At 39.3% G+C, this 144,179-nt stretch overlaps 5 protein-coding genes and 1 long non-coding RNA gene across 6 annotated transcripts in view; 3 read left to right on the top strand and 3 right to left on the bottom strand.

Annotated features, from left to right (window-relative positions):
* Positions 1-55,184, bottom strand: part of LOC139953108 (low-density lipoprotein receptor-related protein 5-like) — a 61,261-nt gene extending 6,077 nt beyond the window's left edge. The window contains exons 1-16 of the mRNA XM_071952520.1: positions 54,478-55,184; positions 18,848-18,940; positions 17,788-17,919; positions 16,399-16,598; positions 14,576-14,763; positions 13,816-14,037; positions 13,057-13,247; positions 11,870-12,215; positions 11,622-11,726; positions 10,523-10,685; positions 9,759-9,993; positions 9,163-9,291; positions 5,837-5,953; positions 2,932-3,448; positions 800-958; positions 121-259 (exon numbers count right to left, since the gene is read on the bottom strand). Coding sequence (XP_071808621.1) covers positions 121-259; positions 800-958; positions 2,932-3,448; positions 5,837-5,953; positions 9,163-9,291; positions 9,759-9,993; positions 10,523-10,685; positions 11,622-11,726; positions 11,870-12,215; positions 13,057-13,247; positions 13,816-14,037; positions 14,576-14,763; positions 16,399-16,598; positions 17,788-17,919; positions 18,848-18,940; positions 54,478-54,544 — 3,003 coding nt within the window. The 5' untranslated portion in view covers positions 54,545-55,184. The remainder of the gene's footprint in view (positions 1-120; positions 260-799; positions 959-2,931; positions 3,449-5,836; positions 5,954-9,162; positions 9,292-9,758; positions 9,994-10,522; positions 10,686-11,621; positions 11,727-11,869; positions 12,216-13,056; positions 13,248-13,815; positions 14,038-14,575; positions 14,764-16,398; positions 16,599-17,787; positions 17,920-18,847; positions 18,941-54,477) is intronic.
* Positions 33,668-36,336, top strand: LOC139953067 (uncharacterized). Its single transcript, XR_011787939.1, has 3 exons — positions 33,668-33,811; positions 34,980-35,106; positions 35,726-36,336. It is a non-coding gene; the product is annotated as an uncharacterized lncRNA (long non-coding RNA).
* Positions 55,185-76,111: 20,927 nt separating the features above from the next.
* On the bottom strand, positions 76,112-85,933 carry LOC139953075 (FAS-associated death domain protein-like). Its single transcript, XM_071952479.1, has 4 exons — positions 85,767-85,933; positions 83,912-84,299; positions 82,358-82,396; positions 76,112-81,137 (listed from the first exon to the last, which is right to left on the bottom strand). The coding sequence occupies exons 1-4, from the start codon at positions 85,848-85,850 to the stop codon at positions 80,872-80,874; spliced, it is 777 nt and encodes a 258-aa protein (XP_071808580.1). The 5' UTR covers positions 85,851-85,933; the 3' UTR covers positions 76,112-80,871.
* Positions 85,934-96,320: 10,387 nt separating this feature from the next.
* On the top strand, positions 96,321-107,020 carry LOC139952982 (alpha-2-macroglobulin receptor-associated protein-like). The gene is made up of 7 exons (XM_071952339.1): positions 96,321-96,640; positions 97,974-98,118; positions 100,511-100,642; positions 101,717-101,824; positions 102,469-102,710; positions 104,600-104,764; positions 105,757-107,020. The coding sequence occupies exons 1-7, from the start codon at positions 96,443-96,445 to the stop codon at positions 105,823-105,825; spliced, it is 1,059 nt and encodes a 352-aa protein (XP_071808440.1). The 5' UTR covers positions 96,321-96,442; the 3' UTR covers positions 105,826-107,020.
* A 15,175-nt stretch (positions 107,021-122,195) lies between these two features.
* LOC139953357 (galanin receptor 2b-like) lies at positions 122,196-123,170 on the bottom strand. The gene has a single exon (XM_071952865.1). The coding sequence runs from the start codon at positions 123,168-123,170 to the stop codon at positions 122,196-122,198; it is 975 nt and encodes a 324-aa protein (XP_071808966.1).
* An 8,075-nt stretch (positions 123,171-131,245) lies between these two features.
* LOC139953087 (beta-1,3-galactosyltransferase 1-like) lies at positions 131,246-142,354 on the top strand. Its single transcript, XM_071952494.1, has 2 exons — positions 131,246-131,364; positions 137,071-142,354. Exon 2 carries the CDS (start codon positions 137,185-137,187, stop codon positions 138,487-138,489), a length of 1,305 nt encoding a protein of 434 aa, XP_071808595.1. The 5' UTR covers positions 131,246-131,364; positions 137,071-137,184; the 3' UTR covers positions 138,490-142,354.
* Positions 142,355-144,179: the final 1,825 nt, after the last annotated feature.

Raw genomic sequence — 144,179 nt, 5'->3', positions numbered from 1 at the left:
GGCTGGTGGTCCGAACATATTAGCACTGGTCTTGGGCCAGTGGGCCACCGTTAAATTTGACTCCTGTTTTTAATTATTTGAACATCATCATTATTTGTCGATCATACAGAAGAAACCTACCGTGGTTGACACCGGTGAGGGTGGGGATGTTGGTCTGTCACAGGTATTGCTCTGGGGTTCGTCACACCTCGGTCTGCCTTGCAGCCTGTCCAGAGACTGCAAACTGATCTCCGTGTCTACAGTTTTAGGCATCATGGATCTAGAAGAGAAACAAACATCATAACTTTTGGTTATTTTTTTGTCCCTCACAAAATTCCACAATTCCAGGTTATGAACATTGTGAAACAAAATCAAATAAACTGAGACATAGCAACATTAGTAAGTAGGTGATACAATCATGGTTTGCTCTTAAGGGCATTGGACACTATTGGTAGTTACTCAAAATAGTTGTTAGCAAGCATAAAAACTTCCTTCGTAACAAGCAATGGAGAGCTGTTGATAGTATAAAACATTGTGAGAAACGGCTCCCTCTGAAGTAACGTAGTATTTGAGAAAGAGGTAATATCTCACTCAAGTAATTCAAAGACTTCAGGCCTCAAGCACACAAATTTATGCAACGGTGTGGTTTTTTCTTTAACTATTTGCACGCAACTTCAATGACCAACTGAGCCCAAAGTTTCACAGATTCGTTACTTTCGTCATATGTTGGGATACACCAAGTGAGAATACTAATCTTTGACAATTATCTAACGTAATAACACCTGTAAGGAACAACACTGTGTCATCTCAACTGACTTACTTTCTCCGGTGGACGATACAGGCGATGCCGACAATAACAAGAAAGATTGGGACGAGTATACCAACTGATATGGCAGCCACCATCGCCCCACTCAAACCATTAGCTGGTATGTTTGGCTCCACGTACATACAGCGCTCGCCCACATAGCCACTTGGACAACTAGAAAACAGAACCACACAATAACACAGGAAATGTATTAGGAATATTAGGAAGAGAGTAGACAAATCAAAAATCTTTCTTAAAAATACACTAGTTAAAGGCAGTGGACACTATTGGTAGTTCTCAAAATAATTATTAGCATAAGACCTAACTTGGTAACGAGTAAAGGGGTGAGGAAAAAGCCTCGCATTAAGGTAACAATGAAATACACGATGAGTGACAGATACATACATTACAAGTAAGCAGATAACAAATAAGCAGCTTTCAAACAAATGAGTTTTTAACAGAGACGTGAACTAGTGTAAAGAATTACCATTAAACAAAACATTACCATTAAACAATTACATATTTATTTTAAAAGAATAAAAACACATCTTGGAAAGAGAAAATCAAAGTTTAACAGATTTTAAATTTGCATTATGAGTATTCAAGAATAATATTTAATTTTACCCATACACCGATGTGTGTAAAGCACTGTCTACCCAGTAAGCCTAGATGACTAGTGCGACTAGTGTAGAAGTCCCGACTATGTGAGGCGTGACTAGTCGAGAAGTAAAAGCCTTGTCACATGAGGCAACTTTTACAGGCAACTTGGAGGCAACCAACTGCAGTGCAATGCCACAGGACTACCTTGGTAGCACATGAGTAATTTTGCAAACAATGTCTTACGATTCCCAAGGAATGTATATGTGAACAATCAAATATGAATGAAATATCTTCTTGGAGATTGCCTGAAACTTATTGTTGCCTGTAAATTGCCTCGTGTGACATGGCCCTAAATTTCACTAGTTTACCCAGGCTTACAAAGCAGTACTTTCCAAAGTTCAAAGGACTCTGGAAAGTACACACATAGTGCTTTACACACAATAGTGTATGAGTAAAACCAAATAATGAAAAAAAGGTTGAATACATTAACTTTAAAGGCAGTGGACACTATTGGTAATTACTCAAAATAATTATGGAGTAATGGGGAGCTGTTGAAAGTATAAAACATTGTGAGAAACGACTCCCTCTGAAGTAATGTAGTTTTCGAGAAAGAAGTAATTTTCCACGAATTTAATTTTGAGACCTCAGACTTAGAATTAGCATCAGACTTAGCATCTGAAAGCACACAACTTCGTGTGTCAAGGGTGTTTTTTCTTTCATTAATATCTCGCAACTTCGATGACTGATTGAGCTCAAATTTTCACAGGTTTGTTATTTTATGCATATGTTGAGATACACTAGCTGTGAAGACTAGTCTTTAACAATTACCAATAGTGTCCAGTGTCTTTAACACTTTTGCAGGGCTCGAATTTAACACTAGATCGTAGGCCCGAGGCCAGAAAACTCAGGATTGTGTTTTTCAATTGACTAAAGGTACCATAATTTATCTTTCAACTGGTAATATCTTTTTTTAGAGTATTGACCCAATTCACCTGGCGTCATCATCAGAATAATCTTGGATGCGCCATACCGGTGGGCAATGTCACTTTGCGTTATTTAGTGAAGTGCGCATTTTAGGCGACGTGGGGTTTACACAGTCGCCGTGTGTGACGTGCGTGCAAGGGGTCAATTGAAGGAAACTTAATAACGATACCAAAAGACACAAATAATGAGATATTCTCTTAGAGCTCGTTCAAAAGGAAACAATTTACAATTAAATTTTAAACTGTGGTCTTGTAAAATAAACGCTGGTCCAGTAAAAATTGTAACCTACAAGCTCTGTGGTCTTGTGGACTTCCCCCCTAAATTTGAGCCCTTATTTGGGAACAATAGACCGATCCATTTAGCTCCGCCCATTGCGTATTGACCAATCACAACGCAACGAAGGTCCGACAAATAAGGTTCGACATGCGTGCGTGTATCTTGGCGCGCGGGGCAGAGTTGTGCAGAAAGGCATTGGAAAGCCCCACATGTTCTTGCTCATACATGCGTCGTCGTCGGCGCCTATTGGATCGGTCTATTATCAAATGAGTTGAAAATGAATTTACCTGCATGCTGGCTTCTCCAGATATCGTAACCAGGTGCACTTCCCACCGTTGACACAAAAGTAACGATATTCCGGTCCGCACTCCCCAAAATGACCCGACCTGGTTGTGATCGCCAAAACATCATCGGGATGTCGCGTACCGGTTACCATAGAGACGGTATCTGCTGCACCTAGGCCGGGCTGTTGTCCACCACCGCCGCCGTCACCTTTATAGGTTGGGTTCCCCCCGGCGGAACCTGGCAGGGGCACACCCCCGGGGGAACCTGGCAGAGGTACATCCCCGCGGGAACCTGGCAGAGGTACACCCCCGGGTATACCACCTTTTGGAGGTAGGGTGGACTTTGCTACTGTGGTGCTACGCAGTGTTGTCAGGGGGGCACCACCCCTATGACGGGTGGCGCTGTGAGTGGCTTCCGAGAAACTCAGCATCCTGGTTGCAGATGTCGTAGTGCTAGGGGGTATGTATGGGTAGGAGATGTGGGGCGGGGCTATCAACTCTGATCTGGGTGTGGTCGGTGCTGTTGGGTTGAACAAGAAAAGAAAGAACAAGTAAGACATCGTTCACTTCACTTCGGCCATGACATGAATACCTACTCACTAGTCTACTTACCCGTAGAAGTTTCAGCTTCATTAGTCATCAAGTTTTTGAAAAAACAAAAGGGAAAATCACAGAACAATGTTTTCAGGATAGTCGTGTTGTCAAGCTAAAATAAGTGTTTGTCTCCTGAGACGATAACTATTTTTGTGACATTGTGTTACTCATTTCTCAAAAAATACAGCACATCAGCAAGTAATATTTTAAGGGAAGCTTTCGTCTACCATTGGCAAGTTTAATGTGAATCTGTGGACATTGTGTTTTACCCAAACCATTTAAGTATGCAATGGTTGAAGACACAAAGGTTGAATCACTCTCATACATCTTGAAGAAGAGGGTCTCAACTTCTTATAAAATGTCGGACAAACTCGGATTGAACAAGATAAAGACATCAATCACTAAGATACGACTTTGTTATTAAGTAGACAAAGGTTGAACAGACAAAGGTCGAATCACTCTCACATATCTTGAAGAAGACGATCTCAATTTCTTTGGAAACATTGGGTAAAGTCGGGTTTAAAAAAAAAGTAAAAACAAGCACTAAGACATGACTTGTTATTAAGTAGGCAAAGGATAAACTTGTGCGAGCATTGTCATTTCTTCTTTTTGGAGATTAATACTGTTTTCTTATGTCTTACGTCTTATGATACAAAGTGATGTAATTTTCCATATTATGATGTTGTGATGTAATAACCACGTTACTTCGAAGTGAAATGTTTCTCAAAATGCTTTATACCACCGAAACTGCTGCACATACCAATAAATTTTTTATTATTCATTTTGGTTTTACCAATAGATTTAGGTTTTTTATTGCCATTCATTTTTTAGAGTTGTTGCTTGTTTCTTTGTTCAATTTCTACGGACGGCTCACTATTGATAAGAAATTGATTAGTTACCAACTTTCTTTCCCCCCCCCCCCACCTCATAAGTTGTTATGCCCCCAAACTTAAACCTGAAAAGCGTTGCTGCAGTAACGCTTCTTAGATTGTGTATTCCTATTCAATTCAATTCAATTCAATTCAATTTTTATTTGTCCCACCATGTAGGAAACTCTGTTTGATTACATGCAATACAGAAATAAAAATAAAAAACACACAATCATATATAAACTACTGGAAATATTAATTAATCAGAAAACTACATTACTAATAAACCACAATTTAATTATACTGAAAACTACATCTAAGCAGAAAGTAAACAAAGTAGTTAAACACGGTTGAGGAGACGGACGGAGTATGGGATGAAGGAGTTGAGGTACCTGTTTGTTTTGCACCTAAGTGACTGCCATCTCCTACCACTTCTAAGTTTGATGAAGAATTTGTTCAATGGATGGTTGGTGTTACATACAACTGCCTCTGCTTTAGATAGAACCTTATCTTTGCAAGTTTCATCAAGATCGATGTCTATCCCTAGGATTGTTGATGCTTGTTTCACAACCCGTTTCATTTTACCAGTATCTTGTTTTCTTGCTCCATTGTACCAAACCACACAATCATGAGTAATAGCACTTTCAATAACAGATGAGTAAAACAGAATTGTACCATTGTACTCCTGCGTGGACATTACCCACTCCAAATCTTTTAGATATCTCAAAAACACAATCCACCTTTTAAAATAAATGTTCACCTATTAGTCATATACATAGGATTTAAACAATCGAACGGTTCCAAAAACACTTTGCCTTTTTAAAGACAGTGGACACTATTGGTAATTGTCAAAGACCAGTCTTCTCACTTAGTGTATCTCAACATAAGCACCAAAATAACATACCTGTGAAAATTTTAGCTCAATTGGTCGTTGAAGTTGTGAGATAATAATGAAAGAAAAAAACATCCTTGTCACACGAAGTTGTGTGCGTTTAGATGGTTGATTTCAAGACATCAAATTCTAAATCTGAGGTCTCGAAATCAAATTCGTGGAAAATTACTTCTTTTTGAAAACTATGGCACATCAGAGGGAGCCGTTTCTCAGAATGTTTTATACTATCAACCTCTCCCCATTACTCATTACCAAGTTAAGTTTTATGCTAATAACTGTTTTAACTAATTACCAAAAGTGTCCACTGCCTTTAATCACAAAGGCTCTTGAGAGTGAGAAAACTTGTTAACGAGAAATAAACCGTAATAAAATACCAGAGTTAAAACCCAGACTGGTTCAAAATCAAAGTCCTTCCAGTTAGTAAAGTTTCTTAAAGCGATGACAGGTTAGCAACAAAAATGTAATACCATGAGTAGATTAATCAACTCACTCATCAAAACTTCCTAATCTCTCCTCACTAAATTAATCCCCTCAGGCATTGAGCAAAACTCACCTATGCAGGTATGTCCATCCCCTTTAAATCCCGGTTTGCAACGGCAGACAAATCCTGGATCCGCGTCCTCACAGAGTGCGTTGACGCTGCAGTTATGTTGCCTGGTCCAGCACTCGTCTGAAAGTTGAGTTAAGGGAGACAAGAATGGTGATTATTTAAGCTGATGACACATGCGTATAATTAACACCAAAGAAGTGGGGAGTGAGTGAACTATAAAATCCATAAAATGCAGCCAGCGAAGTACAGTGATTCCTTGGAGTATAACTGAGAGATCTGAAAGACGAAATGTTTGTCCCGCTGATGAAGACTAGGAGTACCGGGGAGACAAGGATGGTGACTATTTATGCTGATGACACATGTGCATAATTAACACCAAAGAAGTGGGGAGTGAGTGAACTATTAAATCCATGAAGGCAGCAAACCAAGTAGCGTGTTTCCTTGTGGAATAACAAATAGATTCGAAAGACGAAAAGTTTGTGGCACGGAGGAAGACTAGGGCAAGATTAAAATTTGTTGCAGTTATGTTTCCTAGTCCAGCACTCTTATAAAAGTTAAAAGGGGTACAGGAGACAAGCAGAGTGACTACTTATGCTGATGACACATGCACACAATTAAAACCAAAGAGGGGGAAGCAATTGAAGAACAAAATCTGTAAAACGCAGCAAATGAAGTGTGTTTCTTTGTAGTATAACGAAGAAATTTGAAAGCTTACGTGTCCATTTGGAGACTTGGACAAGATTAAAATTTGCTGGTAATTTGTATTGGCAGGTGGTACTTGATGTGGCTTGGGTACGAGAGTGACTGGAACAAGGGGATGGGGTTGTGATATCAGAGGGGACAAATTGCTAACATTTCCTCGGTGAGGGACAAAACAAAATTGGACTAAATTATCGACAGGAAATGATTGATTTGAGAGTTTGCGGTTAGGGACAGGGTGACGAGGAAATAACTGGATTAAAAACTTAAAATTAAAACATCCATGAACACAACTTTGTACGAGATAATTGGATGTCAATCAAGAATCAAGTTTAAGGTTAGTTTAAGGTTAGCGGTTGTTTTCTCTGTATTAGTATTTGGAATAACAAAAATACAAATGAATACTCTTTAAACACCCCCCCCTATAAAGGGGAGTGAAAAACAAAGGGAAAATTATTAATCTAATCAATCAATTAATTAATTAATTCCCCCCCCCCAAAAAAAAAAAAAAAAAAAAAAAAAAAAAAACACCTCCCCCCCAAAAAAAAAGAAAAAAGAAAAAACAACACCATAAAAACCCCAAGTAAAATAAAAATAAAAAAACCCCCCAAAAACACACATTCATCACACCTTTCATGCCTTGGGCTTAAGCTTTTTAAAAAGCAGCAAACTGGGCTAATGTTAGACTGTGCATTTTACTTGCCCAAGGAAGTTTTATGACCCCAAGTTTCAAACATTATCCATTAAAAAAAAAAAATCATTTATCACATTTGAAAAGGAAGAAATATTACCCTTTCCAACAAGCAAGAAATATCTGCTTTAAGCGTTCAGAATTAAAAAATGACTTCATTAAATGACGTATATAGTTCCTGCTACCAAAGCTTATGCTGATAGATTTAAGCCCGGTTCATACTTCCTGTGAATGTGAACGCGATTGCAACACAAATTTTAACGTTACAGCTTCATTTTTGCTGCAAATATTTTGCAGGACTTGAGCACAAGTACATTTTTCTGAATTATTTTCCAATTGTTTTTTTCTTGCAAGCTTTTGACTCAGAAATTTGCATTGCATTTGCAGGAAGTACATGTATGAACCGGGCTTCTAACATTTAAGTACTACAATTAATTTTCCTCTTGCAATTACCGGACTAAGTGGCTACCCACTACTCGTTACAAACAAGTAGGTTGGACAGGTTTTATTAGTCCCTCAGGGCAAGTTGAGAAGCAGTGTTTACTAGCCCGAAGCAGTATTTAACCTTTAAGAGCCAATAGCAGCGACAAACGACTTGTACCAAATTGCCCATAGCGGCCACTAACGGCTGCAAGATCTGATCAACTTCCACTCAAACAAAAAGATCAAAGGCAAGGCCAAGACCTGAATTGATATTTTCCAAACCCATTTTTCATGTTTTCGAAATGTCTGTTTCATATTATTTCTTCAGACACTTAAAGTGCTCATATCCGTTACTCAAGAAATTTTTTTTTGTAAAAAACAATATTAGCCATGTTTGGTTGTATGGTGGTGATAATACAGAAATAAACGATCTCATATAAAATAATAGGGTTAATAGACAACATTTTGTCAGACAATTTTACATGAAAAAATTGTGGCAAAATTTTAAAATATTAGCCATGTCTGGTCATATGGTGATAATTACCGTATATAGTTGGACCAAAATGGGTTAACAGACCATGTAGGGTGGGTGTTTAGGGCAAGCCCTGCCTTCAAATTTGCAGAACACTTCTTTCAGAGATGATGTATTTTAGCGACCCGGGAAACATTTTGTAAAAACAATTTAGTCACAAGCATTTGACTCAATGCTAAGGAAGACGTTGCAGGGAACGGAATCAGACACTCCCGACGCCACCTGTTGAGGTGGCAGGCTATTATTATCTGATTCGTCTGGTGGTAAAGCTTTCAACTTAACGTTCCAGTCACAAAAGGGGGCAGTTCCAGTCACAAAGGGGGCAAGGTGAGCAGGTGAGAGGGCAAGGTCACCATCATCAGTTGGTGTCATCACACATGCTGTTTGCTAATGTTAGGCAACTTGGAGTCTATTGAGTCCGATTGGCCTCTAAGGACTTTATACATTAGGAAATCTAATTTGACCTTCGAGCACCTCTTTAAAGCAAAATCAACTCTGCATTTTGGCGACTTCTCCCTTTTATGGCTCGGGGGGGGGGGGGGGCACATAGAATGCAGAGAAGGGTGACCCCATCCAAGAGAGACTTCCTTCCACATCTCCTTCCTTTGGTCACTAACACTGAGAGTAGGTCAGGTCTTCAGCCTTGTTCTCAAGTTTGACCAGAAAGTTAAAATGGTTTTCCTTCTTCCCTTCGCAACCAGCTACAAACAACTAACATTGAGCGGGGAACCAGCTGACTTTTTGTCCAACCAACAACAATGTCTCTTTTAACTGATAACTGGGCCTTACATGTAAGTTGGCCGTGGGTTACTTCAGATGTCTAGGATGGGAGGAAATGGATAAGTTTACAGATAAAGTAAAAATAATAATGTAGAGACTTCATGGGGGGGGGTGTGCTCGTTAACTCTGTTAGATTAAGACATTTCCTGTAATTAAAACCTGTTGATGATTGATGCCTACTTTAATTAGTAATTCTCTTTGTACCTTGATTGCATGTGGTTCCATCAGAGCGTAGCCAGTGGCCGCTATTGCAAGAGCACACAACTTGATTAACGTGAGCCTGGATGCATATTTGCTCACAGCCTCCGTTGAATACGGAACATGGGTTGATACCTGATGAAAAAAAAAAATAAAAATAGTCAAACTTGCAAACTTTAGGAATTGTTCACTCCTCAAAACAAATCCAACCTTATTTTATGAATTATTGTTTTTAAGTGACCCTTGCTCCCTATGACTAGGGGCAGAGCTCATGACCCTCTGTGACTCTATATTGGAACTCGGAATTGGAAAAGGTCATGACCCTTGCCCCTGTTAGGAAAACAAACAAATAGATAGAAAGAACAGAGTCATGACTCTTGCTCCCTATGACGTTTACATAAAATCGCCCAATAAAATTGCCCTATAAAATACTCCCTATAAAATTGCCCCTGTGATGATACAAAAATAAGATAGGAAGGGCAGAGGTCATGACCCTTGCTCCCTTTGAACTTATAAAGGATGGAGAGAGGTTATGACTATAAAACTCAGATAGGGCGGCAAGAGGTCATGACCCTTGATCCCCATGACCCATGATAACTTACTTGAAATTTCCCTCCTACTAGGGTGGACTACTTGTACCCCCGTCGGTCGGGTCATGCTCCCTCTAAGGCGGACGCGTATGTCACCCGTCGCCTTATTGACCCTAACAATCATATCCTCGCTCCATTCTGTGAACCAGACGTACTCTTGGAACTCTGAGATGCCGTGAGGATGACCGAGATTGGTGTTGGTGATGACACGGCGTTCTGTTCCATCTAGTTTAGATGTTTCAACCACCTACATATTCAAATTAAAATAATGAACATCTTTATTAATCAGAGCAATGTATATTCAAACCTGGGCTTTACATTTTTGTTATAGCTTAAAGGGCCTGACAAGCGAGTTTGATGGGGGTAAATCCAACAGTATATACTGTTATTGTTATATAATAACAATAATTTAATCTAAGAGATGTTAAATTTGCATCGGGGATAAAGAATATTAATTTTGTTTTTTACCCATACACCTATGTTTGTTAGCACTGTATACTCTAAAATTTAATCATTACTTAAAAGTAAAAGCAAAGAATCAGAGCGAGCCAGTGTACTTTACGGTTAGCAGGGAATATTTGCTTATGCGCATGTGTACTCCATGAAGGCAGCCTTCACTTACTCAGCTAGCACAGACAGACATTTGAAAAGTGCACAAAATAAGCGGAGAATGGCGATTGTAAGTGGCGAATGATGAATGTAAGTAAGCGCAGAATTCGCCGGGAAACAGAGCCATGATGTGGGCCAGGATTTATTAAGCAGAATAAACTACAAACCTGTCTTGTCGAATCGATCCAGAGCAATCGCTGGTTCTGATAATCAATGGTGATGCTGATTGGCGTGGTTATGTTATCCGTTGCTATGGTTACTCGGTGTCTGCCATCATGGCGTATTGCCTCGATCTTGCCCGGTGCGCCCATATCAGTCCAGTAGATCAAACTGAAGTGAGACAATAATAATGGCTTCTTATATAGCGCTCATATTATCCGTCACTCTGTGATGCTCATGGCACTTCAACATTTAGAACACCCGAGGGCAAGTCGAAACGCACGAGGGCCAGTCTAAGAACCCTCAAAGTGGTCTGGCTTGCTTGTTTAGTGTTGAAAAGCATCCACATTTAATACAGAATACAGACTGGGAAAGAAAGCCAACCCTACAGACCAGCGAAATGATAAGCTAACTAGTCCTGTAGTTGACAATTACATCCAGACATTAACAGGGCTCACCATTTTGGATGGCAGGCTGCGGCCAGTGAATTTAGTGTCGGGCCAGTAACTTTACGACCAGACAAGCCCTGTGGGTTTCGGCTTATCAATTGAATAATAATTGGCTGCCTCTTTGTGAAAAAGTGTTGGCTATGACCGTAGAGTTCTATATAAGAACTAGAGGGTGCACTAGCCTATAAACGCGCTCGAGCATGTGCGTATGCGGCCATTTTCTCAGTTGACAAAACAGCATCGCACAGCGTGTATCTGTGCCGCCATTTTGTAACTTGACAAAACAGCATCGAGTAGGGTTCAATAAACAAAACCTCCAACGTGACGTTCATATTCAATGCGCGCACAGAATGGCGCGCGCATGTCTCCTTACGGTCCCGTTGCGTTTGTGCAAGCAGCATCAGCAGTGCGCCCTCTAGTTCTTATCTATAACTCTATGGCTATGAATCACATAATATCTTTCAATTATCTAGATCTTCTCCTAGTGCTTGTTGTTTTCAACTCATTTTGAATCTGGTCTTTTGTAAAATAAATTCTGGTAAAGTGAGACTTTAGAGCGACAAGACCTACGGTTTTGTCGAAGATTCCCGAAAACTTAAAAGAAGATTCATGATCCAAGACAAGTTCTTATATGAAGGGTGAGAATTTGTTGACTTACTTCAATGAAGGATGGACAGCGATACCAGTTGGGTTTCTTAAGCCAGTATCGACGATGACCTCTGGCTCGCAGGAATATACACTACAAGTCGCTATGTGCCCTCGCCTGAAAAAAAAAAAAAAAAAAAAAAAAAAAAATCATCATATACTCTTCTTTGAGCCATGTAAGTATAATGTAAATGTGTGGAGGTTTGTGTTTTGTATCATACCAAAACCCTTTAAACAGGGTACCAGTGAGCAGTGACTTACTCTGAATCTGTCCAGTATAGTCTCCCGCGAAGCCAATCGAGGGCAATCCCATTTACGATCCCCAGTCCGGACAGGATGACCTTCCGATTCCTCCCGTCGATTCCGACCCTCTCGATGACCCTCCTTCCCCCATCCACAAAATAAATCATCTCCTCGGACGGGCTGTAGTCGAGGGCCGTGAGGTTCATCATGTCGCTGTTGGCCACCTGCGAGTAGTCCGTGCCGTCAAAGTTGATGCGCTGGATGTTGTGTTGATTGGTGAAGATGAGGAAGGGTTTGGGTTCGGGCGGAGTCTCTTCCGCGATGTCGATGCGGCAATCTCCGTGGGTGGTACAGTTGAGGCGAGCTGTGAGAGGAGACGAGGACAAAAATGATAAATGCGAGAAGATAAACGTCGTGCAAGTGCAAGAGCCATAGTTCTTACAGCAGATGGGGAAGGGGGGAGTGGAGGCAAAGACAATTCTTTTGACGTTAGGGGATGAAGCTAGGGGAACAAAGACATAATAGGGGGTGGGGGAGGGAAGGCAAAGCATTACTTTGGTTTTGGAACCTTACCTTTGTTTTAAAAATCCTATAAATGTGACCCACTCTGTGAAAATGAGTCAGATGTCGCCCAATGCATTATTAAGTTATGGACATTTTAATGTGGAAAATAAAAATAAAATAAAAAAGCTATGAATACAACAATTTTGTGATCAAATTTATGTCCAATTTGTATCCTTTTGCGCAAAATGGTAGTTTAAAACATACCTTTACTTGTAATTCGTTTTTCATAAAAAATGGTGTATTGGCTCATTTCAAACGGGAGTAACTCAGCAACGCGATACACCCCAAAGCTTAGACATATACCAAATTACTGCTGCTGCTGGTGTGTTCTTTCCAGCCATGCATATAACTTAACTTTTGAAATTGTCAACATCTGACTCATTTTCACAGAGCTGGTCACATATAGACATATATAATTTACATACAGTTAACCTAACCTGTGAAAATTCAATTTCAAATTTCATTTTCATTGCTGAAAACCTGTTGCAGTTACATCGACGCAAGAAGAATAGTTTGTATTTGGAATGCACAGCCTGAGAAACGCTTCTGCATGAAGCATTTCTCAGATTGAAATGCTTTTGAAATGCTTTATTCTAAACCTACATGACTTTGAAGGGAATTGTTTCTGGTTGTCTTCCTACCTGTTGGACTGATAGGTGGTTGCCTGTACGGATGCACTACGTGAATACTCCGGGGGTTCGAATCCAGGTAGGTCGTTGTGATTATGACCATGTCATGTCCGGTGTACTTGTTGGCTCGACTAATGGTCTGATCGGTCAGTCTCGTCCAGTAGATGTGATCAACAAAGAGGGACAGCCCGTAGCAGTCCGAACTGAGGAGAAAGCAAACCAATCAATGGTTACAGGCAGTGGACACTATTGGTAATTACTCAAAATAATTGTTTACATAAAACCTTTCTTGGTGACGAGTAATGGGGGGAGGTTGATGGTATAAACATCGTGAGAAACGGCTCCCTCTGAAGTGAAGTAGTTTTCGAGAAAGAAGTAATTTTCCACGAATTTGATTTTGAGACCTCAAAATCAAGCATCTAAACGCACACAGCTTCGGGTGACAAGGGTGTTTTTTTCTTTCATTATTATTTTGCAAGTTCGATGGTTTGTTATTTTATGCATATGTTGAGATACACCAAATATGAAGGCTAGTCTTTGACAATTACCAACAGTGTCCAGTGCCTTTAATTTTGAGTAATTTTTAACGCAATCTATTTGGTTCGGCGTGACTCTGGCGTGACTGTCTTAAACGGGTATTAGAATGTTAACATTTATCAATCAAGTATACTTGACTTCTAAGCTTATAAATGTTTTAGGCTTTCATCCACACATGGCAATCTTTTGCTCTAGTCCAGCTGGTGCCAAAGTTATTTCAAAGTGATGACTTACTTCATTCCAGATCTGACAGTCTCTCGTTCACTTCCGTCGTAGTAACTCGACTCAATCATCCTAGTTCCATTGTCCAACCAGAATAGGCGCCTGTCTACATAGTCAATAACGAGACTTTTGATATCTTCCAGTCCAGTCTTGATGATCGAGGTCTGACCGGAACCGTCCATGGTTGCTCTTTGGATTCTCTGTCGACGCCCCGTTGTACTCATGAAAATATACCTGGGTATAATAACAATAAGAGGAGTATAATTCTTCAAGATGACGTCTTGTGACATCACTGAAAGTTTCATTGCAACTGCTTATCGGGAAGTGTGCAAAACGTTGCTAAGAACGCATAATGTTTTGTTTGAATGACTTCCGATATGTCTGAAACATACAATTAAAAACAAAATTAAAAAACTTAAATGAAAACAAGGGCTATTCCCCTGCGAAACAGCTAGTAATAAGAAGCGCATTTTACAACAATCGTATCAATGCGCAAGTTTACATAGTGTCCTGGTCAATGGGCCAATAACATTCCTTTAATCTTTCTCAGCTCCCTGGGGCTGCAGTAGCGCTCTGAAGGCTTTTTCGTACACAAATTTTGAAAAAGGAGTACAGCATTCCGGTTACTGGTTCTAGTCTCAAAGTATATTATTTTGGTTAAGTTTTCTCAGTAAAAAAAAATCTGAAGCAGTTACTGTTTCAAGTGTGCCCAATACTTGGATCTCAGGGAATTTTTATGCAAGATTATGAAAAATAAAAATGATTAACTTACCCTTCCACTGGATCCAAAACAATAGCCGATGGTGTCCGAGTACCAGTCTGAATGACAACCTTTCTATCTGTTCCGTAGATATTGCTGCTTTCAATTTGATTGAATAACGAGTCCGACCAGTAGATCCGAAGTGAAATCCAATCTACTGCTATACTCTCCAGCCGACCAACGTCCCCAGAAATAATTATCTGGAAACAAGATTTTAAAAGGTAGGGTCACAGATTAGTTTTTTGTCAACAAAACGTTGGTTTGTAGGTGATTCCGAAAATATAAAGAAAGATAGAATAAAAGTCACAAGTGAAAATTTAAAGGAACGTTAATGGATAGTGGTTTTCTTTGGAAGTTTTTGATGTTACGTCCTGAACCATAAAAGCAAATTGTGAAAGGAAATAAAAAATCCATTTCATTGTCGTAAACAGTTTTTAAATCAATGGGAGTCTTTTGGAACGCTTGGTGGCAGCAGACTTTAGAGGTAAAATCATTGTTATTGGTAATGTGCACATACTCGGAAATCTGTTAAAGGAACGTTACAGTGTTGGTAAAATCAAAATCGTGAAGATCACAGATTTACATAAAACTTACACGGTCTAATGATGATGTTAGAAGAAAACATCCCTTGAAAGATTTCTGTCTGAAATGTCATCTTTGATGAGAAATGAATAATCTAATTTCGCATTTGGAGTTTATCGCTTAGTGAGCATTTTATTAATTTTTGTTTTGACATTGATGCAATGCTAAGTTTGTAATCGATTTTTCACTATTCTCTCGTGACCCAGATGGCCAATCGATCTCAAACTTCTACAGGTGTGTCAGTTTATAGTCCATCATTGTACATGTATGTACAATGATGGATTACATAAAGTGCTTACACTTAGGCCTGGGCGAATAATTCGAATATCCGGTTAATGGCGAATAGGTTTTCCTATCCGTAACCGCGAATGCCTTTTTTTTCTTAACCGGATATCCGCATAGGGCGCGAATAGCTATTTATAAACCGGATAGTTCTGTAATTACAACCAAGTAACCGGATATTCTTTAATATCCGATTATCCGCGGACGTCGGGCGACAACTGACATGAATGTTTTGTCTGAATCCTAATGAAACTTCTATTAAGACAGCATAAAACAGCATAAATTAAGTATTTAACTATGCTCACCTCCGTGAAGAGTCAAAACAATGACATTTCTGACGTAATTTGTTCAAAGATTACAAAAGTTTTCCTTCACGTAGAGTCATCCACGATCAAAAGAAAAAGCAAATCGCCATCTTTAAATTAGATCCGGTCATTTTTATGAATGAACCGAGTGACACTGTCTAAAACTAATATCAATCCGCCCAGAAGATCTCATTCACGAACAAACAGCGCCCTCTAGCGACAAAAAAAAAAAAATTCGAAATATTTTTTTATTTTTATTTTTTTTATAGCGCCCTCTAGCGGCGAAAAAAACTATTCGAATATCCGGTTAATTTCGGATAGTTGGCCAGCGGTATCCGAATAACAAAATTTCACTATTCGCCCAGCACTACTTACACTGCCCACAACTGTTTTGTTAGCAAAAACCAATTCTGTAGTGTTCCTTTAACAAACCTTGGGATTTAAAATCCATCTTGAATTGGGTTTATCAGACCTGGAATCTTTGAACATGTTGAAAGGGCAAGGCCAGTCTCATTTTGCAAATAAGGGCACTACCATTGGAAAATCAAGACAATGGGAAACTTTTGAAGGGGCACCAAGGCCAAGACCAGGGGCAACATGGGCCATCGCCTTAGTGCCCTCCGTGTAATTTCAAGCCTGGTTTATCTGCTGATTGGTCAAACTAACCTCGCTATTTTTGCCGTCCAATCCCGACCAGCCAATCACATTCCTAGTTGTATCAATCCAATAGATTCTACCATGCATGATGTTATAGTCAAAGGAGTGAACCGTCCCGACATCTTGAAGGATGGGTAAGAGATTGGTTCCTCCTTCGTTCATCTTGGAGATGGCTCGACCATGGCTGAACATGATGGAGGGTTTGGGATCTAATAGACAAATAAATGTGGATCAAATCGGAATTATTAATAAAGAAGAAGTCACTCTAAATACTAGAAATATGGACAAAACATTGACTCGTTTCTGAGGGATGGCTCGTCCATGACTGACTGCTAAACATGATTGAGGATTGGGATCTACAGACAAATAAATGTTCATCAAATCATAATTATTAAAAGAAGAAGTCACTCTATCAACTAGACTTGTGGACAAGTCATTCAGTTTCTGTCCTGGGACGGGAATAAAGGAAATGGCTCTCTCACAAAATATCTTAAGGGACTGCTGCTCAGCTCACCTCAAGGCAAGACTACTGTTCTCGTAGCTTTGGGCTTTATTCATAATTGTTTACAAATATTTGTTTTGTTATAAAGTCGCCAGACACACAAGGCCTGAAGGCCAAGGTGTGGGCTACAATTATTTTTGTCCAGAGGCCGTTGCCACCTACTCCTAGGCCTGAAACAGGGTTACCCCATTTACAGTCCATGTGGATGTAGGCTTGGGTATCATCAGTCCGAAGCCTGGCCAGTAGAGCCAAAAGCACTACCTCCCCAATTTTAAGGAAGCAAGTGTCACAACCAGGATTCGAACCCACACTCTTCTGCTGATCAAACACCAAAGCTTGAAGCCGGTGCTCTTATGACACTATAAACAAAATAATAAAAGGCCTCTATCTAAAAAGCTAACCTTTATGTTTTTTTGTTGCCTTATTTATTTGACTTAAAGGCAGTGGACACTAGGCCCTATTGGTAAATTACTCAAAATAGTTACTAGCATAAAACCTTTATTGGTGACAAGTAATTGGGAGAGGTTGGTGGTATAAAACATTGTGAGAAACAGCTTCCTCTGAAGTGCCATAGTTTTGGAGAAAGAAGTAATTTTCCACGAATTTGATTTAGAGACCTCAAGTTTAGAACTTGAGGTCTCGAAATCAACCATCTAAACGCACACAACTTCGTGTGACAAGGGTGGTTTCTTCTTTCATTATTATCTCGCAACTTTGATGACCGATCGAGCTCAAATTTTCACAGGTTTATTATTTTATGCATATGCATGTTGAGATACACCAACTGTGAAGGCTAGTCTTTGACAATTACCAATAGTGTCCACTGTCTTTAAAGCTAAATTATTGCCTTTTTTCCGTTTACAATTTGAAGATATAAATTAAGTTTTGGATCTCACCTTGTACAAAACATGACCATCTGTCGGTCTCTATCGTGTATCCTGCCAGACAGGAACATTGGAATGAACCTAGCGTGTTGGTACATAGCTGCCCACATTGAGGTCGTCCTCCTTCTAAACATTCATTAATATCTGCAAAATGAAAGAACAAATATCTATAAAAGAATAGACTTCTACTACGTTCTAGAGAATCTGCAGTAAACACCTCATCCATCAACCAATATAAATTTCTAGAAGTACCTCTGAACTTCCTGAAGTAGGTCTTACTAACGCCAACCTAGCCAAGTCAAGAGGGGCACATATAAACTGAAGCTTCAATTCAAGCCTCACCACCGCAAAAAAAGTAAATGGATAACTTTCCGTATGGCGCCACCACTTTTTCACTCATTTTTACAAAAAGGGATATATCAATCAGGTAAATAAGTTCCTATATTATTTTATATCGAATGAAAAAGTGGTGGCGCCATACGGAAACTTTTTCAAGTAAATTAAACCAAAGTAAACTATTAATAATTTAATTATCTTATTCTGTTGAGTTTGAGTTGAGAGAATGACACATACGTTACACTCAAATATGCCGAACGAAGATCACCGCCTGAACTTACACTTACACTTTTACACTTACAATTTGATGGGAACTGGGGAAAACTTCATGAATTGAACTCTTCAAATCTCTTAATAAACTAGAAAACGACTGATATTAATGACGATTTCAGCTCCAATATTTCAAGAATCGCTAGTTTCGAACCTTGAAAAGACCAGCTCCTCAAGTCAAGGACTGACGTTTTTCTCCTTGTCATAACAAACACACGTGCAGCATCATACAAACACGGTCGAAAAGTCATTCCAGGTTTTTTTTACGGTGTGCTTATATACCGCCCTCTTTTGTTTATTGTCACATTCATTATTCTGGTTGAGAGCTGAACGTTCAAGGGGGGTTGGTTGGGACCACTCGTTGGGCGCAGTGAATGGCATATGATCACTTGATAAACATTTCTGCCATGTTACATACAATAAGGGAAATAGGCCCAAATAATGTTTCAAAGAAGTTCGAACCCACCTTGACAATCCCCGGATGCTGAGAGACGATACCCAGTTGGGCACGTAGATGCAGCCTGGCAAACGCTCGACGTCATCAATGACGCAATCATACCTACACAAAATAATAAATCAATCAATTAATATCATTCGATATCAATGAGGCTAAAAGCAAAACTAAGGGCCATACTTCTTGAAATCGGCTCATGACAGGCTTCTGACGGACGAAAAAAAAAATTATTAGAGAAAAAATTATTCCTGAACCTATTGGTAAAATAATTTGTAAGTGAGACCAGTATGCTCTGTGTATCCAAACATTATGAAAAAAAAAAATAAATAAATAAACCCGAAACTTTGGACTAAATTGGTTATCGAAGTTGCAAGAGAATGATAAAAGAACAAAAACCCTTGATGCACAAGTTTGTGTGCTTTCAGATGCCTAATAGTTAAAGGCTTCAAGTATGAAATCTTGTATCATTTAATTGCATGACTGTTTCCCCAAAACAACGTTATTTCAGAAAGAGCCGTTTCTCACAATGTTTTCTACTATTAACAGCTCTCCATTTTCACTTAACCAGTAAAGTTTTTGAGCTCACAATTATGGTGTCCAGTGCCTTTAAAAATAAACAAACTAATTTCAAACAACAACTTTACGCAGAGGTATTTCAACTGCCTTCATATAGGGCTAGCCTTCCCTCAAATAAAATAATAAACATTCCCCATCTCCCAAGGGCGTCCCAATAAAAAATAAACAAACTTAAAAACACGTCAGTTTGATTTAATTTGAAAAATTTCCGAGCCCGGCAACAAACTCTCTGACAAATTGGACACGATCTTTACAATGTTAAGAACTGCCAAGAACACGTAGACTTTTAACGAGTCCCTCGAGGGCTTACACGCAAATCATAATCCGAAGAAGTCGTTTATACTTCTTATGGTCACTCTTCCACAGTCCCGCGGTTTAGTCTGGCGCCGGTCGGTACACCATCGCCTGGGGCGCCCAGCTAAATAGACACTAAACGCTTAGTAATCACAAGTAAAGAGAGAGAGGCGGATCATGTTCATGCCGAATTTGATCATCTTGGCGCGCGATATAAGATAAATATTATGAAAATAGTATGGTTTCCATCACATAGAGGATGAGTTACGGTATTCAAAGTGACATGAGTGGGTCCTAATCCTAACCGAAACGAAACGCATCCTGTGCGGTGATAACACTACACGGGCCCAATTTCTAGCCAGTAAGCACAAAACCTTGCTATAAGCACAGACTATTTTATTGCTTATAGATGGAAAGAAAATGTTACCAGCCAAAATTACATTAAGTTTGCATTGTTGTGGCTGGTGCCAAACTCAAATTGTCTGCTTAACAGCTTTCATAAATTGGGCCCTGCTATCATTTATTTTGCCATGACCTCAACCAAAATACAAATATTATTGTTTAAATCTGCGATTTGTATTATTTTGTCAAAAATGAATAAGTAACGTTGTTTTAAAACAATAATAATATAAATGTTTTCTTTTCCGAGGACAGTCAAATAATGAAACATTCAATCAGTCTTTCCTTGCTCATTTATACAACTCAGATTCAACGAAAGTAACAATGATCTTGTTTTGTAAACAACTCTCCATTATTTTATCTTTGTAAGCAACTCTAAATTTTCCACAATATATTTTTTTTTATAACTTGAGTAATAGTATAGAGGGCCTATACCTTTTCATTTATTTCCACTTCTGCTTATGGGCCCTACTTGTGTTGTCATAAGTTGAAAGAGACTTAGTCTGCTGTATAGGGTTGAAAAGTCGGCACATTCATTCCTTTTCCCCCCAGTTTACACCACGAGTCCTTTTTTGAGGTAAACAATTTGAAACAACTAATTTTATTTCATCCATAAACACTGGAAAAAAACCCCCGTTAAACCACAATGTGATAAATGGTAACGGGTGGTCCAAGATGAACACTTTACTGTTTATTGTGACTTTTTAAGTGCAGTGAATGACTTTCGATTTAATGTTCTTAATGTATGACCATGTTCTTCCATCCAGCGATAATGGATTGTAACACGAACTCTACTGACCCTCACTTAAGAACGAGGTTGGGTAACTCTTGATTAACAGACTTCATACGTCAACATGTATCAAGAAGATGTAACACATACCGTTACCATTTTACACTTTAAGTTCTCGATGTGGAAGAAGTTAAGCCTTTCGATCAAATACTTCCACCAACAAAAGCACTGGGACCGAAGTATTGTTTTTCTAACCGATGTATGGATTGTTTTGGAATATTAATTTATTGATTAATTTGATATTCGTATTATTATTGATTGATAATAACCAAAAGCTAATGGGCCTTGGCGGAACCAAGACAAATCCCTCACCTTAAAGGCAGTGGACACTATTGGTAATTATTCAAAATAATTATTAGCATAAAACCTTTCTTGGCGACGAGTAATGGGGCGAGGTTGATAGTATAAAAAGTGTGAGAAACGGCTCCCGCTGAAGTGCAATAATTTTCGAGAAAGAAGTAATTTTCCACCAATTTGATTTCGAGACCTCAGATTTAGAACTTGAGGTCTCAAAATCAACCATCTAAACGCACACAACTTTGTGTGACAAGGGTGTTTTTTCTTTCACTATTATCTTGCAAGTTCGATGACCGATTGAGCTCAAATTTTTACAGGTTTGTTATTTTATGCATATATGTTGAGATACACCAACTGTGAAGGCTAGTCTTTGACAATTACCAATAGTGTCCACTGCCTTTAAACCAATTAGATCTCAAACAATTTCAAACTGATTGATTGATTATTTTGGAATATTGGTTGATTGCTTTACTGATTGGATGATTTGATTGGCAGGTTTTAAATATTTTTTTTAATATATTTTATTGATCGAGGCAAAATGAGCTTTTGCGCCTTGAACCGAAACCAACACAACAAAAACCTTTAGCTTCAACAAGATGGAACACAAACAATTTCAGTCAACCCTTCAATAAAAATGACTATTCTGGAATATTGATTGGTTGATTGGCAGGTTGATTTTTATTTGTACTATTGATTGATACAAAAAGAGCTGCTGCTTTTTTTGTAAGTCAAGTTTCCTGTGAAACACTTTGCTCTTGCCTTTTTTACAAAAAACACAACAATGAACAACAACTGGTAGCATGCATTAACAATGGAGCAAATCCTGACCCATCAGGGCCCAATTTCATAGAGCTGCCTAGCGGCTGATTTTGTGCTTACTGTGCAATTTCTATTTCATAGCGCTGCTAACCGTATAAGCAAACGAAAGTGCATGCTAACCTTCCGGTGGTTACCGCACGAAATAAATGACGTCACAATGCAAATCCACGGTAAACAGCAAAATGGCCGCCCAATAATTTTCTGCTAACCTGTGAAATACGCTAAGGCTTAAGCAGATTGTTCTGCTACAGTAAGCACGCAAATTTGCTTACCGTTAAGCAGCGCTATGAAATTGGGCCCAGGTATCTACAGCAAACGAGCCTTGCTGTCGCATGAAACACCATGTCAGCCCAGAATAACACCCAAGTGCAGCCCATGATTGCAGGGAGGTTTTGACCATAATCTGTCTGATTCCATATCCGGCGGGCTCCAAACTTTTTATGGATTATATTTTTTTGCACATCTAGGGTAAACTCACAACCTAATAAATTCGTGACAATCGCTGTGGGAAATCTATTAAAATATCCGTAAAAATATTGGTCTGGGCACTAATAAGTTATAACCTTGGGGTGTATAGCTAAGTTCACATCGGAGTTAGTCGGTGCAGGATGCGTGTCAAACGAAAAACACGTATTGAAACATTTTGTTATAACTTTTGATTTGTTCCTACAGATTCGAAGTCTAAAATTCTTCTCACCAAAATAAGAGGAAACAAAACGGCAAACCGCAGTCAGGGTTTTCAACTAACAGACAGACAATTTAGTCAGACAAACGGATGGGTAGACTGAGGAACCTTGATGTACATTTGGGTAGACGTAACAAAAGACTAGACGTCTGGGCATCAGACAGTACAGATATGACAGCCACGTGATTATCAGTTGTAATGTAACCTGCAACGAACATCACGCCTGGATTAGCAAACAATTTACCTCTGAAACAATTTAAGCACAATATCATTCATAGTTTACTCCTTGCTTTTTTCTGTGTGCCTTTTTTCTCTCTCGCTCTGTCTTTTCATATATTTCCACTTGACTGCTTTACCGTTACTAATCTGTTCTTGGCCGTTGTACTGTATCGAAACGTCAGGCCATTAACTATTATTAGCCTTATTTTCTCACAATTCATACAAGACAAGTTGTTGTTGTTGTTGTTGTTTATTTGCTACGAGTTTAAACATGATGGGCGATAGACGTTATCAGGAAAACCATACGACACTCGTGCTATTAAGGGCCTTGTAACATAAGAGGCAACCTTTAGCATCTTGTAGGCAACCGACTGCGTGCATGCTGCAGGACCACTTTGGCGGCACCTGAGCTATTTTTCAAACAATGTTTTAGAATGATCGCCAAGAATAACAATGTGAAGATTCAAATGTGACTGTATTCTTGAGCCTGGAAAAGGTTGCCTGTAAATGAATTGCCTTGTGTGACAAGTCGCCATTACTACCCCTCCCTGAATAAAGGTTGGATCACCACGTAACCTTGTACCCCAGCTGAGAAATAAACCACGACGTTAAGGACAACAAAGAGGTCTTTCACGAAGACAGACCTAAAGGAAACTTAAGACGAACATAATCCTTGCAAACCACTCGCAGATTATTAACGATCTCTATAGCAAGTTCATAAGATGCCCATCTGGTCATTGTAAAACTTCTCAAAATAACGTCCTCAAGAAGTCTTGAGCGAAAGAGTCCACAACCGAGTCAACTTGATGCGGCAAGACAGTTCCCCAAGACATGAGAAAGGAAAGCTCAAGGCACTGGACACTAATGGTAACGACTCATGTTAGCATAAAACAACTTGGTAACGAGCAATGGAGAGCTGTTTTGATAGTATAAAATCATTGTGAGACACGGCTCCCTCTGAAGTAACGTAGATTTTGAGAAGAAAAAAAGGTAATTTCTCACTCAAATATTAAAAGACTTCAGGCCTGAATTGATTATGCATCAGAAAACAAATCAAGGATACTTTGTGCATCAAGGGTGTTTTTCTTTCTTTCATTAATCTTTGCAACTTCGACAACACATTGAGTCAAAACTTTCACACAAAAATTGTGTTATTTTATGCATAAAATTATGTTGGGATACACCAAGTGGGAGCACTGGTCTTTGACAAATACCAAAGGTGTCTCGTGCCTTCAAGACGTCTGGCTGAAATTATGTACTCAGCTATAATTATGGCCACACGTTCTGTAAAAAAAATATTGGTAATTGTCAAAGACTAGCCTTCACAGTTAGTGTATCTCAACATAAGCATAAAATAACAAATCTGTGAAAAAATTGAGCTCATTGGGTCATCGAACTTGCAAGATAATAATGAAAGAAAAAACACCCTTGTCACACGAAGTTGTGTGCGTTTAGATGGTTGATATCGAGACCCCAAGTCCTAAAACTGAGGTCTTGAAATCAAATTCGTGGAAAATTACTTCTTTCTCGAAAACTATGTCACTTCAGAGGGAGCCGTTTCTCACAATGTTTTATACTATCAACCTCTCCCCATTACTCGTTACCTGAAGTAAGGTTTTATGCTAATAATAACTTTAGTGTCCAGTGTCTTTAAGGAGTTTTTGCTGGTTATGATCCAAGTGTGCCCCAGGCACCGAATACCCTCCAATATTTACACGTGCACAATTACCAACAGCTATTTTAGGCCAAAACCAAACTTTTTTTCTGTTGATTGGAATAAACTGGCCAGGGGGACTCGATGCAAAAATAAACTGATTTCCGGCTGAATGGGTTAGCTCCAAGTGTTACCCTTGGCAGTCAATTCTAAGACCCAACCACAAGACTCAGTCTAAGGGTATATCAATGAAATGCCATGCGTTTAAAGAATTACTCCTAAATTTGATTAATTTGTTTACAGTTTATGGGTCTCTTTGCCCAATTGAATACGCCGACTTCAAAAGCTTATCGGTCTCAACATAATCCGTTGAGTTCAAGATTTGAGCCTTTTATTAGGTTGTCACGATACATGCAATGTCGAATTTACCTCAAGAGTTGGCGTTTAGCTGTTGGCGATGTAAACTACAGTACGAAAGTGCGAATATGTTTTTTCATAATAGCCAATGGTAAAACAGGGGGGGGGGGGGTGAGAGAAAAAAAAACCCAAAATGAAATGGGACGGGGGGGGGGGGGGGGGGAGGGGGTATTGAAAAGAAAAAGCTCATAACAATTGATGTTGGTAGTAACCTATAGAATGTCATCGTCACCAAGTCAAGTGACCTCGACGAAGGGTGTCATGTCATTTTAAAAACAAGTTTTAAAATTTAAATTAATAAAGAAAACTCTTTGTAATGTATGGTTATAAACAAACGTCTACCAATCAGCGGTTTAAACTGCAACCTGCAACCAACTAAGGTTTAGAAGTATTTTCTGCAAAACAGTTGTTTTATTGTTTTAACATCGTCTGGAATGAACTAACATTCTTATAGAAGTTTATACATCCGTTCGTTCTGTCGCTTTTGCTTCGTTTGTTTGTCTTGGTCGGTTAGTTTAAAATTAAACAGGTTTCGACCATTATCTTTTAATTCTTTGAAAAAAAAATTGTCTTTCGATCAGTGATAAAAGTATAGGAAGCCACAAGCCAGTGGAAACGGAAATGTTTTTTTTTCTCATATCGAGTAGCCTACATTGTCATAGTTTAGAAAACAACTAAACAATTATAAAACTTTTACAAGATTTCAATGGACCATCCTCTCTCTATAACCTACGAAAAATGTTTCCAAGAAAATATCAAATTAACACTCTGTCTTGAGAGAGTGAAGCCACTTAAATCCGGATAATATCCGCCTTAGAAAAACATTAACACGGAGATACTCCGGATTACACCGGAGCATTCACAACACATGACACTTTTCATTGCTAGAAATTCTCCGGATTAACACAAACAACCCAAAACTAGCTTAAAGGAACACGTTGCCTTGGATCGGTCGAGTTGGTCTTTGAAAAGCGTTTGTAACCGTTTGTTATAAACTGCATTAGGTAGAAAGATGTTGTAAAAGTAGAATACAATGATCCACACAAACATGCCTATAAATTGCATTTTTCCATTTACCTCGTCGACTAACACGGTCGGCCATTTATGGGAGTCAAATTTTTGACTCCCATAAATGGCCGACCGTGTTAGTTCGCACAGTTAAAGGAAAACCACGCAATTTCGATGCAAATTGGTGTGGATCATTGTATTCTACTTCCATCTTTCTACCCATATGCATTTTATAACAAACGGTTATAGACGCTTTTTATAGACCAACTCGTCCGATCCAAGGCAACGTGTTCCTTTAATCCGGGTGAAGTTATAGACACCTTTTCCCAGAGAAAAATTAGTGGATCTATCTTGAAGTCCTCGTATCACACGTATACGATTTTCGCGGTTCTCAAACCATTTCCAACCTTGTGACTGGTTTGTAAACAGACGTCAACATTTAACACTTACCGACTCCACTAACCCTTTAATCTCAGTTAATCCCCTTGTTCCTGTCATTCCGATAACAAAACACATGCTTTTAAAAACAACAAGTTAATTACAGAGCCATTGTCATAGCGATACGGATGCACCACATCCGGAGGCGGGTGATCCGACCATTGGTATTAATGATTACCAGATAGGTTCCCGAGCCAGACTATCCTATAGACCGTTTGGAACGGACATGCAAATTGCCATTCTTATCTTTTTGTTCTATCAATGAGCGGAAAGACCGCTTTTATTTCAGCTTCATTTGTGGTTTATTTTTATCTTTTTGAGAAAACCCAAGCAACGCCCTTTAAAGGCAGTGGACACTATTGGTAATTGTCAAAGACTAGCCTTCACAGTTGGTGTAACTCAACATATGCATAAAATAACTAACCTGTGGAAATTTGAGCTCAATCGGTCATCAAAGTTGCGAGACAACAATGAAAGAAGAAACCACCCTTGTCACACGAAGTTGTGTGCGTTTAGATGGTTGATTTCGAGACCTCAAGTTCTAAATCTGAGGTCTTGAAATCAAACTCGTGGAAAATTACTTCTTTTTCGAAAACTATGGCACTTCAGAGGGAGCCGTTTCTCACAATGTTTTATACCATCAACCTCTCCCCTTTACTCGTCACCAAGAAGGGTTTTATGCTAATAATTATTTTGAGTAATTACCAATAGCGTCCACTGCCTTTAAAACATGGACATTGACCGTTAAAGACAACGGACACCTTCGGTAATAATGTCAAAGACCTCTCACTTGGTGTATCCAATAATTTTACATGCATAAGATAACAAACCTGTGAACATTTATTAGGGTCAACTGGTCATCGATTTTGCAAGAGAAGAATGAAAGAAAGAAACACCATTGATGCACCAATTATTGTGTGCTTTCAAACGTCTGAGAAAGACTTCAGGCCTGCCGTCGATTTCACCAAACTCTTCCTAACTTAGGAATCATCTTAGGACTTAGGACGGGTTCAGTTCCATATCCAAGTACGTATGACGAATTGAACCCATCCTAAGTTAGGACGGGTTGCTCGTCCTAACTCGAGTTAGGATTAATCTTAGCGTTTCGTGAAATCGGCCGCTGTCTTCTTTTAATACTTGAGTGAGAAATTACTCCTTTCTCAAAAACTTTGTTAATTTAGAGGGAGCCGTTTCTCACAATGTTTTTTATACCATATAGCAGCTCATCGTTGCTCGTTTTTTTTATGCCAACATTTTATGCTAACCATTATTTTGAGTAATAACCAATAGTGCCTAGTCCCGTGAAGGTATTATAATAAAACATGGATTGGTTATGGACATCCAAAGCTTACTTATAATGAAGTTACACTATACAGAACCAATTTTTTTCGGTGAACATTTTTCTAAAAACCTAAAAAAACGCAACAGTTAACGTCCTGAAAATTATGCCGTGGGTGTTCACTAATTTCTCCTGAATGACACAACGGCTCAAACCCAAACTTTTACAGGTTTGCTATTATTTTATTATCGTGTTGACTCACAAACACGAACAAGTTGTGACAGCTCTAACAATTCTGTTTATAAAGTACATTAAATTAACAACGCCTTCAGATTTTTCCCTCTTCAAAATCCGCGTTCCGGATATTTCACCTTCATTTCCGGCTTTTCAATACGACCTTTCCAAACTGACAATTTTAAGCACTTATCTCATAAATTTGTCACGCATGATAATAAACAAGGGAAGGGATTCATCTCTTCCTTCATAAACCACCGTCACTTGATTGTTACTTTGTGAACCTTGACCTTCAAAGGCCAAGGAAATCCACCTTGGCACAGGGAAGCAAGTAATGGCCATGAGCATGAAGTTTGTGTCAGTTTGCGCTTGCATGGAAAGTTCAAACTTCAGTGAGACGCTCATTTTACCAATTCTAGTATGGATGAAAAAATGCAGAACAAACTCAGAAATTTGTCAGTGAGATTTCACCACTACAGTGGCTTCTTCAGACTGGCAACTCATCAAAAGTTCAAACTGATTCAAACTTCAAATAGTTTGCAGGCCTTGAACTTCGCTCTTGAAGGGGCACAGCAATTCCCTTGTGGAAGGCACAATTCTATTGAGCCATTTTGAGGTATGGTGTACACATTACAAAAACACTTTTTTGTTTGAGTAGGGTCCTACATTTTGTCCATTTCTTATACTAGTATTAGGGTTAGAGCTAGGATTAGGGTTAGAGTTAGGGTATATTTAGTCAAAGTGTCCACCGTATCACAAAAAAGGCTATTTATAAGGAAAGGGCATGCACCACAGCAAAAGCACAGGGCACCACGGCAATTGCTGTGGCTGTCGTGGGCTATTTCGAAGCCTGAGATACGAGGAAACAATTTAACCAAAACATAAAAGATAACTGTTCCTTTTTATATTTAAGTAGTTGAAAAGACGGCCGGAGTATACATTCTGCAAAATATTATCAATGAATAAAACATCTACTCCCGGAGTTTGACAGTTTCAATAGTTTCTGTTTGCCTGTAGTACGTAAACTGACCTTGTCTGTCAAGGTGTTTGGCAAGGGGTTTGACCACCGGATGGCCCCGGAGATTGACGTGTGATTGATGGGTTTATGCACCGGTGAACCGGGCCATTCAAACGGCGCGGTTTTCCGGTCGGACACGGTAAGATCCGACCCCTCTTCGGTGCATTGTTATTCACACTGTCAGATGTCAGTGTCAAGTCAGTTGCGCGTTTCCTTCATTCATTCCTTTACAATTTGTCTGAGAGAATTTTGAATACAAACTCATCTGGCTTTATGGGAAAATAAGTATTTACATACACCAGGATGCTGTTTTATTAGCAATTAAAACAAACATCAATTTTCTTAATGTTGTTGTCTGTTATTGAAGTTAAACCATTCTTACATCCATGGTCAAACCAATTTCTTCCCGCACAGCGTGAGAAAATGATAACTTCCCCTTCCTCCCAATACAATGGACCGTTTAAGGCGAATCCTCTATAATAATATTATGCCAGGTTTTAGACAGTAAAAGTTGACCCCTCCCTGACAAAGTGGGTCACGGTAGGGATCCCGTAAACATGTAGTGACGATTTTCAATTATTAATTGTATTCCTGTGGGGACACATAGTTGATCTACAAAGGTATCAAACCCTTTATAGGGTGAAAAGGACTATAGCACAAACATCTTGGCATTGGCAGTTTATCTACGGAACTAGCTTAAAGTTTCGATCCAACTTCTAGTGATGATTTTCAACCATTAATTGTATTCCTGTTTGACGCTTGATGGCCGACTTTTCACCCCTAAGGTCAGCGGCCACGGGGTACGTTGGCACTCCTGTGCACCCTAGGGGAATAACGTTCGTTCTCATTGAAGGGGACTGGTGAACCAGTGAGGCCAAGCCTAGATTGAATCACCATACAAGATGAATAGATACTGTGATGTGATAACGTGTAGGTTATCAAATGGGTAAACCAGATATGGAGAAAATGATTTAAAGAAAAACATAACAGACTTGTTGTGCCGCCATTTTGATTTTACCGTTTCGAGAAAAAAGAATCAGGATTGCAATTCTTCCAGGTTAAAGCCATTATACACTTTCGGTAAACAGTATTGTCCAAGTCCCACACTTCGTGTATCACAACTTATATATAAAATAACAATCCTGTGGAAATTTAGGCTCAATCGGACATCGGAGTCGGGAGAAAATAACGGGAAAACCCACTCCTGTTTTCGCGCGTTTCGCCGTGTCATGACATGTGTTTATAACAAATCCGTAATTCTCGTTAACGAGAATTTATATTGTTTTACCGTTTTCTCAAAAAGTAAAGCATTTTATGGACTAATATTTCAAGAGAAGTCTTTCACCATTACCTTCTGTAAACCCTGTAAATTATTTGTAAATCTGTGAACTTTTTTTTTTTTCTGTACCGAAAGGGTCCAATGGCTTTAAAACGGAGACAAATAAACGTCATCTGTCTGTGTTTAACTTTGTTAAGCCCTGAAAAACAACATAGAAAGTTCTTCCAACAAACTGAGACAAAAAAAACCTCGAGATAAGAACTTGAAGAAAAACACAACAGACTTCTGGTGCCGCCAGTTTGATTTTTACCTTTTATATCAACAGGATTACCATTCTTCCAAAAACCGAGACAAACAAACGACACCTGTAATTGACATTGTCTATTAAGCCTTGAAAATCAGGATTGCAAGCTCTTCCAACATAAACGAGACAACTTGAAAAAAAAACCAGGCTTCTGGTGCCGCCATTTTGATTTGACCTTTTTGAAAAACAGGACTAACCATGCTTTCAAACCGATACAAATAAACGTCATCTGTTTGTGATTGACTTTCTTAGGCCTTGGAAATCAGGCTGGCAAGTTCTTTAAAACAAATACAAATAAATCTCACGTGCGCTTGACATTGTTGCTTATTGACCAAACCCATAATCTTGTCAAGTAACATGCAATATAGGCTTAATATAAGCGAATACATCGAACACAAGATCGTGGCAAAGTGCTGTGATAAGATAAGTAAACCAACAGGTGGAATTTCACTGAGTGGCTAAAATGTATGAACAGAAACTCAAGGTCAAACTTATGAACATTACAGGTGTTTTCATAATTCGTATGGTTTAATGATTGAATTAAAATGGATTCATGCAGATCGAAGAAACAGAACAAAAATATTCGATCCAGACACAGATCGTACTGATGGTTCTTGTTTACAAAACAACCCACAAAATAGACCCTTCACACGACTGCAAATTAGCAGAGGTCCCTTGCTTATTTTTTTAGCACGTTTGTAAAGTTTTTACAAAAATGCACATCGTGTGAAAGGACAATGTTTACACTGTTCATAAAGAACGGAAAATTTGAGACTTCACAAAAGGGACCTTGGACATTCCACACAGTGTTTCTTTCACACGAAATGCAATTTCACAACCATGCTAAAATTAAGCAAGGGACCTCTGCTGGATTGCTGTCGAGTGAAATATCTATACATAGAGTAAGGACAGAGATCAGGGGCCAATTTCATAGAGCTGCTTAAGCAAAAAACTTGCTTAAGCACGAAAATAGCTTGCTTGTTTTACACATGTTACTGGCCAAAATGTCATGCCATATACATTGCTTCTGACTGGTATTTAGCTGTTGTTTACTTAGCACAACAATTGAGTGGAGTCTTGGTCGGTAATCTGATTTTACTAAGCAAGGATTTGTTTGCTTAAACAACATTTTGTGCTTAAGCAGCTCTATGAAATTGGGCCCTGTCCTTACTCATATGATCTATACATCTATACTGATCATTGCTACGTATCGTTACTTTTTGCATAACTCAATAAAATTACATGTTTTCATTATATTTTTCATATGGAAACAAATGTGCATCTGAAATTGTTGGTGATAAATCAAAATCAAAATAAACATCAAATAAAACCACTGCAGATGATTTACAACCATGTAATCCAAGCTTAGACTAGAAAAAACACCTGCCAGTGACAGACCCGCCATAAATTAACAGTTTCTTAATTAAATAATCGACGCGGTTTGAACTGATTTGAACATGCGACTGGCAGGGGTATAGTCTCGAAAGACGTTCAGATTAGGTGATCAGGGTTAGACTTTGAGTTCTTTCCATCGATAGTCTCCGTGCATCGAGCCAGTCGAGAAAAAAGTTGGAGAAATTGTTTTTACAAAGTGATCAGATCCTACCTCTCGGCGACAACAGAAATTGCATCACGTAATGGATTTAAACCACAACAAACAGACAAACCATTGTTACAATCAAACCTATACAATCCTGCACACTTTACTCCTAATCAATCTAAAAAAAAGTACAACTGTTAGACATCGTAAATTCCTCGTCGACTGAAACCCCAAAGTGACCTCTCTAGTTAATAATGTTAACTTTTTGCCCGCGCGTATTTTTAAAGGCACACCGTCGATTTCACAAAATTAAGACTAATCTTAAAGGAACACGTTGCCTTGGATCGGTCGAGTTGGTCTTTGAAAAGCGTTCGTAACCGTTTTTTATAAAATGCATATGAGTAGAAAGATGTTGTAAAAGTAGAGTACAATGATCCACACAAACATGCCTCGAAATTGCACGGTTTTCCATTTACCTCGTCGACTAACACGGTCGGCTATTTATGGGAGTCAAGTTTTTGACTCCCATAAATGGCCGACCGTGTTAGTTCGCACAGTAAAAGGAAAACCACGCAATTTCGAGGCAAACTTGTGTGGATCATTGTATTCTACTTTTAAAACATCTTTCCAACCATATGCATTTTATAAAAAAACGGTTACAAACGCTTTTTATAGACCAACTCGTCCGATCCAAGGCAACGTGTTCCTTTAAGGACGAGTTCCAATCCTTCACTGCAGCATGCAGACCTTAAGACTAATCCTAAGTTAGGACGAGTTCATCATAGTAAGGACGAGTTACTCGTCCTAGATAAGACGAGTCCTAACTTTGTGAAATCGCCCCTCGGACATCGACACTATTGGTAAATTGCTCAAAATAATTGTTAGCATATAAACTTATACTTGGTAACGAGCAATTGAGAGAGCTGTTGGTAGTAAAAAAATTGTGAGGAACGGCCTTCTCTGAAGTAAACGTAGTTTTCGAGAAAGAGGTTATTTCTCACTCAAATATTGAAAGACTTCAGCTGAAGCCTTTAATTATGCATCTGAAAACACACAAATTTGTGCAACAAGGGTTTTTTTTCTTGCAAGAGAACAGTGAAAGAAAAAAAGGGTGTTTTTTCTTTCACTCTTCTCTTGCAACTTCCATGACTAATTGGGCCCAACGTTGCACTGATTTGTTATTTTATGCACATTATGTCGGAACACACCAAGTGAGAATACTGTGCCCAATTTCATAGCGCTGCTTAACGGTAAGCAAATTTGCGTCCTTACTGTAGCAGCAAAAATGTACTTAAGCCTAAAGGCCGGTTTATAGTCGGTCGCGCGACGGTCGCGCGATGGAAATCTTGACGCGCGATCCTAAAAAACACAGTTTATAGTCATCGTCGAGACCTCAGCGATGCTCAGCGATGCGTCGCTGAAAGGCGCTGGCGACGTCGCTACAGAGTTCAACTAATTGAACTTTGACACGATCGCTGACCTCACTTTTCATCCGTGAACCAATAGAATCGTTGGATTACCGAGAAACGATGAATATGCAAATTTATTAAGAGGCCGCTTACAAATAAAACAAAATGGACGACCGTAACTTTGTTCACTGAGCGGTGTCCTAAAAAGTTAGTTTTTTCTTGTTTACGTTCGATTTTTGGAGCTGGTAAAAGTTACGAACATGTCGACAGGAAGGAAACTGCGTGGGCAATCATTACAGTAACATTGCAGTCAATGTGTGAGTATTTTAAACAGTAAAATTAACGAAAAAACGTCTACCGAGTGGGGCAGTTTTTTTATGTATGCGTAGCCGTATGCACAAAGAATACAGATCACACTAAAAACAAAATACCTTGATACAAACACACACATACCCCCACTACTACTATTAAAATGTATTGTAATACATTGTTTTTCATCGAACAAAACTGGGTTTTACTGTATGTCATACGACAGCTGCATGCTGCATGTTCTTGTTTTACCCTTCTCAGCTTAATTAAACTTTCTTGGGTCGAGTTGATTTGACTGATCTCACGACTCATCACTTGACATTACTTTAACTTAGCAACAGCAGTACAACTTAGTTTTTTGATAACAAACACGAGTAGCTTGTTTTTTAACATAGGAGAAACAGTCATGTAATCCAAATTTACAATTGAACACACAGACGGTCGGACGGTATTTTGAAACATTTATATATATATATATATGTGTGACCCTCTCAAATACTAAGAGTCGTAAAGGATAGAGAGGCTAACGGCAAGTTGTTATCTTTACAATCGGTGCACCATTTTATTTCCTGTAGAAGTGTAAGCAGACGAAGACAAATACATATGCTGCAAAATGTTATGTTACATAAAAAAAATTGTTCCGTTCCAACCCAAGTCAAAACAACTCTTGGTACTTTACTGCTTAGTAGTAGTAGTATTTTGGTAAACAGGTAAATATTTATTTAAAATGCTACATACATTTGATATACTGATTTTTTGGTCCATTGGTCTACTTAGGGTAGTACCCAGTTTGATTGTATGAAGTAATTTTACTAATTTAATTCCTGAGTGCAACTCCCCCGAATAACTTTCGTCTGACTCTTGAACTGTTTTCTTCTTGTTGCCCATACCAAGACTAGAGCCCTTTTTGGAGTGAAATTGCACATTATTATTATTTTTGTTTTCTCAGTTTAGTGAGGAACAACTAGTGTTTTTAAAAAGTTAAAAGGTCCCCAACAGTGGAACAAAAAACAGTGGGCTGTTTTTATAAATTTTATACTGAATATAACTTGGATCTCATGTTTACCGATTCTAGTTCGTTTGCAGATTATTAGGTATTATGGATACTTGTATTTTTCAAATTAATATAAAGCTAAATTTTACATGTTCAATTGTTAACTTTTGTATTTTGAACAGCATAAAGTGGCAAATGCTATGGGAGATTGATGTACACATCCCTTTGTGAAAAGGAGCAGGCCATCAGAGGTTCAGGGAAAACCAACAAGTATTGAGTTGCCAACTGATCAGCATCATATAGAAACAGGTATGATGGTTACATCCAGGGACAATGGCATTGCTTGATGTATTCTTGACACACAATTAGTAGAATATGCATAAAACAATTCCAAATCATACAATAATTGATTGTGTCGGTTTTCAGGGCTCGAAATCAACACTGGACCACAGGCCAAGTCCAGTGGTTATAGCGTTGGGCCAGTAAACTTACGACCGTACAAGTCCAGTGGTATTGTGTTTTTTAATTTGAATAGTAACACCTCATTGCATTTTAGTACACATATCTATTGAATGCCAATATATCTTCTTTTAGTGCTTGTTCCAACAGCAGTTTCAATGTAGTGTGTAGAAAGTGTGCTCCTCATATCGATCCCAGTCTTGTCAAATTCTCTGGTCCAGTAAAAGTCTTGTGATTTTTTCCCCCAAATCGAGCCCTGGTTGTATTAACCATGTAAACAAACTGTTGGAAAACTCTTCATGAAGATAGGGCTATGTACATAATGAATTTGTTTTTTTGCAAGTTTGCAGGTGAAGTTTGTATTTTGTTAAAGTCCCAATCTTAGGTCAAATTGAAAAAGAGTATTATGTTAACAATTGAAGGATTTTGTTACAATGTTTTTGTTTGTTTTTTTGTCTCCCTGTATTAGAACAGTGGGCATACTTTCTACACAAAACAAAACCTCCAGTTTGCCAGCCACACTTGCAGCATCTGTGATAAAAACAAATGGACACAAGAAGGACATCCTTTGACACAGACATCTGATACATCAATGATAATAATGTTGAAGAAAAGCTGCGATGAAATCCTTAACTTTAAAACTTTACTTTAACAATGATAGCCCATCAATTTAAATTTCCTTTGCATTGTATTTACTACAAACATTCTACAGCTACTCAAGTCATTCCTGATGATTTGTGCACTTGCTTTTCTATAAAAAAAAAACATTATTTAAAATATAATCGGTAAAAATTTATAAATTTGCCGCTGCATTAATTATGCAAAATTATAGCTTAATGTACGTTGTCCTCTTCTGTACATACTGATCACTCTCTTGCTCGCTATGTTTAATAAGTAAATTGTACATTTAATTTCATTATAAGTTGATTTGAAATAAATAAATGAACAAGTCAAAAAACAGTAGTCTGTTTCTTTTCTCTTGTTGAGTTCACAAAGTTCAAACTAGTTAAATTCTGGACACTTTATTGATTTGTGTGGCTTGTATCTTTTTCATACCAATATTGACACAAAGTGATTCGGAAGCAGTGGTATAGCTATGACTTTTCATGGGGAGGGCTAGGGGTTAGTAGTTTTAACATGTGGACAGGGGTTGCTTTGTTAGTCGGGAAGGAGTATGCTGTGCGGAGGGGGGTGCTTATGGCATTTTGTGGCTGCGTGTCCATTTCCCCCTTTTTTCAGAGGAGGGGGGTATTTTATTTGTTTGGGGTAGCCACCCCCCCCCCCCCTCCCTGCTGACTGCACCGCTGATTCGAAGTGTGGGAATTGTATTTGTAAAACCGAACGATTTAATGCCTGTCATATGTTTGATACACTTCAGAACAGCAATGGTTGAGAAAAACTAACGGAATTGTTGCTTTACAATATATAACGCTTCCCATCGATGTTCCCTTTCAGAGAAAAGAAACCCAAACATGTTTTTCAAATAATACTTTGCTGTTTCCAGAATATTAAGTAAACACTTAATTTCAAAATTCATTGATACAACTTCGAAAACAACTCTTTGTATGCTCGCAGACTTAATAATTTGATATCTGATCTGGTTAAGTGACATTATTGAGATTTTTTTCACAAACTTAACTTAATGATTTTTTTTAAAGGACGTGGCTGCAACGGGTTTTTTCAGTTTTTTTTAAATTTTATTAAATTGGTTGAATGTAAAAACATGGAAAACAAAGTGAAAATGATGTGTTTTTGTTTATCCCCGAGTGAGTCCAGTCTAAAGGAAAATTCATATCAAATAAACTAAAATTCTTCGTTTTTGGTTGTTCATAACGCTGATAACAATTTGAGAAAGATGGTTTTCTTTTTAACATAATTAATTGGGTATGTGTATACTGTACAAACTGCATCCCATCGCGCGATGACTATAAACTGTGCAAAAAATGCCAGCGTCCAGCGATCCTCAGCGTCCGACGATTTCCATTGCGCGACCGTCGCGCGACCGACTATAAACCGGCCTTTAGCGTATTTAACAGGTTAGCAGACAAATTGGGCGGCCATATCGCGTGTTTACCGTGGATTTGCATTGTGACGTCATTTATTTTCGTGCGGTAAGCCACGGAAGGTTAGCATGCCTTTTTGTGTGCTTACGGTTAACAGCGCTATGAAATAGAAATTGCACAAAGTCGGCCGCTATAAGCATCTGGGCCCAATTTCATAGAGCTGCTAAGCACAGAAATTTGCTTAGTATGACATTTCTTCCTTGAGAATAACAGGATTTACCAACAAAATTTCCACATGATTTTCAGGATAAGCAAACAACAGCTGATTAGTAACAAAAGCAATATGCAACAAACGCACATTATTGTTCGGTAATCCTGTTTTATCAAGGAAGAAATTTCATGCTAAGCAAATTTTTGTGCTTAGCAGCTCTATTAAATTGGGCCCTGCCAGGTCTTTGACAATAACCAAAGGTGTCCAGTGCCTTTAAGTATACAACCAATGCTTGTCAACACAACATTTCAAAGCCCCTACTGAACCACTTGTAGACAACTTCCGTTTTTTTTCTTCTTCCAGATTTTGTCAAGTTGAAATGTCGAGAAACACAAACACTTTACGCTGTGGAGTGTTGATGTTACAACGGCCAATGCAATAAGTGCACTTGAGTGTAGCGGGTAATGTTTGGTTACGATTCCATAAGTACAAAAGGCTTCATGTTGGCTTATCACCCTCCTCCAAAAATAGCTCTGGTTACAGAAAAATCCTTTGGGGACCACGTGTACAAATCAAGTACCCTTTTGTATTGAATCTTAAACTTTGCATGTTGGAGGATACGGTTTGATTTGGCAGCTTAGAGAGACTAACAGCTTTCAAAAGACCCAAACTCAAGTGATATGGTCCTCAACTTTCTGAAGAGAAGTTCAGCACCAAACATGAACACTGTCGATTCGGGAATAATGATTGAACAGTTACCTAACAACTGGTAAAACCTAGACTTGTGGACAAGTCGTTAATGTTGTCTGCCACGGTGAGATAGTCGAGTTGTGGCGTTGCTTTTGCGCGAAGTGCTGGTTGCCGACTTCTACTCCCGGCCCCCAAACCACACGTGTAGTCGCGAGAGCAGTAGTCTCGCGGGCCAGCAGTCTCGTGGGAATACCGCGGGAATCGCGGGGAGCTGCAACAGACATTTAACGACTTGTCCACAAGTCTAGGTAAAACCATACATATCGTTCAGAACACGAACAGTATCTGCCTTACATCTAGCATGTAGAGGCAATTACACACACGTTAACTCTTGACATATTCTCAATCAGTCATGGTTCCCACTCGGGTCAGATCAAGACAGCTAAGGTCACTGCGCATCGAAGCTTCGACATTGACAGATGGGCACTGGGTGACAATACCGTATTCGGGACCACCAAACTCTAGATGGATCATGACTAATAATAAACAGAAAATGTTTCTTCCACTCCATTCTTTAACCGGATTAAGTAGAAAATTGTGTGTGGGATGCGTGGGAACAGTTTTACAACAAATCAAGTAGTTGGGACAATTTGAATGATGTCACTCGCTTGTTTAAAGGGACACATTGCCTAGAAATCTCATAAAATGATGGAATTGATGGACCCAATGACTCAACATTGAAATAGAACGTCCGTTGGAATGAGCTTCTCGTGTGTGTTCTCGTGTATTCTCTCGTGAATACAGCTCCATGGTGTTTCATTTTACCCCTTTACAGCAACACCGATAATTAAAAAAAAAGGTAAGGTTTTCTCTTTAAGATTCCCAGGCATATAAAGTGAAATCGGGCCAGGAATCTTTTCACAGTATTGCAAGCGAAACCACATAGCTTTAGAGTGAGACGACAGACACGCGAAACCTCCGAGAACCAAGGTACGTCAAGCAGAAGGAGGAGGCCGGGGTAAAGTGACAAATCCACCCGTACAAAAATCGCTAACGTACTGCTGGAAAAACAAATGACACACACGAGTCCGGAGAGAAGGCAAAGATAGAACAGTTACACCACAAAATGAAATGTATACCATGTCACCCCATCGTCATGTAAATACTGTTTACATTTAATTAGAGTACGGTTTCCAGAGAAGGGAATTTAAGAAGTTTGGGAGGCGATGTTGCGTGGAGCGAATCTCACACGCAGAGAGCTGTAGTTTACAACAGCGCTGTTTTTTAATCAGTCATTTGGGGTTTTTTGTGAGGAGGCGCACCTGACGCTAGCATGGCTTCAATGGGGTCCCATGGCGAGAAAGATTATTGGGAAACAAATAATGAAGACTTGATTGCAAGTGAGGTTAGGGTGTGGAGATGGCAGTATTTGGGGTGTGGGGGGGGGGGGGGGGGGGTCCCATACCCCTTTCTCCAACAAGTGAACTACAAAGGGTTTTCTAGTCTCGGTTATGGTTTAACCATAACCATAACCTAAAAAAATGACAATTTGGGTTCCCATGGCGAGCCACATTATTGGGAAACAAATAATGAAGACGGCAATTCAGAAACTCATGAAGGTAAGGGTGTGGAGGGTAGTGATAAGGGGTGGGGAGGGAGGGGGGGGGGGGCATCTATACACCTCTTTCTGTTAGTATAGGGGTCATGTCACACGAGGCAATTCACAGGCAACCAGTTCCAGACAATCTCAGGCAAGAAAATTCATTCACATTTTGAATTGTCACATCTTGGGGATCGTAGCACATTGTTTGAGAAATGACTCATGTGCCACCAAAGTTGGTGCTGCACTGCTGTGACAGTTTGTTGCCTCCAAGTTGCTTGTAAAAGGTTGCCATTTTTAATGTTCTTGTCTTGGGGATGATCGTTTAGCACATTGTCTCAAAGATAACTCAATCAATAAAATTGCTAACAAAGTGGTCATGTATCATGCACTGCAGTTGGTTGCCTCGAAGCTGCCTGCAAAGGTTTGCCTCATTTGGCAAGGCCCCAAGTCTCTAAATGAATCACAAAGGATATTCTGGTATTGGTTTTACCATAGAGCAAGAGTTTAACCATAACGCCTGGACTAAAACAAAGACGATCTTTGTCCAAAACTCTCTTTATTATCCTGCTTACTAAAACCCCCAGTGGCCTTCCTAGAATGACCTCTTTTCCACCAAATTGAATAAGCTATTGTAAAACCACATGCTTAATAATTTAACCCTTACTCTAGTTCCAGAATCATGAACAAAAAAGGGGAAAAGAAAATCCGTTGAGGAATCAAATTTGATTTTCTTTAAGACTCGGTGTTTGTAGACGTCCTAAAGATGGTTCAATCCCATGGGGTAGTTTAACCGTGTTCTAGACATAAGGCCGAGTAAATTTTTGTTAAAGTTTGTCGTCCGGGCTTTTCCAAAAAGAGGAGGAAGAGGGCCTTTTAATTTTTCATTTCTTTCAAAGTTGGCCGCCAAGCATTTCACTTCAAACTGGCCAAACGAGTTCTTAAAAGATAAGTCTAATTTAAATTTAAAAAAACACAAAAAATGTTCTTAAAAAAAAAATATAAAAAAAAAGTAAAAAAAAGAAAGATGCGGCCTCAAAAAAGGATGAGGGAGAGGACGATCAACTGGTATTTTATTTTATTTGGCCTCAGAGCAAGGGTTCTATAGAGCAGGTGGTACAATCAGTAAATGTTGATGGATCACAATGCACTTTGGAGGTGGTGTGAAAAGATGGAACGAGAGACAAAGAAAGCTTCTCATGAGGTTTCTCACGAGAAGAAGGTCCCACGTGACTTGCTTCCTCAGGAGGAGTGCAAACCTCTTCATATCTTCTGCAAAACCGAAAGTGCAGTGTGAACACTAATTATACAGACTTGTCATTGTTTTGATTAGAGGCACTGAACTCGTTTTGGTAATAATGTCTAAGGCCAGTACTCTCATTTTGGGTATCTGACAATATGCATAAAATAACACGTCTGTGAAAATTTTGACTCGATTGGTTACTGACGTTCCAAGAGAATAATGAACGAAAAATTGTGCTTTCAGATGCTTTCACTCAAGTTTCAGTCAGGCCTGAAGTCCAATATGTTAGTGAAGTATTACTCGTTCCCAAAAAACTACTGTTACTTCAGTGCCGGTTTTTGTCACAAGTTTTATCCATTTCTTGTTACCTATGTAAGTTATTATGTTAACAATTACTTTGAGTACAGAGTCCAGTGCCTTAACGATATGCAATGCTTGCTACCCACATGTAAAACAGCGATGTCAAACCAGATGCCCGATGACCTCTCTAAATGTTCGATCGTCAGTGGACATCTTTTTGCCCAAGAGGTCAAATGTCAACTTGTCATCATCAGCCACTCAGCTGCCAACGAAAACGAAAACGGTCATGCGCAAAAACGTGTACACCATTACTGCGCTACGCCATGTTGTTTTGTTTACAAACATTTGAATTCAGGCAAAACACTGTCTTTTATTGTTCCCCATTTCACTGTGACGGGTTAATTGCAAGTGGCGAGAGCCATGGAGGGTTCATTGACCCTGCAGCGCCCTCAACCATGCACCACCGCCACTTGGCCGACCGATGACAAGTGAAGGTTGTTGTCCGACGGCTGTTCGCGGTCGGTAAACAAACATTGGTTCAGTGACGAAATTGGGCATAATTTGCGTCGCCCGCGGTTTTTTAACACGATAAAGATCGGACCGTCTGGGGCTAAAATCAACCCAAGTTTTTCTCAGAACATGTGCTCGTAATAAATACAACGCAAATGTAATAAAGTTAAACCGGTGCAAGTGCCCCAAGCAATCTAGAATCACGCTGAGATCTGAGCAGTAAAGACGTGTTGTCAAAATGGAGCATCAGCTTGAAATAACAAATAGGCATGTCAAAGGGGGTGGGACCGTGGACAGACCGGACATGGATGTGTAGTACGAACAGGTTTAATTAAAGCTTAAAAATTCACTTTCACTTTCGGGTCAAAATCACTTTTGGACTCTGCGAGTCAAAGTCAAGAGAATAGAACTCTCTCGAGGAACTTGACTTCTTTATCTTTTGAAACCTTTTGATCAAGAGCAAAAAATGTCGGTGTTTAATTATTCCATCAGTTAAACTAGCCGTTTAGAGTGCAGAAATGTTCACTGCAACAAATATCACACGTGGACACCGAAAAAGAATCACAATAAACAACTTACATTGGTTATTTCTAGATCCAACACAACTCAAACGAGACGGTGCTACCGCAACCGATAACATCGTGCAAAGTTTTAAACCCTACTAACATAGGTTTTAAAACAACAATTAATTATGCCAAACAAATATTGGTGTAATTCTAACACTATATAAACTTCGATTAGTAGCCATTTTATGTATAAACTGCCGCATTGACGAATACTGGGTGCCAGACTAGTCTGCCTGCCCAATGGAGTCCATCAACCACGTGACCGAAGAAAATTGGTCCCTCTATGTTGCAACTCTCTCAATAGCATTATTTAGATAATGGTGGATGGGCACAATGATATGGCAGTTTTAGAGTATTAGGTTTGGGTATTTTTGTCTGTATAGGCCTCACCCTCACCCAACACCCAAACCAAACAGTGCACTCCCAGAGTAGTGTTCGCCAAAATTCAAAAAGTCGGAGCAGTGAATAGCACAACCAATCACAAAGAAGAAACATTTTAACTGAAGACAGTTGAGGTATGGAAGAAGGTCGAAGCGACATCAATCAACAGTCTAACGCTCAACATTCTACTAAAAACCCAAACAAAACTCAAAGAACAAGGTGCTCTTCGTCAGCCGACAATTCCTCAAATTCGTGTCCGTGTTTAGCGCGGAAAACACTCACGTACAATCGTAAATAATGTCAAACTTGACGCCATTAACCCATTAGCATTCCAGGTCCATTTAGTACAAGTTCATTTCTGTAGTTTGACTACAAATTTCCCTCCAACGCTTCAAGGTACACGTCGTAAATTACAACCGAAATTATACACAGGAGCTCTTAAAAAACGTTGGCGCCAATGTGCGCAACTTCTTGTGTAGCCACAAGGGTCCGTTTTGACATACCGTACAGCGGTTTTGACGATAATTCGACAAATTGGTGATTTATAACTTGAGATATCAAGTTGTTTTAGTACAGATTTGTGGATGCTGATAATGTGATATTGTTCTAACACTTTAGACTGACCACGGAGGGACAAACATGTGGGACTGGGACACACGCCTCTCAGCTCCATGCTCTGAGCTCTGAGAGAGCATGGAGAAAAGAAGTGCTGATACCACGCTATGGGAAAGGAATTTGAAGCAATCACAAACCTTCTCTCAGAATAACTTAAGATAAGATGCCATTTTGTTTATTTATATTTATTTATGCAAGTTCGCCTCAAACAAGGCTGAAGCAACTCTTGGTAAGTAAGTGGATACAAGAAGAACATATCTAAGATGAAAATAACCACTGAAACTGAAGGTAGGAATAGATATTACTCTTAAAGACACCGGACAGCTTTGGTAATTGTCAAAGACCAGTCTTGAAATCAATTGGTCGTCGAAGTTAATGAATGTCACACGAAGTTGTGTGCTTTCAGATGCTTGATTTCGATACCTCAAAATCTAATTCTGAGGTCTCGAAATCCGTTTCTCACAATGTTTATCAAGAGCTCTCCGTTGCTCGTTACCGAGTAAGTGTTTATGCTAACTATGCTGCGTAAATACCAAAGCCTAGAGTCCAGTGCCTTTAAGGTGAATGCGTTGCGTGGATAATTGAATAATAAAAACCAGGTTTATACTGCTCCTTTAATGTTCCAAAATGGACACAAAGGATGTTTCTTTTATCTTCGAATGTAACGGTTTGGCACAAACAGTAAACACAGTCTGCCTTGGATCAGTTGAAGCGAACAATCCAAAACATGTGTTAAAGTTATTAGGGGTTAACCATAGTGCGATGCAGGGGTCTTTTTCCAAGGTGACTGGAAAGAGGGGACCTTCAACCAAATGACAACTTCGATTTTCCAGGCACGCTTATAAAACCCAACTTTAAAGGCAGTGGACACTATTGGTAATTGTCAAAGACTAGCCTTCACAGTTGGTGTATCTCAACATATGCACTAAATAATTAACCTGTGAAAATTTGAGCTCAATCGGTCATCAAAGTTGCGAGATAATAATGAAAGAAGAAAACACCATTGTCACACGAAGTTGTGTGCGTTTAGATGGTTGATTTCGAGACCTCAAGTTCTAAATCTGAGGTCTCGAAATAAAATTCGTGGAGAATTACTTCTTCCTCGAAAACTATGGCACTTCAGAGGGAGCCGTTTCTCACAACGTTTTATACCACCAACCTCTCCCCGTTACTCATCACCAAGAAAGGTTTTATGCTAATAATTATTTTGAGTAATTACCAATTGTGTCCACTGCCTTTAAGTAAAAAAAGAACAACCCATGGCTCTATCCTATCCCTGTAATTATTCTATCTGTGCGGATAAACAGATCATTTTTGTAAAATATAATAAAGAGCAACCTGTTGCACTCAGACCAGATTTATAGATGGATGTAGCATGTATCACAAACAGACAAAGGTTGAAGGAACACGTTGTCTTGGATCGGTCGAGTTGGTCTTTGAAAAGCGTTTGCAACCGTTATAAAATGCATATGGTTAACAAGATGTTTTGAAAGTAGAATACAATGATCCACACACACATTTGCCTCGAAACTGCGTGGTTTTCCTTTTACTTTTCGAACTAACACGGTCGGCCATTAATATGAGTCAAAAATTTGACTCCCATAAATGGCCAACCGCGTTGTCGACGAGGTATTAAAGGAAAGCCATGCAATTTCGAGTAATACTTGTGTGGATCATCATATTCTACTTTTAAAATATCAAGCGGTTACAAATGCTTTTCAAAGACCAACTCGACAAATAAAAAAACAACCCGGTGCATGAGAGCATTGATGGGCTCGCTCTATGATAGGAGGGGAAGTTGTGGGACTTGTGGCATAACCGAACAAAGATTTTAATTGGTTAAACTATTTTGTCAGCTAAACGAATCATGCATAACACCCTTTAACACCATTACCTAAAACTCAAAATTTCTAGAGTGCACATCTACGAATTTTTTTATTAATTCTTTACGGTAAATTAAAATGAGAATTGTACTGTAAGCACAATTGAGTGATGGTTGTGCCTCGCTTTGCAGTTTCGTTTCCAAATCCATAATCCCCATTCTGTTTGGCCCAAGACAGTTTCTCAGAGCAAGTCCAAGATTGAAATGTTTCTCATGCTCTGGGGGTCGTCATCAACCAAGGTGATTTGTCAACTCATAGTTGGTGCGCTACTACCAAAACATAATCTATGCAAGAACCAAGCACATGGGCACCAGCTAAACCTCCTTTGTCTCAAACCGACCCCGTCACCTCTCAGACTTAATGTGCAAAGAGAAGAGCCAGAAAGGGTGTACATCAGACAACACTAGCTCCTCTGTCTTCGCGACCTAATCACGAAGCTTGTGGGGAGACTTTCTTCTGAAGGTGGCCCATAAATGGGGCTAAATAAGGGCTTGAACTGCGGGTCTAAACCCCTCGCTCGTAAAGTACTTCTTGCCTCTAGCCACATGACCAGGTACTCTGTAACTTCAGAGAACTCCCGTTATAGTAATGTAGTTTTATGAAAGTTCATGCGGAGTTGTACGTATGGTGCATCGATTATCAAGGCCCACTTCTTTTTGTTTCAATTTGTAAGCAGATGGGAGAGGGTTGTTGGAGGGCAGGGCCTTTGTTTCTCCCATTATGCTATCGGGGTGCACCACACTAAACTAACTCCCATTAACCAATGCTAAATGCTAAAATATTAAAAGAAATACCCAAATATAAAGTCTCTTATCCTCTTGAAAACCAATCAGATATATTTTCAGAAGACTAAACTAATGTTTTTGGTAGGTCAGCCGTTTGGAATTTTTGCAGTATTACCCTAAAAAAAAAACACCCCCGAAACCCCCCTTTTTTTAAAACCGACTCGCTGCTAGTTTCCATGGAGGCCTTCCTCCAATTCCCAAGCCAAATAGTTACCAACTCTACAAAGCCTAAATTTATCAAATCTCCTCAAAAGATGTGGGGCAGGCTCTTAAAGGATTTGGGTTCTTTTTCAAAATGTCCATAGATTTACATTAAACTTACAGGTTTGATGATAATGATAGTGGAAAGCTTTCCTTTAAATATTACTTACTGAGGTGCTGCAGTTTTTGGAGAAATGAGTAAAAAAAATCATGAAAATACGTTTGTAAATGATTAAAATAATTTTCGTCTCATGAGACGAAATTTACTTTCATGACATTGCTTTACTCATTTCCCCAAAACTACAGCACCTCAGCACGTAATATTTCCAGGGAGGCTTTCTACTATCATTATCTTCAAACTGTGTAAGTTTAGTGTAAATCTGTGGACATTGTGTTTTTTTCCTACAAAAGTTACATAGACTCTTTAAGTAATGTTGTTATTACTCACCAAATACGTTCTTATTCGAAAGATGTTGAGGGCCTATAGTTTCGTAATTCGATAATCAGCTTGGCGCATGAATTTTGGCCTACTTGATTATTTATGGTTTATTTATGGTTTATTTAAAAACATTCAAAAATTCACAGTCCAACGGCCAAATTGTATTCTAAATTTTACAATTTAAAAAAAAACATTCAAATCACACTCAATAAAAGATAATCAAACGTTCTTTACAGAGAGAACATTTGCCCAATTTTATTTAGCCTGGTGCATCAATGGGAGTGGGGTCCTTGCAATATCTAATGGTCGGTGAAAGTGTCATGTCGGGGGAAATTACTTTGTGACTTGGTGCACTGAACTACACAAATGAAAAAGGTGGGTGGATGGGGATTTTTTTGCCGAGGTGAATAGAGTATATAGGATTATATTTAGAGCTGTTTGTACGTATGGTTCTGCGGTTAGTTTCAATGTGTAACGAACTTCCCGGCCATTGTTACTCATTCAATTCCCACTAAAAATGGGAACCTTGTTTCCACACCAACTTCCTTTTCCTACTCCCAAGTCAAGCTTATCCCACAATTGACACAAATTCAAAAGAACTTTATTTCACAATTCACTCTCTTGACTATAAACTCACTATACAATGAAAGTATATAAATCAAACCTTCTATTGGGGATAATAGTTTTTTTGTATACTCACGGAAACCATTGACAGGTAAGGTTGTAAAAGAACTCATTAACGTTTTTGTAAAGAACTTTTGAAAAGAGCATTGTCATTCTTATAAGTGAGGGGACTGTGATTTCGAAATATTGCGGTGCAGGGTGGTATAGGAGCGTAAAGATGCATCGAGGCGGGAAAGGGTCGTGCAGAGGTCCGGGCATAGAAGGGAGTAGAGAGTCATTACGTCTGTACTCGAAGTACAAAATCTTGGAAACTATAGTGGTCCATATAATATATAACATTATATGTCTTAACATAAAGGCAGTGGACACTATTGGTTATTTCTCAAAACAACTATTAGCATAATAATCTTGGTAACGAGTAATGGGGAGAGGTTGATAGTATAAAACATTGTGACAAACGGCTCCCTATGAAGTGACGTAGTTTTCGAGAAAGAAGTTATTTTCCACAAATTTGATTTCGAGACCTCAAGTTTAGGTTTGAGGTCTCGAAATCAAGCATATTAAATCACACAACTTCGTGTGATCAGGTTTTTTCTTACTATCTCGCAACTTCGATGACCAATTGAGCTCAAATTATAGTGTCCACTGTCTTTAAATCAAGTAATCTGAACACACCATTCAGCTTCAGCATTTCTTGAAAAATGAAAAGTGCCAAAAATACAGACACTTCGGGAATGAGAAAAAGGACGAATTCGCTCTTGTTTTATCGCTGCGTTTCTTCATGTCTTTGCAAATAGTCGCATTTATTATAAAGAACTAGCGTAAAAGTTTTATCCGGGTCAAAGACTACCGTTTTAACTTAGCATTAAAGGAACACGTTGCCTTGGATCGGTCGAGTTGGTCTTTGAAAAGCGTTTGTAACCGTTTTTTATAAAATGCATATGGGTAGAAAGATGTTGTAAACGTAGAATACAATGATCCACACAAACATGCCTCGAAATTGCACGGTTTTCCTTTTACCTCGTCGACTAACACGGTCGGCCATTTATGGGAGTCAAATTTTTGACTCTTGACTCCCATTTATGGGAGTCAAATTTTTGACTCCCATAAATGGCCGACCGTATTAGTCCGCACAGTAAAAGGAAAACCACGCAATTTCGAGGCAAACTTGTGTGGATCATTGTATTCTACTTTTAAAACATCTTTCCAACCATATGCATTTTATAAAAAAAAGGTTACAAACGATTTTTATAGACCAACTCGTCCGATCCAAGGCAACGTGTTCCTTTAAATTATCTATACAGACCCATAGTGCCCTGAAGTATGGAGTAGGTATCTACCTCTATGATATAAATTAATATAGACGTTAACTTTGCATCGGAATATTACAGACTAATAGCAATAACAGAGTTCAACTGTATTTGATAAAGTCTGTATTAAATTTGTTTAAACTGTTAAAGTTTGCGATTTGAAACCTTTTCCTCGTCATCGTTAATTATTAAATGACTTCATTATGTCCGTGTTGTGTGGTGACGAAGTCGCAATCAGTCGAAAACCAACAGTGCACAAATGCACATGGGAATGATAATGCAGAACAATGCGTCCAAGTATTTTGTAAACAAAAGAACAACAGAAAACATCCTGCTTCTTTAAAGGGACACCTTGCCTTGGATCGGGCGGGTTGGTGGTCTGTGAAAAGCGTTTGAAGCCGTTTGTTATGAAATGAATAGGCCTATGGTTAGAAAGATGTTTTAAATGTAGAATATAATTCACACAAATATGCCTTGAAACTGCGTTGTTTTCCTCTGATTTTGCGAACTAACACGGTCGGCCATTTCAAAAATTTGACTCACAAAATGGTGTGCCGTGTTAGTTCACGATGTATCAAGGAAAACCCTGCAATTTGGAGGCATTTTCGGGTGGATCATCAAATTCTACTTTTAATACATCTTTCTTACCATCAATGCATTTATAACAAACAGTTTTCAAACGCTTTTCATAGATTAACCCGCCCGATCCAAGGCAACGTTCCCTTAAATGTCGTTTCTGTTTTTTCCTTGTCAGCACCGGGGAAAAAAACAGTTCAATGGCCAGCAATTAGTACAAGGGCATTAATTTATGATTTTAATGTTTCTTCCATTGAACATGGAAGTCTGATTTTACTGTAGAGTGGAAGTCTGATTTTACTGTAGAGTTACTATATGCCATGTAAATTGTTTGAGGTGGAATAAGGGGTGTTTTGTGGGTAGCTAATCTACCGTTCAGATTGCGGTAAACTGAGAGGACAGGGTAGCTTTGTCCTCTGCCCCCAGGTTGCCGCTCTTACGAGTTTCTTTGCGGTGCTTCGGGCAACCACGGTAACCATGCAATGCTTCGTTCTTGTTGACTGCCGATGTAGCTATATAGTACATGTACACTGGATCACCCGCCATGGATTAAACTAAGGCCTTGGTTCTACCACTTCTCGGTTGATTTTTTTACTTATCAACGGGGACCACTTTTGCAGGATCAGGGTTCTCCCTGGTCTTACTCAGTGATTGGTCAGCGGGTTAAGTAAGTTTCGCTGTTCCGCCAGACGTTATTTTACGTCCACAACCACATTGCTATTTGACGGTTTTCTTTATGCAAGTCATTTTGTATGGCAACTCAGTTTGAAATAAGTGCATGCTTTCAATGGTTCACACTTACTGTTTGAAGCAATGAACTACAACAACGTAGCCAACCGGACCACATGAATTTGACATAATTTTTATCTGGTCCTCAGAACTGATAAAGTAAAGTACTTTCTTCTGTGTAACGTCACTTTGAAACCAGTGAACGAGCCAGAAGGACCACAAATGCACTGGACACAAAATGTGCGTAAAATAACAAATCTGTGAAAATTTGGACTTAATTGGTCATCGAAGTTGAAAGAGAACAATGCAAGTGGAAATTACATCTTTCTTAAAAACTACGCTTCTTCCGAGGGAGTCGTTTATAACAATAATTTATACTATCAACAGCTCTCCATTGCTCGTTTCCCAAGTAGATGTGTATGTTTAGCCCAATGCCTAATGTTTTGAGTAAGCGTGTCAAGTACCTTTAAAGGAGAACATTGATTTGATGATGCTTTCCGCTGAACTTGCCAACTATTAACTTACTACCATAATAACAACGTTATGATATAACAAAGCTTTTGGACACAACATTATTACACAACTACTTGGGGATTCTTTCCATGGGCAGTTCCTTTAATTTTAACAAGAGGTGACATTCTTAGTCAAATCTTAATTTGACGGAAGTTGTGGTTAGTTATTAAGCCTTCTGCTCCGGAATACGAAGCACAACAGATTATTTGGTCAACATCAGAAAACGATTATAAATGGCTGTGAATAATGAAGAACAATTCTATGTAAAGGAATGATTGTGTCTGAGTATTATGAGAGATTTGCTTGTTATATCAATACGCGGTTTTCATCTCATTGCGGTTTGAGGAACACGCCCTCCACGACGGTTGAATCAACAAACAGCTCACTGTATTCCCTTCTTTGATCGTTGATCACAATAATACAATATTTCCATTCAGCAACTACTGAATAGAAATATTCTGTTTATTATGATCATTGTCACGTTGATGCGTATAAAGGATGCTTATTCATTCATAACAAAACCCCCACATGTGACATAAAAAATATGCCTTTGACAAAATCTGAGCCAATGATTCGACAAAGTTATTTTTCGTCCAAATAATAAGACAGAAGAGTAAACGAGAATATAAGAGAAAAGTAAAACAGAAATCTTAACAATTAAATGAAATGTAAAATGTTCCTGACAATTACAAAGAAATCAAAATATAGTGTCTGTTATGATCATTGTCACGTTGATGTATATATAGCATAATGCTTATATCCATAAAAAACCATAATATTAGTATTATGCCTTTGAAAAAAAATCTGAGTAAATGATTCAAAAACGTTATTTTCCGTGCAATATAAGACAGAAAGAGAAATGAAACGAAAATGCAGTTGCAAAGAAGTGGTTTTGGTTCGAAGTGGCTTTGGTTCGAAGTGATTTGGGTACGAAATGACTTTGATACGAAGTGACTTGAGTACGAAGTGACTTGGGTACGAAGTGACTTGGGTACAAAGTGACTTGGGTACGAAGTGACCTGGGCACGAAGTGACCTGGGCACGAAGTGACCTGGGTACGAAGTGACCTGGGCGCGAAGTGACCTGGGCACGAAGTGACCTGGGCACGAAGTGACCTGGGCACGAAGTGACCTGGGCACGAAGTGACCTGGGTACGAAGTGACCTTGGCACGAAGTGACCTGGGTACGAAGTGACCTGGGTACGAAGTGACCTGGGCACGAAGTGACCTGGGTACGAAGTGACTTGGGTACGAAGTAACTTGAGTACGAAGTGACTTGGGTACGAAGTGACTTGGTACGAAGTGACCTGGGCACGAAGTGACCTGGGTACGAAGTGACCTGGGTACGAAGTGACCTGGGTACGAAGTGACCTGGGTACGAAATGACCTGGGCACGAAGTGACCTGGGTACGAAGTGACCTGGGTACGAAGTGACTTGGGTACGAAATGACTTGGGTACGAAGTGACTTGGGTACGAAGTGACCTGGGCACGAAGTGACTTGGGTACGAAGTGACTTGGGTACGAAGTGACCTGGGCACGAAGTGACCTGGGTACGAAGTGACCTGGGTACGAAGTGACCTGGGTACGAAGTGACCTGGGTACGAAGTGACTTGGCCACGAAGTGACTTTGGTTCGAAGTGACTTAGGTACGAAGTCACTTCCTTGGTTAGAAGTGACTTGAAGTGACCGACATTCGTTTAAACATGATTTAAAGGTTTAAAATATGTTTTGGTAGATCGATTGGAAAAAAAACCAGATAATTAGATCATCAATGCTCCGTGAAAACGTAAACAAACGGGGAGCTTGTTTACCCATAGCCTTTTATCCTAAAACCCATCAACCCAATGGGGCCACCCCATGAAACAAGGCGCGGTCATCCAGAAGAGAGTTTCTCAAGGTCCAGAGCGTAAACTTTGTTTATAGAATCAATTAGTGGTTTACCTACAAACATTTCTCTGAAATGGCGGATGAAAAAAACAAAAAAACAAAAACAGGCCTGCGGTTTTATGTCCACCCGGCAAGGTAGTGCTTTTTGAGCATGCCTGCCAAGTGAAGAGTAAACACATGCATCTTCAGAATTACGATCGATTTGCACTCTGTGGAAAACCGTTTTAAAGTCACTGGACACCTTTGGTTAGTGACGAAGACCAGTATTTTTACTTGGTGTATCCCAAGAAATTGTATGTGGTCGAAATTGCTAGAGAATAATGGAAGACAAAACACCCATTTTCACAGTCATAAGTGTGTTTTCAGATTCCTAAAAAAAGCTCCAGGCCTGAAGTCTTAAGATTTGAGTGAGAAAATACCTCTTTCTCAAAAACGACATTACTTAAAGGAACACGTTGCCTTGGATCGGTCGAGTTGGTCTGTGAAAAGCGTTCTGTAACCGTTTGTTATAAAATCGGTATGGTTAGAAAGATGTTGTACAAGTAGAATACAATGATCTACACAAATATGCCTCGAAATTGCGTGGTTTTCGTTTTACCTCGTCCAATAACACGGTCGGCCATTTATGGGAGTCAACAATTTGACTCCCATAAATGGCCGACCGTGTTAGTTCGCGACGTAAAATGAAAACCGTCCAATTTTGAGTGATACATGTGTGCATCATTATATTCTACTTTTAAAACATCTTTCTAACCATATACATTTCATAACAAACGGTTTCAAACGCTTTTCATAGACCAACTCGTCCGATCCAAGGCAACGTGTTCCTTTAAGAAGGAGCCGTTTGTCACAATGTTTAATACTATCAACAGTTGCTCGTTACCAAGTTATTTTTTATGCTAACTTATTATTTTGAGTAATTACCAATAGTGTCCAGTGCCTCATGGATGTTAAAACACACAGTGTTAGTGTAGGCCTACTTTTTTGACCCAATTGGACGACGAAACAGACAAACAGGAAAGACGGGTTGTAGTGGTTTGATTATCAAGGGTAGAGATTAATATTTTGTCAGACGGTCTGATGTGGAGGAGTTTATCGTCACCGGACAACCACAAGAAAGAAAAAAAAAGGGCGGGAAGAGACCGGACGGTTTCTACCCAGACACAATCAGAGTCACATTGTCTAGTGATTTCGGTTATTTCGAAATTCAGACGAGAGGTACATTAACAGGTGCCCTTGAAATGGGCCCTTTTGATGACGAATTGCAGAACAATAAAATAAGCCGTTAAAATTGCAAGGTCGAGGGTTCTCTCTCTTTTCATACACTTTCAGTTTGCAAATAATAATAAAATCCTCCAAAATCCCTGGTGGTCAGTTCCTGCCACACTGATATTTTATTTACTTAAACATTCCTCCATGCTTAAATTCGTTGACGTCCAGCCTAGCCAGCAGCAAAACATCTTTGAGAAAAACGGTTGTAACAAAACTGTCCTTTTCACATTTTTTTTTTTGCAATGATCAACACTAAATTGAACCAACAAAGGATTTTATTGTGACTGTCAGTGGACAATTTGACTGAATTAGCAGGTTTCTTGTTTTAGCCCCACCCCTTTCTCTATTCTCTAAACCACGCCCCTCCCACCCCAAATCGCCTGTCAAGTCACAGGTACAAAAGATTAGCACCAGCGAGCACATGGTGCCGTTTTTGTTATTTCACACCCTCCGATCACCGGACCGAAAAGCTTGACCGTAGTCTTGGGTAATCTCTCCTACCGTTGAATGCACGACTTGGACGGTTAAACCCCCAAAGGCATTCGGTGGGTACAGCTGTTATGTCTTGACAGAACGGACGTGTTTGATATTCTTGACTAGTGGGGGGCTCAAAATGGGGGTATGGATTTTTATATGGAAGTCATCACACTAAAATAAAGTTCATCCTAAAACATTGTTTTGAAGTAGGCTAGGATCTTTCCTGTTCGTTCAGACTAGATATCACACATCACACGTTGAAGTTATTTCCTGGCACACGTGACACATGTCATGCAGACACAAACAATGACAACTAAAACTCGTTGAAAACAACTTCAAAATCAGCTTTCAAAAATCAGTGTTTATGTAAAAAAAAACACCAAGAAGACAGAAGTATTGTACTTACCACAAAGAAGAAGCAAACATGTCGACCGTAACCTCTTGCTGTGTACAGAAGTTAATAATGTTGCCATCTTGGAAATTTAACCAGCGGCTATAAAAGAAGTCCAGCTCCAAAAATGGAAAAGCAATTAAAAGTCAATTTGTCTTGGGAAATCAGATCGATGGGGAGCAGCAACGGGTTAGTTGATAAGACTGGACGGTGCAGCTGGACCCAGCTGTCGCGCTAACTGATTACAGTTTACCACCAGAGCATTAAACCAAGAAAATCTCTCCAAAAGATTGCTAAATAAACTTTCCTCAAATCTCGTCCAAAAATGTAACCTTTGAATAAGGGGACCCGGGTGTTATGTCAGAGGAATTGATAAAAGCCAACTGCTGATGTTGCTCCAGACGAATTAAGGTCTTCCACCACCAAGAAACAGTTACTTCATTCAAGCTGGACATCCATGCACATTCTTGATGATTTATACTTCGGTATGCGGTCCTTGTCGGGTATTCACAATAAATATTTGTTCAACAACTCCTGGCTCTTGACTGAAATGAACAAACAGACAACTCTGCTCATTACAGAACACCTTTCCAATGTCAATGATGTACAAAGAGACAAACAAAGTCAGCCACGAGGTTATGTTGAAAGGTCCTCCAATAAAGTAGCTTAGCACTACCGGTGTCGCAACCTCTTTGCCCGGTATCGGATCTCAACTGTGAACACCCCAGACTTCACCACCACTACATCATCAATGTATGTTTCCCTATTTGCCAGTCAGCTGGAAGCGATTCAACGTTCAGGATAGTTCAGAGCCCTGTCTGTCATGCCCGTTAATAGGCCTGTGTGGGTGGAGTCTTTACAAGCCGGCCGTTACTAGCGATGTTTATACCACGTGGCCGGACCGCAACACAGGCATTGATGACAACCTGTCAATGCTTCGTTTGCGAGCTATTATTTTAAAGGCACTGGGAACTTACGGTTATTGTCAACGACCAGTATTCTCACTTAGGTGCAACTCAACATAAGCATAAAATAACAAGCCTGTGAAAATTTGAACTCAATTGGTCATCGAAGTTGCAAAAAACAATGAAAGAAAAACAAAAACAAAAACAATGGTCGCACAATTATTTGTGAATTGTGTTTCATATGCCTAAAATTAAAGGCTTCAGGCCTGATATTATTTAGTGAAAATAATTACCCTTTTCTCAAAAGGTCCCTTTACTTCAAGGAGCCGTTTCTCACAATGTGTTACTACCAACAGCTTTTCATTGCTTAAAGACCATGGACACTATTGGTAATTGTCAAAGACCAGTCTTCCCTTGGTGTATCTCGACATAATGCATAAAATAACAAACCTGTGAAAATTTGAGCTCAATCGATCGTCGAAGTTGCGAGATAATAATGAAAGAAAAATACACCCTTGTAACACAAAGTTGTGTGCTTTCAATTCGTGGAAAAATACTTCTTTCTCGAAAACTACGTTAGTTCAGAGGGAGCCGTTTCTCACAATGTTTTATACTACCAAAAGCTCCCCATTACTTGTTACCAAATAAGGTTTTATGCTAATAATTATTTCGAGTAATTACCAAAAGTGTCCACTGCTTTTAACAATTGTTTTGAGTAGGCCTAATTACCATGAGTGTCCAGTGCCTTTAAAGTGAATTTGAATTATTGTAAAAGTCATGACTATCCGTGTCCTCACGTCCAAGTCACGTGCGAATGACAAACCGCTCCTTTAGAATCAAAATAATTTCAAAGTTGTTTCAGGCAAATCATGTAAATTCAAGCTGGGAGTGGAACTGATGACAACTGGAAATTCACCGTGAGGATGTACAAATTGGGGGAAAGGGAACGGTTTTGAAAATGTTTACTTAACTATTGTGCATCGCTTTAAAAACTTTCTGTGGTTCGAGTGCCCGATTGCGAACACATCCATAGGGAAATACTTATGGTGAATAGATTATCTAAGTGGCCAATTGCGAATGTTAATGGTGAATAGATGTTGCGTGCCAAATGCGAATGTCATTTGATGGACAAGTTAGTAAGGAAGAAACTATAAACAAATTCGACAAGCGACCGTTTAAGATCAATGGTCCAGCCAAACGCATTGCTTTAAATCTGTGTTTATTTCAACAGCCAAACGCATTGCTTTAAATCTGTGTTTATTTCAACAGCCAAACGCATTGCTTTAAATCTGTGTTTATTTCAACTAATTCAAATGACAAACAAAGTTGAGGCCATCGTACTATAAAGAACCGGCAGAAAGTTTGTTTTTTGAAATTGTGGCAGGTATGTTCGCGCTGCATGGACAATATTGGTTTATTAAAAACATTTCAAAAGTCACGGCCAGATACCGAATTGAATTTGAATTACATTATTAGACTATTAGACAGGTGGAAATGCGAAAAGAAAAGGATCAGTCTTTTCACTTGATGAATCCCAACATATGCATAAACCAACAAATCTGTGAAAAATTTGACTCAATCTTGGGCCTCGAAGTTGCAAGAGGAAAAAGGGCGTTCTTGCTCTATGGTTGGACCATAGTGCCCTATGGGTTCCTATAGGAACTGGTTGGACTTTATTATATGCCTATAAAAAAACACTTTAGAGCAGATGGAGCCGTTTTCTCCCATGGTTTCGTACTATCAACATCTCTCCATTGCTCGCTACTAAGTACGTTTTGAGTTAATTAACGATAGTGTCCAGTGCCCTCAATAATGATGAAATTCAAATTTGCTGAGCGACGTAATACATGCTCGTTGTAAACTGTTAAAAACAGCACTGTCAGAAATTGGGTCATTTAAGTACACTGTAAAAACAGAAGCTGAAGGGAAAACCAGAGGTGTAAGTTTTTGGGGGTTTGGCCACGGATGACCTCTGTGGGACCGTGGCAGGACGTTTTCACGCCACAGTTGGCAGCCATCGTTACCGGGGCATCGAAGCTCATCACCCGGCGAGCTGACAGTGATCGACGCCCGGTGATTTATTGCTTTTTCGTAGGGATCCAACGCCTATGTGGAACTTAATGAACAATACTTTTAAAAATTAGAAATTCACAGTATAGCCTACAACAGCTTTAGATCTTTAACGAAAAAAAACCCCCATGTATAACGTCCACCGTTTCCTTTTTAGAGGCCGTCTGCTTCCAAACTTAAAAAAGATTATTATTTTGAATGACCTGGGGGTTGTTAACTTCCATTTTGATGTACTTTGGATGTCATTGAGTCCTAAAACATTGGTCATATTTAATGACAAGTGGGGAAATTTCTCAAGGTTGATTATCGGAAATTAAAATGGTGTAGGGTATTTTGACTCGGAGTGGGAATAACTTGACGGGCCCAGGAACTGCCCATATTATTAAATCGAGATTAAAGTTCAAGAGTCAATGGATGACCCCCCCCCGTAGTAACAAGCTGTGGGACTTCTAAGTACTATTATTCGTGTATTGTAGAATATTTAGCATTTTGCACTGTATGCTCTACAGGAGTTTTAGAAATATTTTGTTGAATTAAAAGAAAATTAAGATGACCGCCGTGATAAAACAACCACCAACCTCCGGCGGCATAGTAGAGGTGATGCAGACACTTTACTTTCAGTGTGTTCAGACGCTCAACATTTTCTGTTGTACATGACGGTGTGCTGTGACATTCCGACCTTATTTCCTTCCTCCATGCCCAACATTTTGCTTAAAGGCACTGGACACCTTTGGTAATTGTCAAATACCAGTCTTCTCAATTGGTGTATCCATGGAGGAAGATGTATCTCAACATGCACTAAATAACAAACCTGTAAAAATTTGAACTCAATTAGTCGTCAATTAATAATGGGGGATAAAACACCCTTTTCACACGAAGTTGTGTGCTTTCAGATTCTTGATCAATTCAGATAATTATTTTACCGAGAAATTACCTCTTTCTTAAAAACCACGTTACTTCAAAGGGAGCCGTTTCTCACAATGTTTTATACTATCAACAGCTCTCCATTGCTCGCAACGAAGTAAGTTTTTATGCTAACAATTATGTTGAGTAATTACCAATAGTGCTCAATGCCTTTAATCTCGGAAGTCTAAAAATAAAAACACCAAAACAGTTTCCTTTTGATTGGTGAGCAGTAAGTCTGGACAAACATAAAATCGTTGCATATTCACATGGCTTAGTCTATGCCCATACCGCCAAAACTTTAGGAAATTTAAGGAGGGCCACAAGGGCTCTGTCAGTATCACCAGAGTGATTTGTATTGTGACTTCCCACTTAATGCCAACATGATTGTTTTACAGTTCAGTTAAAGACAATGGACACTACTGGTAAATGTCAAAGACCAGTCTTCTCCTTGGTGTATCTCAACATATGCATAAAATAACAAACATGTGAAAATTTGAGCTCGATTGGTCGTCGGAGTTGCGGGATAACTGTGAAAGAAAAAAACACACTTGTCACGCGAAGTTGTGTGCTTTCTGATGCTTGATTTCGAGACCTCAAGTTCTAAATCTGAGGTCTCGAAATCAAATTCGTGGAAAATTACTTCTTTCTTGAAAACTACTTCACTTCAGAGGGAGCCGTTTCTCACAATGTTTTATACTATCAACCTCTCCCCATTACTCACTACCAAGTGAGGTTTTTTGCTGATAATTATTTTGAGTAATTACCAATAGTGTCCACTGCCTTTAAATCTTAGCTCTTTGTGAAATTGGTCCCTTCAATAGTCAATAATAAGTTACGCCACAGCGCCACCACGAACAAAATTGTCTGAAACGCAAGAGAGAATACACGATGTATGGTTGTTGAACAAGTCAGTAATTAATAAATATAGCCACCAACCTTGATTTTTGAAAGATACTACTTCCATACACAAAAAACCAACATCATTTCATTCGTCAAGTTCAACATTAAATACGCCGCCATTCCTGAGCTTACCGCAACAGGGGCCAACTGACCTACCGATGATAGACGCCTATACCCTGCGACTGTGAACATGAAAAGAGTAGTGTTCTCTCGGTGTATTGAGACTGAAGTGGCATCAGCCTCCCTTTAAATGCATCACAGTTTTACACACAATGACATTTTTATAATTTCACAAGATCCGGGAAGATTTTTAGAGAGCAGGGAGTTGCCTTAAAGGCAGTGGACACTATTGGTAATTACTCAAAATAATTATAGGCATCAAACCTTTCTTGGTGACGAGTAATGGGGAGAGTATGATGGTATAAAACATTGTGAGAAACGGCTCCCTCTGAAGTGCCATAGTTTTCGAGATAGAAGTAATTTTCCACGAATTTGATTTCGAGACCTCAGATTTAGAACTCGAGGTCTCGAAATCAAGAATCTTAACCCACACAACTACGTTTGACAAGGGTTATTTTTCTTTCATTATTATCTCGCAACTTCGATGACCGATTGAGCTCAATTTTCACAGGTTAGTTATCTTATGCATATGTTGAGATACACCAACTGTGAAGGCTAGTCTTTGACAATTACCAATAGTGTACACTGCCTTTAAAGCGAGTCAGACATGATGGTGGACTTTCAAACGGTAGGTGGCAGCAGATTTACCAAGTAAATTACCTTTGCAGCGGTCTAGGGACCCTTACGAAACCACGGCTTCGGCTTTGGATTCTGCTCAGGCTAGCTTGGCCCCGCGGTTGTTTTTACAATTTTGTCGCGTACGCGCTCAGGGCTTCAGACGATCGAGTGGAAGGAGCCTGAAGCCGAATCCAAAGTCGAAGCCGTGGTTTCATAAAGGGCCTATAAATATATGCATAGAACAAGGGTCTGAACATATTGCTTACATTTCTAAGAAATGAATTTAGCCTGGTAAGTCTGGTGCCACCTAGAGTTCCCAAAAGTCTCCCAATATCGATCTTTCACCATCAGGCGTGTAGGCCTAAGTTGAAACCCCTTTCTCTGATTGGCCCAAACTCCTTTCTCTATTGGTCCAAAACAGCAATACTTGTCTTTGCTTAGCAAGTTTTTGTGTTTAAGCCTCCATGGGTGGATTTCACAAAGGTAGTCCTAACTTAGGACTAGTCCTAGGCAATGCTAAGAGATAGAACCTGTCCTAAGTTAGGACCAGTAACTCATCCTAACTTAGGACTGGTCCTATCTCTTAGCATTGCCTAGGACTGGTCCTAAGTTAGGACTACCTTTGTGAAATCCACCCCAGGCTATATGCAATTGGGCCCAGGTGGGCTGGACCTTGAATACCCATCGTGGTTTCGTCATTCATACATGTCATACAATGATACTGTCCACATTAGAATCTGTGATTCACAGACCCACTCTCTCCTCAGCAGACGTCTAACCTTGACGTGGTTTCCTTGACCGGTGGGTACGTTTCCCTCACTGTCACGTCGAAACTAAAAAGAAAGTAGGCCAATTTGGAGTTTCCATTTTCACAAATCTGGAACAGACAAACTGAATTGAAGCCGGAAAGAGGTAATGTTAGTAATTTTATGACAAACAAACAACAAAAGAAAACAAGTAGTCAACAATGTTGTTTACTCAAAGGTAGCTGGATATTTGTTGAAATATTTTCTGACTCTCATCACAACACGTTCGATGCTCTTTTCGAAACCACGGCTTCGGCTTTGGATTCGGTTCCAGGCTCCGCCCTCTCAGTCTGAACAGGTTTGATGTATTTTGGATGTCATTGAGTCCTAAAACATTATTTAATGACAGGTGTGGGGAAATTTCTCAAGATTGATTATCGGAAGTTTGGAAAATTAAAATGGTGTAGGGCGTTTTGACTTGGAGGGGGAATAACTTGACGGGCCCAGGAACTGCCGAACAGCCGAATCTGAAGCCGAAGCCGTGGATTCGAACAGGGCCATACAAACCGTCATTGCTTATGACGTCACACTCTCAAAAGCGTCCAACTATAAGGCCAAAAAGAGCCCCCACTAGGCCCAAGGAGGCAAACCTTTGGACGATAAAACATGCCTCACACTTCGTCGGGCCTCAACGACGGAACGTACTGATTTCAGTAACTGATACATCTACCCCCCCCCCCCCCCTTCCCGACCCTCTTTTAGGTCATCTTAAAGTCACCTGGAAGTGGTATTTTTTCAAAATAACGCTTTTGTCATTAATATGTGTGTTTTGATGAGTGGAATGTGAATAAAAAGTTAACTAAGGTTTTAAAAAATCAGTTCTTATGTTATTTACAAATTCAAGAGTAGACCCCGACCCGAGAGGGCGCTGTTCGTGACGTCAATCGAGGCAGACTTTGCCTGTAATGCGTAGAGTAAACACAATTGCAAAGTACATAATACGGACCAAATCGTGAGTTTGTACGTTTGAAATGTACCAACTCACGACTTGGACATACATGTACTTTGCACGTGTGTTTACTATACACATTGCAGGCAAAGTCTGCCTCGATTGACGTCACAAAAGGGGTAGGCGGAGTCAGCCCCCAAACAACTTTATATATTTTTTAAACATATAAATCGTGACAAACAATTACTGAAAAAATTGTTTTATTATTCGTAAGCATATACTCTTATGTTTGAAAGAAAAAAAAAATCTATTTCCGGGTGACTTTAATGTCAATGCGATTGAAGTGTTCACTTTTTAAGGCACACTATTGGTAATTACTCAAAATAATTGTTAGCAATTAGCATAACATTTTCGGTAACGAACATTGGAGAGCTGTTGATAGAATAAAACATTGTGACAAACGGCTCCCTTTGAAGTTTGAAGTTTTTGAGAAAGGGGTTATTTGTCACTCGAATTAGAAGACTTCAGGCCTGATTATGTATCTGAATGCACACAAAATTGCGCGACTAAGTGTTTTTTTCTGTCATTATTTTCTTGCAACTTTGACCAATTGAGTCCAAATTTCCTCAGGTTTGTTTTATTTGATGCATATGTTAGGATACACCGAGAGGGAATACTGTTTTTTTTTTTACGATTACCAAGCGTGTCATGTGCTTTCAAATTGTCATCCCGGCCTCGGTTTGATCATGGTGGGAGCTCCATGATTCCATAAGGTTACAATACCACTACGATGGCTCAAGGGGATCGGATCAAAGTCTAAAGACAACACTGCAAACTACTGTGTGCCAGCGAACGCGCTCATCCTGATATGCGGTTTTCATAGCATCAAGTTGTTATACTCACTTGTTGTTTGCTCGAAGACTTCGTCAAATTTGCATACTACAGATAACAATAACTTGATTATTCAATTCCGGAACTCAAACTGTTTACAAAAACCGCATGGTCTGAACAATAGTGTGTCGTAAAAAGACTTGTTTCCCTTGTAAGTTTTTTTCGGGTGATTTTGTTCATCCCTTTACACAGTGCACTTTTATGAATAGAATTTTGAAATTTTGCATGGTGGAAGTTCATGTTGAACTTTGCGGTGGCACCATGAGTAAATATATGCATAAAATAACAAACCTGTGAACATCGAAGCTGCAAGAGAATAATGAATGAAAAGAAAAAACACTCTTGTTTCACAACTTTTGTGCTTTCAGATGCATAATAAGCCTTTTACTATTTGAGTGAGAAACTACCTCTCTCTCTTAAAAACTATTTTACTTCGTTCAGAGGGAGCTGTTTCTCACAATGTTCTATACTATCAATAGCTCTACATTGCTTGTTACCAATGAAGTTGAGGACAACAATTGTTATTGTTTTAAGTATTTACCAATAATTTATTTTACAGTTGATAATTTCCAAGTCGAAACATCTACTTCTCATATCCTGCAAATTAAAAAAATGTAGGGGCCTATTCGTTCCAGTCAATCATTGAGCAAAGACCAAGAATCAACACACCTTATTTGTTGACTTATCCCTGTTTATTTTCTGGTACCCTCATAAACCCCATCTAATCCACCGTGTAAATATTTAGCGTGTAAAGTCATTGAAGAAGAAAGGTGACACTTTTTTGTAAACAATCGTTACTCTACTTTCCGGCTACTATTTGTTGCAGCCTCAGAAAGTGGTGCAACAAAATGTTCGATTTAAAGGCAGTGGACACTATTGGTAATTACTCAAAATAATTATTAGCATAAAACCTTTCTTGGTGACGAGTAATGGGGAGAGGTTGATGGTATAAAACATTGTGAGAAACGGCTCCCCCTGAAGAAGTGACGTAGTTTTCGAGAAAGTAATTTTCCACAAATTTGATTTCGTGACCTCAGATTTAGAGCTTGAGGTCTCGAAACCAACTATCAAACGCACACAACTTCGTGTGGCAATGGTGTTTGTGCTTTCATTATTATCTCGCAACTTCGATGACCGATTGAGCTCAAATTTTCACAGGTTAGTTATTTTATGCATATGTTGAGATACACCAACTGTGAAGGCTAGTCTTTGACAATTACCAATAGTGTCTACTGCCTTTAAAGGCGCGAGACTTGCTAGGTCTACAGAACGACCCGAATCGCACCTCTCCGCATAACGCTTAGACTTGATTTCAAGTCTGAGACCACGGTTTCTCTGTATCGGCCAAGCAGAATTCCCCTGCAAATTTGCTATCATACATGCATACGCTCTATTAAACTCGCAATGACAAGGCTAGTGACGGAGGTTTATCCACAAGAGGGCGCAGGAACCATGTCTACATATAAATGCGCGTCTATCATTTCGGGTTATGCTTTTAGGCAATAATACTGTCTAGAGCTTGCTCTGAGTCGACAGTATGACCGGAACCATGGAGGAACTTTGCGTCAAAATGACTCAGAAATATTATGCGAGGCATACATATTGAGTTAAAATCCACTGATTTTTCCTCCCTGGTTTAACCACTTCACGGCCCAGCCAGACTCGGAACTGAACCGGGTGTTTCTAGAATACACATATAAACTAGAATCAACACTTAAATAATCTTAATTCATTAAACTGAAGTCAGTGACACTGAAAGCACAAGTTTGTTCTATAAAAGGCCCTCTTGACCTATTTCTTGACCTATACTAGACGACGCAGGCTCGTCACCATCACAAAGAGCGGTGTTCGTAATTGCGCCCTCTGTCATTCATCCTATGAAAGGCGATGTATGTGTTAAAGACTGGGCCCCTGTCTTTATGCGCAAGGATAAAGACAGGTGGTACCTGTGATTCCATTGGACACAATTTATATCATTGGATAAATACAGTGGCTAAAAGCTACCGTGTCTGTGTTTGTTTTGATTGGTCTGAAGTCACCTCGGGCGACCAATCAAAACACAGATATTGAAAGCTTAACGGTCGCCTGTACGTCCCCGTATGAATTTTTTTCCGTACCACATGCTGGCCATCGCAAACACGCATAAGGTATGGACACTTTCCCGGATCCCTTCACTGTTGACCCCGTGGCCAACGTGTGGTACGAAAAAATGCCCCCGTTTAGTATACAGTATTATAATATGCATGTGCATGTACTTGTGTGTAGTTGGGGTGTAGAATTTGACTGCGTATATCCATGTGAAATTAATGTAAATTTAGTTTAAAGGTGATTGTTATACCTCAGTAACAAACTGTGAAGTTTGATTGGTCGAGAACCAATCATGTGACGCGCAACAAAAACGCATGTTACATGGCTCGACGGGCCGGGTAACATGAAAAGTGATGTACACCGCGGTGTACACCACCTTGATCGTTCCCGGCGTTGGTCGATTTCCAGCGCTGTGTACGAAACAAAGGATTCCTTTGTTTAAAAAAAACAATTTAGAAGTAACCACTTTCCCATTGAAAGCACTAACGACAGTGCCAATGTCGTAATACAGAAAAAAAAATGCTGCAATGCATGGGGATGGTACGGTCTTTCACTCTGAAAAAAAATCACGCCCCCCCCTCGTTTGGGAAATCCTGGATCCGCCCCTGAGTAAACTGTGGTCAGGATAAAGGTAGACTTGACTCAAGTCCAAATCCCGTGCTCTCCCCTGGAAACTACTGTGTTGTGATGCTCTGCATTCAAAAACCTGTTCCGCATTCTCGGTACCACATTTTGACGGCGTGCGCGCACTGTACTGTGTACGCTACGTGTTGTTTTATAGTAAGTTGGGGGTGATGCTTAGGGACCTCTCACACGAGAATGGGACTTGAATCAAGTCTAGGATAAAAGTAGACCATGAGCTACCCATCAGGCAGAGAAAATGGACGAACCTGTAGTTGAAACAAAAATAATAATAACGTTTAATGTGTTTTCTTCCTCTTTTTTAGCCACACTGTTATTCTTACCAAAAGGCAACCGTGGGATCCATTTAAACAAAGAAGAAGCAAAATAAATGTCGTCAGTCTCTTTGGTCCGGTGTATTCTCAAAAACCAGTCAACCCAGCACCATTATGCCTGGCTGTACAACGTCACTCAAATGGAATTGTAATTATTGTTAAAGCCTAATGACATGAGATGATCGAGGCAAACATAAACAAAACTTCAACCAAATAAACGTATCTTATTTCCTTGAGTACATCAAATCACCACGAGTCCTACAAGCGACTGGACTGCTCATGCTAGTTCACCATCATTATCCTCATCTAACTTCTTCTCAAACAACTTCAAGGAATCTGTTTCAATACTATGGATGGAAGGATGCCTATGTATGTGTTGCTGGTTGGTGTTTGGTGTTCACTTGATGCAGGCGGACTCCTGATGGTTGTCACTGCTCAACAAATAGTGTCTGCGGAGATCTTAACACCAGTGGCGAATCGCAAGGAGGGCGGGCAGGTTGATATGAGGTGTGTTGTTACGAATCTCGAGTCAGATCAAACCGTGGCGTGGACATTTAGGAATCCAGATAGGTTTCTTACCTGGGGCTGGACCACCGTGTCAGAACGTTACTCGATTAGAATAGAGGAAGATGCGGCATCTGCGACGACTCGTCACTACTTCACCATTACCGGTGTGCAGAGGGCAGATACTCATGAGTACTACTGCGAGGTATATGAGTTCCGGTATGCTGGCAGGCTAATAACTCAATCCAGTGTGATAACACTTATAGTGTTATACTTCCCCCATGCTCCCTCTCCAGCATGCTCCCCAGATGGACCCATTACAGTAGACGATGGGAAAGTGCTGAATATGAGATGTACATCTGAGGGCAGTAATCGAACGGTAAAAATGGTACTCGATCCCACAGTGCGTACTGTTAGGTCGACCCCGTGGATAGAGCAGTTTGTTGAAGAAAACGATACACTGATCAAGACATCCGATTTGGCAGCTGACGTCGCCGATGATGATATTGCGTTTGAATGCATCATCACATCGACGTATTACCCCAACATAGACCGCTCGTGTACAATCGGACCGATTACGATAACGACACCAGTGGAGGTGACGTCAGACCACCCATCATCAACATCCATAACATCTCACATGAAATCAGGAGATGTATCCACAGATATGACGTCATCACAGACACCCACAACCCTCGACACGCAATCATTTCCACCATTGACTGGTTGGCTTTCGACTCAAACTCCATGGTTTCTAGCCTTCATCGTTGCAATGTCATTTGCGGTTGCATTCTTCGTCATCACCGTCGTTCTCATCCCCTGCATGATCAGAAAGAACCGTCTGATCAAAAGGCTTCGAGTCACCGCATAGAAATAATCCAAACTCCCCAAAGCTGATCCCTACATGGAGCTGCAACCAACGGAGGACAAGAACAAACTCTATGTAGTAAGCCAAACTGCGCCCTCAATGTTGAACTTGTAGAAAGTTCAGGTGTTGAATCTTTCCTTTTTTTCCCCCTCCACTTTTTGGTCTTGTATTTCCTCTATTTTTTGTAGGGAGCATGGCTCTGGCTTGGCCATGCTTTTAAAGCTATTCATTTGGGGTGGAATAGAGTAATAGATCTATCTGTGATTATTTTTTGGTGTGTTTAGCCTCTCACTCATGGTTTACCTGAATTATTGTGATTTGTAGGGATTCTAATTGGATCGGGTGTGTGTATAACCACAATGCCATGATGCAGCATTATGTGTGTGTGGCGTGTAGCTATATACCTTTATCATGGTGCAGCCATATTGAATTCCCCCCCCATTGATATCAATGTAACCAAACCGAGGCAGGAAGAACAAAATAGTCTGGTTCCCATTTTGCAAAATGATTATTAGCAATCATTATTGTTATTGGACACGAGGAACATTACATAGATGGATTGCAGCATGAGAAAGGTATATAGCCGCATGTGCTGACCTTTTCGTCACCTTCCTTCGACAGTGCATTGTGTATAAACAATAGATTATTAGTGTGAGTTTCTGCATCGTAGTGCATATTGTGTGCTATTGTATTGAAGAAATGAAACCAGTATACAAGCTTTTAGACGCCATTCATTGTTTGGCTTACTTTTGTAGATCAAGTTGTATGCCACGATTCACTGTGAATGAAGATAATTATGCCTATGTTATAGATATACTTTATACCTGTAGAAGTTTCAGCTTCATTAGTCGTCAAGTTTTTGAGAAAAAAAAGTGAAAATCACAGAGCGATATGTTCCAGGAGAGTCGCGCAAATACCAGTACTTGTAACCACGTTTTACATGCTAAAATAATTTTCGTGACAATGTTTTACTCGTTTCTCAAAAAACAGCAAGCTTTCTACTAGCATTATCTTCGAACCGTGTAAGTTTAAAGACACTTCGTAGTTTCCAAAGACTAGACTTCGCACTTGGTGTATCTCAAAATATGCATAAAATAACAAACCTGTGTAAACTTGAGCTCAATTGCATTTGAAATACAATAATTCGTCAAATGATTCAATTTGAGTCAATGTTGACACTGTTGCGTGGAGGCACTTTTCTGCTTCAAGATTCTTGGATTTTAACAGCTCCCATCTCATCTCCTTGACTGTTGGGCATTTCCTGTTCTTGTCATGCACCGTGCACAAAGGTATATGATTACTTTCAGATGCAACCACATACAATGAACGCACAATGCCTTAACAATACAATAATCACTTGGACTTTTGCTTACTTTATTGACCCTTTTTCAAAAGAGCATATCAATACGAATTATCAGTAGTGATCTATAAACTTTCAAGAATATATATCGCAGTAAAGGATAGGTCTCTACAATTCTAGTTGACTTGTGATGTTACGGATATAATCAAAAATTCTCATAAACACAGGCATTGCCACCATTTCTGGGCACTTCTATGTTACTCGCATACAGAGATATATGTAAAAATGTGTATTACATACGGCGGCCATTTTGAAATTCAAAATGGCGACTTAACCAAATTGTAACAAGTAAAATAAATGTGTTAATGGAATCCTGGGTATCATAAACATGGGTGTTGCCACCATTATTTATACTTTTCTACGTCGCTCACAAGTTGAAATATACACAAAAGTGTATTCAATATGGCGGCCATTTTGAAATTCAATATGGCGGCTTAACCAAATTAGTTACAAGTAAGGTAATAGTGTCAATGGAATCCTAAACATGGTATCATAAACATGGGTATAGCCACCATTTTTACTGTTCTACATTGCTCAGAAGTTGAGATATAGGACAAAATATAATTCAAAATGGCGGCCATTTTGAAATTCAAAATGGCGGCTGAAGACGCCATTAAAAAAAATTGTACCTTATTTTTTTTGAAATCAGCACCCCAAAATTGACCAAGTTAGCCAATAAAATCCATTTTGGCACGAAAATCCACCAGCTGGAATAAAAAATCTGACATAGGGACCTGTATTACAACTACTGTGTGCCATTGAAAGCATACATCCAGATAGTATGCGGTTTTCATAATAAAACATGAAGTCGTTATGCTGACTTATTGTTTGTTGGAAGACTTTGTCAAATTTGCATACTACTACTGATAACAATGAATTGATTATTCAATTCCGGAACTCAAACTGTTTATAAAAACCCGCATGGTCTGAACTGAACAACAGTGTGTTGTAAAAAGACTTGTTTCCCTTGTCAGTTTTTTTCGGGTGATTTATGTTCATCCCCGACAGTGCACTATTACGAATAGTTTTGAAATGTTGCATGGTGAAGGTTATCCATGTTGAACTTTGCGGTGGCACCATGAGTAATGCATAAAATAACAAACCTGTGAACATCGAAGTTGCAAGAGAATAATGAATGAAAAGAAAAAACACCCTTGTTTCACAGCTTTTGTGCCTTCAGATGCATAATAAGCCTTTTATTATTAACTGAGTGAGAAATTACTTCTCTCTCAAAAACTATTTTACTTCGTTCAGAGGGAGCCGTTTCTCACAATATCTTTTACTATCAACAGCTCCCCATTGCCCGTTACCAAGTAAGTGTTTATGATAACACATATTTTGAGTATTTACCAATACAATTATCACAGTTGTTCATTTCCAAGTCGAAACATTTACTTCTCATATCCTGCAAGTACAACAAATGTAGGGGCCTATTCGTTCCAGTCAATCATTGAGGAAGGGCCAAGAATCAACACACCTTATTTTGTTCACTTATCCCCCTGTTTATTTTCTAAGAAGCCTATAACTTGAAGTAGCCCCATACACCCCATATAATCGACCATGTCAATATTTGGCGTGTAAAATCATTGAAGAAGAAAGCTGACATATGTTAACCATCGTAAAACTACTTTCCGGCTTCTATTTGTTTTAAATAAGACTGCTTCAATCTTCAAAAAGTGGTGCACAAAAAAATGTTCGATTTAAGGCGCGAGACTTGCAAGGTCTACAGAACCTTTGCACAATCCGCACCTCTCCGCATAACGCTTAGACTTGATTTCAAGTCTGAGACTGAGGTTATAAAAATGTTTAGAGTCATAGGTATGACCCGAACTTTGCGTCGAACTCACTCAGAAATATGCGATGCATAGAATCTGAGTTAAAATCCACTGTTTAACCACCTCACGGCCCAGCCAGACTTGGAATATTTATAGTTCAAATCAAATTCGTGGAAAATTACTTCTGCCTTTGAGAAGGCATTCCAAGTTTAATGTGAGGAACCTCCCATTTCTACCCCAGTTAGTTTAACAATAGAATTACACAATGAGTCAGATTTTGCCGTATTTATGTCGCAATAGTACGACGCGTAGGCGCAGCACAAGGACGTATAACCAAGTCATGATCATTCAACTAATCACCACTATACAAGCTGTGAGTCTGCCTCATGCTATTTCATCCATCCTTATCTTCATCCAACTTCTTCTCAAACAACTTCAAGGAAACAGATTCAATACAATGAATGGAAAGGTCCGTATGTACGTGTTGCTAGTTGGTGTTTGGTGTTCACTTGATGCAGGCGGACTCCTGATGTTTGTCGTCACTGCTCAACCAACAGTCTCCACGGAGATCTTAACACCCGATCGTAAAGAGGGCGGGCAGGTTAACATGAGGTGTACCGCTACGAACCTCGGTCCGGACCACATCGTGGAATGGAGAACTGAGGACCCATGGATAACACTCCGTTGGGGTTCCAGTACCATAACAACCAACCCGAGATTTGGGTTTCATACCGTACAACAAGACCCGAATACAGTTGTACAACTATTTGTCATCGTGAACTCACATAAAGATGACACCAATGACTACGTGTGTGCTATCCGTGAACCAACACTAGTACCCGACATGTTTGACACTGTCATCACATCAAGGATAACCCTGACCATTTTCTATTTCCCCACCGAGGCTTCACCAGTGTGTTCCACGTCTGGAACCCTCACAGTATTGGCAGGGACAGAAGTAGATATCAATTGCTCCTCTGAACATGGTAATTCAGCAATCGATGTGGAGATTGCCTCTCTTATCATTACACCTAATACAACTTGGAGAGCATCAAGCATGAAAGACACTATTGTACTCTCATCCAGATTGACGTTGGAGGTTGCAGATGATGGTGTCGAGTTTGAGTGCTCCATCTCGTCCCAGTATTTTCCCAACATGAGACGTTCATGTAACATTGGGCCAATCCAGGTAACTGGCCTCACTTATTCAACACCATCATCACATACCACCTCCTCAAATGAAGATACCTTTGAACCCACCGAGTCTACTCCGACCATGGAGGACCTCCATACTCCGACCGAGAGCCCGCAACTTACTAACGTTAACCCATGGATCATAGGCTTTGCACTTGCCATGGTCTTATTGGTATCATTCATCATCATTGCTGCTGGACTACTGTTTAAAGTCATCAAGCTAAGACGCGTTCATAAGCATCTTGATGAGATACAACCTAATTCCAACCACTCCTACATGACTAACTTGGGTCTACGAACCGAATACCAGGGAGAAGGTTGTAACGAACCAACAAACGGAGAATCATCTGCAGTGCAACACACGTATTATACCCCAGATAGCCTGGAATACGCCTACGCACAACCATAAAGATAATTAATGCCTTAGAAAACCAAACATAATACACAAATAATGAATGTTTATGAGTGCGATGTTGCAAATATTTTCATGAGTTGAAAGATGGAATGTTCTTTTCACGAGACGAAGCCGAGTCGAATGGAACATTCCATCTTTCAACTCATGAAAATAATATGAACAAAATGTTCTCACTATAATTGCACGAATGTAAAACATTCATTATTGTTTTATAACATCCAAGTAGATCTTTGTCATTTTGATTGGAGGATAAAACTTTCAAAACTGTCAATAGTGTAAAGCATGTTTAGAAATATTTCACTTTGAAGTAGTGGTTTGTGTATACAGAAATCAGGTTGATGCTCCCAAATTTGAATCTGAGAAGCGTTACAGCTCAGTGCAGATGTGTGTTCTATAGAGATTATTCCATGCGTCCTTTTTATTCGTTCCGGATTTCAGCGATATCTCAAAACGCATAACCACCTTTATGAAATGATAAGTTTTCATCTTAGTTTTGTTGTAAATATTTGTATAGGCAAACAAAAAAACCCAAAAGGTTCCTAAAACCAAAGGTATATATCCATCCTACTAGGAGTGCGTTTTGGCGACCCCAACCAAAAACTGTTTCGGTTGTTGGTCGTTGGTTCTGCTGTTCAGACTGAACGATAACCGAGTTGTGAGCTCGGTTACCGTTTTGGTTATGACGTCAGAAACAGTTTTTGGTTGGGGTCGCCAAAACGCACTCCAAGTATGTGTATCACGTCATGTTAAAAAAGTAGAAAAAAAAACCCAAAACACAAAACCACCAAAACAAAAACAAGAAATACACACAATGTATTTAAAATTAACAGTAATTTCAAAACGTTATTAAGAGGGACAGATTTGTGGAGACAGTACATGTCCCAATTGTGTTTCCATGGTTTGATGGAGGTCGCTTGTAATTAAATAAGCATATCACTATTTCCCAAAAATATATTTTGTATAAAATACAACAAATATTTTAGCGTATAAAGTGCTTTCTCTGTTAGTGAGTTTATAGACGATGTGACCTGCGACATCACATGTTTACATAAGAGCCACATAGCCTGACTTCCTGCAGACACGATTTGTACACAGCCTAATGGGACAAAAAATAAAATCTTTTTGTATAAAATACAACAAATATTTTAGCGTAAAAAGTGCTTTCTCTATTAGTGAGTTTATAGACGATGTGACCTGCGACATCACATGTTTACATAAGAGCCACATAGCCTGACTTCCTGCAGGTACGATTTGTACACAGCCTAATGGGACAAATAATAAAATCTTATATTTTATGGAGATTTGATGAAAGGGGGCACATCTCAAAACTTGTCCAGCTTTTACTTTCATAATTCTTGGATTGATGTGGAAATTACAACACAAAATGTCAACTTTCCCATATGACCTGTGCAGTATTGTGCCTGCCAGAATACTCATAAGAATGTACAAGGTCGTCACACTTATTGTAAACAAAGTTCACATGGTCTATATATGCAAAGAACCTAGCTATCAAAAAAAAAAAATTAATACCAAACTTAAAATATCTTTACTCTAATGGGCGATCAAATATCTATGGCCCACAAGATTAAAATGTATGATTTCTCAAATAATTCCTTTCCTTTTTTTACATAGAGCTTTCTCAATTAATAATAGTTCTCAATTTGAGCAATTTTTTTTTAACACTGGGGGTTGTGCCATTGGTATAACAGTGTAAATAAAATAATGGGTTGTTTTTCCTTCCTTTTTTTCAAATCTTGATTGCTTTATTTATTTGTGTGTGCTAAAATTTAATTTAATCCGGCAGTTTATTTTAGCAAGACCACTACTTGCTTGGACCTTATACTTTAATCATTCTGTTTTCACACTAATGGTAAGAGTACTTTGAATGTATTGTAACATCCATGTCCGTGCATGGAGGTACAAATTGATTAGTTAACGTAACGTCCTTTCATAAGACAAATTTAAAGAGAACGTTCAGAATGGCTTATTTGATTCGAGATGTTTTTTGTTTTTCAAAATATTTAACTCAGAATAACTTGCATGGTTGTTTTAATAAACAATCAGAACAATTGATGGTTATACTAAGTTCAATTTAGGTTATAGATCTTGTAATACTACCGTGAGTTCCGCGGGTCCAAAACGCCATTTACAGGGGGGGGGGGGGGGCGTGATCGATCGATGTCACGTCTCTGCTTCTCGGTGTTTGATCAAAACATGAGCAATGTTCGTCTTTTTCTGCCGTTATTTTCTCACATAATTAAAAGTCCCATGAAACTTCGCCTTCAATTCCACATTGACCACTAAGCCACCAGCCCCCCGATTTCACGAAGCGCTGCGACGCGTCGCAAGTGCAAGTTGCGACCGGTTACACGTCGTAAGTTGCGATGTGTATGAAATCCATTTCATCAAAGTTACGATGCGTTGGACACGTCGCAAGTTCCTTGACAACGAGGAAGAACACGTCGTAAGTTACGACTACCCATAGGGTCGTCGTAAGAATGCTGTTTCATTTGTTTACGCACAAAATGCATGAAAGGACATAACAATTACCACACGTAACTTCCGTGAACCAATCGGGAAGACACTAGACAACAAATGGAAATTAACCCTCCCCCCCCAAAAAAAAAAAAAAAAAAAAAGTTCTGGTAAAAGAAAACAAACACACGCATAAAAAAAGAACACACATAAACTAAGACAACTAAACAAATAAATAATTATAAACCAACCAAAAAAGATCCCAACCCTAAACACTAGTCCGAAACGGTGTCTGCCATCTTGAATGAACTATAATTCACGACTGTTTCATGACCAAGTTGTACACAACATTAAACAGCCGAATAACTTTAGCAGTTCATCCTCGTCCAAAGGGTTGTTTTTATTAAGAGTGAAAATAGTTTGTATTGCGACTCGTCGCACTTATGACGTGTTTGGTGAAATGGATTGTTGAACTCGTCGCAGCCGCGACGTGTCTTAGGTCTGCGACGCATCGCAAACCCTACGATGCATCGCTACTTGCGATGAGTTTCGTGAAATCGGGGGCAGAAGGGCAAAATTTCAAGAATCTAGTCTTTATTGAGTCAAAAATTGCAACAGTAATCGTGTCTTCTTATAGCACGTTTATATGCAGTACGCCGTGTTTGTTCACATTTTACCCACTATATGTCACGTGAGGCACGGAGCGCAATCGGTCTATTGATTATGACCATGAAAACCCCAGCTTCCAAGCACCAACACAATAGCGCAGTGCGTAAGGTGCTGGGACTGTCTCAGCATCTCGGATCACCCGGTCCGGGTTCGAATACCGTCTGTCTCTAATATAGATTCAAGGCTTTTTGCTGCCCCTGATGGGACAGTGTAATTGGGATCTGCCTTGTTTTCTCCCCTAAAGGGACAGGGCCCGCGCAGTGGCTAGGGTTCGAGACAGGGGGGGATGTGCTCTGGGTCGGAGGAAACTCCTGAAGGGTTCTATATGGCAATGGGGAGGGGCCAGTGTGCGCCATTAACTGAACCGGCGCCTGAATGCCTGACACTTCCGGAGCGTAACCTTTTATATTTTTCCACCAGATTAAATAATTTGTATGATTAAATTTCTTGATTTAGTTTTTTCCAAATATCTCTTATAGCGTTGCGGTAAGTGCTGACAAACTATAGGATCCGAACTGCCTCTAGCTGCCGGGCAACCTCGGTAGTCTAGTTGGTAAGACACTGCTTTAGAATTGCAAGGCTCCTGGGTTCGAATCCCACCCGAGTAACAATTTTTATATTTTTTTCACAGGACTCGGGAAAGTACTTAGTACACAGATGTGCTTACACACATTATATGGGTAAAAAACTAAATTTATTTTCTTTATACATTTTTTTTAATTTTTATTATTGTTATTATTTACCACGCGTACTGGTATGACTGGTATCTGATCTCAACTGGGTGTCCAAACATTTGTTGTGTTTCACTTAAAGAATTTGTTATAGTAAGTTTATAATGCAAGTTTATAATGTATCTTTTACTCTAAGGGGCGATCAAATATCTATGGCTCATAAGGTTAAATTGTAAGATTTCTCAAATAATTCCTTTCCGTTATTTACAAAGCGCATCCCCAACACTACTGAATGAACTTTAATTACCATCAATGAGCTTTTTTTGACACGAGGTGGCCGGCAGCAGACAATCTGAGCAACCTTTCTTTTATGTCATCTCATTCTGGACTTACGACGACTCTTTAAAAGACACTGTGCTTTCAACTTAAAATCACTCTCTTTCAACTTTTGATCTGTGTGTTTTTAAAACAACAAAATGCCGAATAGATAATATATATACAATAAAGTTATAATAAAAGTTGGCTACACGTGACGATTGCAATGGAAACCAGAACATCAGAATTCAGAATTACATTTTCAGTAATTAGTTGCATTACTGGTCTTTGCTCTATTAAGGTTTATTGTATCCACAGTAACTTTATAGAACAGGCGATAATATACATATTCACAATAATACAGTTAAGCCAGGAGGAAATAAATACAATTTTATAAAACTGTAGGGGAGCTCACTGAGAAGCAAAGCTTCTAAGCGTTAGTCCCTTACTTTTACATGTACACCGTTTGGGCCCAAACCAAACACCCATGTAACATTATACAAACATTGACTGCTTCGAGTGCTATGATTAAAACTATGACTCCCGAGGTGATCCCCGGAGCGTTCTATTTTCCCGAGGCGAAGCCGAGGGAAAATAGAACGCTCCGGGGATCACCGAGGGAGTCATAGTTTTTAACCATTGCACGAGTAAAAGCAGTCAATATTTGTTTTTTAACACCCCAAACATTTCTAAATACTGTACTACTATTATTAAGTTACAGACCTGAATGCTACAATCCACGGACGATGTAGATTGCAAACACTTTTACTTACTGTGTTGCATGTAGTGTCGTGCAATCCGAAATGGTTACAGACTATTAATTTATGATCCTCGTACACGAACGGACGTCTGGGTACTGCACGCCGTGTGCTAGTCTGTCGGACTAGCGCACGGCGCCGTGTGCTAGTCTTCGGACTAGCGCATGGCAAACCGACGCACTATCACACGGCCGTCGTCTAGCAAAACTAAGACATGTCATGTGACGCGCTCTAAACCAATGAGCAGGCAGAATACTTGCAAGGGGTGTTATAATAATAACTACGTTGATGGGGAGTAAACACCCTGGGTAAACAGTAGAAAAAGAACCTGGTTGGGCTCGAGAGGTGTACTTGTTTTACATTTAAGGGAATGTACACCTTTGGTAATTGTCAAAGACCAGTCTTCTCACTTGGTGTATCCCAACATAAGTATAAAATAACAAACCTGTGAAAATTTGAGATCAATATTGGTCATCGGAATTGCGAGAAAATGGTGACAGAAAAAAACACCCTTGTTGGACGAATTTGTGTGCTTTCAGATAGGAATAAAAGACTTCTAGCTAGAAGTATTTTATTATTTTAGTGAGAAATTACCTCTTTCTCAAAAAATATGCTACTTCAGAGGGAGCCGTTTCTAACATTGTTTTATACCATCAATAGCTCTCCAATGCTCGTTACAAAGTCAGTTTTGAAGGTAATATTTGTTTGAGTAATTACCAAACGTGTACCTTCCCTTTAATACATAAACAATAAATCAGTAAAATGGTTAATCATAACTAATTTACATACTCTTGAGACTACAAATCATATAAAAATTTATGAACTTCTTTCTTATTTGAGGATCTCCCTTTCACCAATGTGCAATAATCACTGAAAAATCAGTGGTTTTCAAGCCCAAATAAAAAACCAAGAATGGTGGATTGACAAACAGGAGTTAACTGGTCCCCGAAGAGGTTTCGTTACACTACCTGCAGCCATCATGGAAAAAAGGGACCCAATGTCACCACTTTATTTACCACCAGCGAGAAACAGAATAATGCATAAAAACTTTGCACCAAAATAACCATTATACCATAACATCTACATGTACATCATGTGCATACGTGGGCCCAATTTCACAGCGCTGCTAAGCATACAAATTGGCTAAGCATGAAATTTCTTCCACAATAAAAACAGGATTACCAACCAAATTTCTATTTGTTGCATATTGCTTGTTACTGGTATTTAGCTGTTGTTTGTTTATCCTGAAAATCACGTGGAAGTTTTGATGGTAATCTTGTTTTTATCAAGAAAGAAATTTCATGCTTAGCAAATTTTTGCGCTTAGCAGCTCTATGAAATTGGGCCCAGTTTATCAAAGAATGGTATGTGTACATTCATACAGCTACTGCACTAGAGATTCATGATTGACAGGTGCCATCTTATATTTAGATAAGGGTCCTGCAAGGAGTTCACATATCACAAGGAACTCAAGTGGAGATAGAACCCTCGACCCCCACACTCCAGAACACAACACTAAACTGATAGGGTCTACCACTGCTTAGCATGCTGGATGCGAAGGCCAGGGGCAAAGTTCATCAAGCTGTTTTATAGCAGAAAATAGTGCTTGACATTTTTTCTCTGCTAAGCACAAAAATATGTGGGGCACCAGTTACAACAGTGTAAACTTTATAGAATGTTGGCTGAAAACCTGTTTTTGCTGAGGAAGATTTTCCTGTATGCTTCATAGCAGGTTCTGGTGCTTACAGGCTTTATGAAGTTGGGCCCAGGGCCCAATTTAAAAGAGCTGCTTAAGCACTAAATTTTGCTTAAGCAAAAAAAAACCCTTGCCTAGTAAAAACAGATGACCGACCAAGACTCCACTCAATTGTTATGCTAAGTAAACAACAGCTAAATACCAGTCACAAGCAATGTATATGGCATGACATTTTGGCCAGTAACATGTGTAAAATAAGTGAGCTATTTTCGTGCAGAAGCAAATTTTTTGCTTTCAAAAGCAGCTCTATGAAATTGGCCCCAGGTCATAAACAGTAGGCCTGGGCGAATTATTCGAATATCCGGTTAAAGGCGAATAGGTTTTCCTATCCGTAACCGCGAATTACTTTTTTTTCTTAACCGGATATCCGCATAGGGCGCGAATACCTATTTACAAACCGGATAATTCTGTAACTACAACCGAGTAACCGGATATTTTTTTACCGGAGGACATTTAAGCCTTTGGACATTTTCACGGTGGGCCATTTTATTTACCCAATAATTTGAACACTTTTGTTTGGAGTTGAATTTGGAGTTGGAGTCAAGATTTGAAGTAAGAGTTTAAATTGGAGTTGAAGTCAAGAGTTGAAGTAAGAGTTGAAGTAAGAGTTTAAGTTAGAGTTGAAGTCAGGGTTGAAGTAAGAGTTATATCGGAGTTGAGATTGAATCGAGGCAGGACGCCAGACCGGAGGGTCACTTTTGTTTAAGTGTAAATTTGATTAACTTTTGATTAACTTGATTTGGAGACATTTAGTTGACTACAGAGTAGAGTGGTGTTATTAAGACGCAAAAAGCGAAACCTTGCAGAAGTAAGAGAGATTGTTAAAGCGCCTTGATTTTGAATATATATAATATCGATTATAGTCTAAGGAGACTCACCCTTTAGTTTCTAGTATTTTCAACACATTGTTGGTTTAAGGATAAGTTTTATTTGAGAAGATCGAGACGAAGTGTTTTGAGTTCATTTATTAATTTCAGTCGAATCCAAGATATATAGATATTCAGTGTACAGATTCTAGAAATGGGGCAGTGTCCCCAGTTGTTGTAAATAAATGTAAAATAATTGTAAATATAATATTGTGTCGAAGAGACTTTCATTCCAGAGTTAGCAAACTGTCTTTCTCATCATGGTTGCACGGGGTTAACTGTGACAATCCGAATATCCGCGGACGTCGGGCGACAACTGATATGAATGTTTTGTCTGAATCCTTATGAAACTTCTATTAAGACAGCATAAAACAGCATAAATTAAGTATTTAACTATGCTCACCTCCGTGAAGAGTTAAAACAATGACATTTCTGACGTAATTTGTTCAAAAATTACAAAAGTTTTCCTTCACGTAGAGTCAATCACGATCAAAAGAAAAAGCAAATCGCCATCTTTAAATTAGATCCGGTCATTTTTATGAATGAACCGAGTGACACTGTCTAAAACTAATATCAATCCGCCCATAAAATCTCATTCACAAACGAACAGCGCCCTCTAGCGGCAAACAAATAAAAAATATATATATTTTTACATTTTTTTTCTTCAAATAGCGCCCTCTAGTGGTGAAAAAACTATTCGAATATCTGGTTAATTTCGGATAGTTGGCCAGCGGTATCCGAATAACAAAATTTCACTATTCGCCTAGCAACAGTTTGTACCGCAAAACAATATGTCAATAATTGTATCAAAGAACCCTTACAACTGTGTAATAATATAAGCATTAAACATGGTATACACTTCATGGTTTTGTCACTCTTCAGAAGAGACTTCCTGATCACCTTTCACCTATATTATTCATTTCACATGTATGCAGTCAAATCCTACATTACCAACATTACATGCAAGTACTGTACATAATATATGTACACAGTGCACACTGCATGCAAACGGCTGAATGTAACCTTTTTATATCACTGTGTTCTGATTGGTCCAAGGTGATGTTTTTCAGCTGCACCAAATCACCCTAAACCAATCAAAACACAGTTAAAAAAGCTTACATCACTGCACGCTTATCCAACGAAATCATTGTATCCAACAAACTCACTTGTCCTAAAAAGCAAGTACCTGCCTTTATTTTTGCGGATAAAGAAAGGGGCCCAGTCTTCTGTTAACCCTGTAAAGCCCGCTTCACACTTCCTGCGAATGCGAAGCGAATGTTGGCGTCACAAATTCTCAAGAAAAATTTGCAGCAGTTCAACTCTGCTCAACTCACTTGCGAATATCGCTGCGAAGGGAGAATTGTGACGTTGAATTCACGTCAAATTTGCATTAACAGGAAGTAATGTATAAAGCATCAGCCGTCGATTTCACAAAACTCTTCCCAACTTAGGATTAATCTTAGGACTTACGACGAGTCCCAGTCCTGCACTGTAGCACGTAGACCTTAAGATTAATCCTAAGTTAGGACGAGTTACTAGTCCTAACTCGAGATAAGACGAGTCCTAACTCTTTGTGAAATCGGCGGCAGGCTTGTGATTTTTTATATTTTTTATGCAGTGATAGAAAACTTCCTTTCACCTGACCTGAAGTCCTTCCAATCTGTCTGAGATGTACATCATCTTGCATCTTTTAAGGGCTTCAATCAGAGCGGCTTTAGTGGCTCTCGTTCTCATCTTCTTCTTCCAGACGACCAAACACTGCATACTCTGCTCCCTCAGATCCCGCATGTGATTCTCAGTGATAAAGTCGATCTCCGTCTCGGTTAGTTGAAGTCTACGAGCAAGCTGCCGCCAGTCTCTACCAAGCTCTTCGACCACAATTTCGAAAGCTTCTGACAAATCTAAATGTCAACAAAAGGAAATGGGAGGGTTGGTTTCAGAGAATGGATAGTTGAACAAATCTAGCATCTTTAAGGCAGTGGACACTATTGGTAATTACTCAAAATAATATGGGGAGAGGTTGATGGTGAGAAACGGCTCCTTCTGAATTAATGCAGTTTTCGAGAAAGAAGTAATTTTTCCACAAGTTTGATTCTGAGGCCTTAGAATTAGATTTTGAGGGTCATGGAATCAAGCATGTGAAAGCACACAACTTCATGTGACAAGGGTGTTTTTTTCTTTCATTATTGTTTTGCAACTTCGACGACCAATTGAGCTCAAATTTTCACAGGTTTGTTACTTTATAAATGCATTTATATGTTGAGATACACCAAGTGAGAAGACTGGTCTTTGACAATTACCAATAGTGTCCAGTGTTTTTAAATAGCAATGACAAATTCAACTTGGTGGTGTACTCATTTTCCAATAGAGTCTTCATGTGGGTAAAAAAATGAAACAAAAAATACTGAACTACAAGCCCTGTTGTCTTGTTGAAAAAAAAGAAGGAAGCCCTGTGTATTAATTAAGCCTGGGGTAGATTTCACAAAGGTAGTCCTAACTTAGGACTAGTCCTAGGCAATGCTAAGAGATAGGACCAGTCCTAAGTTAGGATGAGTTACTGGTCCTAACTTAGGACTGGTCCTATCTCTTAGCATTGCCTCGGACTAGTCCTAAGTTAGGACTACCTTTGTGAAATCCACCCCTGGGCCACTAGTGCGAAGTGTGTCAAAGTCGCAACTATTGATTGCTCAGTCGAGTCGCGACTACCATTTTTCAACTAAGCGGTTAATCGTGCTGCCACAACTACTACAAAAACAGTCGCAACTACTACAAAAATAGTTGCGACTACCTGTTTGGTGAACCAATTGTGTTGCTAGTGACTATTCATGACAACATAACTTACTTACAAAACACAATCAGACATCAGTGACATAATCCTTCAATCTTCTCAGGGTGAATTTAACTATTGCGCCTGTGGCAAACATGATGGCGCAACGCATCTTGGAAATAAAAATTAGTCACAACTAGTCGACTGTTTATGGCGCGACTAGTCAAGTAACAACTTTCACTATTCACCAAGGCCTATTGTGTATCATCCAGAGTATTACAATAAAACTCAAATTTAGTTTCAAAAGTAAATTTCATGAAATTTCTTTTTCGCAATCTTTTAAGATTATCTCACCTTCACCAAAGCTAACCTCTATTGGTTGCTGGATAGGACCTTTAGAAAAAGAGAGGAATGGAAACAAAAAGGACAGTTTAAAAGAGGTGTTTCTTGACAGGAAATAATTATCAATAAAACAGAATTCTCTTATTAAGTGAGGTTTGCTGTGGCACCTAGACTTGCGGACAAGTCGTTAATTGTCTGTTGTGGTAATAGCATTCCCTCTCTCCGCGATTCTGACTCCCTCCTCGATTCCCACGACACTTGCGGTATTCTAGCAAGCCTGCTGGCCCCGCGAGACTACTGCTCTCACGACTACTGTCCCTTTTAACAAGTCGTTAATGAGGGAGTACAAGTCGGCAGCCAGCAGTTTGACAGCAGTAATTCGTTCTGCGGCAAACCACCACGACTCGACTATCTCACCGTGACAGACCATTAAAGACTCGTCCACAAGTCTAGGTGGCACCATCCGTAATTAGTGTTGGCTCTGAAAAGAACCGGTGGTTGACAACTCAACGTTTCGATCAGTACGCTATGGTCGTCTGATCACCTTCAGGCGGGTTAATACTCGGAGCATACTGATCGAAACGATGAGTTGTCGAATGGTTCTTTTCAGAACAAAAACTACTCAAATAGATTGACACATGGTGCTAGCGCAAACGTCATCTTGTTTGTTGATTTGTTTGTTTACAATGTAGATGATCTTTCCCTGTCAAGGGAAACTCCAACAGGGGGATATAAACACCATGCTTGGCAACAACCAATCTCTCTCATTCAAACATTGGTCAAACTTACAATGCCCAAATCAAGAAATTGTGATTCAGTAATTAGACGTCAATGTTTGTTCTAGTCATTGTGAAATCAGCAGTTAGCTGGGGGATTTAAACCCACAACCGTGTGATTACAAGTCCTGCCTATAATCCCAACACGCAACACTATACTCTCAACAAGCAAAGATTCAAATCCTACTTAGTCTTTGATTGACTCTTGAGTAACTATACCAGCCTGTTGGCAAGAATTCAAATAACAAATAAAACCCTTATGTTTTTTTGGGGTATGTTGGGTGGTTGTGCCATGGCTGAATCAGGGGCTACAGCTACGGCTACAAGTGTTGCTAAGGGTGTCGCTAAGGAAGTCTTATACTTCATCGCACAATGACATAGCCATAGCCGTAGCTGCTATGGAAACAGACTTGAATGGGAATCCTAGACTTAAACCTCATGAAATTATTTTCATCTGGCGTTTATTGAACCATATCATACCAGGCCTGTTCGCTTAGTTTTTGGAAGGGTAAGGGCACCAAGCCATTTTCTATTTGGTAAAGGGCACCCCATGAGAGGCAACTGTACAATTTCTACTTGAGCATTACAAGGGCACCAAGGCAATGATTGCCTGAAGTAAAGTATCAAGACTGTCGTACCAAGGTTTTGGCCAGGATTTGGTAAATAGGACCAAATTTTGTTTTAATAAGTGTTTGTTGTGCTTGCAGTGCAGTTCAATGCTGTCATGTTGCATAATATAAAAAATTACCTCATGGGATTGAGACACATCCCTTTTTTAGACTTAACATACCTCTGATTTTGTGTGGACCAGGCATGCCTACATGTACGTTGAGGTTGCGAAAGTCTTCACACACAGCGTCGGTAGAGACCCTTTGCCCCAAATAATCCCTCGCTCGTACAGCTCCTTCAGTTGCACTTCTTGATCTCTCGTACCCATCTAGCAACGCCATACAGTCCGGTCTGTGGACCATATCGAGAAGTTCTCTAAAAAAGCTTGTATCGTCGTCAGACATCACTCCGCGGTCTTCCAATTTTTGGAAAAAGTCCAGGGGGTCCTCTAGTTCCAAATCTCTCTTTGAGAGTCCATCAACGGCTTTGCAAATAAATCGCATGGTCTTTATATCTTCTGCGTTGAGTTTGCTTGCGATGTCACTCAGCACTCTTCGATACTGTACTTTCTACAAAAAGAGATTAAAAAGGGTAAAGGTTATACTTCCGGTAATCACTCTTTTAAATCTTAATGGCATTATTAAAAACCTACAGCAGCTTTGGATAGTATCGACACAATTTTATGGGACCACAATGCTAGGGAGGAGCTTAACCAGGGCTCGGAGGCAGGGGTTTGCACGAGCCCAGGTTGGTCAGTGCTGTGGCACTGACTGACGCCCTACCACTACCAGGGCTAGGTTTGCCCTACCTGTATTCAGTGACTAGCCAAAAGGACCAGTTTGTTTGTCATTTCGTTTTACTAGACCATCACCTCTTTGACTGGTCCATATTTTAAATGAAATAGGGATGCTTTCCAATACTGAACTGGACAACCGGACCACTTGGAGTGAAGTTTGACCGGTCCTTAGGTGTTTTAAAGGCAGTGGACACTACTGGTAATTACTCAAAATGATTATTAGCATAAAACCTTTCTTGGTGACGAGTAATGGGGAGAGGTTGATTGATGGTATAAAACATTGTGAGAAATTTTTAGGGATTATTCAAGTGAATTAGTTGCGATAATCGTAACCTCCCGTCCTGCTGTTGTCGCAATTTATAACCCTCCTCCCGATGGCGTCGGGAGGAGGGTTATGCTATCCCAACTAGTCCTTCTGGCGACGGAATCACCATTATCTGGCCTGCAACCATTGGGTCGGGTAGTTGCGATAACGTAACCCTCCTCCCGACGGCCGCCAGGCCGGAGGGTTCTGAGATTCTTTTGATCAGAAACGGTTGATCTGGTCCAACACGTACAATTTCGACAGCTAGTCACCAGATTTGCCCCATTTTTACCACTTTCAAAAATCATGACACAAATTCTGAGGGTACGAACTTAATCCGCAATGTCTAATGCAGCCTGCCATAATACTCAAAACACCATTGAGGAAATATTTCGAAGAAAAATTGACATAAAACTTACCAGAACCGGAGCGAAATTCACAGGTTCAAATGTTGAACCTGCGGAGCTTCGGCTCTATGTGTGTGACGTGTAGTTCTAATTAGGTTCTAATTTCCTTACGAGCTACACAATGCACCCTACGCATTGCCACGAACTACACATTTGAACCCGGTTCTGGGAAGTTTTTGTCCCGTCGGGAGGAGGGTTATGTTATCGCAACTATGGGTCGGCATGGTCGGGAGGATCATGATTGAGCAGTAATAATGAATAACATGCCAAAGTCACTTTTGTTTGTTTACATAACAAACACATAATGGTCAGTTTAATTCTTTTAGGGAAGGGGAACAAAAAGCATTTACTTCTCTTTTTTCCCACAATCCCTACATCACTAACTGGATCAAGATTTCATTTGTACAAGTTATTAATATTTTAATATATTTTCTGAGTATACCCAATGATTGATGTCATGGATGTTTGACATGAAATAAATTTATTCTAGAAAGAGAAATGAAATGATTGAATTCAATTTTAAAATTACCTTTGTGTCCTTGAACGCGCTTCCTGAGGACATGCTAGAACTAGTGCCATTCCCACTAGTTAGCCTCGTGTCAACCATCATCATCTTCAGGAACTTTAGTCTACCTCAATCTTCTTTTCAACACTACACAAAATACAATGTTAACAACCTTCTTGTACTTCGTACTATTATGCTGTCTGGACTCTGTGCGTTCACTGCTGTAGTGCTGTGTGTGTGTGTTTCACGGTCGTACGTTTCATGGGACATATATATGGTGGCCCCGAAGGGACATCGCATAACCCAAACGTGTGCGCACACGTATGCAATGTCGTGAAACAAATCGCGAATATATGCGCACACGTATACAATATCGTGAAACAATTCGCGAATATGTGCGCACACGTATGCAATGTCGTGAAACAATTCGCGAATATGTGCGCACACGTATGCAATGTCGTGAAACAAATCGCGAATATGTGCGCACACGTATGCAATCTCGTGAACCAAATCGTGAATATGTGCGCACACGTATGCAATTTCGTGAACCAAATCGTGAATATGTGCGCACACGAGTGCGATTTGTTTTGCAATGTCGTGAATTTTATTGCATACCATGTTGCATACCATTAGGATGATGTCATAGTTGTGGATAATTTGTTACCGATCTAGGGAGTACTGTGGCGCTACAGCAGGCTCCCTCTGTAAAGCATGTGTATACCCAGGAACTTGGCACCAGGCCAAGGACGACCACACGCCTCGCTTGCCTCACAACAAAGACTACTGCTGCAATGACTACCGCTTATCTCACTGTTGGAAAGAAACCCCCCAGATCATTAGATATTTTATTCAAAGGTATGCAACATGGTATGCAATAAAATTCACGACATCGCAAATAATATTCGCAGACGTGTGCGCACATATTCGCGAATTGTTTCACGACATTGCATACGTGTGCGCACATATTCGCGAATTGTTTCACGACATTGCATACGTGTGCGCACATATTTGCGAATTGTTTCACGACATTGCATACGTGTGCGCACATATTCGCGAATTGTTTCACGACATTGCATTCGTGTGCGCACATATTTGCGAATTGTTTCACGACATTGCATACGTATGCGCACACGTTTGCGATATGCGATGTCCCTTCAGGGCCACCATAGACATACATACACTGACGACTGACTGGTGTTGATGTTGTAATAGAAGTTGTAGATGAATTATGTCCCTTTTTCATGTAGTTGATGCAATTTCGACAATCAATTGAAGGGAACTTCCCACAACATTGCAACACCCTCGGAATGTGACGTTGCAAGCCATCAGATCGCGCGAGAGCAGTGATCTCGCGAGACCACTATCTCAGCGCGTGGGGCCGATTTAACGACTTGTCCACAAGTCTAGTCAGTCGTCAACTAGATAGTCAACATGGCGGCGGCCATCAATAATAACAATAACATGTTTGGTTTGTTTACGTTCTTTTGAATGAACCGGAAGAAATTGTCGACGCCCACCAGTGCGTAATACAACTTTTTACGATTATTGCGATGTGGCACCAGGGAGGAAGGAGGGACTGCATGCCCAAATTCATGGCAAGCTTTATGATTTAAGAGTATTTTTAAAAAGCCAGCCCAAGCCAGAAAGGCGAACGTTACCGTTGTTTCTAATCGTCGTATTGATTAATTTAATAATGATCCTCAATGCTTGATCAGTTTTGCGATTCTAAGTTAGGCAGATTGTCATCTTGTCCGTCGTAAAAACTGGGTGTTTTTTCTTGTATTCGTTAGGCCTACTACATCCTATCTCAACAACTGATATGTTTCCCATTTTTAAAGCAAAAACAGTGGTCTTTGAGTTGAAACAAAACGCAAACAAACACACAATTGAATTCATCAAAACTTGTTCTTTATTTCCTTCTACAACTCATGAGTCATTGGAGATGTATCAAATCACCAACTAAAAATATAAACAATAAAATTAATCTCCCCGAAAAGGGGCAATTTAAACTACATGTTGTAGGAAATACCATGGAGCATGGGAGTTATTTGGCAATGCTGTTTAAAATTAAAAACACATTTTAAAGGAACACATTGCCTTGGATCGGTCGAGTTGGTCTTTGGATAGTCTTGGTCCCAAGACCATTGGTGTTGCGCGGTCACACACAACCAACGTTCCGATTATGCACGGCAAAAACTGTCCACGCTTGTAATGAACGAACGCTAGCGGGCGCTCTGTTTCTCTGATTTAGATCTCACCATGGTCTTGAATATTTGCAGCGACGGGTCTTAACTTTTTAATTGTTTTTCGGCAAATCTCCCCCGACTTTCCGGTGGAGCCAATCAGAGGCTGCGTTGCGGCTGGCTCATGAATAATTCATCAGTGTTGTGCATGTAGTGTACAATGCATGCAGTAATTCCGTTGCATGACTTTTGCTTTACTCTGTGTGTGGGTATATATGTTTTTATCGGAGTATAATAATGTCCAGATCAGTAGGATTTGAAACTTTGACACAGGGTGGAAATACGATAAAGAAAGGTTTGTGGTACCAGCACAAACATTTCTATGTATAATGTCCAGATCCAGACTACTGCATTGCCATGATATGCAGCTTGAAATGCGATCGTGGCGTTATGCTCCCGACGTGCCAGGGCCCACACTGATGAAGCCTGTATTGGCTAAACAATTTGCTTATAGTTAGCACAAAATAGTATTGCTTAGCAGAAACTGGTTGCCAGCCAATTTTTAATTAAATTTGAAATTTTGTAGTGCCCAAGTAAATTTTTGGATAGTAAAGAAATTTTGTACAGTATTTTCTGCCAAACAGATATTAACTGGTGGGCCCTGTAGTGTTATTCACAGTGAAAGTTTTTTAATCTTGGGGGAAGGAAATCTTGAGGGATTCAAAAGCGTCTTTGTGAGAACGTATTTTGAAACGTAACCGTAGCTGCATATCTTGGAACGTAAGCGTACTTTTTGATATTGTAGCGTAACCTATTAGTATCTTGGAGTGTATAAGCGTAGCTGAGTAGCTACGTAACTTGGAACGTAACAGTTTCTTTTGGTGGAGCGTAAGCATATCTTGGAACGTAATTCGTAGCTGCGTATCTTGGAACGTAAGCGTAACTTGACATGGGATTGAAAGCGTACCTTTTGATATTATAGCGTAACTTGAAGGAACGTAAGCAGATCTGTAAGCGCAGCTGAGTAGCTGTGTAGCTTGGAACGTTGACATCTTTTGGAACGTAAGCATATCTTGGACTGAAGGGTAGCATCTTGGAACATAAACGCAGCTGCGTATCTTTGAACGTAGGCATTGCTTGACTCGGGCTTGGAAGCGTACTTTTTGATATTATAGTGTAACTTTAAGGAACGTAGACCTAAGCGTATCTTGGAACGTAAACGTAGCTGCGTATCTTGGAATGTAAGCGTAGCTTGACTTGTGCTTGAAAACATACCTTTCGATATTATAGTGTAACTTGAAGGAACGTAGACCTAAGCCTATCTTGGAACGTAAACGTAGCCGAGTAGCTGCGTAGCTTGGAACGTAACCATATAACATTTTTTTGGAATGTAGTCGTAACAATATCTTTTGGAATAACTCATGAGAAATTTCGAGTTTTGATTGCTTGTCCAGCGGCGACTACTGCTATTCAACTCCCAGTTATTTGAGGCGAATAGTCGGGTCATTAAATTCCACTAGTTGCCCAGTTTAATCATTACCTCAAAAATAACTCTTCATTCACAGAATTAAAAAAATAATACTTTGTTTGACAAAATTATGCTTTGAGGGAATTTTGTTTTAGCATTATTTTTATTTAAACCTTTTATAAAAAATTCTCATAATTTTTTTAAGCTACTCACACAATAACACTGTCAATATAACAATAAAATGCGATATTCCTACGTTTTGACATCATCAAAATTACCTGAAAACTCATAACAAAAAGAAATTAGGGGCCATGAATTAAAATGGAGCATATTGGAACGTTGCGATCATAAGAAACAACGGATTCGACACCCGCAAGCTGGGAGTTCATAGCGCCTGGGATTTAACACCTCCAACCCCCACGAGACACGGCATGGGCGGTACGTGATATTCCACAAGGCCTATTTCACGTTCCGATTGCTCCACGTCGTGGGGCCATACAGTGTCCGATACACGGACTCTCTGAATGCTAATTTTACGTTCGATTTTTGACCATTATTTACGATTTCAAATCGTCACGTATCCATAATCTGAATAGGTACCTATACTTAAAATTTCACTGTTTTCCTTTTAATAGGCCTATAATGACCACGGAATCACTCTTTGAGCAAAGATTATTAAAAATAGACCGCCGATCATATTGACCTTTGACTCGATCTAGTTTGAATAGTCATCTTCAATTCGTCACGTGATATGAATATTGCATACATTAAAAGTAATTTACATAGTCTGGCCACGCCTTCAATTTGCAAATATCCAAGACCATGGTGAGCACAGGACATGGTGAGATCCGTAAATCAGAGAAACAGCGCCCGCTAGCGTTCGTTCATTACAAGCGTGGACAGTTTTTGCCGTGCATAATCGGAACGTTGGTTGTGTGTGACCGCGCAACACCAATGGTCTTGGAACCAAGACTAGTCTTTGGAAAGCGTTTGCAACCGTTTTTTATAAAATGCATATGGCTGGAAAGATCTTGTTAAAGTAGAATACAATGATCCACACAAACATGCCTCAAAATTGCGTGGTTTTCCCTTTACCTCGTCGACTAACACGTCGGCCATTTATGGGGGTCAAAATTTTGACTCCCATAAATGGCCGAACGTGTTAGTTCGCACAGTAGAAGGAAAACCACGCAATTTCGAGGCAAACTTGTGTAGATCATTGTATTCTACTTTTAAAACATCTTTCCAACCATATGCATTATATAAAAAACGGTTACAAACGCTTTTGTTTTGACCAACTCGTCCGATCCAAGGCAACGTGTTCCTTTAACATAGCGGGCCGAGTTGCAATAACGTAACCCTGTTAATACGAGCCATGCCGTTCAGGCAACCGGCAATCTGGTACAACACAAACAATTTCGACAAAATCTGGTGACTAGCTGTCTAAATTTTACGTTATCGCAACTAATTTTAACACACTAGTACTATTCCACTATACCCCTAGTGTTGTGTAAAAACCACTGAAATTAATATCCCCATTGTTGATAGTGCAATGCAATATGCATGTATTGTAATCTAAAACAAATCATTAAAACAAAATCAGGTGTTATTTTGTATAAACTGAGTATTTCTTACATTATCATATTTTCAGAATAGACCATGCAAGTCTAACGCATATTCGAACATTGTTGGGACCGCTTTGGTTCCATGTAAATTGCACGTACTCACGCACATATGGGTCTCAATGTTGGAATATGCATGAGGCTTGCAAAAACGTGTACGATGCCTTTAATTGCCCCCTATGAGAAACCCCAGAACTGAAATCGTGTGATTTGGTTCATTAGTTTAGGAGATAGTGATCAACAAACATGTGACTAATTAGCATGAACCCTGAAGCTTGGACAGTCTTAACACCAAAAGAATAGCACCTTCAGAGATGGTTTTTAAATTGTTTTCATTTCACAACGATAAATGATAAGACTGTCTAACTGCTACCCTTACCTCCTAAAGTAATGAGCCAAATCACATTATAATTTCAGTGCTGGGGTTTTCTTACAGAGACCAATCAGCATTGGATATTTCACTTCAATCGATAAGGGTAAGGTGAAAAAGAGTGTTGAATTGACCATTGACATGGAATAAACTGAATGGAATAATCTGTTAATAATAATCTGTTAATAATTTTTTTTGAAAATACAACTCGTCAAAAATGTTGTAATGGTATTGCCTGTGAAATGGCTAGCTACATGAATGGGGTCACTCTTCTGTATTATCACTCCTCTTCACAGACTTCTAAAAAATGTTGAGGAACCTGTCCATCCTGGCTAGTTTAGCTTCACTAAACTTTTTGGCTTCCTCTGCCAGGCTATTTGCATTGATTAACATCGACTCCATGATCTCAAGTTGTCTTTCAGAAGATCTCTTCTGAGGTGGTTTCTGACTTTTGGTCTTGTCACCACTGTTAGTCTTTTTATTAGACTTCCTACTTTCTCCTGTCATGGAGTCGATGTTAAAAACTGGCTCCGTGGATGCCTTTTCCCCATACAAATCATCAAATTCTTCAATGAATTTGAATTTTTTTCTGTCATTACCAGTTTGTACCTTTTTTTAAGTTGGTTCCATTTATTAATGATCTGTGTTTGAGTTGCACTTATCTAGATCTTTCAATTAAGATCTTACCTTTCCCCACATATTGCGGTGATCTTTTATTCCAGAGGAAAAAGCCTTGTCCATGTTGATGCGTACTGACACAAGTGCTTTTTCCTCCAGGTGTGACCAGATTTTGGGCAGGCTCTGTGGATCACTGCCCATAATTACAGGATCTGTAAATGCAAAATGATTCAATACAGAGTTGCATTACATCAATTCTTTACATTTGTTTGAGACAAAACGCAGTTGTTAATGATTTATATTAGAAATTGGTTCAGAAGGGTAAATGGAAATAAAAACTTCCTGATGATAAAATTCAAGGCAGTTTGAATCCTCTGCAGAAATGATTTTGTGAGAAATACTATAACAACGTCAAGGAAATTGCATTTGAAAACCCCTACTTTTATTCATGGAACATGAAAGGAAAAGAAAAGAAGGAGAAACAAAACCCAAACAAACAAAGCAAAACGTATCTACCTACGGATCATATAAGTTAAACATTTACCGTTTATCAAGTTTTCGGTGCTACTAGTACTAGGTTGTTGGGTTGGTGGAGGCCGACTTGTTATCGAAGTACTACACGTAGTGCTCGTACTAGGTTTGGTTGGTGGAGGCCGACTAGAAGAAGATGGCTGATGCTAGTAGCTGGTGCATGGTCCACGGTGTTTTCAGTCGCATCTTCTTAGCTGGGATGTACATAGAAAAATATTGTATTGTTGATTAAAGTAAAAACAGAACAAAAATATTGACTGCTGTGAGTAAACTATATAATTGGTAAAGCTGACAGTGCAGTGTTCTTTTTAAATGAAAAAACACGTGTGAAAATTAATGGGCTCAATCCATCATCTGAGTCAGCAGAAAGTGAAGAAAACTATGCACACATCTTTTAGCAACTAAAGACATCGTCCTTTATTTTGATTGTTACAAAAATTGAAATTAGAATGGGGGTATTCAAATGCTATTTCCTCGACTGCGACAGTATTTTAGACAGAAATATTCTTTGGAAAATTGGTAACTACAGGTATGAACATTATAATCAGTTAGCTTTCAGACTGATACTGATAGGCCATACTATTCTAATCAAATTTGTTTTTATTCATACCAGCCTGAAATATACCTTTACCTAATGGGGTCAAGTGTACATGAGGGCAATATTAATAATTGTACGGAATTCGGGCTTTCTTTCCCTTTTTTAAATAATCCTCTAATGGGGTCAAGTGTATTAGGGCAATGTTAATAATTGTACGGAATTCGGGCTTTCTTTCCCTTTTTTATTTGTACGGAGTTCCCATAATTATTGAAATAATCATCTAATGGTCTTGTGTTGTATAAAATAAATTGACAACACAGCTGCGCATTAGCTATAGCGCAGTTGTGTATTTTCGAGCCTAGTGAGGGCGCTGTTGTGCATCTTTCAGAGTGCCCCCTAGGTTGCCAAATATTTATAGTTAAGCAACAGAGAGCGCGACCTCAACTCCAGTGTACTACTGTGTACGTATGAACGTCACCGCGACTCCGTCTCCGCGCGCGGAGGCGCAGTGGAAGCTTTGAAGTGTACCTGCATTCTATAGTTGTGCCAATGCCAAACATATGGTGGCCCCGAAGGGACATCGCATAACGCAAACGTGTGCGCACACGTATGCAATGTCGTGAAACAAATCACAAATATATGCGCACACGTATACAATATCGTGAAACAATTCGCGAATATGTGCGCACATGTATGCAATGTCGTGAAACAATTCGCGAATATGTGCGCACACGTATGCAATGTCGTGAAACAAATTGCGAATATGTGCGCACACGTATGCAATCTCGTGAACCAAATCGTGAATATGTGCGCACACGTATGCAATTTCGTGAACCAAATCGTGAATATGTGCGCACACGAGTGCGATTTGTTTTGCAATGTCGTGAATTTATTGCATACCATGTTGCATACCATTAGGATGATGTCATAGTTGTGGATAATTTGTTACCGATCTAGGGAGTACTGTGGCGCTACAGCAGGCTCCCTCTGTAAAGCATGTGTATACCCAGGAACTTGGCACCAGGCCAAGGACGACCACACGCCTCGCTTGCCTCACAACAAAGACTACTGCTGCAATGACTACCGCTTATCTCACTGTTGGAAAGAAACCCCCCAGATCATTAGACATTTTATTCAAAGGTATGCAACATGGTATGCAATAAAATTCACGACATCGCAAATAATATTCGCACATATTCGCGAATTGTTTCACGACATTGCATACGTGTGCGCACATATTCGCGAATTGTTTCACGACATTGCATATGTGTGCGCACATATTTGCGAATTGTTTCACGACATTGCACACGTGTGCGCATATGCGATATGCGATGTCCCTTCAGGGCCACCATACAAACATCATCCAACCTCGAAAGTTCAAAACAAAATTACTATCTGATAGATTGAGTTTCATTCTGCTTTAGTCACTAGATGGATCACTTGAGGTGGTTACTATTTGGGATTCTATGGTGTGCAAATGTGGGGAAAATATTAAAATATTTTAAGTGAAAATGACAACAATTTTTTTTTGATTTACTCATGCATAGTGTAATAAATTTCAATAAGCGTAATAAATATTAAGTCTACATTAAAGAGAAAATATCATAGATTGGTTTCTTATCTCCTGAAACCAAAAATTACTGGTCTGAAATATAAATGGGGGAAAACGGATTGTTATGAAGTGTGAGTGCATCAAGGGGGGGGGGTGTTTTACTTTCATGCCTTATGATATCTCTGGATTCTAATAAAGTAGCCATAATGCCTTAGGACAAAAATGTAACAAAATTAATTAAGCACGCCATACTAGCTTCTGAATATTCAATAACACACCAACCAATGAAAGGAGTGAAAACATATGACGTTGCTCCAATGTCGTGCATGCATAAGCACTGTTAATGACGGACTGTCTCTCGCAACGTAAAACCAAAACTTTAAAAATTTCAACACACCACGAAGTGAAAGTGTTATTGTTAAAAAAATTAATAGATGATTTGAAAAAAAAAATAAGTTTTTGATTGTGAACAATTTTCCTGTTATCCTACTGAAAACACATGACACCAGGATAGTCCTTGCGCGAACTTGGCCCTAGTAGTCTAGTCGATCGTTCGTGATCTTAGTGCGTTTAAAGTTTGCGCCCACGTACCCCTGCGTAATCACGCAAGGAAACGAAGTTTGACCCGTTAAAATAATTGCAGGTTGCGCGAATTTAAAAAAAGTCATCTTTAAAGATTGCGCCCAACACAGTTAGGTGTAGTGGCCCTGAAGGGACATTGAACATATATATTTACGTGAATATTTACGATTTTGGCACATATCGTAAATATTTACGTAAATACTTGCGTTTGGTCACACAAATATTTACGTGAATATTGACGTGAATATTTACAATTAAGGGCAAAATCCATGAATTTTGACGTCAATGTTCACGTAAATATGTGTGTTCAATGTTTTTTCCAGGGCCACCATAGTTAGGCTCCAAAATTAAAAATAGTGTTTAGCGTTTATGATTTGTTCATTCCTCATAAAAAAAATCGAAGCAATTTTTGACTGGTGGTGGTGGCCCTGACGGGACATCGCACTCTGCAAATCTTTGCAAATAATTGTGATGGCGCAAATTTCACATTTGCAATTATGGCAAATATCTTTGTAGATATTATTTGAGATATCTTTGTAAATATCTCTGCAGATATTTACGATGTCACAAATATCTTTGCAAATATTTTTGCAGATTTGCGTTGCACAAATATCTTTGCAGATGTTTGCGATGTCGCAGATTTAGTCGCATACTTTGTCACACACTTTTTCTTAGTGCATAGTTTGCATAGTAGCGTCGCCTAAATACGCACTTCTTTCACTGTCAGATGCACAGTGCACTGTAGTGAAAGAAGTGCGATGACATAGCCCACCAATATGGCGAATCCAAGATTTATTTTCTGAATGATCAACATGGAGAAAACCGGAAAAGTCTACCCTCATCAAGAAGTCCCCCGATCAACCACGATCAACTACGTAATAGATTAATTCTCCAGGATATGTTCTTATCATAAATTGAAATCCTCATGAAGAATACAATATTGGGGAAAAAAGACATTTATTTTGGTTTGTGGTTTAGATTGTCGCCGACGGACTAATTAGCCAGTTTATTTTATTGCTAGCCAATCACGAGACCGTACGTATAAAGTCAAAGGTCGCACTGTGTTTTGCCATGTGTGATAGCTGTACGTGGTTCACCTCTACGTAGCTAGCTAGCATGCAAGAAGAGCAGTCAGTCACTGAGTTTTCTTTACCGACTGTGTGCTGCCGTCGTGTGAACTGAGATTTTTCTATTTCAAAACCTCTAGATATTCCAACCTAAGCTGCCATATCCAATATGTTTTCTATCAAGGAAATAGTGGTAGTTATTTTTACATTGGTTTTCGTCTGTAGTGTTGTTCGAGCTCAGGGTAAATATTCAGAAAACACTAACGAGTCGGGTGGGCGTAACATTCGAGATGGAAAGAGAACCGCTCAAGATGATCTTGACTTCAGATCAAGAATTGTTCAACAAGTTTGGGAGAAAGCTAAGAAGGTGAGTTCACAATATACAACCTGCTTGTTCTACTGCATACTGTAGCTAGTAGGTAGTGCGACTATCTGTGGGTTTCTAGTTTTTTTTGGACTTATTAAAATTAAAAAAGAAACATTTAATAATTTATTATGATGAACATAAAATGTGTACTTGCTTGCTTAATTTTGAGTGAGCATGGTTGAGTTGAGGATATTGAGGATCAGAGTGAGTGAAGCCTGGTTCATACTTCATGCGAATTTGATGTGAATTTGTCGTCACAACTCCTCTTTCGTGGCGATATTCGCTAGAGAGTTGAGCACAACTCAACTAAGTGCGAATTTCGTTGCGAATTTGTGACGTCAACATTTGCATCGCATTCGCATTCACAGGAAGTATGAACCGGGTTTTAGAGGGTGTTTTGTTTCCAACAAACCTTATGTTTTGTTAGTGTTATAATAGACCTTATGCACATGACGTCATTTCAGTACGGCGCCCTCGCCTCGCCTTGAGGTCAAAAGGTGGTTGTTCATTGGCCAATCTATGTGCGTTTAGATTGTTTCGTCACTGTTTGACCTCAAAGATGGCAGCTGGATGAGGTCTATGCATAAGGTCTATGCAATGACTTAACAGGAGCTTTAGACCCAGTTACCATGGTTACTGGGAAACTGTACTCTGGGGTGCTGTTTAAGGCCTGCGAGCCCACCCCATCATACCACCTCCATCCAACAGTCATGGTAGGCCCATTGCTAGGCCCCGTCTTCGGTGTCACACGAAAGCAAACATCATGGTTGAACGGACAATCTGTTGAGTTGTCGAGTTTTCTCAACTGCCGAGGTTGTTTGATCGAGCGGTCGAGTTGTTCGACGGACAATTTGTTTGAAATTCTGCACTGGCTTCAGTATTCTCTTCAGGTTCTTCAGATTTGTATAATTTTTAGTGCCCAAGAATTTAAATTGTTTTGGGACACTAAACTAGTGTTAATGTGTAATTATTACTGGGTGTCCAAAGAGATTTCACAGCATTACAAAACTAAATTTAAACCGACTTGACAGACACACTTCAAAAAACCCTGCTGAAAACTCAGGATTCTTTAGCCACCACTGACAGTTTTGTTTCTGTTCCGGACCACCAAACATTTTTCAACAGTTATAAACGAAATGTCAAATTTGGTAAATTACTAGGAACACAAACTGTATCCAAAGCCATTAATTTGGAGTACTGTTTTGGTTAGAGTCTGTTTTATGATAACATTTTTTCATTAGTTAAAGAAATCCTGGGCAGAACCCTAAAGTTACATTTGCTGATGTTTTGGCATCAAATGATTAATCTAATGGTGATTCTTCCCTACTTTTAGATGAAGATGCCACCAGTCAAGATGAATGAGTTAAGAGAGTCTTTGTTGAAACACGACACTAAAGTGATGCAGTTGAAGAAACATCAGCGAGATGGGGCAGATGCTGATGGAGACACCGAAGCTCTCCTTCGCCGAAGATTATCAGGTAATTAGTGAGGAGGATTATCTGGCAATTGGATTATCTTGTGATCATGTCTAGTCCTTATTCGGTGATCTTGTTATGAAATATAAAATAACAGTGTCAGTGGCTTCTTATATACCGGTCTAAGCTTGGGCGATATCATGATATTATCGAATATTGCGACATTAATTTGGAAACGATTTCTATATCGGATGGATTTTGTTTTAATCGAAATATCGATATATCGCGATATATCGCAATATATCGCGATATCGCAATATCGATTAAATATCGTGATGTATTTGCTAGCTGAGACATCTTGCACCCCATAAGTTTGGAGTAAAACCAGAAGAATAGCTCATTAGAACACCTCTCTTAAGCTATGACTGTCTCTTCTACAACTTTCACTTGGAGTTTGAAGACTGATGATGTCAAATTTCATTAATCGCGATTATATCGAATATCGCGATATATTGTTGGAATATATGAATAAAATGAATCGATATCGCCCAAGCTTATACCGGTCAGTGCCATTACTCGGTGACGCTCAAAGCTATTCAACATTTAGTATTTTCCTGTAAGGTGTTGTGGAGCTTGAAGTACATGTATGAGACCAATTCAGTACATGTATGAGCACAATATGCTGCCAATCAAGGAACACCAGGCGAACCCATTCTTCACAAGTAACACACTCAGGACCTACGGCTATCGTCCAACGGACGCAGTAGTAGGCCTAATGGTTAAAATTTCCACAGAAATCTTTAGGCGGCAGCAAGTGAACAAAGGCAAGTAAAACAAACGTCAAATGGAAAAGCATTGCTGGCAAAAATTCATTGGTTGCAGCTGTGTTTGTTTGTCAATTGATTTTTGTTTATTTGTAAGCATTTAAACATGGGGCACTTTTACAAACAGAGAGAGTTCTTTCTCTTTGTTGATAGATTCTGAACTGTGAAGTTAGGTTCCAATTTACTTACGAGTTTTAATGTATTTTGAAGTGTATTAGATTACAAGCTGAAAATGTAGCAAATTCATCTTCAATTTAAACATCCCCTAATATTGCTTATAGCAGAAAGTTAGGCGAAGAAGTTCCTAAGTTGGCTGGGTTATTTTTTGGTGAAATAGAAAGTTATACTAATTATTGTCGGAATTTTCATATTAATTATACAGTACACAGTTTTGTTTGCATACCATAGTGAAACTAAAATGCTGGCAGACAGTGGGCTTAGTCATCCCTTATGACAGGTGGAACAAATGAAAGTAAACATATAAACTGTTTATTTTGTTCACCATTAAAGCCATTGGACCCTTTCGGTAAACAGTGTTGTCCAAGGCCCACACTTTGTGTACCACAACTTCTATATCAAATAACAAACCTGTGAAAATTTAGGCTCAATCGGTCATCGGAGTCGGGAGAAAACAACGGAAAAACCCACCCTTGTTTCCGCGCGTTTCGCCGTGTCATGACATGTGTTTGAAATAAATCCGTAATTCTCGTTAACGAGAATTTATATTGTTTTGCTGTTTTCTCAAAAAGTAAAGCATTTCATGGAATAATATTTCAAGAGAAGTCTTTCACCGTTGCCTTCTGTAAACCCTGTAAGTTATTTGTAAATCTGTGAACTTTTTTTTTTTTCCTGAACCGAAAGGGTCCAATGGCTTTAAAGGCAAGGTGTACATTACTTTTGGTAATTTCCACAAGTTATACATGGTAATTACTCCAAAATTTAATGCAAGTAAAAGCTAGGATTTGGTAAAAGGGTGTCAAAGTTTGCTGGAAAATTTAAAAACTGGGTGTCCAATATACACTTTATGTGTACAGATAGAACACAGGGTGTCCAAATTTAAAACAGAGTGTGCAAACAACACGCCGACACTTTTTTGGCTCACACTGTGAGTTAATCGTAAAAACTCTCTCTTGGTAAGAAGCACTGAAGAGCTGTTGATGTTATAATTATAAAACATTGTTGGAAAGGACCCTTTTTGTTTCGAATATGAGAAACGCTTCAGGCATGTGGAGCCTTTCTCAGACATCTGAATGCACACAATCCTCTGCGATGGGGCTGCTGTGCAATGCAATGAGGTTTGCATTGCGAAGACCAATTCAGCCAAAATGTTCACAGGTTTGTTATTTTAAGAACACTCTGGGATACATTGACAATAGGTACCAAAAGTAAATCCTGCCTGTAAAACAAAATAATTAAAAAAATTGCTGACACAAGCATATTGTATACCATTACATACTGTACGTGTTGTGCTTAGGGTGTGGTCTCATAATTCAAACGTAGACCCACATACCTTGAAATGGAGTGTCACTGAGTGATGGAGATAAGCGCTATATAAGAAGCCACTAGTTAAATGCCATCAAAGATTTGAGATGATTCTGATTTGTTTTGGTCCCGCGTTGATAATTTTTCAGACATTATGAGACAATTTGGAATGATTCCACCAGAGGAGACAGAGAGGAGGAAGTCCAGAGAAGCTTTTAAAACATCCGGCGGGGATTTCAGTGACGCTAAAATCAACAAGCTGTGGATGAAGGCGCAACAATGTAAGTTTGGAATACTTCATTCAGTAGTTTCATCCGGTCGATGCAGTGCATCGGATAGTGTCCCTCCACACACATGGGTCCTCCATTGCTGTACGCAGCTCCTCCCGTTGCAGGCCAGAGTCCTGGCACAAGGTGTCCACATAGGTGGTTTGTGGTCCGCCACAGGAACAGTGACCCTTAGTAGGGTCCCATAGCACCAGCCTGCTCACTGCCAGCTCAGTACATGTATATCTGAGACAGTGACCTGCTTATCTCATCCTTCTTGTCCTAACCTTGGTGCTAACTCTCTGTAGTCCAGGTAGTCCACGGTAGAGCTCCTGGTTTGTGATGCCTCTCCCAATGTATCTGTTTTATACTTGAACATTTCATAAATAAACCAGAAGTTTAAGTTTGAAATAGTTTGGGTTTTAACATGGACAAAATTTACAGGAGCAGCAGGGCCCAATTTCATAGAGCTGCTAAGCACACAAATTTGCTGAGCACAAATTTTTTGCCTTGATAAAAACAGGATTACCAACCAAATTTTGACGTTATTTTCAGGATTTATAGCAAACAACAGCTGAAAACCAGTAACAAGCAATATGTAACAAATGGATGTTAGTAATCCTGAAATTTTGTCAGTAATCCTGTTTTATCAAGGCAAAAATGTCATGCTAAGCAAATGTTTGTGCTTAGCAGCTCTATGAAATTGGGCCCTGGACTTGAAACGACCTTCAGTCATTTTGGTATACAAAAAAAAAAGTGAAAAAAAATGCTGGAAGCGTCTCGATATGCAAAAAGGCAAAAGGCCTGGAATTGAGGATAACTCAAAAACCCAAGCAAAAGGCAGAACTTTCTTGCTGTGTGTTGTTCTCTTCGTGTGTGTGAAATAAAACGTTGCACGAGGAGTGCATGCTCTGACCATGCTCGGTGCAGTAAAGGTGCTGGCAGCCTTTGTTTCAGTCCTATGATGGGACACGAAAATACACGTCACCTTAATGCTAGACTGGAAAATAGTGGTGCGTTGACACAACATTCAATGTCAAAATTGACAAACTATTTAGATTAAACATTTCTGTCTTCTTTCCCACACAGTACCCAACTTTAGCGCTCTGGAATTGGAACAGCTTAGAGAAGAACTACTTCACCATCAAGAAAAACAAGACCAGTTTGAGCAACTGTCAGAACAGCTTTATGGAGACAGTATGTCAGTTTGATTCAATCATAAGAAACATAATTTAGTTAATTATATCAAATAGTAAGCCACAAGGGAAACTGACTGGGTAGATTTTAAACAATTTGGGTTTGAACAATAAATTTTGCTGAGAGTGCTGGGCAAAAGTTGCAAGTCGTGGACTGAAGAGAGCTCAACTATAAACAATCAATCTTGCACCATATCCTATAGGACATTGGCCCCACAAAATGTCAATCTCCAATACTGCCTTTCTTGCGCTCTTCATAGACCTTATGCACATAACGCCATTTGAGTAGGGTGCCCTCGTCAAGAGGTAAATTATAAAAGAAGGTCACTCAATGGTCCACCTTGCGCGCTGCACGTGTATAGATGTGTGTTCACCATTTGTTGCATCATCGTTTTACCTCTTCGATGGCGACATGATGACGTCGATGCATAAGGTCTATTGTTCCATGTAGAAGGAGGTGTAGGCAATGATATCATTTTCACGTCTCTGCCTAGGCCTACCCCCGTCTATTTTTCCCAGTTGTTTTGAACTTAGTCAAGTAGGATGCAATTTGTAAGTCTGTTGTTTTCCAATCTCACTTTGTGGCCAAAATAAGCAAGCTTGTAGATGACTCACTTTATTACCCGTTACCAATTTATTCTTTAGAAGCTAAAGATGCCAATCGTGTTGATCGTGATTCTATCAAACCGGTGGATCCAAAAGATCGTTCCATCTTGGAGCTCGATCTGAAGCTCCAGCACCGGAGCCTGAGTCGTGACTTTCAGCGACTCTCTTCAATCACAATTCCCGACGGTCATCGCGGCGACTTCGTTGAGCCACGGATCATCAATCTCTGGAGGGAAGCCCAATTCTCAAACTTTACGGAAGAGGAACTCGAGTCGCTCAAGGTGAGTTGGGTAAATAGCACTGGAGATTGTTGGTAATTACACAAAATACCTGTTAGCATAAACACTAACTTGGTAACAAGCAATGGAGAACTGTTAAAACATTGTGAGAAACAGCTCCCTCTGAAGTAATATAGTTTTTGAGAATGAGGAAATTTCTCAATCAAAATATTTAAAAAAAGATTTCAGGGTTGAAGCCTTTTACTTAGCATCTGAAAACACATTCATAGCTGTGCAACAAGGGTGTTTTTTCCCTTTCATTATTCTGTTGCAGCTTCGATGACTAATTGAGTAAAAAATTTCACAGATTTGTTGTTTTATGTACATGTTAGGATACACCAGGGCCCAATTTCATAGCGCTGTTTAACGGTAGGCAAATTTGCGTGCTTACTGTAGCAGAAAAATTTGCTTAAGCCTTAGCGTATTTCACTGGTTAGCAGAAAAATTGGGCGGCCATATTGCGTGTTTACCGTGGATTTGCATTGTGGCGTCATTTATTTTCGGCGGTAAGTACCGGAAGGTTAGCATGCCTTTTCGTGTGCTTCTAGTTAGCAGCACTATCAAATACAGATTATGCAGTAAGCACAAAATCGGCCGCTAAGCAGCTCTGTGAAATTGGGCCCTGGTGAGAATACTGGTCTTTGACAATTACCAAAGGCGACTGGTGTCCAGTGCCTTTCTTTTGAGTTCATCAGTCAGTTATATTTTCACAGTATTATGCATCTGAAATGTTGCTGATGTTCAGTTTTTTAGAAACTTGAGCAGAGGATGTGCTGTGTGGCATTGCTCTTGAGCTTTTTTTGTAGAGCAGCTGAGTGGGTTAGTCAACTGCAGGCTCAAGGCCAGTGGACCACAGGCTCAAGGCCAGTGATTTCACCTTCAAGCCAGTAAACTCAAGACTGACAAGTCTGACTTTTCAAGTGTTGACTTTGAGTCCAAGCTGACTTTTTCATTACTCGGCAGAGTCCATTTTAAGCCATCGGGCACTTTCGGTAAACAGTGTTGTCCAAGGCCCACACTTTGTGTACCACAACTTATATATAAAATAACAAACCTGTGAAAATTTAGGCTCTATCGGTCATTGGAGTCAGGAGAAAATAATGGGAAACCCACCCTTGTTTCCCAACGTTTCACCGTGTCATGACATGTGTTTAAAATAAATCTGTAATTCTCGCTATCGAGAATTGATATTTTTTTAATGTTTTCTCAAAAAGTAAAGCATTTCATGGAATAATATTTCAAGATAAGTCTTTCACCATTACCTTCTGTAAACCCTGTAAATTATTTGTAAATCTGAACTTAATTTTGTTTCTGTACCGAAAGTGTATAATGGCTTTAAAGGCAGTGGACATTATCGGTAATCACTCAAAATAATTAATAGCACAAAGACTTACTTGTTAACGATCAATGGAGAGCTGTTGATAGTACAAAACATATTAAAAATCGGCTCCCTCTGAAGTAACAGAGTTTTTGAGAAAGTAATTTCTCACTAAAATATTTTGAATTTGATTTCTGGTCCTAAGAATTAGATTTTGAGGTCTCGAAATCAAGCGTCTGAAAGCACACAACTTGTGCGACAAGGGCGTTTTTTTCTTTCATTATTCTCTCGCAACTTCGATGACCAATTGAGCTTAAATTTTCACAGCTTCGTTATTTTATGCCTATGTTGAGATACACCAAGTGAGAAGACTGGTCTTTTGACAATTACAAATATTGTCCAGTGTCTTTAAGTAAGGATATAAAGGACAAGGAACAATTGAAGTTAATTGTCTCGCTCAAGGACATAAGTGCAGAGACCGAGATTCAAACCCATATGGCCTACAACAACTTGAATTTGGTGCGCTTAGACTGCTCAACGTGCCCATGTAAAAGTTTTTAAACTTTTCTTTCAGACCGAGTTGAAACATTTTGAGGTGAAGCTGACCAAGTTTGAGACTCTACATGTACAGTCACTGGAAGCGGAGAAGAATTATCGCGTATCTAAGAAACTTGGTGAACCCGCTGATGCCATGAAGCACAGATCTCTAAGAGAACAGGCTAGTGATATCGGCAGTAAGGTTAGTGTTTCATGTAAAGGGGGGGGGGGGAGAATACATTATGTTTTTGTTTGGGGGTCGGCGGTGGGGCTATTAAAGGGTTTGAGGAGTATGGCCTTGTTTTTCATCCGGGTAAGACAGAGTACCTCGTGAAGTTATTAACAGATGTGACAATCACCTTTTGTGGAGCCATGATACCTTGTGTCAGCAAGTTTCGCTATCTTGGCACAATAACTCACAATCTCAATGACAGAGGTCCGGATAAGAATAGGGATCGGAAGTGCAAGTACTTGACCCCTTTGCGTGTTTCCCTTTTTGTACAGACACAAAACACAAACTTTCACAGATTTACATTACACCGCCACACGATTTCAAGATAACGATTGGGCACCCTATGAGGAAATTGTAAATTTTCTACTGGAGCATTTCAAGGGCATTAAGGCAATGACCAGGGGGCATGGAGGCAGTTGCTTTTATTGCCTCTGTGAAGTATCAGGCCTGTGTGTACATGATATAACATACCTGTGAAAATTTGGACTTGGTTCGTCGCGTGAGTCGGGAAAAAATAGTGATACATTATGCACAACTTTCTGCATGGAAACACGTTCGGTTGTAACAACCAAAAATCAGCAGTTTGGGTGTTTTCAGGTTTTCTAATACAGTTTTCTCAGTAGTGAGTTCATTTCAGAGGAAAATATTTCACAGAAAAAAATGATTTTGAGACCTCAGAATTAGATTTTGAGGTCTCGAAATCAAACATCTGAAAGCACACAACTTCGTGTGGCACGGGTGTTTTTTCTTCCATTATTATCTCGCAACTTCGACGACCAATACAGTTCAAATTTTCACAGTTTTTTTTATGCATATGTTGAGATACACCAAGTGAGAAGACTGGTCTTTAACATTTACCAATAGTGTCCACTGTCTTTAAAAAGCAATGGACACTAAACTTCTGTATGTATGATGTTGACAATAAATTTTTTATTGAATTCTCTTAATTTTCTTCATTTCAGGTTAACCAATATATAAACAACATGAGAGGTCAGATCAGAAAGGGGAAGCTTCGTGCGGATGAACTCTAATCAAGCGCCTGCCACAGAGAGATAGACCAGAACGAAATACGCCACTACAAAGATACAGGAATTTTCTTTTATATTTAAAAACTTTATTTGAAATAATAATCTCTTTTAACTATTTTTTTTTCATTTTTAAAAACAGCGTATAGTAATTATGTCAGTTCTTGGAATTTCCACCGTCTTTGATACTAAAAACAATTTTGTACTGACTAAAATTTTTTGACATTTTTGTTTTATTTCATAACAAAATAATGAGAGAACTATTTGTGGAAATAGCGTTTGCTCATTTTTTAAATTTACGTTTTAGCTTAAATTTATTTATGAAAATATTTTCATGTCCACAAATTGTTGTCTTACTTTTGCTCAACAAAATTTGCGTATGTTGTTTTAACACTTTCAAAGTGTATTCACCCAACTCCCTCCCAAAATGAGATGTCCTATTTTTCTCCAAATTATAGAATAAGTCTGAAATTTCAATCTATATTAGAAGTAAACCCATGAGATGGACATTCTATTTTCTTTTAAGAATTTTGTTCTGCTTTTCCGAAGAAGTACTCTTAAATATTTTGTAGTTTTGTAGTTTATGAAATATTGTAACCTCTAAAATTTCTGAAGTGAATTTTTCCCTGTGGAGTCACGATAACATGGATTAAAGAGCTTTAGTGCACGAACATGAAGTAATAAATGTAATCAAATCTATACAAATGTCTCTATGTTGAAAAAAAATAATAATGAAAGTGTACTCATTAAAGACACTGGACACTATTGGTAATTGTCAAAGACTAGTCTTTTTAGTTGGTGTATCCCAACATATGCACAAAATAACAAACCTATGAAAAATTGAACTCAATTGGTCGTCAAAGTTGCGAGAGAATTGGAAGAAAAACACCCTTGTCACACGAAGTTGTGTGCTTTCAGATGCTTGATTTCAAGACCTTTAAAATCTAATTCTGAGGTCTCGAAATCAAATTTGTGGAAAATTACTTCATTCTCGAAAACTATGTTTCTTCAAGGGGATTCGTTTCTCTCAATGTTTTATACTATCAACAACTCCCCATTACTCGTTACCAAGAAAGGTTTTATGCTGATAATTATTTTGAGTAACCAATAGTGTCCACTGCCTTTAACTGAGAAGCATATTTAAAATATTCAAAACAGTGACAAAGAAGAAACAAAATGAAGTCAATTAAAGATCGTTTCATACAGAGATCTGTAATCTTTGTGTTGTTCCTTGCGGGCAAGAGGGGGAAAAGACCTCTAGCATAATATGACGTCACCTTGAACGAGGGCAATGGTGAGCTGTCTTTGGCTGAGCCTGGACATCTGAAAGCACACGTTGAGGCTCGTGAGTAACGCCAGAGACTGGCCTTTAGCCGAGGTCAATCCCCGTCCATATTCACCTTTCACCTACATTCATTTCACATAGAGATACGCAGTCAAGTTCTACACCAACATTACATGCAAGTACAATGTACTGTACATAATACACATGTGGACTAATGCGGACGACCGAAATTTAGCTTTCCATATCTGTGTTTTGATTGGTCCGAGGTGATGTTTGTCAGCTGCACTCACATCACCCCGGACCAATCAAAATACAGATATGCAAAGCAACGTCACTGCACGTTTATCCATGACATTGGACCAATGGAATCACTGGTCCGGAAAAGCAAGTCCAGTCTTTATCCGCTATTCCTTGCGGATAAAAGACAGGGGCCCAGTCTATCATTGGCTGCAAGTTGATTTTGTTCGAGATTTAGATAAACCTGTTGTCCGTTTGGGAATGCTGCGGCCAGAGGTGATGTTGGTACCCTCTGTGACCTATGTAAACCGGATCGATTCGGTACTTTTGAACGAAATACCATGACAGTTTTCGTTTTTTTTCGCCTCGAGAAATGTACACTCTATTCAGCTGAAACTCTCTTGGACGATCTTTGGACTATTACCTTTCCATGATATAAAGCAAACCACGCTTGTTGGCATGAACGTATTAGCAAAACATTCAATCGTGTTAACAGATGTTCTGACCAAATTCAATTTTTTGTTTCTAAATTTTCAACGAAAATATCTACCATTATTGGATTCTTTGTTCTCAACAAATGCAACACTAAAGCAAATATTCAATCGTGTTGACGATGTTCTGAACAAAGTAAATATTTTTTTTTGCAAATTTCTTTCAAATAAATAAAATATCTCCTTTTGTTTCAAACAAATTCAACACAATTTTTGAACAGCTGTGTGACAAACTGTGGCCATCTGTTTTTGTTTGACATTTTTTTTATGGCTTTGCATATTTCTCCATCCCTGGTTGACAGAAACTTGGGCTGAGTGACGTTGGGATGGAATTGTCTATAAATCAGCATTACGTTGACAAAAAAACATTCATTTGAAGACAAAATCCAATTCTGAGGTCTCGAAATCAAATTACTTCTTTCTCGAAAACTACGTTACTTCAGAGGGAGCCGCCTCTCACAATGGTTTATATTATCAACAGCTCCCCATTACTCGTTACCATGTAAGGTTTTATGCCAAGAATGATTTTGAATAACTCTCAACAGTGTCCACTGCCTTTAAGTTATTTTTCAAGCATACTTGACAAACTTTACATTTAATACAAAAAAAACTGAGTGCCATTCGGAGGTTTAGTTTTACTATCTTCCTTGGATTAATAAATATTCTAAGTCTTCTTTTTTTCTTCAATTATTAGGAAACTATAGGAAATGTCTTTATTTTTGTTATCTTTTAAGTTACTCATTTATTTTTAGGAAGCAGTCATTCGTGCTTCGAATTCCCGCGTGAATTTAAGCACTTTTATAATACTAGCCTTTTGTCAAGGCCTTCGTGTTGGCGTAAACAGCAGAGCGACTGGAACGGAAGACCACGCGCACGAGTCGAGGTGGCGATCGAGTGGCGAAGCGTAATGTTCTAATGTTCCAGTCGCTTGGGAGCGTGGCTCTCTAAGGCCCGAAGACCTTGACAAAAGGCTACAGGCTTTTAAGAACAGCACTTATTGAATCCATTTGGGAGATTGTCTTATCCAGCTTTATGCATGAATGGGAGTAACAGTAAGCATTTATTGGGACTCTATTTTTAAGTCCATTTTGTGGTACGGAAAACAAACTCCCTCCATGTCTAGAGTACGTTGTCGTATAAGCTCATGCATGCTACTTCTTTAAAGGCAGTGGACACTATTGGTAATTACTCAAAATAATTATCGGCATAAAACCTTACTTGGTGACGAGTAATGGGGAGCTGTTGATGGTATAAAACATTGTGAGAAAAGGCTCCCTCTGAAGTGCCATAGTTTTCGAGAAAGAAGTAAATAAATTTTCCACGAATTTGATTTCGAGACCTCAGATTTAGAACTTGAGGTCTCGAAATCAACCATCTAAACCCACACAACTTCGTGTGACAAGGGTTATTTTTCTTTCATTATTATCTCGCAACTTCGATGACCGATTGAGCTCAAATTTTCACAGGTTGTTATTTTATGCAAATGTTGAGATACACTAACTGTGAAGGCTAGTCTTTGACAATTACCAATAGTGTCCACTGCCTTTAAAGGGAAGGTACACGTTTGTTAATTACTCAAAACAAATATTAACTTAAAAACTGACTTGGTAACGAGCATTGGAGAGCTGTTGATAGCATAAAACATTGTCAGAAATGGCTCCCTCTGAAGTAGCATATATTTTGAGAAAGAGGTAATGTCTCCCTAAAATAATAAAAGACTTCTAGCTAGAAGTATTTTATTTCTATCTGAAAGCATACAAATTCGTCCAACGAGGGTGTTTTTTTCTCTCATCATTATCTCGCAACTTCGATGACCAATGTAGCTCAATTTTTCACATGCTTGTTATTTTATGCTTATGTTGGGATACACCAAGTGAGAAGACTGGTCTTTGACAATTACCAAACGTGTACCTTCCCTTTAAGTGCACAAATGTTGTCAGTCCACTTAGCCTTCCCTTTTCCAGCGCGACCAGCAACACAATCTTGCATGCACTGCTCCCAAGGCAATGCAAGTATTACAGGATTTACTTGTGAAGAAAAAGGGGGTGGTTGACGAATATACGCTCCACTCATCACGAAAGTGTAATGCCGCCATGGCTACAAACCACCAACCATTCTACACTATTAAGTTTTTTAAAGGCTTGCTTTGTATTATAGAGTGCGCGCATAAAAAAATATAGCTACTTAATATGCTGCACTAATGCTTTACTTGTAGTCATGGCGGACGAAAAAGTGTAGGTTTTAGAAAACAGGCTGCATACAGTTATGGCGTTTTCTTAATGGAAAACATTTATTTTATTTGACATCCCTTCATGTATTAATACACTTAGTTACTCTTGCCGCATTTGCTTGTGCTGTGGCGCTTTATCTTTTTTTTGCCATGACAGTTGTGGGTCATCGTATTTTTGGGCCACTTCGTGACGTAAACGCTAAACTTTAATAGGTCAGTCGATTTGTGAAAACGCAAAAATCAAACCAAGGCACGCGTGGATTGCGCCAAGCTTCATATGTCATGCTTATCGAAAATTTAGTGATATATCTAATAAGTGATAAATCGTTCATATTAGTGAAGACGAACTGTTTGACTGTGGAACTTTCTGAAAAAGTTAGCAGCAATGTTCAGCAAGACCTTCAACCCCATGGCTGTAACATCCAAGAAGGAAATGACTAATTAAAGGCATGGACACTATTGGTAATTGTCAAAGACCAGTGTTTCTCACTTGGTGTAGACCATCATAAGCATAAAGTAACAAGCCTGTGAAAATTTGGGCATAATTGGTCATCGAAGTGGGAGAAAATGATGAAAGAAAATACTCCCTTTTTGGATTTGTGTGCTTTTAGATAGGAATAAAAAAAACTTCTTGCTAGAAGTCTTTAAATATTTTAGTGAGAAATTACCTCTTTCTAACAAACTACGTTACTTCAGAGGGATTCGTTTCCCACGATGTTTTATACAATCAACAGCTCTCCAATGCTCGTTACCAAGTCAGTTTTAAAGTTAACATTTGTTTTGAGTAATTACTTATAGTGTCCACTGCCTTTAATTGTTTGGGGCATACGAACTGATATCTTTCTAAATAACCACTTTACTTCAAAGTGAAATTTGTCTCAAAATGATTTTTACTATCGAAAGCTGCTGATGTACTTCTAAAACCACAGGTTGTTACTGCCAAAAGTAAACCTTCCTCAAATATAAATCCTTTTTTAAATCCAAAATTAATCCCCATCACAATTGCTCCGAAGATTCTAACACCTCTATGCCTATACTAATTTCCTTTGTGCCAAAACACTGTTACGTACAAACTTTGCAATCAATGCTATAAATAATAATGATATCATTGTGTTATAATGGGTAAAACTTACACTGCCAAAATGATTGTATAACATTTAAATTGATTGAATAAGTGTAAACTTATTTACTGTACAATGTTTCTGTCTGACGTTGTGGTTTTGTGTCTGTCAAAGATTGATCAAAATTCCAGTTGATGATACTATGAAGACATTGAATTATTTCCCAAATGATTACATCAAACTGGGCCCAATTTCTTATAAATTTGCCCGAGCAGTAAATAATAGACCGATTGCGCTCCGTGCGTCACGTGACCTATAGTGGCTATTGGATGTAAACAAACACGGCGCACTGCAAATTCAGAACTAATTGGGGAGGAAAGTGTGTGTATCGAAGTGAAAACCACATCTACAATTGTAGCGCGTCTTGCGAGAGAGATAGATATAATTTGATTTTCCCAATCTCAGTTTGTATTCCCGTCTTCATTAAAACAAAATCTTTAAGTAAACCACAACAAATGTTGGGACACCCAGTTGAGATCAGATACCAGTCATACCAGAATGCGTGATAAATAATAACAACAATAAGAAATAAATAAGTAAAAAATGAAAGAAAATAAATTTTTGATTTACCCATATACATCGATGTGTGTTAGCACTGTGTACTCAGTACTTTCCCGAGTCCTGTGAAAAAAAATATAATAGTCATGTTCCTCGGGTGGGATTCGAACCCAGGACCCTTTCAATCATAGAACAGTGTCCTACCAACTAGACTACCGAGGTTGCCCGGTAATAAGAGGCAGTTCGAATCCTATGATTTGTCAGCGCTTACCGCAACGATATAAGAGATATTTGGAAAAGAAGCTAAATCAAGAAATTTAATCATACAAATTATCTGGTGGAAAAATGTAAAAGGTTACGCTCCGGAAGTGTCAGGCATTCAGGCGCCGGTTCAGTTAATGGCACACGCTGGCCCCTCCCCATTGCCATATAGAACCCTTCAGGACTTGCATCCGACCCAGAGCACATCCCCCCCTGTCTCGAACCCTAGCCACCACGCGGGCCCTGTCCCTTTAGGGGAGAAAGCAAGGCAGATCCCAATCACACTGTCCCATCAGGGGCAGCAAAAAGCCTTGAATCTATATTAGAGACAGACGGTATTCGAACCCGGACCGGATGATCCGAGTTGCTGAGACAGTCCCAGCACGTTAACGCACTGCGCTATTGTGTTGGTGCTTGGAAGCTGGTGATTTCATGGTCATAATCAACAGACCGATTGCGCTCCGTGCCTCACGTGACATATAGTGGGTAAAATGTAAATAAACACGGCGTACTGCATATAAACGTGCTATAAGAAGACACGATTACTGTTGCATTTTTTTTGGCTCAATAAAGACTCAATTCTTGAATTGTTCAAATTTTGCCCTTCTGATGGCTTAGTGGTCAATGTGGAAAAACACCCTGTTTGGATTTGTGTGCTTTTAAATAGGAATAAAGAACTTCTAGCTAGAAGTCTTTTAACTAGCTTTTGTAAGACAAAAAACACAATGTCCACAGATTTACACTAAACTTACACAGTTTGATGATAATGATAGTAGAAAGCTTCCCTGAAAATATTACGTGCTGAGGTGCTAGTTTTGGGGGAAATTAGTAAAACAATGTCATGAAATAATTTTTCGTCTAATGAGACGAAAATTATTTTAATCATTTACAACAAACGTGTTTTCATGACATTGTTTTACTCATTTCTCAAAACGTACAGCATCTCGGTAAGTACTATTTGAAGGTGAGCTTTCCACTATCATTATCTTCAAACCCTGTAAGTTTAATGTACATCTATAGACATTTAGAAAAGGTACCCAAGTCCTCTAATAGTTTAGTGAGAAATTACCTCTTTCTAAAAAACTACGTTACTTCAGAGGGAATCGTTTCCCACAATCTTTTATACTAACAACAGCTCTCCAAAGCTCGTTACCAAGTCAGTTTTATAGTTAACATTTGTTTTGAGTAATTACCAAACGTGTACCCTCCCTTTAATGACCTTTTGTCTGCGCCTTTTCCTATCCTTTCCCCCAAAACTTTGACTACCATAAAATGGCCGATTGTGTTAGTCGACGCTGAAAAGGAAATCCACGCAATTATTTCGAGGCATATTGGTGTGGATCATTGTATTCTACTTTTAAAACATCTTTCCAACAATATGCATTTTATAATAAACGGTTAAAAATGCTTTTCAAAGGACAACTCGGACAACTCGACCGGTCCAAAGCAACGTGTTCCTTTAATGACAGTAAAAGGACAACGTTTGATAGTATATTGCATTTTGAGAAAATGGCACTTCGAAGTTATGTAAACTGTAATATTATTACAGTTGTTATTCCCAAAATATGAATCTGAGTAGCACTTCTGAGAATCAGTATTCAGGGATATTCTTCCTGGATGTGTGGACACAAAATATTTTTCTCCGGATTTTCGGCGATATCTGAAAAACGCGACCACATTTTTAAATGAAATTTTCAGATGTTAGTTTTATTGTATACAAATCGACACTAAAAGCAGTGGACACTATATGTAATTACTCAAAATAATTACTAGCATAAAACCTTTCTTGGTGACGAGTAATGGGGAGAGGTTGATGGTATAAAACATTGTGAGAAACGGCTCCCTCTGAAGTGACGTAGTTTTTTAGAAAGAATTTCTACGAATTTGACTTCGAGACCTCAGATTTAGAACTTGATGAGGTCTCGAAATCAACCATCCAAACGCACACAACTTCGTGTGACAAAGGCGTTTTTTCTTTCATTATTATCTCGCAACTTGGATGACAGATTGAGCTCAAATTTTCACAGGTTAGTTATATAAAATAACTAACCTGTAAAAACTTGATAACTTATTTTATGCATATGTTCAGATACACCAACTGTAAAGGCTAGTCTTTGACAATTACCAATATTGTCCACTGCCTTTAATTTGTATAAACAATCGGAATAAAGCTATACTTTGCCTTTCATAATTGAATCGTGTAGAGACCAATAGCAACGCCACAATGTTCGGTACATGTGCCTCCTTATACGGAACCCACCATTTGCTAACACTCGAAACACCTTAGCAACACTATTGGAACTTAATGATGTAACTTCGTGTTTGTACGGGTTAGACAAGGAATTCTACGAAACTTCTCAGTCAATCTACACAGGTCAACAATCTCCCCTTGAGATCATCGCTCGAGGTCTTTTTAGAAGCTTAAAGGCAGGGATTGTTAGCATGAAAACATAGTACTTGGTATTGAGCGACGGAGAGCTGTCGATAGTATATGAAAAATTGTGAGAAACGGCTCCCTGAAGTCGCGCAGTGTTTGAATAAGAGATAAATTCTCACTCATATAATAAAATACTTCAGCTGAAAGCCTTTTATAAGGCAACTTCGATGACCAATTGAGCCCCCCAAAATGTCGGGGTATATCATTAAGTGAAGATACTGGTCTTTGACAATTCCCAAAGGTGTCCAGTGCCTTTAAAACTAATAATATGAAAACCTTTTGAATGACAACTACAAAGCCGTTGATCAGGTCAACATTATGTGGACAAATGAATTCTCGACGTGTATTTGGCGACTTCGTTAATGCACCCAATCGATCTTCCTTGTTATTATTTTCAAGACAACAGAGTCAAAATCAGATGTTTGCTTTTGGACAGAGATCTTTTACGCTTCAGAAAAAACACCCCAAAACAGCAGCATCTCCACTACCAGTTTTTCGTCAGACACTGAAGTGGGAAACCTACTCTGCAAAGACATGGAGCCGATTTCACGAAACTTTACGCAACTGCGTAAAGTCCATTTTGCGCAACGTTTATGGCGTAAGTTGCGCCATAAACGTTGCGCAAGTGGACTTACGCAGTTGCGTAAAGTTTCGTGAAATCGGCTGCAGGGTTTTAAAATTTACACCAGGGTGTTGTGACATAATGGAATTACAAGTCCTGAAAGAATTACAATGCATAGGGCGTTATAATAACATTAATATAATTGTGTTAAAACTGTGTTAAAATAACATCAATTTAATTTTGTTGGTAGAATTTTTAGTGTTATTTCTAACTAACACTATTCTGACGAACAATTTGATTAGGCCATGTAGGCTATACTATAACAACAGGTATAACACAAAACTTACTCTATGCACAAACTAATAGGTCATATACACCATAAATCAGCTGAAACCTTTTATTATACACAACGAGTAAAAGGAAAACAACGAAATTTCGAGTTATATTTGTGTGGATCATTGTATTCTACTTTTAAAACATCTTTCCAATATGCATTTAACAAACAAAATACCAACTCGACCGGTCCAAGGCAACGTGTCCTTTAAGTGGGTCACTTTGATCTTCGTGCGTGCCGTGCATTGGCAACCAGTGTCAGCTAAACGAATTATTGTCTTTCGTGCAAAGGATTCCATAAAATTATCGTAAATTAAAAAGGTGCATCTCTTCATCATCATCATTCTATATATCCGTCATGGGGGATCGTAGACTTGACTCAAGTCCCAATCCCGTGCCATCGCTAGAAAACTGCTCTGCATCCCCCAACCTGTTTCTGGACCACTAAATAGCTATACATTGACTGCGGGTATGCTTAGGGACCTCACGCACGGGAACGGGAGCTTTGAATCAAGTCTTTATAGTGGGATCGGGACCAGGCTGTGAGTAGACTTGATTCAAGTCCCGTTCTAGTGCGAAAGGTCCCCCAAGCATATCAGCCGCCGTCAGTGTAGCTATTGTGCGGAACAGGTTGGGGAATGCAGAGCATCACAAAACAATAGTTTTCTGAGATTGGCACGGGAGTGGGACTCGAGTCAAGTCCATGAGGCAGTGAAAATAGAGCCGCCCAAACCAACGCAATGTGATGGAGAGTGACATCGCCGCCGTGGCTGAGACTCGAGGTCTGCTCTCGAGTTAGGACGAGTTACTCATCCTAACTTAGGGCTAGCCTTAAGTTTGGAATATCTCCTACGGCTAGTCCTAACTCTTTGTGAAATCGACCACAAGGAAAAATTTCATAGAGCCGCTTATAAGCACAAAAATAAGCTAAGCAAAACAAATTTATGCTAACCAGAATAAGGTTACCAGCAAAAATACCAAGTCACATAAAAAAGTATACAAGTTGTGACTGCATGGACTGGTATCCTCATTTTTGCTAAGTGGGTAATTATTGAGCTGTAATGTCTGCTTAAAGGCAGTGGACACTATTTATAACTACTCAAAATAACTATTCGCATAAAACCTCACTTGGTAACGAGTAATGGGGAGATATATTGCCTCATCCAAGCTGAGACGCCATGCCTTGCGTGAATCTGAACTAACACTGCAGAAACTGTTGTCTACAGGCAGAGCATATGAGCTATTAGATATGCAAGCCAAAGGCATGGAAAAACATGATCAAAGCCCTGTCACTGAAACCGTGCATCTAGTAGATAGTATAAAACATTGTGAGAAACGGCTCCCTCTGAAGTAACGTAGTTTTCGAGAAAGAAGTAATTTTCCACGATTTTGATTTCGAGACCCCAGAATTAGATTTTGAGGTATCGAAATCAAGCATCTGAAAGCACACACTTTCGTGTGACAACTGACAACGGTGATTTTTCTTTTATTATTATCCCGCAACTTCGACAACCAGTTGAGCTCAAATTCCCAAACCAAATAATATTGACGATAAATATGTACAAAATAATTTTTTGAAAGTGCCACTTCCTGGAGTCATGGGTTGTTTACAGAACGACTTACAGTTCACACCATCTTCAATGAAGAAGAAATGATTTTAAATTCATTTCCGCATTTGTTTGAGCGATTCAACTTTTGATTGAACTTAAAACACAGCATGGCTTATCAAATTACTTTTGCAACGTTCATTGCGCTTGTACTTTTATTCTTGACAATAATGAACTGCTTTCTGAGTTGTTTTTCTAAGAAGAAAATTAAAAAAAATAATTACAAAGAGAGTTTCAAATTATTCAGAGTGCGCTCAACCGAACCGTCAGTACACAATTATTAAAATTTCATCATCCTATACAGGATATTACTTCGCCTGATTATTATAATAATTGTGTACTGTTTGATTGAGCGCATTCTGATAATTTGACAATCTCTTTGATTTTATTTTCTTTTTAGAAAAACTGAAAGAAGTTAATTATTGGACATGACCTCAAAGTTGGAAAAAAAAAAAAAAAAAAAACCTAAAAAAAGAGGTCTATACAGTCAATATTTATAATGAGTATAGGGTAGATGGCCTTAGCTTTCGATCCAAACCGGACCTTCATCAGAGGTCTATATATACTTGTATATTATTCTTTAAAGAAACTGGACACTAATTGGTTATTGTGAAAGCCAGTCTTCTCTCTTGGTGTATTTCCACATACAAGCACAAAACAACAAACCCTGTGAAAATTCGAACTCAATTGGTCGTCGAAGTTGCGAGATAACTATGAAAGAAAAAAACACCCTTGTCATACGAAGATGCTTGACTTCGCGACCTCTAAAGATTTTGACGTCTCGAAAACGATGGGGAAAATTACCTTTTTCTCGAAAACTTCGTTTATTCAGAAGTAGAGCTGTTTTCATGATGTTTTATACTTATCAACAGCTCTGAATCGTTAACAAGTAAGTTTTTTCCTAACAATTATTTTAAGTAATTACTAATAGTGTCCCTGTGCCTTTAAACAAAAAGAGTTCTTGAGAACTTTTCGTTGACAAGAATTTATCTAGAAATATTTTGTTTCAAGGAAAAGAGACAGCATTTCCTGATTCATAATCCGAAAAATATTAAAATAACTGCTAATCCATTCAACTCAAGTGACATTTTATTCGTGAAAATGAAAGAAAACCAACATTCGAATTCCATTAACAATGTGTTCAACTTAGCATAACATTCAATTTAACAATCTGGTTGGACTGGAAAAGCTCCAGCGAATCTAAATACTGTTTTGTTGAATGTTAAAGTTGGATGTTAAATCGATTGACGCAACAGAAATTGAATGACCACGTTAAGCAGCATTAAATTTCGCGCGAAATAGAATGGTTTGGTGGTTAAAATTGGCTTCCCATTAAATTGCCCAAATTGACTGAGAAAACTTATATATTATTCCTGCGCTAAATATTGTTTTCACAATGCATCTTGTAAATTAAAAATTAGTTGCGTGTCGTAGTCGCCCCGGCCTACAATATATTAAATCAAAGTGGTTCTAAAACTGATTAAAAAACCCCCAAACCGCACATGGTAACACTTAAATGAATTAGGAGCAAACCAATATGGGGCAATTTCAGAAGCTAATGTAAAAGGCGTGCACAAATCGTTAGAACCCCTTTAATAATTTTATATATCGTTTCCTTTATAGGTCAAAAAAAAAATCCTGAAGAATTTTTTGGGGCTATAACTTTCTTTGTTCAGCATTGTTTAATTCCGTTTGAAGACTAGTTTTCCCGAGAACTGATGGTGGATTTTTCTTTTGGTTGGTGAATGGCACGAATATAGGTTTTAGTTTAGTTTTAGTTTCATTAGACTTTACACTGGCATAAAAATATAGAAATACAAATCGATACGAAAAAAAAATAAAGAATCGAAATAGCTAACAAAATACCAAGCCAGTGAGTGGCGAGGAGGAACAAATGACCAGCACCTCTACAAAGCCGTCCTGCCACAAGAAATGTCCCCTGAAACCCACCCCACAGCACAAAAACACCCAACCCACTGGAAAAAAATAGGTTGCCGAATATTGTACAAATACAGATCTTTATTGGACTGCACAAGACAGTCTTTTCGTTTTGTTGCATTTTATGCATTTTATTTGTTCTGGATTTTGAAGCCAGGGACTCTCCGAGTCTACTAAGCCACTGAAACCAGAGGAGAGAGCAGACAATGAAGAACAAGTTTCAGTCTTAGATGCGTGACTGTATCCAGCTTATTATTGCTTAGCAGAAAGATGTTAAAGCCATTGGACCCTTTCGGTTCAGAAAAAAAATAAAAGTTCACAGATTTACAAATAACTTACAGGGTTTACAGAAGGCAATGGTGAAAGACTTTTCTTGAAATTTTATTCCATGAAATGCTTTACTTTTTGAGAAAACAGCAAAACAATATAAATTCTCGTTAACGAGAATTATGGATTTATTTTAAACACACGTCATGACACGGCGAAACGCGCGGAAACAAGGGTGGGTTTTTCCGTTGTTTTCTCCCGACTCCGATGACCGATTGAGCCTAAATTTTCACAGTTTTGTTATTTGATATATAAGTTGTGGTACACAAAGTGTGGGCCTTGGGCAACACTGTTTACCGAAAGGGTCCAATGGCTTTAAGCATAACATTCTGCTTAAAGGTAATTGACAGAACTTGTAAGAAAAAACCCGTCCAAGATCACTGATTTACATAAAACTTACACTGTCTAATGAAATGATAGTAGAAAACATCCCTTTAAACCTGCTTGAACGAAAAATGTCAAATCGTGAACTTTGCTAAATTTCATTTAAATTGTTTTCAATCAATAAGAAAATCGATTCATATGACTACAAATAGATTTTAATAAACAAAACCCAGTCGTTTCGAATACTCTTATCCAGCGCTTTTTCTGATAGATTCGCGTAAAGCTCCGTTACGTAATCACTCTCAAAACGTCATAGTTAGGAGCTCCGATTTGTAAAGCCGCTTTGTTACAGCGTGGAGGTATAACAAAGCAAACTCCCAGAGATGACGTCAACGGCAGAAGTGTTTTTAGTTTTTTTCAAAACCTTGAGGTTGGGGCCTGATTTTTTAATCGATAATTACGGAAACAAATTCGGAAGTTTACACATATCAACACATATTAAAAACATATGTATTAAATTACATTTAATTGGTGAACAAACGCATTATAAATAAGTTAAAATAGCATTTCCGTTTAAAAACATTACGCTCAAGTAGCTGTTTTAATATTTCTATCTGAATTTTGATGAGAAAAGTTAATTTCCCGTTAGGCGTTCAGTAAGCGTTTTATTAATTTCCTCCGTGAAATAGGCCAAACTGCATTACCAATGTGTGCAATGTTTTTTTATTTATTTTATTAAATAAATACAGTGCGTAATTGATAGTTTAAAACGAAATAGTTTTAGTGCGTTATTGATAGTTTAACAATAAATAATTATTGTGCGTATATTTAAAGTGCGTAATTGATAGTAGTGTTACATAATAAAATTAAGACCCTATAGCAGAGTATTTCTCCGAGAAAGCCTCTGGTGGGGTCGAGTCAAGGGCATTCTACAAGGAAAGTGTAAATTTCTACTGTGAGCATTTCGGTTCGGTGGCACCAACGAGCCAATAAGCCATTTTGAGGTATGGCGGACACTGTTAGTGTTATGTTTGGGTAAATCTAATCATATCCACCAAACGCAAAACAGTGCCACCAAAAGTGTCCACCATTTTTCCAAAAGGCTGATGAGCAGGGGGCATGGAGGCAATCGCCTTCGTTGCCTCGGTGAAGTATCATGCCACCAGCTACTTTTCGCATCTGCCATTGTCCGGGTACCAACCAATGTCTGCATTTATATCATGCGTAATTTTGGTTGGTAAGCAGTTGCAACAGCTGCTTATTTATTTGCATAATAAATAAAATCTTGTAAAATACAATTTTGTTTTGTTTTACAACAATAATTTATCTCACAAACTTACCAAACAATGAGACAGAATAAAAACGTAGCTCTGCCTTTCTTCACTGACACAGAACTAGTTTCTGACATGACTCAGATAGAAAACAAAATCCTTTACACTTATCTAGAGGTAATGATTTACGGTCCGCCGTTAGTTACAATAATTATTAACTGAATTAACATTTGTAGTGTTTATAGAACTTCATGAAATTTGGATAAAGAAAAACATGTATTGAAAAACACTATGGCAACTACTCAAAAAAATTGTTTGCATAAAAAGTGCTTGGGAACCACGAGCAATGGAGAGCTGTTGGTAGTATAAAACATTAAAGACTTCAGGCCTGAAGCCTTTTATTAGGCATCTGTATATACACAAATTGTGCAATAAGAGTGTTTTTCGCTTGCAACGGCGATGACCAATTTGTCAACAATTTCACAGATTTCTTATTGTATGCATACATTGGGATATACCATGTGCGAGTATAGGTTTTTTGACAATTACCAAAGGTGTTCAATGCCTTTAATATTACATTACTATTGATCACTTAATTAACATCTAAGTGTTTCTAGAGCTTTATGGAATTTAAAATGAAGAAAAAACATGTGTTTAAGACATCATCAAAATGTTTGTCTCTTTATCATATTAATTCATAACAAACAATTTAGCTTCCCCATTTTTTTAAAATGATTTTTGATTCCCATGAGTGAATTTGTCAACACAAAATATAAGCAATAGATGAGAAATAAAACACACCGTAATATACTGATCAGACTTGGTCTTTTCAACTACATTTCGAATAAACAAAGACAATCTAATATTAGTAGATAAACAGAACAATTTCAAGTTCCGTGATTTTGTTTTGTACAATACTCCGTACTTTCCCGAGTTCTGTGAAAAACCAAACCCACAGGCAAATCACTCGGGTGGTATTCGAACCCCAGACATGTCCCACTAGACAAACATCGAGCATAGCCTGGTAGCTAAAGGCAGTTTGAATGAAAAGGTCGTGGGTTCAAATCCCAACCGTGTGGTTTGCCTAAGGTTTTTTTTCGGAACTCGGGAAAGTACGGATTGCTTGCTCTCTTAATGTAAAAGAGTGAAACTTTCCCTCTTCTCTCTGAGTGGTGTTAGTTTCGCTCTTTCGAGATTGAAAGTTAATCGGTGTCAATCTTTTTAAGTGAAATTGGAACGAACTTCTCTAAATCGAGGTGGAAGTACATGTCTTTCACTCCAAAACATGTTGTCCGCCATAAAATGGGTCTTTGACAAGAGTGGTATGGCGGACAAAACGAGTGGTTTTCACTCAAATTACTCCAAGAAAGTGATACACATGTCGGGTATAAAGGTTATAAACAAACTACATTAGGCTTTATCCCCGATGCAAAAAATAAACATCTATTACATTTTCAAGTTCGTTCTCTTTGCCCGGTACGGCCAGACACAGTAGTGACGTCCCCATCAATGTCAACCCGGTTGTTTCGGCCCAGCAGTTTATTCAAACCCTTCCTGAACTGTCTATATTTCAACGCATATATAATAGGATTCGCGCACGAATTACAAACAACCAGAAATACTGAGATGATGTAAAGAGCCCCTTCAAGATCTATCTCAACCCCCAGTAGAAACAGGCTGAATATGATGGTGTTTGGGGCCCAGCAAATCATGTACACCACGAAGACAATGAAGAGCGTCTTGAAGGTGTTGCGTCTCGCGCGCAGGAGAGACCCATCTATCGTCGTTGCGTCCGTTGAGCTCGACGAAGCCCCTGTAGTGGGTGCTGCGCGTTTGGCCGTACGTTTCAGGGTGACTGAGATATGGCTGTACGCGATGAACATGACAGTTGCGGGGACCATGAAGTTCAGTTGCAAGAGTAAGAAAGCGCTGACCACCGGTGGCTCGGGTAAGACATACGACTTGCAGATGCCGTCCTTCTCGACGTATTCCACCCACACCAGGTTGAACCCCGACGAGAGGAACCCGTACACCCATGTCGCGGTGATGAGACCCGCAGCAACACGGCGACCGAAGAACACTTGATACTTGAACGGGAACACAATCGCAACGTACCTCTCGATGGTCAGCGACACCAAGCTCGTCGTGGACGTAAAGAATGACGACCATAAGAAGACACGAGTCACCCATAGGTAGCACATCAAGAGGCCGGCAACACCTTCAGGTACTTTCTCAGGGACCGGCACATTAATGGTGAGTATCAACATGAGAGACGAGAAGAAGTCGACCACAGCTTGGTTGAAGATGAAGACATTAGTCAGGGTGTGCATGATCCGAACGCGCCATATCACAACGCAGACGAGGCTGTTCCCGAAGATACCAAGCAAGCCAACGATCGTCTGGAAAGCACGAACGTACGCCTCGGCCATGACGCTCAGCATGCAGTCACAGACTAAACTCTATTCTGAAACGGCTCGGTCCTATATTGTAACGTCTCCCCGACAATCGTCATACAGTAAAAGAAACTCCTATCTCACCAGATTAGAAAAATACTAAAAGTTCATAAAGAAACTTCAATCTCACCAGATTATAAAACAATGTAGTTCCCAATGGAGCAGTTTAAATCCAGTTATGGTATTTTGGTAGAACGCTTCTTATCGGCCTGAGGACCATGCAGCATTGTGATCTTTCATTTAATAAAGCGCGCTATTGTATGCGTTTTTAAATCACTCAGGGGGCGTTTCAAATCAGCCCCCCCTCCCCCACACACAAACAAAGACGCCGACAATAGTCGAGGAGAAACCAGAAATTAATGTTAGCTGTAGGGAGGATAGCCGTAACTCACGATACCTTCTGTGACTCATGAAATAATCTTCTACTCTTCTTTTGTTATTTTGCGAGTTGAGAAACGAGTGAAGATTAAAGTTTATGGACACAAAAATACTGCATACATCGCGGAAACGTTGACTTATTTCTCATTCAAGATTAAGAATAAAGACAATTTTTTTTAACAAAGGATACCTTTTAGTGCTACCTGTATGACTTGTATGTGCAAGTTCATGCTTAATGTTCGTTGTTGGATAATTCTATATAGGTTACTTTTGAAAGTGGTTTCAATTTGGCGCCAATTATAGTTCATCAAAATGTTTCTCACACGTCCTGATGACCAGGAATGACAATCTAAACCTCAATATTGTAATACAAGAACTGTTCACGAGTTGTCTGCTTTATTTTTGGACGATGTTGTTCTTTTGGGTGTAATTCTAAGAAGCACAGTTTCATTCATTTGCTATGGCGTTATAATTTACATTGAAGATACCAAATTTTGACGAGTGATTATGAAATATACACCCTTATATCTGATGTGTTCCAAATCACCGTGTGCCGTCTCTACTAAGTGAAGTTGTGTCCATGCATCAAAAATACCTGCTTCGTTTTATCACTGCATATCTTTCTATATCCAACCTTTACAAGTGATGATTATTTTTAAAAGTTAATGTTAGAAAGCTGGTGTTGACAGAGGTCACTTCGTGGCGCGAATCATCAATTAAAACTTCAAGTTCGTGCAGAACCTCCCCAGCTCGTGAAGAAGTTAAAAAACATAAACAAATGGAAGTTCTCAATTCGAATTGTAGAATGGTTGTAAAGGTTTCACTCAGGTCGCACTTCTTGAAGTCGTGTACATTGCCAGAGCCAGACTGTCTTTGACCGTGGTTGTATTATTGATGGCTGTCTTTGACCGTGGTTGTATCAGTTATGACTGTCTTTTACCGTAGTTAAATCATGCCTCTTTGTGATTTCTTTCCTTAAAAATGTGAAGGCAGCATCAGGAGATGTCACTAATCATTAAATTTTCTTCAAGCAGTGATAACAACTATTCACCGTCTTATACAGTCACCCCTGGTGTCTTGACACCATGCAGAAATTCAGAAGTCGGTTCCTCGAAAGTCATCGAAAAAAATCAAGCAGAGATGATAACTTTTAATCACAGTATTTTTCAGTCACCCTTTGTGTCTTGAATGTTGATCCCGTATATTTACTTTAAAGCTTGCAAGCTTTCCAAAACCATGCAGAAATTCAGAAGTCGATTTCGTGAAAGTCATCGATGAAATTCATCAATGCATCTTTCAAAGCTGCTTTCTCCAGAAGACGATCAGAGCATACTGATCGAAACGTCGAGTTAAAACCTACGGTTCTTTTCAGAACCAACTCATTAATTAGAGATTATCATTACATGGCAGTCTGTACACAAGGTGTAACCACCACGCAAAGTTTCAAATCCTACTCAATCAATTTTGGTTCTGGTGCATGCAATGGTTATATCACAAAATGCCGAGCTCCCCGCAGAGAATGTCTGTCTCTAAGATCGACACTTCTTCGAAATCGTTGATTTCCGCAAAATTAAATCCACTCGATTTCCACCAGCATATCGTTTAGATTTTTTATAGCAAACAGTCTTCAGCAGAGACACGATTGATGATGACTTTTATTCCTTTTCATTGTGACAAGGATATTGAATAAAAACTCGCAGACCAAACATTGGCCATCAGCAGTGCTTCTACGATTGATGGTCCATGCTCTATGCGTTGTCGCTTAGTGACAAATGAATTGAGAGAAGAAAAGCAAAAAAGCAAAAAAAAAAAAAAAAGCTAGCGGAGGACTTTTCTGTTCTTCATTAACTAAAGATCAAAATCCACTTGATGTTCATTCAAGCCTGTTATTCGTGCGTGATTTGTGTTTGTGTTGGATGTCACTTTGATGTTTAAACGGTAAAAATTGCATTATTTGCATTATAGTTATGCATTTAAGATGAATATTACGCATAAACCCCGCTTGCGACCATAAGAAGACGAAGTTAAACATTAAGCTTAGGTAAGGTATTACGAAGTCCTCAGAGAGACATTGATGAAACATAAGTAGTGAACTTAAAGAGGTAAGAGAACGAAAATCCGTTCAGGAGTACGGCTTCGAGCCTTAGGGAAATTAGAAGGAAAAAATGGAAAGGTAAAGCAAACAATATAATAAGATGAAAGTACAACCGGTGTGGCAGGAGGTTCAGTCCCCATGTGGGACACTATACAGGGAGCTTTCGATTTGGGACGGTAGGGCGCACAGTACGGAAAGTAACCCGAACCATAGATATAGAATAATGAATACCGTTATTTAAAGGCAGTGGACACTATTGGTAATTGTCAAAGCCTAGCCTTGACAGTTGGTGTATCTCAACATATGCATAAAATAACAAACCTGTGAAAATTTGAGCTCAATCGGTCATCAAACTTTTGAGATAATAATGAAAGAAAAAAAACCCCTTGTCACACGAAGTTGTGTGTGTTTAAATGGTTGATTTCGAGACCTCAAGTTCTAAACTTGAGGTCTCGAAATCAAATTCATGGAAAATTACTTCTTTCTCGAAAACTATGGCACTTCAGAGGGAGCCGTTTCTCACAGTATTTTATACCATCAACCTCTCCCCATTGCTCGTAATCAAGAAAGGTTTTATGATAATAATTTTTTTTAGTAATTACCAATAGTGTCCACTGCCTTTAAAGGAACACGTTGCCTTGGATCGGTCGAGTTGGTCTTTGAAAAGCGTTTTGTAACCGTTTGTTATAAATTGCATATGGTTAGAAAGATGTTGTTAAAGTAGAATACAAGGATCTACACAGTAACACGCCTCGAAATTGCACGGTTGTCCTTTTACATCGTCGACAAACACGGCCGGCCATTTATGTGAGTTGAATTTTGACTCCCATAAATGGCTGTTTAAAACATCTTTCTAACCACATGCATTTTATAACAAACGGTTACAAATGCTTTTAATAGACCAACTCGTCCGATCCAAGGCAACGTGTTCCTTTAAAAGAGGTAAGAGAACAAAATCCGTTCAGGAGTACAGCTTCGAGCCTCAAGGGAAATGAGACGAAAACAATGGAGAGGTAAAACTAAATAATACGGCGAGTGGACAAAAATAAAATAAGATGAAAGTACAACCGGTGTGGCAGGAGATTCTGATCCCATGTGGGAAACTAATACAATGAGCTTTCGATTCGGGACGGTAGAGCGCAAATTATGGAGACATGTTCAGATTCACGCATGGGCAGAACGCTCCCTTTCTTTTTCGCTCGGCCCCAGCGGCCAGTCTATCCAGGACCGCTGGGATGGGCTAATCTCTTGTTCAGGAAGTACGTCACGTATGTAGTGCATTATGGCGCAGTGTGAGTGTGATGCATGATGGGACTGCGCATTATTAAACCAATGTGCGTGCATGATACGTTTGCCCATCCCAGCGCCTTTGGCGCTGGGGACGAGCAAACCTTACTTTCCTCTTCCTGGATCAGGATGGTTCAAAAGAGGGCGCTATCAGACGAAGTTTGTGCACAGTTCGCCATGTGTGTGTGTGTGTGTGTGTGGGGGGGGGGGGGGGGGGGTTGGACACCTACATTACGGGGGACAGAATCTCCTGCCACACTAGCCTGCTGACATCTGACGTCACAGGGGCCCAGTCTACTGCCACACTGGCTCCAATTGGAGAAAGTGGAATGGCAGGTGGCAGCAGACTTATACCAGGTAGATTTACAATGGGTGCGTTCGATTAGCTTCCATGGGTCGACCCCGATGTGCTCATTCGGTGACATATTTAAGTTTGACCAGGACGAACGTGGGCAGATAATTTGCACACGTTCTTCCTCGGGCCAGCGCCAAGTGCCCCGCTTGTGGATCGGGTCACTTGGGGCTGGCCCGAGGTGCACTGACGTCACCACGGGAAGGGTCACGTGATGATAACAATAATAACAACAATAATATCCAGTTTTTATATAGCGCTTTTCACACCCGGAGGGCGTCCCAAAGCGCTACACATTATTACCCCTGGTCACTGGGCCTTAATTCACTCCTTAAACCATCTCAGCTCCCTGGTGGGAAGTATGCAGCCTGTGCAACATCAATAATGCGCTACTCGGCTAAATCAATCACAAGAACCATCTCTGCACTCACAGGTACCCATTTACCCCTGGGTGGAGAGAAGCAATTACAGTTAAAGTAACACGTTGCCTTGGATCGGACGAGTTGGTCAAAACAAAAGCGTTTGTAACCGTTTTTTATAAAATGCATATGGTTGGAAAGATGTTTTAAAAGTAGAATACAATGATCCACACAAGTTTGCCTCGAAATTGCGTGGTTTTCCTTTTACTGTGCGAACTAACATGGTCGGCCATTTATGGGAGTCAAAATTTTGACCCCCATAAATGGCCGACGTGTTAGTCGACGAGGTAAAAGGAAAACCACAAAATTTCGAGGCATGTTTGTGTGGATCATTGTATTCTACTTTTACAATATCTTTCTACCCATATGCATTTTATAAAAAACGGTTACAAACGCTTTTCAAAGACCAACTCGACCGATCCAAGGCAACGTGTTCCTTTAAGTGTCTTACTCAGGGACACAAGTGTCACGACCGGGATTCGAACCCAAACTCTGCTGAACAGAAGCACCAAAGCTTCGGTGTTCTTATCGACTCGGCCACGACACCCTATTGCGTATTCCTTTCCCAGGTGGAACGTGGGTAAAAATCTGCACACGTTCGTCCTGGAAAAAAAAAACGCCACCCGGATGAGCACACCGGGGTCGACCCGGGGAAGCTAATCGAACGCACCCATTGTTTATACTATTCTGAACATGTGTAAAATACTGAGAAGAATGGATTTACCTGGTAAGTCTGCTTCCACCTATTGTCCCCAAAAGTCTCACATTGGATCTCGGCCAAGCGTATTGGTTTGATTGCAACAATATTTTGACCGCCACATCAAGTTGTCTCTAGTTCGTAATTTTCACGTTTATAGTCATCGCATGTTGTTTACAGTTAAAACAGCTGATTGGGGTAGTTGTTATTGTCACTGATGAACAACTATTTTAATGTTAGCGCCTAATTTAATGGTATAATTCGGGTTTTATAACAAAATAAAATTGTTGTATTTTAATGTGATTTTCCCATTGTGAAAACCTGGGCGCTGGGCTCGATAGTCATATGAATATGAACATGCACACTACAAAAGCTTGCAGCGCGTCTTTTGTTCTTTTTTAACATAATAATTAGACGTATCAGTAAATATCTGTCAAGGAGTTGCACCGAAAAATCAATTCATGCCTTTATATTGAGTCGTTTGGACTATTGTAACAGCCTCCTGTTTTGCCAGACAGTCTTATCAATAAGCTTCAACGGGTCAAAAACTAATGTGCTAGGCTAATTGTCGCGTCTCGTCGTTGTAAGTTGATTTTCATTGGCTATCTGTCAGATTTAGGATCAAAAGTCACCTGGAAGTGTTTTTTTTTTCAACCTAAAGCTTTTGTCACTAATATATGTGTTTTGATGAGTGGAATGTGAATAAACAGTTAACTAAGGTTTTAAACAATCGGTTCTTATGTTATTTACAAATTTAAGAGTAGACCCCGACCCGAGAGGGCGCTGTTCGTGACGTCAATCGAGGCAAACTTTGCCTGTTATGCGTAAAGTAAACACAATTGCAAAGTACATGTACGGACCAAGTCGTGAGTTTGTACGTTTCAAATGCCGACCAGGTGTATTGCTGCTGAATGCAGAAAAACACTTTTTGAAATGTACCAACTCACGACTTGGACGTACATGTACTTTGCACGTGTGTTTACTATACGCATTGCAGGAAAAGTCTGCCTCGATTGACGTCACAAAAGAGGTAGGCGGAGTCAACAACTTTATATATTTTTTAAACATATAAATCGTGACAAACAATTACTAAAAAAATTGTTTTATTGTTCGTAAGCATATTATACTCTTATGTTTGAAAGAAAAAAAAATCTATTTCCAGGTGACTTAATATTTTTGCTCTGTGAGATTGCGCTTTTGAGTGTGTTGCCCCTAAACTTTGGAATTCTATCACCACACAAGCCATCAACCAGATGTCCCTTCTACGACCTCCACCTTCTCACAATCTCATTTCAGATACATTTCATTTCAGATACATTCTCGAGAGACTATTGCTCCGCGCGAGACTATTTATACTGCTTACGACTTCCCAACGTAGTCGTCGGAGCAGCCCTCTCGCGAGATGGTTGCGAGAGAGCCGTGTCACTATCACCTCAGACAGACGTTTTGCACGACTTGTCGGCAAGTCTACCTCAATCTTCTCTGTGCAACGAAGCGTAGTGTCGACGCGTGTCGTTTCCCCCCTTGCATAAACCATGAAGTTAGGAATTAAACTACCCCATATGCAAAAACTGCTACCACCCGTTCCGAATTAATTATTCATGACTATTGTTAATGAGCCTACCATTGTCAAGCTTTGGCTACGGTTTTTGGGGGCTGTTTATATTTTGGTCAAAAGAAATGTTGTTTCTTTGTGTTGGTGTGCAGTGTATTATTATAATTAATGCATTATTATAATTAATGCACAACATCGGATGTATGATGGCATTCTTTGTTCCTTGTGTAGTCCTACGTGTATTTTGGAGTCCACATAAATAATAATGTTTGAACTTGTGGAGTTGCTCTGTTTGGTAGCACTGCAGAGTTGTATTTAAATCCACTATTCTTGGACGTGTCCTCGCTGAGATTTTTTTTTTAAATTAGCAATAACACAATATGGGAGAATGTGGCGTTCAAGAATAAATTAGAGAATATTGATGTGATCGTAGGATTTGAAGCGGGGGGGGGGGGGGGGCGTTCGTTTAGCTTCCCTGGGTTGACCTCGCAGTGCTCACTCAGGTGAGCCCCTGACAAGAGGTAATCGAACGATCACACTCGCGATCTTGTGGTGACGGCATGCACGCAGGTCACACAGGGCACTGGGGGCTCTGACCTAGGTGAGCCCCGTCAAAGTTATCCGAACTTACCGGGGTCGACCCAGGGAAGCTAAACGAACGCACCCATTGCATCATGGTAGGCCTAGGTATAATTAGATGAGGGTTTCGGTAACATAATTATCCCCGTTGGGTACTAGTACTGCCGGTTCTGAAAAAAACCGGTTCGCAAGGTGTTTACCGCGAATTACGCAAACTTCACCTATTATAAATTCAGATTGTGTTGTTAATTCTAGCTAACTCTGAGGTTTCGGAATCAAATTCATGGAAAATTACTTCTTTCTCGAAAACTATTTTACTTCAGAGGGAGCCGTTTTTGACAATGTTTTATACTATATTATATGTTTGAATGTTAAAGCCTTTATAATACAATTTCGGTACAGTATTTACAAATAATTTACAGGGTTCACAGAAGGTTCTGGTGAAAGACTTTTCTCTTGAAATATTGTTCCATGAAATGGTCAAGTTCGAGTCTATTGCCAGTTAGATTCCATTGGCCACGCTCAAATGGTAGTCTGAGTTTTTCATTCACACACCTGTATAGGCAGCAAGTGTGCGGAAGGCCTTTAAGAAATATCTAACATGTCTCCTCGCAGCCACCATCTTTCTTGGTACTGCCCCAAGTATGCTCGCTGGTAATCGCACGATGACTTCTACACGAAGCGCATAGATAAGACACTGTGTATGTTACACGCATGTACAATGTACGGGTGTATGGATGTACACATTACACCGTACACAACCACGCATAATGCATTTTTAAGTCAACATCCGCCAAACGATGAGGAGGTGAGTAAAATACCGAGTTTTTACCTTAATTTTCACAGATTTGCAAAGGGTTGGTGTCAATATCAATAATACATTGTGTTCACTGAAAGGTTAAGACATATTTGTTGCTTGTGTGAGGTAGGGATGTACTTAAATAATGACTGACACACGATTTCATTTCTATTTTTATAAACAGTTTACGGTCCATTGCGTAAACCCAATGCTTTGTTATATACAAAAGTCCTACCCTCTACAGGTATTGTGTTTGTGTAGAGCGGCATTTCTTCATCTGTCGGTTCTTCGGTTTTAGTGTTAAAATGGGGGTGGTTAGTGCCATATATAGCGCAGTGACATTTGACAAGGTCTATCCCAAATACCGCCTGGTTGATTTTGCACAATGGTCGCCTAGAGAGGGTCCCTCTCTCGCCTAGCGCAGCGTTGCTGTTGTCCCTGGCTTGTTCTTTGTCATGTTTGTTGAAAAATGAAAGACGCTTGTAAACAGTTAAGTTGTATTGTATTTGGAATTGGGTATTACTATTAGGGGGACCCAGCATATTCATGACCTACCGAGGGCCTGAATTTGACACTTGGCCACATGGCCACTACACTATACTTGAGGCCAGTGATTTCGGGAAAAGTTTCTGTATGGCGCCACCAGTTTTTTTCACTTGATGCGAAATAATATAGTTTCTTATTTATAATTTACATCAATGAGATATCCTTTTTTTGTAAAAAAGAGTGAATAAGTGGTTCCTAAACTTAAATATAGCATATTATAGGACTTGCCATACTTTTTTATATCTCCTAGGACTAGTCTATATATGTTAAGACTTTTACTCGTAAGTCTTTTGTGATGGTGAAATCGACCGCTTGGCCATTAAACTTATGACCTGACATTGGCAAACCAGCACTGGCAGTCTTGTGTTTTTCCGCTCCCTCTTCTACCCAATACCAATCGTCCACTCAAAGTGTTTATTATCATGTAGGCTACTACATGTACACTTGAAATGTTCAAATGAGTATTACGTCCATGGTATTAATCTTCTTCCTCCATGGTTAGTTCCACACTGACAAGTGAGATTTAATCTTCTTTCTAGGTACTTGTTAAAGACCAACAAAAAGTGTAGGTTAAACTCAAGAGTGTAGAGGAAGCTCTTTCTTACATAGCCTCGTAAATAGTGCTTCTTTCTCCAACATGTCCAATGCCCAGTTACATTCAAGAGGTGAAATAATTTTTTCAAAATGCACCATGCCGAGATTTTCCCCCCAGATGTAACACGTCCTAGCTCATTTGTGGAGAGCACATAAACTGTGTGCGCGTGAAAATCGTCAGCGCTATGATGTGCAAGCGCGACAAAAACTCTTCAGTCAATGCGTTGTTCTTTACTCACAGTGCCACCACAGCGGAATGTCAATCAGCAGCAAGCAGCATGGAGTAAAACAGCTCGCTTTCTCAGCGACAAGAAAAAGACTAGCTTATTTTAACTAATAGGGCCTAACAGCTGTTCCAGCAAACTGAATTGGCGCTCGTGATCATGTGCAATGTAACGGTACAAAATTTTAGAAATGTATTGAAAAAAAATGATCTGTATGCAAGAAAGCGTTTAGGCTGACCCTGGAAAAAAATACCCTGATCAAACATACCCAATAGTTTAACACCTGTGTACTTTATAATTGAGTTGGTAGAGCGCCGGCATGTTTATCCGGAGGTCATTGGTTCGAATCTCACTCTAGTCAATTCTTTGTTCAACCCCCAAAAGCATTACTTTATAATTTATAAGTCCAGAAGGAATTTTGAACCAAGGGAAGCAGAGTTGCGTTATAGTCCAGCGGTCTAGTGTGAAATGGAAACTAGGCGCTGGTGTTGTCAGCATCTGAGTGTAGGCTTGAATCCTGGTACTTGAGCAAGGCACAATAATTGCTCCGAAAAAGTTTTGAAGGTAAAAAAAGTGCATTCTGCACTCTGCACTACCAACAAACCAGGCTTCTTTTTGTGGATGACACCCTTGCCTACATCCTTTGGACTGTGAAGTGGGTAACCCTGTTTCAGGCCAAGGTGGCAACGTGCCCTTAATGACAGTTGATGGGTCGACAGCCCAAATCAGGTAAATGTACATGTAGACCTCAACTTGAAGTGGCCGTTCGGCCTTGTGAGTTGGGTGATAAATAACAAATTAAAAATGCCCCGATCACGCCTATCAACAGTGTGCGCCCAGGCCTGGAATTACATACAGGCAACCGAGGCCATGGCCATATTGTTGCCCCTGATCTTGGCCTTGGTGCCCAATCAAAAGTTTCCCATAGACTTTAATACTTTCCATTGGAAACGCAAAATGAAAATGGCCTTTTTCTTTCAAAGATGAAATTCCAGGCCTGGCGCCATCTGGTGCAAAGACCCATATAATTTGAGAATAGAACGCCAGTGAAATGTAACACCAGCTGCTTCCTTACTACAGTATGACTCCAAAATAGAATAACTACTACTGATAACAGAGGACTTTAACAAAAGGGATCCGGGAAAAAGTCAAACCGGGGACAGTCCCCGGTAGATTTTGTGTACAAAACCAATGGGGACGTCTGACAAAAACTATGTTCAAACAATGGGAGAACAAAGAGAAGTCCTCGTCTGCACCATAAACATGCATGGGTGTGCGACTGTGCGTGTGTGTGTGTACACATCATCTTTGTCAGAGCGATATCTCAAGAAGGACTTGGCGTATCAATTTCAAACTTGGTTTGTTGATTGGTCATGGGAACCCCCAGAAGTCTATTGTTTTGGGACCCCTTCAGATAAATATTAAGCTAATTATGGCTAAAACAAAAGAAATATTGTCCAAGCAATAACTAAAAAGGAATGGGGTATTACTTCCAAACTTGGTTTGTGGATTACTTTAGGGATCCCCCATTGGGAAGCCTTATGTTTTGTGACCCCCTCAGGTAAATATTAAGGTCATTCTGGCTTAAACAACTCAAAAAGGACTTGGTGTAGCAACTCCAACCTCAGCGGGGCATTTGTGTTGTCAACACACCATTCGCGTTTTACTATATTGACCCCTTGCACTCGCGTCACACGCTTGACTGATCCACGCTCACCATGTTGGTGGGCAATTTAGGTTAACGTGTATTAATGCCGCGTCGCCTAAAACGCGTACTTTCACTGCATATCGCACATCATAAAGATATAAAAGCGTACAGTGAAATTGCCCACCAGTATGGCGCATTGAATATTTGTTTGATGATGACGTCAGGTGAAATGGGTCAATAGGCCTAAGCCTTGACTTCTTTGCAAGTCACCATCTGGTACAATATGGAGGGCTTTAAAAAACATTATGCAGTTCATGTCCTCGATATTAATATTATACAGTTTTCAAGGTTTTCACCACGCACCAGCTAGCGAAGCAGGCTTAATTTCATACAATACTCAAACAAAAATTTGAAATATTTATTTATTTATTTATTTATTATTATTTTTTTTTCCCCACTTGAACAAGAGCGACCTTTCCATTCAAGGGTATTTCCCGGCAGGCCAGATACTGCACTGGTCACGTGAAAATTTCAGATTTTGTGTCATATCCTCCACATAAATTTTAGAGTTATGAAAATAATAGCGGAACAAGTCTTGAAATGTGCCTCCTTCTTTTAAATATCAAATGATGATGAAGATGAGACGGTGCAACCTCCATTTAATTTGTTCTTCCATTTGGGCTGTGTTTGAATTTTGCCTGCCGGAAGTCCAGGTGCTGAATGTGTGTGATATCTGTCATCGTTTATTACCTGGTAACATGTGTACGTGTACGTAAGGGAACAGAGTATGATGGCTTGGTAATACACCGTATTGATCCTGTTTTTTGCTATGAAAGTTGCCATCTTATAGGGTAAACCGTATGCTCGTCCAAACGCGTAGCCCATGTACATCAATGAAGCACACAGCACGCAACATTCCCAGTTTGATTTCTACGGCACATGTATGCACACAGACGCCATGTTCTTTTTTTTTGTACGTAGGTCAGATATTTGAACGGTGACGTCATATTCAATATGGTTTATACTCCAATCACATCAAACTCGTTCGCACTATATTCTGAAAAATGAGTGTTGCAAGATGATAGTTATATGCTCGGCAAAGAGGGAGTGAGCGGGGGACACGATTGTCGAGTGATAGTGTAAATAACAACGTCTTGCACCAAGACTACATTTTTCATGATGGGGGTCGGTATTTATCTGTTTTAAATTGCTACATGTATGTGTGGATGGACTGCTTTGTAAACACTTCAAGTTTCTGCCAAATACCTTTTGGGATGATTGAGGCTAAGCTGCCTTCATGTCCCACAGTCCCATAAACCATTTTAACACACAATACACTGTACATGGTATTAGCATGAGCAGTGGTGTGGTGGATAAATAATGTGTCAAGTACTTAAGAGTTGACCTTTAAACTGTGTAGTGCTGTGGGTGTGTTGTGTTTACTATTTGACTTCCCAAAACAAATACGTCTGCAAACACAGCAGAAACCTGCAAATTGTACATCGTAGTTATTCCATTGACAGATATTTGAATTCATGAGCCCTTACCGAAACAATGCCTTATTAAGAATCATCAACAGCTGCAGTGCTTCTCACCATGTAAGTTTGTATGTTAAGAAATTTGTGTGCAGTACCGGTACAATGTATTACCAAAAACATTCGTTTTTCTTGACCCTTAAAACCAAATACATCCGATATCGAAATCGTTTCCAAATTAATATCGCGATATTCGATAATATCGTGATATCGCCCAAGCTTACCTGTCATTTTTTTCGGCTCAGGACTGTGGTCGTTACTGCAGTTTGTATGGATTTCATAAAATTGATTAACAGCTTTTTTGGAGCTCCCGGTAGTTTAGTTTGTAAATAACAGTGGATCAATTAGTGGTTTGCAAAGCAATTGTAGTCAAGAAGTAAACTTCAGTTTCTAGGAAAATATTTATTTTTGGATGTTGTTGTTTTTTGTCAAACAAGCATTTTTCCTATAGCACATCCGTTTTTCTTGACCCTTAGTAAAATCAGCAAAATTTTGTATGAGAAAGCCTAGGCGGCCTTACACTTTGGGTATTGTACTACAGTGACGTCCTGGATATCAGGGTGCATTTCTGGGGCATTTGTGAGGAATATATGACGACCAAAACCCACCGCAGAAAAATGTATTCGTATCAACCTTGGCTTTGGAATGATGCTGATGAGGACAGGCGGTAAAACAAAAATAGGCAAAAGAGCATACGGTGAATTCACACAAATAGAAAAGTGCACCTGTCATTTTTTTCGGCTCAGGACTGTGGTCGTTACTGCAGTTTGTATGGATTTCATAAAATTGATTAACAGCTTTTTTGGAGCTCCCGGTAGTTTAGTTTGTAAATAACAGTGGATCAATTAGTGGTTTGCAAAGCAATTGTAGTCAAGAAGTAAACTTCAGTTTCTAGGAAAAATATTTATTTTTGGATGTTGTTGTTTTTTGTCAAACGAGCATTTTTCCTATAGCACTGGGACCGATTTGTTGTTTCAGCAGCATTTGGTTGTTTCTGTTGGTCCTTCACGTTGAATCTGTCACCGTCTCGTACCCTGTTCACCCTCCCATGACAGGTACGTTAGCTGTTGTCTGCCTTCCTCCTCCCTGATACACCTTGTGATTGTCAAAGAGGAATTCCAACGTTGAATTAAAGTGATAGTTTTGTATCTTTGTTCCCCATGTGCAGGTTAGTGCGGTGTCACATCCGATGATGTCAGTGAATCGTAGCAACTAGAAGACTTCAGTGGGTTACTGATGAGATAAAAAGCAACTCTTTCCACTGAAGACCCCGATCTTCGAGATGCATCTCTATCTAAGAAACCTTTTGATCTTAACCTTTGTGGGAACTTTAAACTTCTTCATCTTTATGCTCATCACGGGAAGGTCTGAATTTTTCTTGGGACGATCTCCCATGACTGCGAAACAGAACCACCATCATCATAGCGGACAGAGGGATCGTACATACAAAACAATAGACTCAAAGAATTTCCATTTAAATGATGTTCTAAGGTTCGGAGGAAATAAACCCTTACAATCAACTGACGAGAAGAAACTAACCAAAAGTAAAACTGTCGATGACGTTTTCATCTTCAAGAAGCCAACACGCGGCACTCGTCCTGAGACGACCAAGCTTGCCGAAAGCCGCCCGTCCGTTATAGCAGACTTTATAAACACATTAAAACAAGCTCCTACTATGGTGCATACCAGGACAAGGTATGAGGACTTGTACCCTCCCGCAAAAGTTGAAACACCGATAGCTGAGATAGATAAAGTAGCTCATATTAATCCCCATAATTATAAGCTGATTATTGACGAGCCGAATGCATGTTACGACGACCGTGGGAAACCGCAAGAGACTTTCTTAGTCATTCTCATCTCAACGATTCACCGAAACTTTGAGCAGCGTCACGCTATACGAGAGACGTGGGGAAGCCCTAAAGAGATCAACGGGAAGAAGATAGTCACACTCTTTCTCCTAGCCTACACAAAAGACAGCCATCTTCAGAAACTGGTCACGGAAGAAAGTAAACAACATCATGATCTCCTCCAGGAAGATTTCGTCGACTCTTACAAGAACTTGACCTTGAAGACCATGATGGGAATGAAGTGGGTAGGTTCGCATTGCTCGCATGCATCGTACTTCATGAAGACTGACGATGATATGTACGTCAACTACGCCAATCTCGTTACTTACCTGTCGAGTTCTAGTACGCCGAAAACAGACCTTGCTTTTGGTTTCCTTATCAACGGGGGACCCATCAGAGACCCGAAGAGCAAGTGGTTCATGCCAAAGGAGACTTACCCTGGGAGCAGATACCCACCGTTCCTCTCTGGGACGGGTTACGTCATGTCCGCCGACGTGGCAGGAAAAGTCTACAAGAAGTCGTTGGATACTGGTTTCTTGTACCTTGAAGATGTCTTTGTGGCGGTCTGCTTTAAATCCCTAAATATCATCCCGAAAAAAAACAAAGACTTTAATAATTGGCGCACTCCCTACTCGTATTGTCGGTATCGGAAGTTGATTACTACTCACATGGTTCCGCCGACGGAAATGACTCGGATTTGGAAAGACCAGCAACGTAAACATATCTATAACTGCTATTAGAGTCAGAGATGGCCATCATTTTTGATATGTTCAAGACATTGAATATTTGCAGAAGACAGTTTGTGCTATGATCATGTGCTAGGGAAAGTTAAAACAAGTTTTTACAATAATAATTATACTGAGACCTATAGTATATAATTATTTGGTTTTGGGTATAACACCATGTGAGTATCTACCTGTCAGTGTTCTACCTGAGACCCTACATGTACATGTATCGTGTTAGCCATTGGGGTGTCTGGGTGTCTTTTGGTCACCCTGTTTTTCATTTGGACACCCTGTTTTATTTACTTATTTAATACACATTGTAAGTGAACAATGTGGACACTTTGTTTTTAAGTTTTCTGCAAATATCAATTCAATTCAATTCAATTCAATTGTTTATTGTCACGCATATAAATACATATACAGTGAATTTCACTTCGGCTTGCGAGTCTAAAAATATTAAAAATTACAAAAATTACAATAACAGTTACAAAAATTGCAAACCCCCAAAAACAAATTAAAAAGAATTAATCATTAAGTAACCTTAGCAAGTTCTGGCTAAAACCTTGTTAAAGGGGGACATGTTTCCTTGGATGCAAATGGTTAGATAGCCTAAATACTTTTAAAGTTGAATATAATGATAGCTTTTCCCCGGGTCGAACCTGGTGTGCTCATTTGAGTGAGCCCCTGACATGAGCTAATCGAACGCGAACACAAACATGTCTCAAAATTCGACTAACACACAACACAGAACAGATCAACCACATATTTGGATACTTTGAAGTCGCACTTCTTCCAGCAAGGCATGCTGGAAAAAAACGGCGCGGCGAGATCGATCACTCCTGGGAACGAGGTTGGGTACCCCTGTAAAAATCCTGTGGAGTATTTGCTTTTAGACTGTGTCACCATTTTAATAACCCTCATTTTAATTGATAAACTTGCACATTGTATTTAGGGTTTTTGCAGAATTCATCTTGCCATTTTCAGTTTGTTTTTAATTACGTAATTAGATTGAGCAACTGAAATCAGATTTGTACAATCACAATCACAATTGGTATGGTATTAATTACTGAAATTATAATTAACTGAGTAAGTTTTAAGGAAGGAGACACGTTAACACTGTAAGTAAAGCTGCACTGCACGCGAAAACACCACGGGATGTTTTGTTAAGGTTTTTAAAAGGGATTTTAATTTTATTCATTATAAAAAATAATGAATAAAGAAATAAAGAAATAAAGTGTAAAAAACGAAAGGGACCCGAACTTAGTTTCATAGCTTTGCTTACCGTGGAATTCTGCGCTTTCATCCTATAGAATTATGTGCTTTATAGGACTTGGTAAGCGCAGACTTCAGCGCTAAGCAACCTGTGAAACTGGAACCAGTTTTTGACCATGATAAAGCCTGGTTCATACTTCCTGCGAAGGGGGAGTTGAATTTTGATGTCACATGGCTGTTTTCGCAATGATTGTTCCGCAGGAAGTATGAACCGTTTTTTTTTTCATTGGAATAAACAGAAAGTACATGAACTCGGACTGTCTTACAAAGGACAAGGCGGTTCGAGTTCCAACTTGACATGTAAAGCCCAATTCGTACTTCCTGCGAATGCTCATGCGAAAGTTAACTTTGTCACATTTAGTTTGGCTGTTGCAAATTATTCTATTGATGCGAACTTATGAAGTCAAAATTGGTATCGCATTCGCATTGGCAGTAGGCTTGAACCGGCTTAACTGGCAAAGTGCTCAACACATTCCAAATTTTACCATCTGGAACACTGAATATGGTTGTTGATTTTTTTTAATTTTTGTTTGCTTTGATCTTAAGTGTGCTATACTCGGTTGACTATCAATTTATTCAAAGTTTTAATATTTGTTTATCTTTAGTTCTCTTTCACATGTTTATGTTTACATGACAATGCATGTAAAGACGAGATGGAAACTGACCGCTATTTAACTGAATATATAATTTATGACTTTTATGTTAATTATCGTGCTATCTTGTTTTGTTGTATACTATAGACACATTGTTTATTCTTGTGCACTTTGAATTGCTAATTCATCAGTAAATCAGCATGCCATGTGGCTTCAAGTTCAATTCCTGCACTGGATGTATGTACTTGTATTAATTAGACAAGTGGGTTAATTCAATACAATCATGTATGTGGTGTGCTTCATTTTTGAAAGGGTAAGGGCACCAAGGCATTTTAGGTAAAGGGCACCTTTTATGAGGAAATTCTAAAATTCTACTGGAGTATTACAAGGGCACCTGTCAAGGCAAGCCTGCTACTTCACGGAGGCAACAAAGCCTTACCTCCATGCCCCCTGGTCGTTGCCTTAGTGCCCTTGAAATGCTCTGCAGTAGACATTTAAAGTTTCCTGATAGGGTGACCTTTACCAAGGAGAAAATGCCTTGGTGCCAGTGCCCTTTCAAAGATGAAGCATACAGGGCTGCCAATGCAATGACCAGGGGGCATGGAGGCAATCGCCTTGGTTGCCCCATGAAGTATCAGCCCTGCATTGAGTTGACCTTTGAACTTGTAAACTCTGACCTTGATACGATCATTGCTACCATAGGGTTCAAAGGTTCTCCTAAGGATTTTTTTTTTAAACTAGGGGATTCTTGACAATTTTCAATTTTGTTTTTTGAACTTGTCCGAAGTGCAACAAATTGAAATGAGGTCCATGGTATAATTTTTCATGAAAATTTTATAATTGATATTAGAAATGCTCTATTGTGCAATCCTGGAGCATTGTGAATGTTTTTTTTTTCTTTGAATGAGTTTTGTCAAATAGGTGTTAAATCTTTTTAAAATGTTTAACAAATTAAGCAATTATTAGAATTTGTGCGAATCAACCCACAATTTTTGCAAACCACCAAAATGGGCTGGTATCAGCCTGATATTTTTATTGTGTGTATAAAGGGAGAACTATGTGGTCGTTAATTTTGCTGTTAAAAAAATCACACAAAACCCACTGATATATTTTGATGGGTGTTCCATTGATTTGTCCATTTCTTGTTCATTAGTGCTGAGTACACGAATTTGCCCACCAGCCAAATGTCACAGAGTTTATGCAAATTTGTATTAAAGGCACTGGACACTATTGGTAATTACTCAAACTAATTGTAAGCATAACAAACTTACTTGGTAACAATTAATGGAGAGTTGGTGATAGTATACAACATTGTGAGAAACGGCTCCCTCTGAAGTAAAGTACTTTTTGAGAAAGTAACTTCTCACTCCAAATAATAAAATACTCGGGCCTGAACTTCTGAAGCCTTTTATAATTATTAGGCATCTGAAAAGGCAAGTTTTTTTTTTTTGTGCTTTCATTATTCTTTTGCAACTTTGATAACCAATTGAGTACAAATTGTCATGGATTTGTTACTTGATGCATAGGTTGGGATACACTAAGTGAGAACACTTGTCTTTGACAATTACCAAAGGTGTCCAGTGAACATACAAACTTGAATATTAAATAAAACCACCCATAATCACGTTTTTTTCTTTCTTGTGTATGATATGTTATGATGAGACTGCAATCTTTTTAAATTGCCAAACGGATGTTATTTAGAAAAGATTTAATTTTGTATATGATCCAAAATAATTTTAAGACAATGGTATTTGAAATTATTATTCATTATTTTAATGTGTGCTCATTTTTCATGTTTGTATTTTAGTACTTACTTAGTCTTGTAGAAATATGATTATATTCAGTTCAGTTGCTAAACATTACAATGTAACATATTAAACCGAGAATATTCTTATATGTTTATTGTTTACAAAATGAACTTACGTGATGTCCGTTTCCCTCCAAATCTTGGGAATCCACTCAATAAATAAAGTATGAAAGTAAGAAAGTTGAAGACCGAGTATAATATATGTTAAATTTGCATCGGGGATAAAGAAGACCGAGCCCAATTTCCTAAAGTTGTTATGTGTGTACATGGGGTCTAATCGACTAGTCTTGATTTTTGTATTAGTCGCCGTTAGAGGGCGTAACATGGACTGGCTCAGAGCGACTGAGTGCAAGTCTACGTATCTGACTCAAACGTTTTGATGAGAACTTTTTTTAAAGGCATGATATGCTTTCCTATTTGGAGGACTTCTGAAACATCAGAAAAACTGTGATTAAAGACAGTGGACACTATTGGTAATTGTCAAAGACCAGTCTTCTCACTTGGTGTATCTCAACATATGCATAAAATAACCTGTGAAAACTTGAGCTCAATCGGTCGTCGAAGTTGGGGGATAATAATGAAAGAAAAAAAACTCCCTTGTCACACAGTTGTGTGCTTTTAGATGGTTGATTTCGAGACCTCAAATTCTAAACTTGAGGTCTCGAAATCAAATTCGTGGAAAAATACTTCTTTCTCGAAAACTATGTCACTTCAGAGGAAGCTGTTTCTCACAATGTTTTATACTATCAATCTCTCCCCATTACTTGTCACCAAGAAAGGTTTTATGCTAATAATTATTTTGAGTAATTACCAATAGTGTCCACTGCCTTTAAGGCATGATATTCTTTCCTATTTGGAGGACTTCTGAAACATCAGAAAAACTGTGATCGATCAAAAAGACTGAAATGTCTAAAAAAGTATACAGCATGTGTACATGAAGCGGATCCGAATCGCCGGGGCAGTTGAATCTCCTGACACACCGGACTGGGGTTTTGACGGGAGTGGGTTCGTATCCCAAACACGACATCTGTGTCCTCGAGCAACATTTTTTTCCGATTTGTTTTCACAATACTACATACAAGACATTGTCTTTGCTTAAAATAAATACCATTCACGAATTCTAACACTATAAAGTTCGCGACTCTGTGTGCTGCCCTCACTCGCCAATGGCACAGGGAAAAGAATGATTAGACTGGTCCCATTCAATCCGCAACGTGGACTGGTTCCCGTGTCTTTATCCGCAACAGGTACTTGCTTTTCAGAACCAGTGATTTCATTGGATACAATGACTTCATTGGATAAACGTGCAGTGACGTAAGCATTCTGTGTGTGTGTTTTGATTGGTCCAAGGTGACGTTTGACAGCTGCACTTACAGTCGCACTGCATAAAATTAAGTATGGATGTAGGTGAACGGTGAATTTAGACTAGGATTGACCTACACTTAGCCTAGAGGCCACTCTCCGATCTCTGGCGCTATTCAAGAGCCTGGAAGTGTGACGTCAGATGTTCAGGCTATCCGCAAGGATGAAGACGCTTTCTATGGATGCGTTCGTTTAGCGACCCTGGGTCGACCCCGGTCGCCCCCGTGCGTTAAAATAGCTTTGACATCATTCGAGGGGCTCACCCGGGTCAGCCTCCGTGCCCTGCTTGTGGATTGTTTCACTTGGGGTGACCATGTGCATGACTACACAACGAGAGGGCGAGGTGATCTTTCGATTAGCTCTTGTCAGGGGCTCACCCGAGTGAGCACCGCAGGGTCGACCCTGGAAGCTAATCAAAATGCAACCTACATCTGCGTTATGATTGGTCCGAGGTGGTAGTGTCAGCTTGTACTTCCGATCGTCTGCATACACTTATGGTGTTACTATAGCCACATGATTTCATTATTTTTGAGGGTAGAACGCTCATTGGATAAATGTGCTGTGACGTAAGCTTGCCATATCACTGTGTCCTTGCAGGATATGTAAAAAAACAAAAACAAACTATGGGTGCGTTCAATTAGCTTCCCAGGGTCGACTCCGGGTGCTCACTC

The sequence above is a fragment of the Asterias amurensis genome, chromosome 21 (genome assembly GCF_032118995.1).
Source record: "Asterias amurensis chromosome 21, ASM3211899v1".
Taxonomy (NCBI): Eukaryota; Metazoa; Echinodermata; class Asteroidea; order Forcipulatida; family Asteriidae; genus Asterias; species Asterias amurensis.
The sequence above is the reverse complement of the archived record's forward strand: the minus strand, read 5'-3'. Positions and strand labels throughout refer to the sequence as shown.

Coding starts and splice junctions, on each gene's coding strand:
- LOC139953075 (XM_071952479.1), bottom strand. CDS start 85,850: ATGATGATGGTTGACACGAGGCTAACTAGTGGGAATGGCACTAGTTCT. Junction 82,397..83,911: donor TGGTCCACACAAAATCAGAG/GTATGTTAAGTC, acceptor CTTTTTCTAAAG/GTCCTATCCAGCAACCAATA. Junction 81,138..82,357: donor AGAGGTTAGCTTTGGTGAAG/GTGAGATAATCT, acceptor GTTGACATTTAG/ATTTGTCAGAAGCTTTCGAA.
- LOC139952982 (XM_071952339.1), top strand. CDS start 96,443: ATGTTTTCTATCAAGGAAATAGTGGTAGTTATTTTTACATTGGTTTTC. Junction 100,643..101,716: donor GTGGATGAAGGCGCAACAAT/GTAAGTTTGGAA, acceptor TTTCCCACACAG/TACCCAACTTTAGCGCTCTG. Junction 104,765..105,756: donor CTAGTGATATCGGCAGTAAG/GTTAGTGTTTCA, acceptor TCTTCATTTCAG/GTTAACCAATATATAAACAA.
- LOC139953357 (XM_071952865.1), bottom strand. CDS start 123,170: ATGGCCGAGGCGTACGTTCGTGCTTTCCAGACGATCGTTGGCTTGCTT.
- LOC139953087 (XM_071952494.1), top strand. CDS start 137,185: ATGCATCTCTATCTAAGAAACCTTTTGATCTTAACCTTTGTGGGAACT.